The 140,566-nt window shown below is 53.4% G+C and overlaps 5 protein-coding genes across 6 annotated transcripts; 1 reads left to right on the forward strand and 4 right to left on the reverse strand.

The window, feature by feature from the left end:
* Positions 1-3,512: 3,512 nt before the first annotated feature.
* On the reverse strand, positions 3,513-19,789 carry RBBP5 (RB binding protein 5, histone lysine methyltransferase complex subunit; the record flags this gene model as incomplete). Its single annotated transcript, XM_054294961.1, has 13 exons — positions 19,737-19,789; positions 19,097-19,122; positions 18,073-18,245; positions 15,343-15,483; positions 13,837-13,999; positions 12,083-12,192; positions 11,837-11,956; positions 10,485-10,638; positions 10,303-10,374; positions 8,360-8,477; positions 7,444-7,513; positions 5,703-5,932; positions 3,513-3,807 (listed from the first exon to the last, which is right to left on the reverse strand). Coding segments are annotated over exons 1-13 (1,691 nt in total), but the record flags the coding sequence as incomplete, so codon positions are not given.
* Positions 19,790-23,023: 3,234 nt separating this feature from the next.
* Positions 23,024-50,394, reverse strand: DSTYK (dual serine/threonine and tyrosine protein kinase). Its single transcript, XM_054294964.1, has 13 exons — positions 50,070-50,394; positions 41,260-42,179; positions 39,669-40,365; positions 37,379-37,653; positions 35,045-35,128; positions 33,362-33,538; positions 31,719-31,848; positions 29,580-29,736; positions 28,384-28,516; positions 27,645-27,758; positions 26,510-26,624; positions 25,524-25,658; positions 23,024-24,110 (listed from the first exon to the last, which is right to left on the reverse strand). The coding sequence occupies exons 1-13, from the start codon at positions 50,299-50,301 to the stop codon at positions 23,923-23,925; spliced, it is 3,357 nt and encodes a 1,118-aa protein (XP_054150939.1). The 5' UTR covers positions 50,302-50,394; the 3' UTR covers positions 23,024-23,922.
* Positions 50,395-51,249: 855 nt separating this feature from the next.
* TMCC2 (transmembrane and coiled-coil domain family 2) lies at positions 51,250-88,562 on the forward strand. Of its 2 annotated transcripts, XM_054294967.1 has the most exons (5): positions 51,250-51,432; positions 65,801-66,340; positions 84,132-85,069; positions 85,493-85,628; positions 87,262-88,562. In XM_054294967.1, exons 1-5 carry the CDS (start codon positions 51,265-51,267, stop codon positions 87,571-87,573), a joined length of 2,094 nt encoding a protein of 697 aa, XP_054150942.1. In that variant the 5' UTR covers positions 51,250-51,264; the 3' UTR covers positions 87,574-88,562. The 2 variants fall into 2 exon arrangements, with proteins under 2 accessions (XP_054150942.1, XP_054150941.1); XM_054294966.1 differs by lacking the exons at positions 51,250-51,432; positions 65,801-66,340 and adding an exon at positions 66,811-66,900.
* Positions 88,563-103,476: 14,914 nt separating this feature from the next.
* On the reverse strand, positions 103,477-121,563 carry NUAK2 (NUAK family kinase 2). The gene is made up of 7 exons (XM_054294965.1): positions 121,325-121,563; positions 113,406-113,526; positions 110,169-110,320; positions 108,133-108,198; positions 106,409-106,528; positions 105,641-105,773; positions 103,477-104,770 (listed from the first exon to the last, which is right to left on the reverse strand). Exons 1-7 carry the CDS (start codon positions 121,529-121,531, stop codon positions 103,701-103,703), a joined length of 1,869 nt encoding a protein of 622 aa, XP_054150940.1. The 5' UTR covers positions 121,532-121,563; the 3' UTR covers positions 103,477-103,700.
* Positions 121,564-128,816: 7,253 nt separating this feature from the next.
* KLHDC8A (kelch domain containing 8A) lies at positions 128,817-138,269 on the reverse strand. The gene is made up of 7 exons (XM_054294969.1): positions 138,007-138,269; positions 134,848-134,914; positions 133,762-134,150; positions 131,966-132,130; positions 131,159-131,374; positions 130,418-130,519; positions 128,817-130,218 (listed from the first exon to the last, which is right to left on the reverse strand). The coding sequence occupies exons 3-7, from the start codon at positions 134,135-134,137 to the stop codon at positions 130,025-130,027; spliced, it is 1,053 nt and encodes a 350-aa protein (XP_054150944.1). The 5' UTR covers positions 134,138-134,150; positions 134,848-134,914; positions 138,007-138,269; the 3' UTR covers positions 128,817-130,024.
* Positions 138,270-140,566: the final 2,297 nt, after the last annotated feature.

The raw sequence follows: 140,566 nt of genomic DNA on the forward strand, positions 1-140,566 counted from the left end.
GAAAAAATGGGAAATGTATAAAAAAATGGGAAATGTATAAAAAAAATGGGAAATGTATTAAAAAATGGGAAATGTATAAAAAAAATGGGAAATGTATAAAAAAAATGGGAAATGTATAAAAAAATGGGAAATGTATAAAAAATTGGGAAATGTATAAAAAGGGAAAATGTATAAAAAAATGGGAAATGTATAAAAAAAATGGGAAATGTATAAAAAAATGGGAAATGTATAAAAAATTGGGAAATGTATAAAAAAATGGGAAATGTATAAAAAAAATGGGAAATGTATAAAAAATGGGAAATGTATAAAAAATGGGAAATGTATAAAAAAAATGGGAAATGTATAAAAAAATGGGAAATGTATAAAAAAATGGGAAATGTATAAAAAAAATGGGAAATGTATAAAAAATGGGAAATGTATAAAAAAAATGGGAAATGTATAAAAAAATGGGAAATGTATAAAAAAAATGGGAAATGTATAAAAAAAAGGGAAATGTATGAAAAAATGGGAAATGTATAAAAAATGGGAAATGTATAAAAAATGGGAAATGTATAAAAAAATGGGAAATGTATAAAAAAATTGGGAATATATAAAAAAAAAGGGAAATGTATAAAAAAATGGGAAATGTATAAAAAAATGGGAATTGTATAAAAAATGGGAAATGTATAAAAAAAATGGGAAATGTATAAAAAAAATGGGAAATGTATAAAAAAAATGGGAGATGCAGGGGGAAATGGGAAATGCGAGGGGAAATGGGAAATGAAAATGAAGGGGGAAAATGGGAAATGGAGAGGAAAAAATGGGGAAATGTAGGGAAAAATGGGAAATTCAGGGGAAAACGGCAAATGCAGGGGGAAATGGGAAACGTAGCAAAAAAATGGGAAATGTAGGGGAAAATGGGAAGTACAGAGAAAAATATGGGAAATGCAGGGGAAAATGGGAAATGAAGGGGCAAATCAGAAATGTAGAAAAAAAAATTGGGAAATGCAGGGGAAAAATAGGAAATTAAGAGAAAAATGGGAAATGTAGATAAAAATGTGAAATGTAGAAAAAAAGAATGGGAATGAAGGGAAAATGGGAAATGTAGGGGGAAATAGGAAATGTAGAAAAGAAATGGGAAATGCAGGGGGAAATGGGAAATGTATAAAAAAATAGGAAATGTAAGAAAAAAATGGGAAATGTAGGGGAAAAATGGGAAATATATTTTAAAAAATGGGGAATGCAGGGGGAAAATGGGAAATGCAGGGGGAAAATGGGAGATGTATAAAAAATAGGAAATGTAAGAAAAAAAATGGGAAATGTAGGGAAAAAATGGGGAATGTATTAAAAAAAAGAAAATGTAGGGAAAAGAATGGGAAATGAAGGGGAAATGGGAAATGCAGGGAAAAATGGGAAATGTAGGAAAAAATGGGAAATGTAGGAAATAAAATAGGAAATGCAGGGGAGGGAAATGGGAAATGAAGGGAAAAAAAGGGAAATGTAGGGAAAAATGGGAAACGTATTAAAAAATGGGAAATGTATTAAAAAAATGGGAAATGTATTAAAAAAATGGGAAATGTAGGGGGAAATGGGAAATGTAGGGGAAAATGGGAAATGCTAATGTTAATTAAAAATTAAAGCTGTTTTTTTTGTGAGCAGCCCCTCCAAGATGGAAAATCCAAGGACTGGAATTCTCCTTGGAAATCCCAATTTTCACCTCCCAGGCCACGATCCTTTCTCATTTCTGTTGTTAATTATATTAATTAGCAGCAATGAAAGCAATAATTAACATGAAATTAATCATCTCCAAGCCAGCCCTGTGAGGATCCAGGTGCCATCCTTGAAAACATCCAAAAATCTTGGAAAATCCCCCAAAATTTCCCCCAAAAAGAGACAAATCCCACCCAAACCCAACCCCAGGATGCTCCTGGATGCTCCAATCCTGGATTTTTCCAGGTGGAAACATTCCCAGAGAACATTCCCAAGGTTTTCCCATCCAAAATTCCCATTCCTGGAAACAACAAAAATCAGGACAAGCAACACCAAAGAGCTGAGCACGAAGGGGAGGGGAAAAAAGGGAATAAATCACTCTGGAAATTAAAGGAATTAAAGGAATTAAAATAATTCCTGAATTCCTAAAATCCATGGCAGCAGCTGCTGGAATCAAGGAAATGCAGAATTTTGATCCATCAAATCTATTTTTGGAGCTGGGTTGTGTCCCAAGGCTGAGTTCTGGATTAAAATATTTATTAAAAAATCATAATTGCAACCAAAATTGTGTTCTCTGTGCTGGGCCTGGAGGAGCTTTTGCCCCCCCAAAAAAGGAGGAAAATTCCCCCCAAAAAGGAGGAAATTCCCCCAAAAAAGGAGGAAATTTCCAAACAAAAAAAGGAGGAAATTGGAGAATGGGAAATGTTTGAGACTCAGGGTCTCAGTAGAGGTGTCCTGTTGTGGAAGCAGCAAAATATGGCAAAAAAAAAGGGGAAAATTTGAATTTTTGCCTATTTGCAGCAATTGTGAAGGAGGAAAATCCCAAATTTCTCCTGCAAAAATCCCAAATTTTTCCCTCTGTGCAGCCACTGGAGTTTAAATTGGAATTAAACTGGAATTAAAGTGGAATTCAAGGGCTGCAGCACAGCTGGGAACAGGAAATGCAGCTCCTGGATTTTACCCCATGGGTTTTTTTCAATAAATTATTTTTGATGCTCCTTTTCCTCCCAAAAATCAACTAAAATCCAGGTATTTTATAATTTCTACAGGAGCTGAGGGAAGGAATTGAATTATTGAAAATAATTTTAATTTAGGAACATCTCAGCACCAAAAAACTGTGGAATCCTTCATTTTCCCCCGAAATATTTTGTGATTTCTGCAGGAGCTGAGGGAAGGAACTGAAGTAATCAAACCAATTAAAATAATGCGAATTTAGGAACAGTTCAACACCACAAAACTGTGGAATCCTTCATTTTTCCCCCCAAATATTTCCTGATTTCTGCAGAAGCAGAGGGAAGGAATTAAACCAATTAAACCAATTAAAATAATTTGAATTTAGGACCACCACAAAACTGTGGAATCCTTCGTTTTCCCCTCAAAGTATTCCCTGATTTCTGCAGGAGTTGAGGGAAGAAATTAAAGCAATGAAAAAAATTTTAATTTAGGAACAGCTCAACACCACAAAACTGCAGAATCCTTCGTTTTTTTCCCCCAAAATATTTTGTGATTTCTGCAGGAGCTGAGGGAAAGAATTAAACCAAATAAAATAATTTCAATTTAGGACCACCTCAACACCACAAAACTGCAGAATCCTTCATTTTCCTGAAGGATTTATTAATATCAACTAAAATATTTCCCGACTTCTGCAGGATCTGAGGGGAAAAATTAAAGCAATTAAACCAATCAAAATAATTTGAATTTAGGGCCACCTCAACACCACAAACACCCAGCACACAGAAATCACCCCATCCATTTTCCCACGCGCAGAACTCGATTTTATTCCAATTTCTCATTCAAAAAAACCCAAAAAACCCCAATTTTGCCTCTCCTTGCCAGCAGCTGAGCGGGGAGGGAGGAATTTGGGGAGCTCTAAGGATGAGGGGTGACAAAGCAAAGCCACCAGGGAGGTGACGCTGTCCTTACCTGTCAGGGGCTGGCCCAGCTCCGCCTGCACTTTACCCTTGGCTGCTCCTTCCAGAGGTAAAGCACCTCTGTCCCCTTTGTAGAGTTTCGGTTTAAATGGAGAATCTTTGTCTTTACCTTTTGATCCTTTGGGCCTGCCCGCCTGCTTCTTCTTGGATTTACCGTCGCCCTTCACGCCCAGCAGCGGGTGCACCTCTGGGGAGGCGGAAATTGGGGTTTGGGGTGAGTTGAAATGCTGAAATGTTGGGATCAGATCCCTCTCAAGGCCCCAAATCCCTGAAATCCTGATCAGATCTCTCCGAATGCCCTTGGGATCAGATCCTTCCCAACACCCCAAAAGGCTCAGGATCAGATCCCTCCAAATGCCCCAAACCCCTTGGGACTGGATCCCTCTGAATGCCACAAAACCCCTGGGATCAGATCCCTCCCAAACCCCAAATCCCTTGGGATCAGATCCTTCCCAAAACCCCAAAACCCTTGGGGATTGGATCCCTCCCAAAACCTCAAACCCCTCAGGACCAGATCCCTCCCAATGCCCTAAAACCCTTGGGCATCAGATCCCTTCCAAAACCCCTGGAAAAAGACCCCTCCCAAAATCCCAAACCCCTCAGGATCAATCGCCCAACACACCAAACCCCTCAGGATCAACCCCCAACACCCCAAACCCCTCAGGATCAGATCCCAACACTCCCAAACCCCTCAGGATCAGATCCCAACACCCCAAACCCCTCAGGATCAGACCCCAACACCCCAAACCCCTCAGGATCAACCCCCAACAACACCCCAAACCCCTCAGGATCAGACCCCAACACCCCAAACCCCCTCAGGATCAACCCCCAAAACCCCAAACCCCTCAGGATCAGACCCCAACACCCCAAACCCCCTCAGGATCAACCCCCAACACCCCAAACCCCTCAGGATCAGACCCCAATCACCCCAAACCCCTCAGGATCAACCCCCAACACCCCAAACCCCTCAGGATCAACCGCCCAACACCCCAAACCCCTCAGGATCAACCCCCAACACCCCAAACCCCTCAGGATCAACCCCCAACAACACCCCAAACCCCTCAGGATCAGACCCCAACACCCCAAACCCCCTCAGGATCAACCCCCAAAACCCCAAACCCCTCAGGATCAGACCCCAACACCCCAAACCCCCTCAGGATCAACCCCCAACACCCCAAACCCCTCAGGATCAACCCCCAACACCCCAAACCCCTCAGGATCAGACCCCAACACCCCAAACCCCTCAGGATCAGACCCCAATCACCCCAAACCCCTCAGGATCAGACCCAAATCACCCCAAACCCCTCAGGATCAACCCCCAACACCCCAAACCCCTCAGGATCAGATCCCAACACTCCCAAACCCCTCAGGATCAGACCTCTCCCAACATCCCTTGGTATCAGACCCCTCCCAATCACCCCAAACCCCTTGGGATCAACCCCCCAACACCCCAAACCCCTCAGGATCAACCCCCAACACACCAAACCCCTTGGGATCAAACCCCCAACACACCAAACCCCTCAGGATCAACCCCCAACACCCCAAACCCCTCAGGATCAGACCCCAACACCCCAAACCCCTCAGGATCAGACCCAAATCACCCCAAACCCCTCAGGATCAACCCCCAACACCCCAAACCCCTCAGGATCAGACCCCAACACCCCAAACCCCTCAGGATCAGATCCCAACACCCCAAACCCCTCAGGATCAGATCCCAACACCCCAAACCCCTCAGGATCAACCCCCAACACCCCAAACCCCTCAGGATCAGACCCCAACACCCCAAACCCCTCAGGATCAGACCCCAACACCCCAAACCCCTCAGGATCAGACCCAAATCACCCCAAACCCCTCAGGATCAACCCCCAACACCCCAAACCCCTCAGGATCAGATCCCAACACCCCAAACCCCTCAGGATCAACCCCCAACACCCCAAACCCCTCAGGATCAGCCCCCAACACCCCAAACCCCTCAGGATCAGCCCCCAACACACCAAACCCCTCAGGATCAGACCCCAACACCCCAAACCCCCTCAGGATCAACCACCCAACACCCCAAACCCTCTCCGCCCTCCCACCCACCGTCATTGGGGACTCCCTGCAGCTCGATGTTGGTGGTTTTGGGTTTTTTCTTGGGGTTCTGGGGCCCGTCCGAGGAGCCGGGCCGCTTCTTGTCGGGGCCCAGGGCGTCGTCGGGCAGCGCCCCGGGCACGGCCTCGGGCGGGGGCCCGTACGGGTTCTCCTCGGGGTCCTCCACCTCGGGGGCGATGGGCAGGTACAGCAGCGCCCGCGCGTCCTCCAGCTCCTCGTCGCTGCGGGACACACGGACAGAGGGGTTGGCGTGGGGGTTTTGGGGTTTGGGATGGGGATGGTGGGGTTTGGGATGGGAGTTTTGGGGTTTGGGATGGGAGTTTTGGGGTTTAGGATGGGAGTTTTGGGGTTTGGGGTGGGGATGGTGGGGTTTGGGATGGGAGTTTTGGGGTTTAGGATGGGAGTTTTGGGGTTTGGGGTGGGGATGGTGGGGTTTGGGATGGGAGTTTTGGGGTTTGGGATGGGTATTTTGGGGTTTGGGATGGGAGTTTTGGGGTTTAGGATGGGAGTTTTGGGGTTTAGCATGGGAGTTTTGGGGTTTGGATGGGAATTTTGGGGTTTGGGATGGGAGTTTTGGGGTTTAGCATGGGAGTTTTGGGGTTTAGCATGGGAGTTTTGGGGTTTGGATGGGAATTTTGGGATTTGGGGGAGTAGGGACAGGCAGGGTGGGGTTTGGGATGGGGATGGTGCAGTTTGGGATAGAAATTGTGGGGTTTGGGTTGAGGATGGTGGGGTTTGGGATGTGAATTTTGGGGTCTGGGACGGGAATTTTGGGATTTTGGGGGAGTGGGGACAGGCAGGGTGGGGTTTGGGATAGAAATTTTGGGGTTTGGGGTGGGGATGGCGGGGTTTGGAATGGGAATGGTCAGCAATGGGAGTTTGTGGGGTTTAGGGTGGGAGCTGGAAAGGGATGGTAGGGTTTGGGGGGGTGGTGTGGCATGGAATAGGAATTTTGGGGTTTGGAATAGGAATTTTGGGGTTTGGAATGGGGTTTGGGTAGGAATTTGTGGAGTTTGGAATGGTGTCTGGGGTGCAGACGGTGGGGTTTGGGACAGGAATTTTGAGGTTTGGAATGGGAATTTTGGGGTTTGGGGTGGGAATTTCAGGGTTTGGGGTGGGGCTTGTAATGGCATTTGGGATGGGAATTTTGGGGTTTCAGGTGGGAATTTTGGGATTTGGAACAGGAGTTTTGGGGTTTTGAGATGGAGACTGGGATGAGGTTTGCAGTTTGGAATGGGAATTTTGGCGTTTGGAATGGGGCTTGTATTGGTGTTTGGGACGGGAATTTTGGGGTTTGGAACGGAGTTTGGAATGCGAGTGGTAGGGTTTGGAACAGGAATTTTGAAGTTTGGGATGGGGTTTGGGGTGGTTTGGAACAGGAATTTTGGGGTTTGGAATGGGAATGTTGGGGTTTGGAATGAGGTTTGGAATGAGGTTTGGAATGGGGTGTGGGATGGGAATTTGGTGTTTGGGAATGGGAATTTTGGGGTTTGTAACAGGAATTTTGGGGTTTGGGATGCAAATTTTGGGGTTTGGGACAGGAATTGTGAGGTTTAGGATGAGAATTTTGGGGTTTGGAATGGGAATTTTGGGGTTTGGAATGGGAATTTTGGGGTTTGCAACAGGAATGTTTAAAGGGAATGTTGTGGAGCATAAAGGGAAGGTTCTATGGAGGTTAATTAGTGCCCATTAACGATTTTCAGGCTCAGGGTTGAACTCCAGGGCCTGGCACCTGCTGCAGAAGGCGGCGATGGGATCCACGCTGGTCACGTCCACCTCCTCATCCTCTGCAGCATCTGCACCTGGGACCAGGGAAAACGGGAATTAAAGACAGGAAAAACACCTGGGACAGCAAAAAATAACCTGGAGAATTTCCTGTCACAGCAGGAAAAAACCCCAAAAAAACCCCACTGAAATATTTCTTACTATGGCACAAAACGAGCCTAAAATAATTCACATTAAAGCACAAAACACACTTAAATATTTCCTATTAAAGCAAAAAACAAATCTAAAATGTTTCCTATTATAACACGAAACAAGCCTAAAATAATTCACATTAAAGAAAACAAATATTTCCTATTAAAGCAAAAAATAAATCTTAAATATTTCTTAATAAAACACAAACCAGACCTAAAGTAATTAATATCAAAGCCCTAAAATATTTTCTATTAAAGGAGGAAACAAATCTAAAATGTTTCTTATTAAAGCACAAAAAAAATCTAAAATATTTCCTTTTAAAGCACAATAACCTAAAATAATTCCTATTAAAGCACAAAACAAACCTAAAATATTTCCTTTTAAAGCAGAAAACCTCTAAAATAATTAATATTAAAATATTGTTAAAATCCAATTAATTAAATTATGGGAAGTGCTTTTATAGAAGTATTAATGAGGAATAATTCTCATTCCAATTATTTTTCATATTCCAGGATTTTAATTTTTTTTTCTCCTGGATTTTGGGCACCACCACGTGGCCAGGGAGGATCTCAGGGAAGCAGGGAATTCCATAGGATTTTTTGGGAATTTTTTGGGATTTTTTGAGAACTTTTTGGGGAATTTTGGGGGATTTTTTGAGAACTTTTTGGGGAATTTTGGGGGATTTTTTGAGAACTTTTTGAGAACTTTTAGGGGAATTTTTGGAGCAGCACCTGTCTGCTCTGGCTCGCTCTTATCCTCGTCCTCAATGTCAAATTCTGATTCTCTCTCCTCATATTCCACATTTTCATCCAACTCCTTGAAATCAGGGGCAAAAGCACTCCAGTTTTCCTGAAAAAATCATAAAAAATCAGTTTCAATATAAACAAACAGCATTGAATTCCTGGAATTTTGAGGAATTAAATCCTGGAGGGGTTTAAAATATAGATGGGTGAAGGAGAAAGTTGGGAATGGCTGGAATTGGGGATCTGGGAGGGTTTTTCCAACTTGATTTATTTTGTGGATCTGCAATCTTGTTGAAATACAATAAAAGCATTAAAAATTGAGGAAAATCCCATAAAAGCATTAAAAAAATCAAAGAATACACATCCACCTGAATCACCCCTGGAATTAAAGGAGGGAACAATTCCACAGAAAATGTCCCTGGGATGGAGTTTAAGGATGAACCCAAAGCTAAGCTGGAGCTTTGAGCTTGAAATCCCAAATTAAAATGAAGCAGGAAAGCCCAAAAGTGAGTTGGAATGGGAATTTTTCAAGGATTTCAACACATAAAAAATTGATTCCGGGGGGGATTATGGAATTCCAGGTGGGTTCGGGTGGAAAGGGAGCTTAAATCCCATCCCATCCCTTGGGCAGGGACACCTTCCACTATCCAAGGGTCCCATTTTATCCTTTTTATCCATTTTATCAATTTTATCCATTCTATCCACTGTCCAATCTGGCCTGAGACACCCCCAGGGATGGGGCAGTCATGGATTCTGGGAATTTGCAGGCTGGGAATGAGTCTGGAATCCTGAAATTGGGATTTTTTTAGAGAATTATGGGTTGGGTTGATTTGGAAGGGATCATCCAATCCCATGGGCAGGGACATCTCCCACCATCCCAGGGTCCCATTTTATCCATGTTTTCCATTTTATCCATTGTCCAACCCACCCTGGGACACTCCCAGGGATGGAGCAGCCACAGCTCCTCTGGGAATTCCATCCCAGCCCCTCCCAGGGATGGATTTATTCCCAAAATCTCATCCAAACCAACAGAGAATCCTGGACTGGTTTGGATTGGAAGTTTCACACTTCTCCCTAGCCCAGGCTGCTCCAACCTGGCCTGGAACACTTTCAGGGATGGAACAGCCAAAATTTCCATGGAAAAACCCCTTCCAGACCCTACTCCCAAGGGAATGAGCCCAAACCCTGACTCACCACTTGGTTCTGAACCATTAAATCCTGGAATGCTCGGGGTTGGAAGGGATCACCAGCTCCACACTTCTCCCTATCCCAGACTGCTAAAAATTGTCTGGGACACTTCCAAGGATGGAACAGCCAAAATTTCCCTGGACAAACCCATTCCAGACCCTATGCCCAAGGGATGACCCCAAAGCCTGACTGACCACTTGGTTCTGAGCCCATGAAATCCAGGACTGGTTTGGCTTGGAAGGGATCACCAGCTCCACACTTCTCCCTATCCCAGATTGCTCCAAATTGCCTGGGACACTCCCAGGGATGGAGTAGCCAAAATTTCCATGGACAAGGCTGTTCCAGACCCTATTCCCAAGGGAATGACCCCAAAGCCTCACTCAGCTCTTGGTTTTGAGCCCATTAAATCCTGGACTGGTTTGGGTTGGAAGGGATCATCAGCTCCACACTCTTCCCTATTCCAGGTTGCTCTTATCTGGCCTGGGACACTCCCAGGGATGGAACAGCCAAAATTTCACATTCCAGACCCTATTCCCAAGGGAATAACCCCAAACCCTGATTCATTACTTGGTTCTGAACCATTAAATCCTGGAATGCTTTGGGTTGGAAGAGATCACCAGCTCCACACTTTTCCCTATCCCAGGCTGCTCCAAATTGCCTGGGACACTTCCAGGGATGGAACAGCCAAAATTTCCCCATTCCAGACCCTATTCCCAAGGGAATGACCCCAAAGCCTCACTCACCACTTGGTTCTGAGCCCAGATGGAAACCACCCCGCTGGAGATGGAGGCGATGATCGGCCGCACCGGGTGCCACTGCAATCAACGAGGAGACCAAAAAAACCCCTTTAATTAGCAAACACGAGGGGCTGTGCCAGCTGGATTCCCACATCCCAGGGATCTCCAGGGGCTGGGGGGGTGCTCACTGCCACGTCCAGGAGCAGCTCCCCGCGGGTTCCGTGCAGGATCTTCACCAGGTTGCCGATGCTCTTCTCCCAGATGTAGAGCGCGTGCTGCCGCGCCGAGCCCGCCACGATGTACTCACCGTCCCCCGAGAAGCAGCACTTCTTCCAGGGGGTCCTGCAGCCAGGAAAACAGGGATGAGAATGCCTTGAGGTTTAGCATTTGTGGTTTTCAGATTCTGGGCTGCTTTTGTATTTAATTTTTTAAAATTGTTATTTATATTGAAGCTTTATGTGCATCCCCTGAGAATGGGGGCAGCACTTCTTCCAGGGGGTCCTGCAGCCAGGAAACAGGGTGGGATGGGTCAGGTTTTATCTTTTATGGTTTTCAGATTCCGGGCTGATTTTACATTTAATTTTTAAAAATTATTATTATTTATATTTAAGCTTTATATCCATCCCCCGAGAAGCAGCACTTCTTCCAGGGGGTCCTACAGCCAGGAAAACAGGGATGAGAATGCCTTGAGAGTTTTATCTTTTATGGTTTTCAGATTTCGGGCTGTTCTTATATTTAAGGGGGATTTTTTGTGGCTTTTTTTTTTTTTCGTTGTTTGCTTGGGGTTTTTTATTATTTATATTTAAGCTTTAAATTTTACATTTTATAAAATACAATAACAGCTTTTATATTTTATATTTTTAGCTTTTATATTTTTCAGATTCTGTGCCTCAGGTTTTAGCTTTTGTATTTCTCAGATTCTTCTCCAAACTCCTCTCTCGCGATCCTCCCCTGTCCCCAGGCTCCTCTCCACACCCCTCAGCTGTCCCGTCCCCAGGCCCTGCCCTGTCCCCAGGCTGTCCCCAGGCTGTCCCCACCTGTTGGCCAGGTCCTGCAGTTTCTGCATGGGCTCGGGCTCGCCATCCCCATGCCCTGCTCTGTCCCCAGCCCTGTCCCCATGTCCTGCCCCATCCTGAGGCCCTGCCCTATCCCCATGTCCCTGCCCTGTCCCCAGGCTGTCCCCAGGCCCTGTCCTGTCCCCACCTGTTGACCAGGTCCTGCAGTTTCTGCATGGGCTCGGGCTCGCCATCCCCATGCCCTGCTCTGTCCCCAGCCCTGTCCCCATGTCCTGCCCCATCCTGTGGCCCTGCCCTATCCCCATGTCCCTGCCCTGTCCCCAGGCTGTGACCAGGCCCTGTCCTGTCCCCAGGCCCTGCCCTGTCCCCAGCTGTCCCCACCTGTTGACCAGGTCCTGCAGTTTCTGCATGGGCTCGGGCTTGCCATCCCCATGCTGTCCCCATGCCCCTGCCCTGTCCCCAGCTGTTCCCAGGCCCTGCCCTGTCCCCAGGCTGTCCCCAGGGCTGTCCCAGGCTGTCCCCACCTGTTGACCAGGTCCTGCAGTTTCTGCATGGGCTCGGGCTCGCCGTCGCGGCCGCAGGTCAGGATCTCCCGCCCGTCGTAGACGCGGATGATGCGGTCGGCCGTGTTGATCAGGAAACAGCTGCACCAAAACGGGGACAAATCAATGAAAAACCAATCAATCAATCAATTACAAATCCTGACCTGTGGGAGAATTGGGGGGTTTGAGGAGCTCTCTGCAGTTTTGGGGTGCCCCCGGGGCGCTCACCTCCCTTTGCGGGCGAACTCGATGGATTTAATGGCCGTGGTGTTGCTGGTCCCTGTGGTCACTCTGAAGGAAGCAACAAGATCCTGAGTGTCTGTTTTTAAGACCAAGATCTGAAGATTGAGCAGACAGAGAACAATCAGTGGCTTCACCTGCAACAGAACCCTGGGAGCCCACCCGGGGACGCTGCAGGAGCTGCTGAGACAGAAAGGCCAGGGAAACATCCCAAAAATGTGTCAGAACCAAAGTCAAAGATCCCAGAATCCCTGAGGTTGGAAAACTCCTCAAGCAGTCCCTCACCTGTTCCCCAAACCCTGCAGCCATCCCTGTTCCCCAAAGCCATCCCTGTGCCTGTCCCTATTTCCCAAAGCCTTCCTTGTGCACCTCACCTGCTCCTCAAATCTATTCCTCTTCCTCAAACTCATCCCTGTGCCCCATATCCATTTCTGCTCCCCAAATCCATCCCTGTGCCCCTCACCTTTCCCCCAAATCTATTCCTGCTCCCCAAATCCCTCTCTGCCTCTCACTGTTCCCCAAACCCTTCCCTGTGCCCCTCACCTGTTCTCCAAATCCATTCTGGTTCCCAAACCCAAACCTGTGACTGTCTCTCTTCCACAAACCCAAACCCGTGGTCCTCACTGTTCCCCAAATCCATTCCTGCCCCTCAAACTCATCCCTGTGCCCCAAATCCATCACCTGTTCCCCAAATTCCTCCCTGTGCCCCTCACCTGTTCTCCAAACCCATCTCTGTTCCCAAACCTAAACCTGTGACTGTCTCTGTTCCCCAAACCCCTCCCCGTGCCCCTGGCTGTTCCCCAAACCCATTCTAGCTCCCCAAACCCATCCCTGTGCCCCTCATTGCTCCCCAAATCCCTCCCTGTGCCCCTCACTGCTCCCCAAACCCCTCTCTGTGCCCCTCACTGCTCCCCAAACCCCTCTCTGTGCCCCTCAAACCCCTCTCCACATCCCTCACTCCTCCCCAAACCCCTCTCCATGCCCCTCATTGCTCCCCAAACCCCTCCCTGTGCCCCTCACTGCTCCCTAAACCCATCCCTGTGCCCCTCAAACCCCTCTCCACATCCCTCACTCCTCCCCAAACCCCTCTCTGTGCCCCTCACTGCTCCCTAAACCCATCCCTGTGCCCCTCACTGCTCCCCAAACCCCTCCCTGTGCCCCTCAAACCCCTCTCTGTGCCCCTCATTGCTCCCCAAACCCATCCCTGTGCCCCTCACTGCTCCCCAAACCCCTCCCTGTGCCCCTCAAACCCCTCCCTGTGCCCCTCACTGCTCCCCAAACCCCTCTCTGTGCCCCTCACTGCTCCCCAAACCCATCCCTGTGCCCCTCACTGCTCCCCAAAGCCCTCCCTGTGCCCCTCACTGCTCCCCAAACCCCTCCCTGTGCCCCTCACTGCTCCCCAAACCCCTCCCTGTGCCCCTCAAACCCCTCTCTGTGCCCCTCATTGCTCCCCAAACCCATCCCTGTGCCCCTCACTGCTCCCCAAACCCCTCCCTGTGCCCCTCAAACCCCTCCCTGTGCCCCTCACTGCTCCCCAAACCCCTCCCTGTGCCCCTCACCCCTCGAGGTGCCCCATCCCCACCCTGGGCACTCAGCGCCACCCCCAGAGACGCAGACCCCAAACCCCCCTGGGCCCCCCCAACCCCTGACCCCCCATTCCCAGGAGGAATTCCCGCTGCTGCCCAGCCTGGCCCTGCCCTGGGGGCAGCCAGGGGTGCCCAGAGGGCCGGGCAGGGGCTGACCTTGCCCTTGGCATTGCCAGTGTAGATGTATTCCCCGCGGCGGTCGAACGAGGCCACCACGTTGAGGTCGGAGTCGTCGTCCACGGGCAGCACCACGTGCTTGGAGTCTGACAGGGTCAGCATCACCGGCGCCGACTTCATGGGGCACACCAGCACCCTGTTCCTGAAACAGCAGCACAAGGTGGGAATTCCTGCCTCCTTTGGGAAGGGATTCCATGGTTAGAGATAAAAAAGATCGACCTGGATTGAGGAATATTTTGGAAAAGGATTTCCAGCAAAAAGAGCACTGAGCTGGATTGAGGAATTGAGGAAATCTTGGGAAGGGTTTCCATGGTTAGAGCAAAACAAGCATGGAGGTGGATCGAGGAATTCAGATTTTGGGAAGGGTTTCCATGTTTAGAGCTAGAAAAGCATGGAGGTGGATTGAGGAATTCAGATCTTGGGAAGGGGCCTTCCATGGCTAGAGCAAAACAAAGCATGGAGGTGGATTGAGGAACTCAGGATATCTTGGGAAGGGTTTCTATGTTTAGAGCAAAAAAAGCATCAAGTTGGATCAAGGAATTCAGAATATCTTGGAAAAGGATTTCCAGCAAAAAGAGCACTGAGCTGGATTGAGGAATACAGGATATATTGGGAAGGGTTTCCATGGTTAGAACTAAAAAGCGTGGAGGTGGATCAAGGAATATCTTGGAAAAGGATTCCCAGCAAAAAAAGCACCAAACTGGATAAAGGAATTCAGGATATTTCTGTTTCTATGTTGTTTTATCCTTAGTACTTAGACAGCAAAATGATGTGAAGTTCAGCTCTACTTTAACTTCCTTTTCTTCCCTGAGTTTGTGCAGGAATTTTAAACCCAAGGACACATTCCCACACTGATTTCCAAGAGTTCCCTCCCATCCCAACCCTCCAAAAAACCCAACCCCAACACAACCCCCCAGACCCAAAAACTTAAAAAACCACAAGAAAACCCCAAAATCAGCGGTTCCACCCCACTGGGAGCACCCCAGTCCCTCCCCATGGCACTTACAGCTCCCAGGGGTGGTACCGGACCTTGAGTCCAGTACCAGATCAACAATTCCACTTGGAAAACCACAAGAAAACCCCAAAATCAGCAGTTCCACCCCACTGGGAGCATCCCAGTCCCCTCCTAGGTTACTTACTCGTCCCGGGGTAAGTACCAGACCAACAATTCCACTTGGAAAACCACAAGAAAACCCCAAAATCAGCAGTTTCACCCCACTGGGAGCATCCCAGTTCTTTCCCAGGGCACTTACTGGTCCCGGACCAACAATTCCAGTTGGAAACCACAAGAAAACCCCAAAATCAGCGGTTCCACCCTACTGGGAGCATCCCAGTCCCTCCCCATGGCACTTACTGGTCCTGGGGGTGGTACTGAACTTTGAGTCCAGTACCAGACCAACAATTCCACTTAAAAACCACAAGAAAATGTCAAAATCAGCGGTTCCATCCCACTGGGAGCATCCCAGTCCTTCCCAGGGCACTTACTGGTCCCGGGGGTGGTACTGGACCTTGAGGATGGGCGAGGGGAAGCGGAACCTCTGGTCACAGTCCCCGGACAGCACGTCCCACTGCGACACGATGTTGTCGGTGGAGGCGCTGACCAGCTTGTGCCCATCGCGGCTCCAGCTGCAGAATGCACAGAAATGTTAGTCCTTAAAGGTTATGGGGAGGAAAGGGGTTCAGGGAATGCACAGAAAGGTTATTCCTTAAAGGTTATGGGGGAAAAGGGGCCCAGGGAATGCACAGAAAGGTTATTCCTTGAAGGTTATGGGGGAAAGGGGCTCAGGGAATGCACAGAAATGTTATTCCTTAAAGGTTATGGGGAGGAAAGGGGTTCAGGGAATGCACAGAAAGGTTATTCCTTAAAGGTTATGGGGGAAAAGGGGCTCAGGGAATGCACAGAAAGGTTATTCCTTAAAGGTTATGGGGGAAAAGGGGCTCAGGGAATGCACAGAAATGTTATTCCTTGAAGGTTATGGGGAAAAGGGGGTCAGGGAATGCACAGAAATGTTATTCCTTAAAGGTTATGGGGAGGAAAGGGGTTCAGGGAATGTACAGAAAGGTTATTCCTTAAAGGTTATGGGGGAAAAGGGGGTCAGGGAATGCACAGAAAGGTTATTCCTTAAAGGTTATGGGGGAAAAGGGGCTCAGGGAATGCACAGAAATGTTATTCCTTAAAGGTTATGGGGAGGAAAGGGGTTCAGGGAATGCACAGAAAGGTTATTCCTTAAAGGTTATGGGGGAAAAGGGGCTCAGGGAATGCACAGAAATGTTATTCCTTAAAGGTTAGGGGGTAAAGGGGTTCAGGGAATGCACAGAAATGTTATTCCTTGAAGGTTATGGGGGAAAGGGGCTCAGGGAATGCACAGAAATGTTATTCCTTAAAGGTTATGGGGAGGAAAGGGGTTCAGGGAATGCACAGAAATGTTATTCCTTAAAGGTTATGGGGGAAAAGGGGCTCAGGGAATGCACAGAAATGTTATTCCTTAAAGGTTATGGGGAGGAAAGGGGTTCAGGGAATGCACAGAAATGTTATTCCTTGAAGGTTATGGGGAGGAAAGGGGCTCAGGGAATGCACAGAAATGTTATTCCTTAAAGGTTATGGGGAGGAAAGGGGTTCAGGGAATGCACAGAAATGTTATTCCTTAAAGGTTATGGGGAGGAAAGGGGCTCAGGGAATGCACAGAAATGTTATTCCTTAAAGGTTAGGGGGTAAAGGGGTTCAGGGAATGCACAGAAATGTTATTCCTTAAAGGTTATGGGGTAAAAGGGGTTCAGGGAATGCACAGAAATGTTATTCCTTAAAGGTTATGGGGAGGAAAGGGGTTCAGGGAATGTACAGAAAGGTTATTCCTTGAAGGTTATGGGGGAAAAGGGGCTCAGGGAATGCACAGAAATGTTATTCCTTAAAGGTGGGCAGAGGGGAAAAAGAGCCCAGGGAAAAGTTATTCCTTAAAGGGGTCCAACAGAGCCAGGAGGGAAACGAGCTCAGGGAATTCCCAATAGTTATTCCTTAATGGGCAGGGGGAAAAGGAGCTCAGGGAATTCCCAATAAGTTATTCATTAAAGGGCAGAGGGGGAAAGGAGCCCAGGGAATTCCCAACAGTTATTCCTTAAAGGGATCCAATGCGGGAAGGGGGAAAGGAGCTCAGGGAATTCCCAATAAAGCTATTTCTTACAGGAATCAAACACAGCCAGGGGAAAAGGAGCTCAGGGAATTCCCAAAAAAGTTATTCCTTGAAAGGCTCAAATGCAGGCAGGGGGAAAAGAAGCTGGGGACTCCATGGGGATTCCAGGGGAATTCCATGGGGATTCCAGCAGATTCCCACAGTTCCTGGGCTCTGCTCACCAGAGGGAGCAGACGGGGTGGATGCGGGATTTTTGGGATGTGGGTTTTTGGGATTTCTGTGATTTTTGGGATCCCAGCTCACCATAGGGAGCAGACGGGGTGGATGTGGGTTTTTTGGGATTTCTGGGATTCCCAGCTCACCATAGGGAGCACACGGGGTGGATGTGGGTTTTTAGGGGAATTTTGGGATCCCAGCTCACCATAGGGAGCACACGGGGTGGATGTGGTTTTTGGGGATGTGGGATTGTTGGGATTTTTGGGATCCCAGCTCACCATATGGAGGAGACGGGGTGGATGTGGGTTTTTTGGGATTTCTGGGATTCCCAGCTCACCATAGGGAGCACACGGGGTGGATGTGGGATTTTTGGGATTTCTGGGATTCCCAGCTCACCATAGGGAGCACATGGGGTGGATGTGGGATTGCTGGGATGTGGGTTTTTTGGGATTTCTGGGATTCCCAGCTCACCACAGGGAGCGCACGAGGTGGATGTGGGTTTTTGGGGAATTTTGGGATTCCAGTTCACCAGAGAGAGCACACGGGGTGGATGTGGGATTGCTGGGATGTGGAATTGGTGGGATGTGGGTTTTTTGGGATTTCTGGGATTCCCAGCTCACCATAGGGAGCACACGGGGTGGATGTGGGTTTTTAGGGAATTTTGGGATCCCAGCTCACCATAGGGAGCAGACGGGGTGGATGTGGGATTTTTGGGATTTCTGGGATTCCCAGCTCACCATAGGGAGCACATGGGGTGGATGTGGGATTGCTGGGATGTGGGTTTTTTGGGATTTCTGGGATTCCCAGCTCACCATAGGGAGCACACGGGGTGGATGTGGGTTTTTTGGGATTTCTGGGATTCCCAGCTCACCAGAGGGAGCACACGGGGTGGATGTGGGCGCTGATGATCTTGGCGATGCCGCGCGTCAGGAAGTCCCAGATGACGATGCGCCCGTCGTTGCAGCCCACGGCCAGCAGCGTGCCCCAGCGGTTGAAGGTGCACGTCAGAGCCATGCTGATACAGTCCAGGGTCCCGTCAGCCTCCTGGGGGACAGCACGGGGACAGTGTGGGGACAACACAGAGACAGTGTGGGGACAGTGCAGGGAAGGTGGAGACAGGGTGGGGACAGTGTGGGGACAATGTGGGGACAGTGGGGACAGTGCAGGGACAGGGTGGGGACAGCACAGGCAGTGTGGGGAGAGCATGGGGGACAGGGTGGGGACAATGCAGGACAGTGCGGGGACAGTGTGGGGGAGAGTGTGGGGACAGCGCAGGCAGTGCAGGGACAGCACAGGGACATTGAGGGACAGTGTGGGGATAGCGTTGGGACAGTGCAAGGACAGTGCGGTAACAGCGTGAGGACAGCATGGGACGGTGCAGAGGACAGTGTGGGCAGTGTGGGGACAGGGTAAAGACAGTGCGGGGACAGCACGGGGACATTGAGGGGTCAATGGGAACAGGGTAGGGACAGTGGGGACAGTGTGGGGATAGCACGGGGACAGCGCGGGGGGACAGCGCAGGGACAGCGCAGGGAGTGTGGGGACAGTGAGGGGACACCATGGGGACAGCGCGGGGACAGCGCCCAGGCAGGATCCATCAGACACAGTGACATTCAGTGAGACCCAGCCAGACAAGCTCAGACTCAGTAAGACCCGGTCTGTCTGAGCCAGACCCAGTCCAGCCCACTCAGACCCTGCTGGACTCGCTCAGACCTGGCCAGAACCGATCAGACACCCAGTTAGACCCGGTCAAGCCCAGTTAGACCCGGGCAGTCTTGCTCAGACCCAGCTGGACCCGCTCAGCCCCGCTCATTCTCCGTCAGCCCCGCTCAGCCCCGGCTCAGGCCGCCCCCACCGGGGGATGCTCGGGGGATGCCCGGGGGCAGCGCCGTTACCTCGGGGTAGTTCTGGCCGAAGGACTCTGCGGAGGAACGGGAAAGCGGCGGCTGAGCGAGAGGCGGCCCCGCCGAGCCTGCCCGGCTCCCCCGCCCCGCTCCGGTACCGGCACCGGCCACCCCCCATTCCCGGTGCCGCCGCTGCCGGCCCCAGCCCAGCCCCGCTCCCGGTGCCGCCCCAGCTCCCTCCTCATTCCCATTCCCAGCCGCGCCTCCTCCGCTCCCGTTCGCACCGGGCAGCTCCAGGTTCGTGGTGCCGCCGTCCCGCCCCCGCCGTTCCCCATTCCCTCTCCGCTGCCATTCCCGCCGCCTCCGGTCCCGCAGTGCCCGTTCCCGTTCCCTATTCCCACTCCCGCTCCCCGTTCCCTCTCCCGCTCCCCTACCCGCTCCGGTTCCCATTCCCCCTCCCGTTCCCGCTCCCTCTCCCCATTCTTGTTCCCGTTCCCATTCCCGTTCCTTCTCCTGTTCCCATTCCCCGTTCTCCCTCCCGCTCCGGTTCCCCGTTCCCATTCCCCCTCCCATTCCCGTTCCCGTCCCCTCTCCCGTTCCTGTTCCCACTCCCCGTTGCCCCTCCCGCTGCGGTTCCCGCTCCCGTTCCCTCTCCCGTTCCCGCTCCCCGTTCCCATTCCGGTTCCCGCACCGAGCAGCTCCAGGTTCATCGCGCCGCCGCCGCCGCCGCTCCCGCTCCCTCCGCTCCCGTCGCCGAAGGACCCCGCGGGGGCCTGCCCGGCGCCGCGCCTCGCCGTTTGCCTGCCCAACTGCCGCTGCTTTCCCCCGCTCCCGCCGCGGCTCCCGGCGCCTCCCGGGCCGGTTCCGCCCGCCCCTCCCGACGGGCTTGGGGAGCGGCGCCGCTCGCTCCCGGTGCGGCGGCGGGGCCGGGAATGGGCGGCGGCGATCAGGCAGCGCCGCGGGCAGCCCCAGCGCGGCGCGCGGAAGGGGCCGGGTGGGGGCCGTGGCCGCGCAGGAAGGTTCCGGGAATGGGGGAGCGGTAATAAAGTAGCACCACTAATTAAATTAATGAAAATAATTTTTATTCTAATAATTAACTGAAATACCAGGGGAAAGCTGGGCCCTTGCTGGTATTGCCTGGATTTCTACTGGAAAGGACTGGCTGCTTTTGGAAAAAAGGAAAGAAAAAATAAAATTAAAGGAAAGAAAAAATAAATAAAATAAAATAAAATAAATTAAAAAATAAAAATAATAAAAATTACAAAATAAAACATAAAACATCGAACAATAAAAAATATAAAATAAAATACTAAAAATAAAGAAAAATAAAGAAAAATTAAAACAAAAATAAAATTATAAAAATATTAAAAATAAAATAATATAGAATATTAAAACTAGAGGAAAAAAAGAAATAAAATAAAATAAAATAAAATAAAATAAAATACCCCTGATTTGAGGGATAAAAAGCTGTGGAATCACCCAACACCAACTCCAGGCAGGCAGAAAAATTCCACCGGGAAATTCCCAAAAACCCAGCAGGGAATTGTGGGGGTGGAATCGCAGGCACCGAGCTCGGGCTTCACTGCTTTTCATCACTCCCGCTCCTCTGGCGCCATCCCGAGGCCATTCCCGCTTTTCCAGGGGTTTTTCCTCAGAGACATTCCTGCTTTTCCACCGGATTTCCCTAATGGCCATTCCCCAATTTCCAGAGCTTTTTTCCGAGGCCATTCTCACTTTTCCAGAAGATTTCCCCAAGGCCATTCCCATTTTCCCAGAGGATTTCCCTCAGGGCCATTCCCACTTCTCCAGAGCTTTTCCCTAAGGGCCATTCCCGTTTTCCCAGAGGTTTTCCTGAGGCCATTCCGACTTTTCCAGAGGATCTACATAAACCCACTCTGGAATGGCAGAGCAAAAAGTGGATCCATAAAATTCCCACTCTGGAGTGGCAGAAGAGGTTAAATCCATTAAAAAAACCCTCTGGAATGGCAGGAGAGGTTGGATCCATGAAAAAAAAACCACTCTGGAATGGCAGAGCAGGAATTGGATCCATAAAAACCATTCTGGGAATGCCAAAACAGGGATTGGATCCATAAAATTCCCACTCTGGAGTGGCAGAAGAGGTTAAATCCATAAAAATCCCACCCTGGGAATGCCCAAATAGGGATTGGATCCATTCTGGAATGGCAGGAGAGATTGGATCCATAAAAAAACCACTCTGGAATGGCAGGAGGGAGGATGGATCCATCCAAATCCACTCTGGGAATGCCAAAACAGGGACTGGATCCATAAAAACCCCACTCCGGAATGGCAGGAGATGTTAAATCCATAAAATTCCCACTGTGGAATGGCAGGAGAAGTTGGATCCATGAAAAAACCACTCTGGAATGCCAACAAAGGGATTGGATCCATAAAAAATCCCACTCTGGGAATGCCAAAACAGGGATTGGATCTACTCTGGATCCATAAAAACCCCCTCAGGAATGGCAGGAGAGGTTAAATCCATAAAAATCCCACATTGGAATGGCAGAAGAGAGGATGGATCCATCCAAATCCACTCTGGGAATGCCAAAACAGGGATTGGATCCATAAAACCCCCACTCTGGAATGTCAGGAGAGTTTAGATCCATAAAATTCCCACTCTGGAGTGGCAGGAGAGGTTGGATCTGCCCCCATCCCACTGGGAATTCTGGCACATCCCCCCCCAGGGGCAGAAAATAAATAAAAAAGGCCATTTTTGATTTTTCTTTCCTCCATAAAAAGCTCCTGAATCCATTTTATTGCACAAAGAAAGGAAAAGATTCCCACTGAAGCCATCCTTGGGCAGCTGGAATTGCAGCCAAGAAATTCCAACCTTCCCTGGGGACTCCAGCTGGAGAATTCCCAACTCCTCAGTTCCTCGTGGAGCCACCAAGGGGCGTCTCCTGCTCCAATTCCACCCCAAAAATGCAGGAAAAATTCCAGGAATTTGGGAAAAACAACCTTGTCCAGGATCCCCCTCTTCCCTATCCCCATTTTTTAAATTCTTTCCAACCAAATTCCAGCCCTGGAGTGAAAGTGAGGGGAAGAAGGAAAGATCTTTCTTCCCATCCAACTTGGAGAAAAAAGCTGGAAAATCCTCATTTTTTTAAATATTCCTGTGCACACTCAGCCCAATGAATTCCAAGCCCCCAAATCCTGATTTTAAAGGAATTTTGGCACTTTTCTCCCATGGAAAAATCAAGATTTTTAAGGATTTTTGTGGTGGTACAAAGCAGAACCTCTGAGGAATGCAGTGTGGAAGCGAGGGAAGGTTTCTCCAGCCATTCCAAGAAATTGAAGGAAGCAAAGGAGAGGGGAAAAAGAGGAGGAAAAGGTGGGATTAGGGATCAATAGCTTATCCAGTGGGGTTTTCCAAGTCCCCATAGAAAAAAAAATTAATAAATGGAAGCTTTGCTCCTGTCCATGTAAACATTTCCAGCTCCTTGGAGCTTCCCAACATTTCCTTATCCTAAAGTTTGGGGCTTTTTCCTTCCTCTCCCCTGGAATTGCTGCCAAAGGCAGAGGGAGGAGCAGGATGGCTCTCCTGGGGGTTTGGGAAGGGATTTTCCCATCCCAGGGATCCCTCCCAAGGCTTGGGGTGGGGTTGGCAAAGGGTTTGGGTTTTCCATCCCTCGATTCCATGGGGAGAACGGGATTGGGATGGAGCTGTCACCCCCTGAGCCCCACAGAATTCCATAGGGTCGGATTGGGATGGAGCTGTCACCCCCCTGAGCTCCTCCCTGTCCCCCACAATTCCACAGGGATACCAGGATTAGGATGGAGCTGTTATCCCCATCCCAAACAATTCCATAGGGTGGGATTGGGATGGAGCTGCCACCCCCCTGTCCCAAACAATTCCACAGGGAGAACAGGGTGGGATTGGGATGGAGCTGTTACCCTCCTGTCCCACAGAATTCCATAGGGATACCAGGATTGGGATGGAGCTATCACCCCCTGAGCCCCACAGAATTCCATAGGGTGGGACTGGGATGGAGCTGTCACCCCCATGAGTTCCCCCCTGTCCCACACAATTCCATAAAGAGAACAGGATCAGGATGGAGCTGTCACCCCCCTGTCCCACAGAATTCCTTAGGGTGGGATTAGGATGGAGCTGCCACCCCTCAGAGCTCCTCCCTGTCCCAAACAATTCCATGGGGATACCAGGATTGGGATGGAGCTGTCACCCCCCTGTCCCACACAATTCCGTAGGGATACCAGGATTGGGATGGAGCTGTCACCCCCATGAGTTCCCCCATGTCCCCCACAATTCCACAGGGATACCAGGATTGGGATGGAGCTGTTATCCCCATCCCAAACAATTCCATAGGGTGGGACTGGGATGGAGCTGTCACCCCCCTGCCCCACACAATTCCATAGGGATGGAGCCGTCTCCCCCCGGAGCCCCTCCCTGTCCCCCACAAATCCATAGGGATACCAGGATTGGGATGGAGCTGTTATCCCCATCCCAAACAATTCCATAGGGACAACAGGACTGGGATGAAGCTGTTATCCCCATCCCAAACAATTCCATAGGGTGGGACTGGGATGGAGCTGCCACCCCCCTGTCCCCCACAATTCCATAGGGATAACAGGACTGGGATGGAGCTGCCACCCCCCTGCCCCACACAATTCCATAGGGATAACAGGACTGGGATGGAGCTGCCACCCCCCTGTCCCACACAATTCCATAGGGATAACAGGACTGGGATGGAGCTGCCACCCCCCTGTCCCCCACAATTCCATAGGGATGGAGCCGTCCCCCCCGGAGCCCCTCCCTGTCCCCGCAGCTCCGCGCCAGGGCCGGGGCTGGAATTGCCCAATTCCCGCCTCAATTCCCGCAATCCTGCGCCGGTTCCCGCTCAGGTGGAGTCATCCAGGCCCTTGTGGGGGTGCTCGGGGGGCGGCCGGCAGAGCCTGTCCATGATTCCCTGCAGCATGGGCTGCACGATCCCCAGCAGAGGCCGCTGCGAGGAGTCCCCGTCCCAGCACGCCTCCATCAGCTGCCAGCATTCCTCGTCAAACACCGGGAGCCGCTCCGGCCGCACCCCTGCAAACACAGCGGGGTCACCGGGAATGCCGGGAATGACCAGGGAAAAACTGACCGCATCCAGGGGAAGCACATTGAGGGGCTGGGTGGCACAGGGAATCACCAGGAATGCCAGGAATTCCAGGGAAAACCCTGCCCGCATCCAGGGAAAGCAGGTGGAGGGGTTGGGTGGCACAGTGGGATCACCAGGAATGTCCAAGGAAAGCAGGTGGAGGGGTTGAATGGAACAGGGGATCACCAGGAATTTCCAGGGAAAGTAGGTGGAGGGTTTGGGCGGCACACTGGGATCACCAGGAACGCCAGGAATTTCCAAGGAATGCCCTACCCACATCCAAGGAAAGCAGGTGGAGGGGTTGGGTGGCACAGGGAGATCACCACAAATCCAGAGGGGATCACCAGGAATTTCCAGGGGAAGCCCTGCCTGGTGCTCACATCCAGGGAAAGCAGCTGGAGAGATTGGGTGGCACAGAGAGATCACCAGGAATATCAGGAATTTAAAGAGAATGCCCTGCCCACATCCAGGGAAAGCAGGTGGAGAGGTTGGGTGGCACACTGGGATCACCAGGAATTTCCAATGAAAGCCCTGCCTGGTGCTCATATCCAGGGAAAGCAGGTGGAGAGATTGGGTGGCACAGAGGAATTTCACCAGGAATTTTCACCAGGAATTTCCAAGGAAAGCCCTGCTCACATCCAGGGAAAGCAGGTGGAGAGGTTGGGTGGCACAGCAGGATCACCAGGAATTTCTAGGGAAAGCAGGTGAAGGGGTTGGATGGCACAGGGGATCACCAGGAATGCCAGGAATTTCCAGGGAAAGCAGCTGGAGGGGTTGAGTGGCACACTGGGATCACCAGGAATATCAGGAATTTAAAGAGAATGCCCTGCCCACATCCAGGGAAAGCAGGTGGAGAGGTTGGGTGGCACAGCAGGATCACCAGGAATTTCTAGGGAAAGCAGGTGAAGGGGTTGGATGGCACAGGGGATCACCAGGAATGCCAGGAATTTCCAAGGAAAGCAGCTGGAGGGGTTGAGTGGCACACTGGGATCACCAGGAATATCAGGAATTTAAAGAGAATGCCCTGCCCACATCCAGGGAAAGCAGGTGGAGAGGTTGGGTGGCACAGCAGGATCACCAGGAATTTCTAGGGAAAGCAGGTGAAGGGGTTGGATGGCACAGGGGATCACCAGGAATGCCAGGAATTTCCAAGGAAAGCAGCTGGAGGGGTTGAGTGGCACACTGGGATCACCAGGAATTTCCAAGGAAAGCCCTGCCCGGTGCTCACATCCATGGAAAGCAGGTGAACTCGATCCCAGAAATCTTTCCCACCTTCAGAAATTGTGGGATTTTTCCCTTTCACCTGCCCACCACCAGCAGAACAAAAGTGGATTTTCCCCCAGCCCAGGTGCTCCAGGTACCTCTCCTGACGTTGTTCCACAGGTGATCTTTGCTTGCACACCTCTCAAAAGCCTCAGGTAACTTCACATGGCCCGAGCAGAGGTACCAGAACAGGATCCCAAAGGCATAAACATCCACGGAATTGTCGTATTTCCCTGGAAAAAACCAGCAGGGAAAAATCCCTGGGAGCTGGGCAGGCTGAGGGGTGACTCCAGGCTCCCACCTCCCCAAATTTAAACCTCAATTTCACAGCAGGAAAGCAAAATTTGTGTGAAACCCCAGCAGGAGTTAGGATCAAGGTTAAGCTTTTCCAATTCCCAGGATTTATAAATTCAAGTACAAATTAAGTATAAATTTCCAGGATTTCTATATTTATAAAATAAGGATTTATAAATTTCAGTACCAGGAATTCCCAAACTGAGCTCAGGTGTGTTTTAAACACCAACACCTCTGAGGCTCAGCTCTGTCAGAGCCAAACCTCAGCCCAGAAATATCCCAGAAATATCCCCTAAATCCACACAAATAGAAATGTTTCCTTTGGATCCCAACTTTATCCAAGCAGGAGCAGCTCTGGCAGAACAAAAGGATTGAGATAAGTGGGATTTGAATTTCCAAGTGGCTCCAAAACTCAGGAAAAACCCTCAGAGGAGCTGCCAGAATTCCCAGTGAATCCAAAGGTGGGAACAGCTTGGGAATTCCCACTCCAAGGTAGGAACAGATTAGGAATTCCTTCCAGGGAATCCTTCCTGGAGCATTTCCCTATGAAAGCCAAGGATTCCCAGCTTCCTCCTAATGACAATTTACCCTTCTAATTGCAAGGGTGTTAATTAGCAGAGCTGACCAACCCCATTATCCTCTGTCAAGAGTGGCACTTAAACCACAGGAAAAATCCAGGGCATGCATGGAAAGCAGGGAATTCCCTGGGGTTGGAATGGTCTCAGGAGCACCTGAGAGATGAATTCCAAGGAATTGCCTCCAGAATTCCAGAATTCCAGGGGGATCCTACCTGTGAAGAGCTCGGGAGCCATGTGGATGGGGGTGCCCACGATGCTGCCAGACATCATCGCCTCGGGTTTGCAGAACCCCAAATCTGTGATTTTGGCCCTATTCTTTTTGTCCAACTGGGGAAAAAAAAAAGCCACAGGCAGGCAGGTGAGAATCTATTTCTCCCATAAAATGTTGATTTTTGATACTGTGCTGGTTTCGCAAAAAAAAAAAAAATTTAATTTTTTCTGGTTGTTGTCATAACCATGTAATGACAATAGGAAAATGCTGGAAAATAAACAGCAGGAAAATAAAGAGCTGGAGATGTGTTCTGTGGCAGCAGCTCTCTGGTCACAGAGAGCAACACACAACTGTCCCAGGCATTGTCCTGCCTCTGCAAAAGGTTCAGCACAGAAAATTTGGGTCATTTTTGGCCCCATTCTCCAGCCCAGGCCAAGGGAAGAAGCCCCAAAATCTCTGCAGAAAGTTCAGCACACAAAATTTGATCATTTTTGGCTCCAAGTCCCTGCAGGGAGTGACAGAAGGTTCCGCACAGAAAATTTGAGTAATTTTTTATTTATCTCCACCCCAGGCCAAAGAATGAAGCCCCCAAATCTCTGCAGAAGATCAGAGAAAAGAATGAGAAGCAATTCTTATCTTCACTTGCTGCACCTGTTATTGTGAATATGTGGAATTTGTTATGGAGTCTTGTTCAGCAAAGGGTGGATTTTTAATTAACCAGTGGTGATGGTTAATTAAAAATCCACCCTTGGATTGGAGGACTAATGAGGTCCAGCTGTATAGTGACTGCCTATAAAAGCAATAGTTTTATAGGGTTTCTTAATAAATAATTATATTTAATCCCCTTAATAGGGTTTCTTAATAAAGATTATTATTGATCAGCCTTCTATGAATCATGGAGCCAATGCCAATTATTCCCCAGCCAGGAAAGAAGGGAAAATCATTTTTTGTACATAAACCCCTGCCCTGTGTGAGGGGCTCCTGCTCCCTTTGTCCCAAAATTCCAGCCAGGAAAGAAAGGAGGCAGCAAAACCTCCCTGTGGCTGATACCAGCACAACTTAAAATACTCCTGTGGAGAAATTTATTCCCTCACTTAAAGCTGTTTTTTCCCCAAGAAAAAGGAAATTTTCCCTACCAGGACATTTTTGAGTTTGATGTCCCTGTGCACCAAGCCCTGGCTGTGCAGGTACCGGATCCCTTCCACCACATCCAACGCAATCTGCAACCGTGGCTCCAATTCCAGCCCAGCCTGAGGGGAAAAATGTGGATTTTAATCCTAAAAGTTGCTTTGGCATGCTCTTCCTTGCTAAAATTGAGTAATTCCAGTTTTTAATGCAGACTTTTTAATTAGAGAATCAGTTTTGGCTTGGGAGATTAAAATTCATCCCATGGGCAAGGGAGCACTTCCCACTAAACCAGGTTTAATCTGAGGGGGGAAATTTAGATTTTAGTTCTAAATGTTGCTTTGGCCTGCTCCTCTTTACCAAAATTGAGTAATTCAAGCTTTGTTTTATGGATTAATGGGGGATTTTTAATGAGAGAATCACTTTTGGGTTGGAAGGGAGATCAAAACTCATCCCACGGGCAGAGACATTTCCCACTAAACCAGGCTTAGTCTGAGGGGGAAAACTTAGATTTTAGTCCTAAAAGTTGCTTTGGCCTGCTCTTCTTTACCAAAATTGAGCAATTCTAACTTTGTTTTATGAATTAATGGGGAATTTTTAATTAGAGAATCAGTTTTGGGTCGGGAGATTAAAACTTATCCTGCGGGCAGGGGGACACTTCCCACTAAACCAAGTTGCTCCAAACTCTGTCTTGGCACTTCCAGGGATAAAATAAAAACAAAATAAATATTGAATAAGAGAATTTGGCACCTTCAGCCCCGTGTAGAGGTCCCTGTGCAGCCTCTCCATGATCAGCAGCACAGCAATGCTGGAGCCTCCTCCATAGCCATAATCAATAACGGAGCCATGCAGGTGCACCAGCCTCTCGTGGGACTGCAGGGACCTGCACAGGGATCAGAACAAAAAATCTGGGTTATTTCTATCCCATCCTCCAGCCCAGACCAAGGGAAGAAACCCCAGAGTCTCTACAGAATGTTCAGCCCAGAAATTTTGGGTCATTTTTGGCCCTGTCTCCAGCCCGGGCCAAGAGAAGAAGCCCCAAAATCTCTGCAGAGGGATCAGCAGATAAAATTTGGGTCATTTTTGGCCTCCAAGTCCCTGCAGGGACTGACAAAATTCAACACAGAAATTCTGGGTAATTTCTGGCTGTGTTTTCCAGCCCAGGCCAAGAGAAGAAGCCCCAAAATCTCTGCAGAATGTTCAGCACAGAAAATTTGGATCATTTTTGTCGCTGTCTCAAGCCCAGGCCAAGGGAATCTCTGAAGGGACCTGGAGCAGGTTCAGCATAAAAAATTGGGGTAATTTTTGGCCCCTGAGTCCCTGCAGGGACCAAAAAGTCCCTCCAGAAGGCTCAGCACACAAAATTTGGGTCATTTTTGTCCCTGTTCTCCAGACCAAGGGAAGAAGCCTCAAAGCTGCAGATTTAGATTCAGAGCAGCACAATCCTCAGCTGTCTGAGCCAATTAAACTAAAAAAAAAAAGCAAAAAGAAAAAAAAAAGCCTTTTTAAAGGTTAGAGTCACAAAAAACCCCATTCTTCTCTCAGCTGGCTGTGCCTGCAGCTGTTTACTGCAAACCAGCTGCTGTCTGCACCGCAGAGCCATCCTTGGCTTTTTTGGGGATTCAGGCAGGACAAGGAGAGGGAAAAGAGAGAGGATTCACCACCAGGGATCAGGGGAGGAGAATTGCTGGTTATTATGGTCTGTAAACTGGAATTTCCTCTGAATTTGGACAGCACAGGCAGCAGGGAATCTGATTAAGGAAGGAAGGAGCATTCCAGGAGCTCCAGTCCCAGATTCCTGCAGCAAACCTGGATGTGGCACTCCGAGCTCTGGGCTGGGTGACAAAGGGGACATCAGCCACAGGCTGGGTGGCTTTTCCAGCCTGAATAATCCTGGGAAATCACCCAGATCCCTGTGGAATGGGGGAAGCACTGAGCATACAGACCTCATGTAGTGAAATTCCAGTGCCAGGTCGTTCCAGTGCTTTTCGTCCGGAGGGACGACGGATTTGAGGGCGCAGGGGAAGTGTCCCCCCCAGCTGTCACACAGGTACACCACCCCGTACTGGCCTCGGCCCAGCTCCCTGCCCAGCTTGGGCTTCCCTGCAAGGAACAATCCCAAAAATCAGCCCCCAATCCCAAAAAACAGCCCCTCAATCCAAGGTGACAAATCCCAAAAATCAGCCCCCAATCCAGGGCACAAATCCCAAAAATCAGCCCAAATCCAAGGTGACAAATCCCAAAAATCAGCCCAAATCCAAGGTGACAAATCCCTGGGATCAGCCCCAGTTCAAGGCATCAATCCCTGCAATCAGCTCCCAGTCCAAGGCACCAATCCAAAAAATCAGGCACCAATCCCAAAAATCAGCCCCCAATCCACGTTTTTCCCTCCTGAACATTCCCAGCTGTGAGGTAGTTGGGAGGTGCCAGTTGAAACCTGGCTGGAAAATGGACTGAAAATCCAAACTGGATTTTCTGGGTAATGGAGTGAAAATCCAAACTGGATTTTCTGGAAAATGGAGTGAAAATCCAAACTGGATCCCATTCCCAGCAGTGACCCCACTCCCAGCAGTGACCCCACTCCCAGCAGTGACCCCATTCCCATCAGTGACCCCATTCCCAACAGGTTCCCACCCCCAGCAGGATCCATTCCCAGCAGTCACCCATTCCCAGCCGTGTCCCCTTTCCCAGCAGTGACCCCATTCCCAGCAGTGTCCCCATTCCCAGCAGTGACCCATTCCCAGCCGTGTCCCCTTTCCCAGCAGTGTCCCCATTCCCATCAGTGTCCCCATTCCCAGCAGTGACCCATTCCCAGCCGTGTCCCCTTTCCCAGCAGTGACCCCACTCCCAGCAGTGACCCATTCCCAGCAGTGACCCCATTCCCAGCAGTGACCCATTCCCAGCAGTGACCCCACTCCCATCAGTGTCCCCATCCCCAGCAGTGTCCCCTTTCCCAGCAGTGACCCATTCCCAGCAGTCATGCATTCCTAGCAGTGACCATCCCCAGCAGTGTCCCCATTCCCAGCAGTGTCCCCATTCCCAGCAGTGACCCATTCCCAGCCGTGTCCCCTTTCCCAGCAGTGACCCCATTCCCAGCAGTGACCCCACTCCCAGCAGTGACCCCTTTCCCAGCAGTGTCCCCTTTCCCAGCAGTGTCCCCATTCCCAGCAGTGTCCCCACTCCCAGCAGTGACCCCACTCTAACAGGATCCCCCTCCCAGCAGGATCGATTCCCACCAGGATCCATTCCCAGCAGGATCCCCTCCCAGCAGATCCCATTCCCAGCAGGATCCCACTCCATCAGGAACGCTTCCCAGCAGTGTCCCCATCCCCAGCAGTGACCCCATTCCCACCAGGACCCCATTCCCACCAGGACCCCACTCCCAGCAGTGACCCCATTCCCAGCAGTGTCCCCATTCCCAGCAGTGACCCCATTCCCAGCAGTGTCCCCATCCCCAGCAGTGTCCCCATTCCCAGCAGTGACCCCATTCCCAGCAGTGTCCCCATCCCCAGCAGTGTCCCCATTCCCAGCAGTGACCCATTCCCAGCCGTGTCCCCTTTCCCAGCAGTGACCCCATTCCCAGCAGTGTCCCCATTCCCAGCAGTGACCCATTCCCAGCCGTGTCCCCTTTTCCAGCAGTGACCCCACTCCCAGCAGTGACCCCACTCCCAGCAGTGACCCCTTTCCCAGCAGTGTCCCCTTTCCCAGCAGTGACCCATTCCCAGCAGTCACGCATTCCTAGCAGTGACCATTCCCAGCAGTGTCCCCATTCCCAGCCGTGTCCCCATTCCCAGCAGTGTCCCCATTCCCAGAAGTGACCCCACTCCCATCAGTGTCCCCATTCCCAGCAGTGACCCACTCCCACCAGGACCCCACTCCCAGCAGTGACCCCACTCCCACCAGGACCCCACTCCCAGCAGTGACCCCACTCCCAGCAGTGACCCCACTCCCACCAGGACCCCACTCCCACCAGGACCCCACTCCCACCAGGACCCCACTCCCAGCAGTGTCCCCATTCCCACCAGGACCCCACTCCCAGCAGTGACCCCACTCCCAGCAGGACCCCACTCCCAGCAGGACCTCACCGTGCAGCAGCACGTCCTGCAGGGATCTGCTCTCCAGGGAGAGCCGGGCCAGCCGGGGCGCGTGCTCCTTCCTCACCCGCAGCCACAGGTCCTCGGTGCGCTCCAGCCGGCCCGAGTGGCCGTCCTCCAGCTGGGGGGACAGCACGGTGTCACCAGGGTGGCCATGGGGACACCCGGGCTTGGAATGGCCAGCACCGCTCAGAAACATTATTTATATGGATAGGTAGGTAGGTAGATTTATATTGATATATATATATCTCTATATATATCAATATATAGATTTAGATATACATAGATTTATAGATAGATTTAGGTAGATATATATCTAAATCTATATATCTATCTAAATCTATATATATGCTTAGATTTACATATAGATTTAGAGATGCCTATAGACTTAGATAGATATACAGATTTAACTACATTGATTTAAATATATAGATTTAGATATATAGATTTATATATCTATATGTATCTATATATTTAAATATAGAGATTTAGATATACCTAGATTTATAGATAGATTTAGGTAGATATATAGATTTAGATAGATATATAGATTTAGATATATATATGCTTAGATTTACATATGGATTTAGAGATGCCTATAGACTTAGATAGATATACAGATTTAACTACATTGATTTAAATATATAGATTTAGATATATAGATTTATATATCTATATGTATCTATATATTTAAATATAGAGATTTAGATATATGTAGATTTATAGATAGATTTAGGTAGATATTAGAGATACATATAGATTTAGATAGATATACACATTTAGATATACAGATTTAGCTATATAGATTTACATCTGAATATATATATTATAGATATATTATTGATATATTATACAAATCTATATTATTGTATATTATAGATTTTTATTTATATATAAAAATATATAAATATATAAATGTATAAATATAAATTTAGATATATAGGCTTATATGTATATTTAGATTTAGATAGATAGATAGATAGATATAGATATAGATAGAGATAGATCGATCGATCTGCTGGGCAGTTTTTGCACTTACAACCCCACATCTCCATCCCCATTCCTGATCTCCTGGGCAGTTTCTTCAGTTAAAACTCCATTTTCCATCCCCAACCCCGATCTCCCAGTCAGTTTTTTGCTGTTTCTGCAGTTAAACCCTCACATTTCCCTCCCTGTTCCCAATCTCCCAGGCAGTCTTTGCAGCTTAAACCCCACACTTCCCATCCCCAACCCCAATCTCCCAGTCAGTTTTTTGCTGTTTCAGCAGTTAATCCCCACATTTCCCATCCCCAACCCCAATCTCCCAGTCAGTTTTTTGCTGTTTCAGCAGTTAATCCCCACATTTCCCATCCCCATCCCCAATCTCCCAGTCAGTTTTTTGCTGTTTCAGCAGTTAATCCCCACATTTCCCATCCCCATCCCCAATCTCCCAGTCAGTTTTTTGCTGTTTCAGCAGTTAATCCCCACATTTCCCATCCCCATCCCCAATCTCCCAGTCAGTTTTTTGCTGTTTCAGCAGTTAATCCCCACATTTCCCATCCCCATCTCCAATCTCCCAGTCAGTTTTTTGCTGTTTCAGCAGTTTAACCCCATTTTCCCTCCCCATTCCCGCTGTCCCGGGCGGTTTCCCGGACCTGGCGCAGGGAGGCGGCGAAGGCCTCGTGGGAGCTGTTGAGGCGCGTGCGGAACTGGCTGCAGATGCTCTTGGCCAGCTTGGAGGCGCTCAGGCTCTCGATGGCGTCCTGGGCCACCTTCCTCTTCCACTCGCTGGTGATGGCCGGGGGGCTGACCCACGTGATCCGCTGGATGATCTGGGAAAACCACGGAGTCACAACCCCAGAGTCATGGAGTCACCAGCTGGAAGAGCTTTGGGATCGTCGAGTTCAACCCAGCCCCAGCGCCTCAATTAAATCCCAAAAATCAGCCCAAATCCGTGGCACAAAGCCCTGGAATAAGCCCCAAATCCGAGGCACCAATCCCTACAATCGGCCCCAAATCCCAGGCACAAATCTCTGCAATCAGCCCCAAATCCAAGGCACAAATCCCTGGAATAAACGTCCTGTCCAAAGCACAAACCCCAAAAATCAGCCCCAGTCCAATGCACAAATCCCAAAAATCAGCCCCAAATCCAAGGCAGAAATCCCTGGAACAAGCCTCCAGTCCAAGGTACAAATCCCGAAAAACAGCCCCAATCCAAGGCACCAATCCCAAAAATCACCCCCAATCCAAGGCACCAATCCCTGGAATAAGCCTCCAGTCCAAGGTACAAATCCCAAAAATCAGCCCCAATCCAAGGCACCAATCCCTGGAATAAGCCTCCAGTCCAAGGCCCCAGTCACCAAAATCAGCCCCAATTCAAGGTACAAATCCCAAAAATCAGCCTCCAATTCCAGGCAAAAATCCCTGCAATCAGCCCCAATCCATGGCACAAATCCCAAAAAATCAGTCCCAAATCCAAGGCACCAATCCCAAAATTTACCCCCAATCCAAGGCACAAATAAATCTCTGCAATCAGCCCCAAATCCAAGGCACAAATCCCCAAAATTAACCCCAATCCAGGGCACAAATCCCCAAAATTAACCCAAATCCATGGCACAAATCCCAAAAATCAACCCCAAATCCCTGCAATCAGCCCCAATCCAAGGCACAAATCCCTGGAATCAGCCCCAATCCAAGGCACCCAGTGCCACATCCAATATTTTTTCAAACACATCCAGGGATGCTGATTCCACCACCTCCCATTCCAGAACTTCATCACTTTTTTAGTAAAAACCTTTTTCCCAAATCCAACCTAAATTTTCTCCTGAATTCCTCCCCTGAGCTGGAACTTTATTCCCTGCTTGGATGGATGAGCAAGAACAAAACTTTTCCTCAAACAATCCCAGCTCAGAGTGGGAACAAATTCAAGATTCCTCCTTCTCCTCCCTTCCTGGGACAGGATCCACTCTGGAATTCTGGGGTTTCTAATGAAGGGTGAGGCAGAGTAATTTAATTACCCACTAATTACAGGAAGTGCTGATTCCAACATCTGGAATTTCCACACAAAAAGCTCCTTCCCTGGGAATTTCACCAATTTGGGAACAGCTCTCCCTGATTTTCCTACCAATATTATGGAATGAAAATCCTGGAATTCCCAGAATGGTTTGGATTGGAAAAGATTTTAAATTTTATCCCATTCCACCACCCCAGGATGCTCCAATCTCCATCCTTGGGCACTTCCAGGCATGGAAATCACCAGGAATAAAGTCCCAGAGTGAATTTTGGGAGCAGCTGAGAGGATTTTTTGCTCCAAAATTCCCTTTTCCAAGCGTCCACACCTGTTTGATCTGTTCCCACAACATCCTGGTCACCGTTGAGCCCGAGTGGAACGTGACCTCCACGTGATAAGCTGCATTCAGGATCTGGAAAAGCAGAAAAAAGAGGGAAAAATGGGAATTCTGCCAGCCAGGAGCTTTGCCAGAGCCTGTGAAAATGGAAAAAATTGGGATAGTGCATGAATCACTCTGTTAATTGATTTATTGTGTTGTTTCATGGGAGTTTTTAGGCAGCAATTTGATTATTTTGTACAGATTTAGGAGAAAATTAATTTATTGTGTTATTTCACATTGATTTATTGTGTTATTTCATCGGTGTTTCTAATTTTATTGTGTTGTTTCATGGGTGTTTTGAGGCTGTAATTTGATTATTTTATACAGCTTTTTGAGATAATTAATTTATTGTATTATTTCATGGGTGGTTCTAGGCCATAATTTGATTATTTTATAAAAGTTTATGAGATAATTGATTTATGGGTTGATATTGATTTATTGTGTTATCTCATTGGCATTTTATGGCCGTAAATGTATTATTTTGTAAAGATTTAGGAGATAATTGATTAATTTTGTTATTTCATGGGTGGTTCTAGAGTGGTTATACAGATTTAGGAGATAATTTGATTATTTTATACAGATTCAGGAGCTAATTAATTTATGGAGCTATCTCATGTGACTTTCACGGCTGCAATTGGATTATTTTTTACAGATTTATGAGATAACAGATTTCCTGTGTTATCTCATGTGATTTTCATGTTCGCAAATTGATTATTTTATACAAATTTAGTAGATAATTGATTTACTGTGTTATCTCATAGCCATAATTTGACCATTTCACCCAAATTCAGGCCCATGGCCATTCCAGACCTGTTTGAGATAGTTGCTGGTGATGCACACAGATCCATCGTGGGGGTTTCTCCAGAGTTTTAAGGTGTATTTATGGCCATCATTAAATTATTTACACAGATTTATGAGATAATTGATTTACTATGTCATCTCATAGCCATAATTTGACCATTTCACATAAATTCAGGCCCATGGCAGTTATAGCACCCCAATCCCCACCTGTCTGAGATAGTTGCTGGTGATGTGCACAGAGCCCTCGCAGAGTTTCTCCAGAGTTTTTAGGCCATAATTTGATTATTTTATACAGGTTTATGAGACAACTGGTTTACTGTGTTACCTCATGGCCATAATTTGACCATTTCACCCAAATTCAGGCCCATGACAGTTCCAGCACCTCAATCCCCACCTGTTTGAGATCGTTGCTGGTGATGCACACAGATCCCTCACGGGGTTTGTCCAGAGTTTTTAGGTGGTTTTATGACCATAATTTGATAATTTTATACAGATTTAGGAGCTAATTTATTATCTCATGTGTGTTTTATGACCATAAATTAGTTATTTCACCCAAATTCAGGCCCCTGGCAGTCCCAGCACCCCAATCCCCACCTGTTTGAGATAGCTGCTGGTGATGTGCACGGATCCCTCGTGAGGTTTCTCCAGCCCCCGGGGTGGGTGCACAGAGCCCTCCTGGGGTTTCTCCAGAGTTTTTAGACCATAATTTGATTATTTTATACAGGTTTAGCAGATAATTGATTTATTGTATTACCTCATGTGTGTTTCATGGCCATAAATTGATTATTTTATACAGATTTAGGAAATGATTCTTTTATATAGGTTTTTGAGACATTGATTTACTGTATTATCTCACATGTGTCTCATGGCCATAAATTGATTATTTTATACAGATTTAGGAGCTAATTAATTTACTGTGTTATCTCACATGAGTTTTAATGCTGTAATTTAACTGTTTCACCTAAATTCAGGCCCATGGCAGCTCCAGCACCCCAGTCCCCACCTGTTTGAGATAGTTGCTGGTGATGTGCACGGATCCATCCCTGGGGTTTCTCCAGAGTTTTTAGGTATTTTATGACCACAATTTGACCATTTCCCCCAAATTCAGGCCCATGGCAGTTCCACCATTCCAGCCCCATTCCAGACCTGTTTGAGATAGTTGCTGGTGATGTGCACGGATCAATCCCTGGGTTTCTCCAGAGTTTTTTGGTATTTTATGGCCATAATTTGACCATTTCCCCCAAATTCAGGCCCGTGGCAGTCCCAGCACCCCAATCCCCACCTGTTTGAGATAGCTGCTGGTGATGTGCACAGATCCCTGGCGGGGTTTCTCCAGCCCCCGGGGCGGGTGCACGGAGCCCTCCTGGGGTTTCTCCAGAGTTTTTAGGTACTTTATGGCCATAATTTGACCATGTCCCCCAAATTCAGGCCCATGGTAGTTCCACCACCCCAAACCCCAGCCATTCCAGCCCCAATCCCCACCTGTTTGAGATAGTTGCTGGTGATGTGCACGGATCCCTGGCGGGGTTTCTCCAGCCCCCGGGGCGGGTGCACGGAGCCCTCCCAGGACTCCTCCAGGCTCTTGAGGCAGCGCTCCAGGGTGCCCACGAAGCTCTCCCTCAGGTAATCCACGGAGCTGATCAGTTTGTTGGCCACAGCCTGGTTCAGCCTGGAGATGATCAGCTCCTGGATCTGCTGGATGCAGCGCTTGATGTCCTTGGAGCTGACGGGCTCGCCGCTCTCGGGGATGATGATGTCTGCAGGGAAAGGGAGAAAAACCATCCTGGAGGTCTGGGGTTGTTGGGAGAACAGTCCTGAGGGGTGCTCTGAGGGGCACACGCTGATCCTGATGGTGTTTTAAAATAATGATCTTCTCAATGGTCTCAGAATTGCATTGTTATTGTTTTAGACAAGATTATGATCATTTTATTCAAGATTATTGATTATTATTGTATCCAAGATTTATTATCTTTTTCTCCAAGATTATGATCATTTTCTCCAAGATTTATTATCATTTTCTCCAAGATTTATTCTCATTTTCTCCAAGATTTATTATAATTTTCTCCAAGATTATTATTACCATTTTCTCCAAGATTATTATGATCATTTTCTCCAAGATTATTACCATTTTACACAAGATCACTATTATTTATCCAATATTACTATTATTTATCCAAGATGACTATTATTTTATCCATGATTATCATCACTATTTTATCCAATATTATCACCATTGTTTTATCTACGATTAGGACCGTTTTATCCAATATTATCATCATTATTTTATCCAATATTACTATAATGATTTTATTTAATATTATTGTCATTTTATCCAAGATTATCGATTTCATCCAATATTATTAATGATATTATCCAATATCATTATCACGATTTTATCCAATATTATCATCATTATTTTATCCAAGCTTATTATAATGATTTTATCCAATATTATTAATTATTTTACCCAATATTATTATATTTATTTTCTCTAAGATTATGACTATTTCATCCACAATTATTTTATCCAAGATAACTTTCACTTCATCCAACAGATCCTACCAAAAAACGGATATTGCCTGATCCCTGATTTCCATCCGTGTTTGGGGTTCTGTGTCCATCCAGGAATTACAGGTTGAAGTCTCACTGAATTCCTGGAATTATTGTGGGTCAGTATCTGTTTGATCCCAGATTTTGATTCAAGTCTGGGGCTCTGTGACTATCTGGGAATTGCAGGTTGGAATCCCACTGAATTAATGAATTGTGGTCAGGATCTGCCTGATCCCTGGATTTTCACCCTTGTTTGGGGTTCTGTGACCATGCAGGAACTGCAGGTTGGAATCCCACTGAATTAATGGAATTATTGTGGTCAGGATCTGCCTGACCCCTGATTCTCATCCTTATTTAGGGCTCTGTGACCACATTGAATCCATCAATTATTGTGGTCAGGATCTGCCTGATTCCTGATTTTCATCCTTGTTTAGGGTTCAGTGACACTCTGGGAATTGCAGGTTGGAGTTCATTCCTGGAATTATTGTGGGTCAGGATCTGCTTGATCCCAGATTTTGATTCATGTCTGGGGTTCTGTGACCATCCAGGAATTGCAGGTTGGAGTCTCACTGAATCCATGGAATTATCATGGTCAGGATCTGCCGGATCCCTGATTCTCATCCTTATTTAGGGCTCTGTGACCACACTGAATCCATCAATTACTGTGGTCATGATCTGCCTGATCCCAGTTTTTGATTATGTTTGGGGCTCTGTGACCATCTGGGAATTGCAGGTTGGAGTCTCACTGAATTCTTGGAATTATTGTGGTTATGATCTACTTGACCCCTGATTTTCATCCTTCTTTGGCGTTCTGTGACCATCTGGGAATTGCAGGAATTGCAGGTTGGAGTCCCACTGAATTCCTGGAATTATTGTGGGTCAGGATCTGCTTGATCCCAGCTTTTGATTCATATTTAGGGCTCTGTGACTATCTGGGAATTGCAGGTTGGAGTCTCACTGAATCCATCAATTATTGTGGGCAGGATCTGCTTGACCCCAGATTCTGATTCATGTTTGGGGCTCTACGACCATCCAGGAATTACAGGTTGGAGTCTCACTGAATTCCTGGAATTATCATCAGGATCTGCTTGATCCCAGCTTCTGATTCATGTTTAGGGCTCTGTGACCATCCAGGAATCACAGGCTGCAATCCCATCAAACCCCCACGCCAATTTTGCATTTTTCCCACCAACCACCCCAAACCCTCCATCTGGCTCCTCACCTCTAAACTCCATACTGGCAGCATCCTCCAGCAGCTCCTCCTTCATATTCCCCAGGGTATCCACGATCATCTCCTTCATCTCCTCCTGCTTGCGGTTGGCGATGCCCATCAGCGACTCGTAGAGCTCGTTCTCCTTCCTGCGCGTGTACTCCAACCTCTTGGGGGTGATCTGCAGGTCCCTCTGCATGTCGAAGGCCTGGTTGATGAAGATGTTGAGGCAGCGCCCGTGCACCTCGCTCAGCCTCGTGGCTGCCTCCACCAGGTGCTGCTGCAGCACCTGCCTGGAGAAGGAGCTCAGCAGCCTCAGCTTCTCCAGCTGCTCCACCAGCATGGAGGAGCCGGGAGCGCCGCAGCCGCAGGGGCTGGAGGGGCTCAGGTACTCCAGATCCAGCAGCTGCAGGTGGAGCTGGGATTTGGTGTCCTTGGGGTGGGATTTGGTGTCCTTGGGGTGGGATTTGGCGTCCTTGGGAGGGTTTTTGGGGGAGCTCAGCTCGCTGCCGGCCTCGGGGATTCGCAGGAAGAAGATGGGGAGGGAGAATTTTTGTTTGATTTCCCGAAGTTCTGCCTGGTCCGACGGGGACAGCTGGGGCTCGCTGATGGCGAAGGTGACAACGGGCAGCACCTGGTCCACAAACTCGGCCAGGGTGGACTCAGCCGACTGGAAGCCTCGGCATGGAGCCACCACGATGTCCACTTCCTGGGAAAAAGGAAAAAGGAGGAGGTTTGAGAGGTTTTTCTGTGGAAAAATGCTCTGGGAGTCGTTCACACAGCAAAAAACTGGAATTCTTCAAAGCAGATCTTGATCTGACCCCTAACTCCAAATTCCTCATTTTGGACAAATCCTGGGAGTTTTAGCCCAGTTTAGGACAAAGCTGATTCCTGGGCAACTCCAAATTCCTCATTTTGGACCAAATCCTTGGAGTTTTAGGACAAAACTTAGGACAAGTGTTCCAGGAAAGAGCCAGCAGGGGAATTTATTGAACAGGACCCTGGCAGTGCCACCCCAAACTCCCCACAGACCAGGGACAGTGGCAGTGCCACCCCAAGCTTCCCACAGACCAGATCAGGGACAATTTGGGAATTAATTCATCTGGGCTGTAAATGTCAACACCCACATGCCAGGGATAGTGGCAGTGCCACCCCAAATTCTTCACAGACCAGGGTAGGGACAGTGGCAGTGCCACCCCAAGCTCCCCATGGACCAGGGACAGTGGCACTGCCACCTCAAAGTTCCCATGGACCAGGGACAGTGGCAGTGCCACCCCAGGAACAGTGGCAGTGCCACCTCCAGCTCCCCAGGGACAGCAGCAGTGCCACCCCAGGCTGCCCAGGAACAGTGGCAGTGCCACTCCAAGCACCCCAGAGACAATGACAGTGCCACCCCCAGCTCCCTATGGACAATGGCAGTGCCACCCCAAGCTCTCCAGGAACAATGGCAGTGTCACCTCCAGCACCCCAGGTACAGTGGCAGTGCCACCCCAAGCTCCCCAGACACTGTGGCAGTGCCACCCCTAGCTCCCGAGGGACAATGACAGTGCCACCCCCAGCTCCCCAGGCACCATGGCAATGCCAGGCACGGTGCCACCCTGACCTTGAGCAGCGCGCAGGGCAGCACCACCTCCAGCTCTGCCACCCTCTGTGCGGGATCCTCGGCGTCCCCTGGCACCTGCAGGTCCTGCTCGGGGATGGTGTCCCAGTGCCCGCTGTGTGCCACCAGCGCCTGCACCAGCTCGTACTGCCCGGGCAGTGCCAGGCTCAGCCGCGGCCGCGCCCCGTGCGTGAAGCGAACGCGGCGGCGCCGGCACCGCTCCTCAGTGCCAGTGCCAGGGGTGGGCAGCAGCTCCTCGGTGCCCGTGCCAGGGGTGGGAAGCAGCTCTGTGGTGCCAGCCATGGGCAGCAGTTCCTCAGTGGCAGCCTCAGCAATGGGCAGCAGCTCCTCGGTGACAGTCTCAGAGGTGGGCAGCAGCTCCTCAGTGTCCATGCCAGCCCTGGAGGTGGGCAGCAGCTCCTCGGTGACAGTGCCAGGGGTAGAAAGCAGCTCTGGAGTGCCAGCCCTGGGGGTGGGCAGCAGCTCTGGAGTGTCAGCCCCAGGCAGCAGTTCCTTGGTGGCAGTGCCAGCTTCAGGGGTTGAAAGCAGGTCCTTGGTGCCAGTCTCAGTGGCAGGCAGCAGCTCCTTGGTGACAGTGCTAGCTCTGGGCAGCAATTCCTGGGTGCCAGCTCTGGGCAGCAGTTCCTGGGTGCCAGTCCTAGTGGTGGGCAGCAGTTCCTGGGTGCCCGTCCCGGGGCTGGGCAGCAGTTCCTGGGTGCCAGTGCCAGTGCCAGGGGTGGGCAGCAGCTCCTGAGTGGCAGTGCCAGTCCGAGGGGTGGGCAGCAGCTCCTGGCCCAGCAGGGTGTTGAGCAGGTGCCCCTTGGCACGGCAGTTCTGGCCCAGGATCAGCAGGCACGGCCTCCAGCTCACCGAGCGCTGCAGCTGCTCCTCCTCGTGCCGGGGGAACGACACCGGGCTGGGGCCTGCAACGGGACAGGGAACGGGGATTGACCCTAAAAATGGGGCCTGAAACAGGACAGGGAACAGGGATTGATCCTAAAAATGGGGCCTGAAACGGGGACAGGGAACAGGGATTGATCCTAAAAATGGGGCCTGAAACGGGGACAGGGAACAGGGATTGATCCTAAAAATGGGGCCTGAAACAGGGATCAGGGATTGACCCTAAAAATGGGGCCTGAAACAGGGAACGGGGATTGACCCTAAAAATGGGGCCTGAAATGGGACAGGGGTCAGGGATTGATCCTAAAAATGGGGTGTGAAATGGGGACAGGGATCAGGGGTTTGACTCTAAAAATGGTGCCTGCAACGGGACAGGGGTCAGGAGTTTGGGCCTAAAAATGGGGCCTGGAATGGGACTGGGGTCAGGGGCTGGGGTCTGAAACAGGACAGAGATCAGGGGTACAACCCTAAAAATGGGGTCTGAAACAGGGATAAGGGATTGATCCTAAAAATGGGGCCTGAAACAGGGGTCAGGGGTGCAGTCCTAAAAATGGGACCTGAAACAGGACCGGGATCAGGGATTGGCCCTGAAAATGGGGCCTGAAACAGGGATCAGAGGTTTGGCCCTAAAAATGGGGCCTGAAACAGGGATCAGAGGTTTGGCCCTAAAAATGGGGCCCGAAACAGGGAACAGGGATTTGCCTTAAAAATGGGGCCTGAAACAGGGATCAGGGGTTTGATCCTAAAAATGGGGCCTGAAACAGGGACAGGGGTCAGGGCCTGGAGCCTGGAATGGGACTGGGGTCAGGGCTTGATCCTAAAAACAGAGCCTGAAACGGGACAGGGGTCAGGGGCTGGGGTCTGATATGGGGACAGGGATCAGGGGTTTGGCCCTAAAAATGGGGCCTGAAACAGGGACAGGGAACAGGGATTGATCCTAAAAATGGGGCCTGAAATGGGACTGGGGTCAGGGATTGATCCTAAAAATGGGGCCTGAAATGGGGACAGGGATCAGGGGTTTGACCCTAAAAATGGGGCCTGAAACAGGACAGGGATCAGGGTTTGGCCCTAAAAACGGGACAATGCAGCCCCACAGCCCAGCCCAGCCCAGAGCTGCTGATGGGGCAGTTCCTGCTGTGCCAACACAGGACATTAATTCAGTTTTGTTACAGGAGCACAGAATCCCAACAGCCTGGAGAGGCATGAGCCTCAGGGAAGGCCCTTTGCTGCCAGCCAGAAGGTTCTGGAACAGCCTCAAACCCCACAAGGCTCCCTCAGAGCCCACAAACATTGCGCACATCCCACAAGCCTCCCACAGAGCCCACAAACTGCCCTCAGAGCCCACAAACGGCCCTCACACCCTACAAACGTCACTCAGACCCCACAAACCTCCCTCAGACTCTACAAAATTCCCTCAGACCCCACAAACAACACTCAGACCCCACAAATGTCGCTCAGACCCCACAAATGTCGCTCAGACCCCACAAATGGCCTTCAGAGCCCACAAACCTCCCTCAGACTCCACAAACCTCTCACAGACCCCACAAACGGCCCTCAGAGTCCACAAATGGCCCTCAGACCCTACAAATGTCACTCAGACCCCACAAACCTCCCTTACGCATCACAAACCTCCCACAGACCCCACAAAGTGCCCTCAGAGCCCACAAACGGCCCTCACACCCTACAAATGTCATTTAGACCCCACAAACCTCCCTCAGACCCTACAAACATCACTCAGAACCTACAAACAGCACTCAGAGCCCATAAATGGCCCTCAGAGCCCACAAATGTTGCTCACATCCCACAGACCCCACAAAGTGCCCTCAGAGCCGACAAACGGCCCTCACACCCTACAAAATTCACTCAGAGCCTACAAACAACACTCAGACCCCACAAACCTCCCTCAGACCCCACAAACCTCCCTCAGACTTCATAAACGACCCTCAGACCCCACAAATCTCCCTCAGAGCCCACAAACTTCTCCCAAACCCGCAAACCTCCCTCACACCCCACAAATGACCCTCATACCCCACAAACGGCCCTCACACCCCACAAACCTCTCCCAAACCCCATAAATTTCTCCCAAACCCCATAAACTTCTCCCAAACCCCACAAACGGCCCTCACACCCCACAAGCATCACCTGGCTGTGCTAATTCAGGCTCAGGGCTGAGTTTAGCTCCTGTTTACTTTTTTTTTTTTTTTTTTTTTTTTTTAAATCCTAAATGCAGCTTTGGCAAGAGCTAAATTCAGCATTACCCTCGTGCACAGCACAGAGTGACTCTGACAGTCCCAAAAACACAAATCACAAACAAATCCCTCATCAGGAACACAAAAATCCCTAAAAAATGAAATTAAATGGGAAAATGAACAACCAGGCCCTAAAAAATGCCCAATTTGAGGGGTACAAAGCACCAGGATTGCTCTGATACTGGATTTTATAGGGTTAAAAATTCTGTTTAAAATTTGCTGTTAAAATTATTTTTTTTTCATGAGTCATGTTCTGGCAGCCTGAATTGTGAGGAAAACAAAATCCTCCCCTCCTCACACTCTAAATCCCATTAGACAGATCCTACAACACATCCCTCTCCTCACTCTGACAGCTTAATCACTCCAGTTTTAATTAAAATCAGCCAAATTTGGAGCATTTTGTGTAGTTTTAGATTGGTTTAAAGCTCATTTAAAACCCTGCCCAAGCTTTGCCTTCCCCTCAAATCTTTCAGGATTTTGGAGTTTTTCCACCCCAAAATTAAGGAAAAATCCTCTTTGGGCTCAGCATTGCCCCACAGAACCCCAAATCCCAAGTTTGGGAATCGCTGAAGGGAGGAATTTCTCTTTGAAATGTGATTTTTTTTTGGATTTTTGTTTTCCAAACAAGCCTTTCAAAAGCCACATCAAGTGACCAGAGGGTTGGAAGCTGACCAAGAGCTCACAAAAGATAAAGATCTGAGAAAAAAATCCCACAAATTGCACATTTGAGCCTTCATCTGTAGGATGGCTTTGATCTGGGGGTATTGCTTGGAGCTTCAGCTGGGATTCAGGATCTGGAGCATGAAAAAAGCAATTCAGGGAGGGCTGAAGAGGCAGCAGAGCTCCTTCTCCTCACTCCAGGAAGGAGTGGATCCTTAAATCCAGCAAAAATATCTCCAAAAATATCTCCTTGGAATTTGTGGATCCTTAAAATCCAGCAAAAATATCTCCAAAAATATCTCCGTAGAATTGGTGGATCCTTAAATCCAGCAAAAATACCCCCAAAAATATCTCCTTGGAATTGGTGGATCCTTAAAATCCAGCAAAAATATCTCCTTGGAATTGGTGGATCCTTAAAATCCAGCAAAAATACCTCCAAAAATCACTGGGATACAGAAGTTTAAATGAAATTATTGAGGGATTATTTATGTGGATGGAGAATCCTGGGATGGTTTGGGTGGGATCTTAAAGCTCGTCCTGTTCCTCTGCCATGCAGGGACACCTTCAGCACCCCAGGATGCTCCAGCCTGGCTTTGGACACTCCCAGGGATGGAACAGCCCCAGATTCTCTGGGAATTCCATCCCAGCCCCTCCTCATCCTCACAGAGAGGAATTTCTTCCCATATCCCATCTAAACCTTTCCTCATTCCCCTTTCCAGGTGAAAATTTTTCCCTTTCCAGCCTTCTTGGAGCTCCTTTGGCTACTGGAAAACTGCTCCAAAGTCCTGCCAAACCCTTCAGGATTTGTGGTTGAAACACCTTTCCCAAGGTCCTCCCAAGTCCATTTTTTCTCCAGGATCTGAGGTTAAAACACTTTTCCCGTGATTCCACACCCCATGATCAGCACAGACACAGATCCAGGGTGGGAGGGACCCAACAAAAAGCAGGATTAGAACTTGTAATATCCTGCCACATCCATTTTTTCTCCAGGATCCAAAACACCTTTCCCAAAGTCCTCCCACATTCATCTTTCCTCCAGGATTTGTGGTTGAAACACCTTTCCCAAGGTCCTCCCAAATCCATTTTTTCTCCAGGATCTGAGGTTAAAACACCTTCCCTGTGATTCCCGTGATCAGCACAGACACAGATCCAGGGTGGGAGGGACTCAACAAAAAGTGGGATCAGAACTTCCCAGTTTTGAGGGATGCAGCCACATTTCTGGGCATGCCAGGGGCTGGAGCTCCATCCCAGCCCCATCCCAGCCCCATCCCTATCCCGGCTCCATCCTGGTCCAATCCAATTCCATCTCTGCTCCATCCCTGCTCCATCCCGGCTCTATCCCAATTTCATCTCGGCTCCACCCCTGCCCCACCCTGGTTCCATCCTGACTCCATCCCAGCCCCAACTCTGCTCCATCCCGGCCCCATCCCTGCCCCGTCCCAGTTCCATCCCAGCCCCATTTCAATTCCATCCCAATTCAATCCTGGCCCTATCCCTGCCTCATCCCAGCTCCACCCTGGTTCAATCCCAGCCCCATCCCAATTCCATCCCTGCCCCATCCCAGCCCCATCCTGGCTCTATCCCTATCCCGGTTCAATCCTAGCCCCATCCTGGTTCCATCCTGGCTCCATCCCAGCCCCATTTCAATTCCATCCCTGCCCCATCCCAATTCACTCCTGGCCCTTTCCCTGCCCCACCCTGCCCCATCCCAATTCCAGCCCAGCTCCATCCCTATCCCAGTTCCATCCCAGCCCCATCCCTGCTCCATCCCAATGCCTGCCCCACACTGGTTCAATCCCAGCCCCATCCCAGCTCCACCCCTGCCCCATCCTGGCTCCATCCCAGCCCCATCCCCATTCCATCCCAATTCAACCCCGGCCCTAGCCCTGCTCCATCCCTGCCCCACCCTGGTTCAATCCTGGCACTATCCCGGCTCCATCCCAATTCCACCCTGCCCCATCCCTATCCCTGCTCCATCCCAATTCCATCCCTGCCCCATCTTGACTCCATCCCAGCCCCATCCCAATTCCATCCCAATTCAATCCTGGCCCTGTCCCTGCTCCATCCCAATTCCATCTCTGCTCCATCCTGGCTCCATCCCTGCTCTGTCCCGGCTCCATCCCAATTCCACCCCAGGTCCATCCCAGCCCCATTCCCTACCCCGGCTCCATCCTGACTCCATCTCAGCTCTATCCCTGCCTCATTCCTGCCCCATCCCAATTCCATCCCTGCTCCATCCCTATCCCTGCTGCACCCTGCCCCATCCCAATTCCATCCCTGCTCCATCCCTATCCCTGCTCCACCCTGCCCCATCCTGACTCCATCCCAGCCCCATCCCAATTGCACCCCAGCTCCATCCCAGCCCCATCCCAGCTCTACCCTGGTTCCATCCCTTCTCCATCCCTGGTTCTATGCCAGCCCCATCCCTTCTCCATCCCAATTCCATCCTGGCCCCATCCCATCCCCATGCCAGCCCTATCCCTATCCCTGCTCCATCCCAATTCCATCCCTGCCCCACCCTGCCCCATCCTGACTCCATCCCAGCCCCATCCCAATTTAATCCTGGCCCTATCCCTGCCCCACCCTGCCCCATCTCAATTCCAGCCCAGGTACATCCCAATTCCATCCCTGCCCCATCCTGACTCCATCCCAGCCCCATCCCAATTCCATCCTGGCCCCACCCTGGTTCCATCCCAGCCCCATCCTTGCCCCATCCTGACTCCATCCCAGCCCCATCCCTATCCCAGCTCCACCATCCTAGCCCCATTCCAATTCCATCCCTGCCCCATCCCAGCCCCACCCTGGTTCCATCCCAGTTCCATCCCTATCCCAATTCTATCCTGGCTACATCCCAGCCCCATCCCTATCTCAGCTCCACCCTGGTTCCATCCCAGTCCCATCCCAATTCCACTCCAGCCCCACCCCAGCCCCATCCCAATTCCATCCCTGCTCAATCCCAATTCCATCCCTGCTCCACCCTGGTTCCATCCCAGTCCCATCCCAATTCCACTCCAGCCCCACCCCAGCCCCATCCCAATTCCATCCCTGCTCAATCCCAATTCCATCCCTGCTCCACCCTGGTTCCATCCCAGTCCCATCCCAATTCCACCCCAGCCCCACCCCAGCCCCATCCCAATTCCATCCCAATTCCATCCCTGCTCAATCCCAATTCCATCCCTGCTCCACCCTGGTTCCATCCCAGCCCCATCCCAATTCCACCCCAGCCCCATCCCAATTCCACCCCAGCCCCACCCCAGCCCCATCCCAATTCCATCCCTGCTCAATCCCAATTCCATCCCTGCTCCACCCTGGTTCCATCCCAGCTCCATCCCAATTTCATCCTGGTTCCATCCCAGCCCCATCCCAATTCCACCCCCGCCCCATCCCTGCCTGGCCCATGTGACGGGCGCTGGCGCTGGAGCAGCGGGGCAGCCCCGGGGCACAGATCCTCACATCCTCACATCCACAATCCCATGAATTCCCAGGATCAAAGGAGGCCTGTCTGCCCCGGAACAAGGGCAGCTCTCACCAGGACTCCTCTCCAAATCCGCCCAGAGCTCGGCAGAGCAGCCTCAGCTCGGATTTATGGGATCTCTAGAAGCTCCAAGCTTTTGATCAATTTTTTCTATTTTTTTCCATTTTATCCACTGTCCAACCTGGCCTGGGACACTCCCAGGGATGGAGCAGCCATAGATCCTCTGGGAATTCCATCCCAGCCCCTCCCAGGGAAGGATTTATTCCCAAAATCCCATCTCTCCCTGCCCTCTGGCCATTCCCTGTTTGCTGGCACTCCATCCCTTGGAAATATTGGAAATATTCCATTTTTCTCCACAGATCACCCCAAATCCTCTTCTCCATGCACAACAATCCCAAATTCCAAACATCACAGGCTCACCTGGCTCTGCCCCTTCCCAAAACCTTCTTCCCCACCCAGCCTGGTGAGAGGGGCAGCAACCACTCCCCAAAATCCCAATGTGCTCCCAAAACCTTTCCAGCCACAACTGCACAATCCCACAAAGGGAAAACAAACCCCAAATCAGCTCAAAACCATTTTTTTTTTTAAGACACAGACAGAAAAACTCAACACTTGAACATGAAACCAGGATTTGGAGTGCAAGATGAGCAGGTCCAAAAAACCTGGACAAGAATCCCGGACAAGAATTCCAGACAAGGGGCCACGAGAGATGACTCAGGAGCCTTTTGGAGATGAATGAAGAAAACCTTTATGGACATCTCACATCACACTGAGCCCCTCTCACGAGACAGTCTCATGGAAACACCAAGTCCTGCCCGTGGCAGCAGAGGTGCCACCCTCAGCTCTGTTTGTCAACAGCAGCAGCTGAGCACAGAGCCCCAGGGACAAACAGGGAATGGCAGCCCCTCATTCCCTCAGCACAGAGCCCCCAGTGAGGCCACAATTCCCAGGGAATTCCAGGACAAACAGGGAATGGCAGCTCCTCATTCCCTGAGCACAGAGCCCCCAGTGAGGCCACAATTCCCAGGAATTCCGGGACAAACAAGGATTGCCAGCCCCTCATTGTGCTGCCCCTTCTGAACCCCCTCCCTGGAGGGGGTCAGGGGCAGGCGGTCCCCATCACAAACCCATGGAAGGGCCCCACAGGGATGCTGTGTGCAGCTCCTGGCCCTGCACAGACCCCAAAATCCCACCCTGAGCATCCCTGGGGTGCTGTCCAAACCCTCCTGGAGCTGTGCCCATTCCCTGGCGAGCCTGGGCAGGGCCCAGCACCCTTTAGGAGAAGAATATTGTCCTTATACCGATCCTAAATCACGCCACAAAGCCTCTCCCACCCTCCAAGCACTCCCAGCCCTGTAACCCCCTTGACAGCGGCCCCAAGCCGGACACTTCACTCCGCACCGCGACCATCACAAGCCCCTCAGAGACCTCTGACAAGCCCCCCAAAGACCCCTGACCCGCAGAAATTCCCCCTTTACCCGCCCAGACCCCTCACCCTCACACCCCGCCCGCCCCTGCCCCTCTCTCACCGCCGTCCCCGGGACCCCCATCCCCATCCCAGGCGGAGCGGGGGCCGTCACCGGCAGGCGCCGAGGCGAAGGGATGTCCCTGGGAGAACTTGACGTCGCGGAAGAACCTCTTGGTCTCTCGCAGGTTGTGCTGCAGCCTCGCCAGGTGCCGGTTGTAGTGGCCGAAAGAGCGGCAGAGCTCCCGCACGGCCCCGCCGGGACCCCGCCATGACGGGGCCTCCTCGCTCTCCATGTCCTCCGGGTCCGCCCCGCTATCCCCTCCCCACCGCGGGCAGCTCTCGGGCCCTGCCAGGCTGCCGATGGTCGGGGAGGAACCTCCCCGAGGATTTCCTCTCGTCCCGACCCCCCCCACCCCCCGCCCCTCCCGCCTCCCCGACCCCCGCGGCCGCCGCCTTCTCCCGAGGGGAAGCGCCTCCACCGGCCGCGCTGCGTGTGCGCGGAACGTTTGTCGGCGTGCCGCAGGGCAAAGGGGGAGGAGGCCGGGCGCACCCAGCGCGCGAGGCACGCTGGGAGATGTAGTTTATTTACATCCAAATGAAGTTCATTTTCCCAACCCGCGGAGGAATGCCGGGAGTTGTAGTCCGTTTTGCCGCAAAGCCTCATGGAGTTTGTAGTCTCACGAAGAGCGCCCGCCGACCTCTCCCCGCGGCCTCTGCGCACCCCCGCGGGGGACGAGCAAAAATTCCCCAAAAAACGAGAACGACCATGAAATGATGTATTTAAACAGGAGGAGTAAAAGGGGGAGCTCAGACACCGCCTGCTGTTCCCCCATCCCGCGCTGCGCGGAGCGGCTCGGCAGGAGGCGGCGCGCCCCTCTCCAGCTCCGCTCCGCCTCCGCGAATCACCAGCGCCGGCCCCGCCCTCCGCGCGCCTTCATTGGTCTATTACTCCCGCCAGCACCGCCCCCTGATCACGCTTCACCAATCACCACGCGAGACACCTCCTCGCTCACATCGCCATTGGCCAGCGGCGCTGCCCATCAGGCGCGGCGGCGGCGGCGATGCCGGTGCCGGCGGCGGGCGCGGAGCCGCCGCGGCGCGGAGCCGCCGCCCGGCCCGGGCTCGGCGGGGCGGGCGGGCCGGGGCCGCGCAGCCCGCGGGCCCCGCAGCGGCCGCCGGGGCGCCGCCCGCCGCCGCCGGCACCGCTGCTGCGGCCGTAGGCGCCCCCCGCTCGGCCCGGGCACGGCGCTCCCGGGATGAAGCGGTGCCGCTCGGACGAGCTGCAGCAGCCCGAGGAGGATCCCGGCGCCGCGGGGGAATCGCCCGGTCACGGAGTGATGGAGGGCAAGGCCGGCGAGGCGGCGGCGGCCCCCGAGGCGGGCGCTGTCCCGGCGCCGCCGCGCTCCAAGCCCCCCGACCTGAAGGTGAGCGGCGGGAGCGCCCCGGTGGGACACGGGGGGACGGGAAAATCCCGCAGGATCGGCGGGGGAGGGGGGTCCCGGGGGTGACCGGGGTGGGGAGAGCCCGGCGGGGTCACCGGAGCGATGGAGCTCGGGAGTGCCGACATCCCCATCCATCCCGTCGGTCCTACAGGTGTGACCTTGGAGGATGCCGGATGGCTCCGGGATTGGGGGAACCCTGGGATGGGGATAATCCTGGGAATGGGGTGCTCCAGGGGCAGGGTTCTCCTGGATTGTGGTGCTCCTGGGATGGGGATGATCCTGGGAATAGGGTGCTCTAGCGCAGGGCATCTCTGGATTGGCGTGCTCCTGGATTGGGGTAACCCTGGGAATGGGATGCTCCAGAGGGAGCAGACCCCTGGGAACAGGGTGCTCCTGGATTGGGGTGCTCCTAGGATGAGGATGATCCTGGGAATGGGGTGCTCCTGGAGGAGGATACCCCTGGATTAGGGTGCTCCAGGATTGGGGTGCTCCTGGGATGGGAATAATCCTATCAGCAGAGATCCTGCTGGGATTAGGATGCCCCGTCCCTGTTCCGGGGATCCTACTGGATGAGGGTGCTCCAGGGATGGAGACACCGCTGGGATGGGGAATTGCTGGGACAGGATCCTCCTGGGGTCGGGATGGAGGTGGTCCCAGAATGGGGCTGCTCCTGCAGCGGGGACACCCCTGGGATTGGGATTCTGCTGGGATGAAGAAATCCCGGGTTTGGGGGGCTGCCCCTCTGCGGAGGGGCTGCGCTGATCCCGGGAAATCCCTGCCGGGAGTCGAGGGGATGATCCGCGGGGATCCAGGAGGATCTGGGGGAGATGCTCCGGGATGCTTCGGGGGAATATGGGGGGGATGCTCTGGTAGGATCCAGGGGAAATGAGGGGGATGCTTCGGTAGGATCTGGGGTAATGCTCCGGGAGGATCTAGGGGGATATGGGGGGGATGCTCCGGGAGAATCCCAGGGGATGCTCCAGTAGGATCCGGGGGGATATGGGGGCAATGCTCCAGGAATATCCAGGGGGGATGCTCCGGGAGGATCCAGGAGGATCTAGAGGGACATGGGGGGATACTGGGGTAGGACCCCGGAGGATTTGGAGGGGGATGCTCCGGTAGGATCCAGGAGGATATGGGGAAAGGATATGGGGGGGATGCTCCGGTAGGATCCAGGAGGATCTGGAAGGATATGGGGGGGATGCTCCGGTAGGATCCAGGAGGCTCCGTGGCTGCGGCACCGGGAGTGACGGTGTGGAAATGTGGGAATGTGGGAATGGCCCCGAGGCTGCTCCTGCCGGGCCCGCGGGGCCGCTGGAGGAGGAGGAGGAAAACAAAACACAAACCCCGGGCACTGCAGCGCTGCGGGAGGCACCGAGCCCATCCCGGAGCCGGGATCCTGCTGGAATCCAGCACGGAATTCCCCTGGATTTGGGGCAAAAAAGCAGCTCCGACCCCCGGCGGCCCAGCGGGGTTTTATTGGTGAATTCCCAGCGTGGAATTCGGGGTGTGCAGGGGCGGGAATGCCGTGGGCAGGGCGGGATCAGATGGCAGAGTGGGTGCCTTCAAAAAGCCCTGGGAAAAGTGGGAAATGTGGGATGCAGGATGGAGCCCCTCGGTGTCACCGGTGGGGTCAAGGTCACGATGGCACTGCCAGGAGATCAAATCCGTGTTCCCAGAGGAGAACTCGGCTGCTCTGAGCACAGGGAGCCCCTGTGGCTGCTGGAGGTGGCACCTGGGGCCTTCCCTTGGTGGCCCAGCAGCTCCTGAGGCTGCTTGGGCTTTGCTGCTGCCCAAAAACAGCTGGAGGAGCCAGGGCCGGGCACATCCATGGCATGGGAGGGTGGCACGGGGTATCCCAGAGGAGCTGTGGCTGTCCTGGATCCCTGGCAGTGTCCAGGGCCAGGCTGGATGAGTTTGGAGCAGCCTGGGACAGTGGGAGGTGTCCCTGCCCACCCCTGGACCTGGATGAGGTTTAAGGTCCCTTTCCCAGCCAAACCATTCCATGATTTTCTGACTTTAATCCATGATCCATGAGCTCAGAGCCACGCTTGGCACATCCAAGGTGTTTTTCTCTGTCCCTTCTCCATCCCGCATGTGTCACAGAGGCTCAGAAAAGGGTGGGAATGTTGGAGCTGCAGCTTCCCATGGCTGTGCCCACCACCCCAAACATTCCAGGGCTGGCACCCCGGAGCAGGAGCTCCACAACCTCCTGCAGCAGCAGCATCCGAGGCCAAACAAACCCCATTGATTTTATCGAGCTGCCCGTGCTCCCTTCCTGCGGGTCTGCTGCCAGGGCTCACCTTTAATGCAGCAATTCATTAAAATAAATCCTCAAACTGGGCACAACTCGGGCAGGGCTGGGGCTGGCTGCTGCCCACAGGTACCACAGCGTGCCAGGCGCTGTGCCACAGCCACCACCAGTTCATAAATTAATAAATAATTAATTAATAGAGCTGAGTTTTCCTGCTCCAAACCCCCTGTGGAGCTGCTGGTGGGGTGGGTTCAAGCTGGTTCTGCTCCAAATCCAGATTCCTGTCCCCTTGGATGGGACAGGATCTGAGATTCCTGTCCCCATGGGTGGAGCAGAATCAGATTCCTGTCCCTGTGGATGGTGAAGGATCAGAGATTCCTGTTCCTGTGCACGGGGCAGGATCAGATTCCTGTCCCCATGGATGGAGCAGGATCAGGGATTCCTGTCCCTGTGGATGATTAAGGATCAGAAATTCCTGTCCCTGTGCACGGGGCAGAATCAGAGATTCCTGTCCTTTCTTGTCCCCACTGATGAAGGATCAGAGATTCCTGTTCCCATGGATAATTAAGGATCAGAGATTCCTGTCCCTGTCCTGTCCTCGTGGATCAGACAGGATCAAAAATTCTTGTCCCTTTGGATGGGGCAGGATCAGAGATTCCTGTTCCTGTCCTGTCCCTGTGGATGGGGAAGTGATGATCAGGGATCCCTGTCCCTGTCCTCTCCCCATGGATAATTAAGGATCAGAGAGTCCTGTCCCCATGGAAGATGAAGGATCAGAGATTCCAGTCCCCATGGATGGGAGAGGATCAGAGATTCCTCTCCCTGTGGATGGGGCAGGATCAGGGATTCTTGCCCCTTTCCTGTCCCCATGGAAGATGAAAGATCAGAGATTCCTGTCCCTGTTCTGTCCCCATGGATGATGAAGAATCAGAGATTCCTGTCCCTGGGGATGGAGCAGGATCAGAGATTCCTGTCCCTGTCCTGTCCCCATGGATAGGGCAGGATCAGATTCCTGTCCCTGTGGATGATGAAGGCTCAGAGATTCCTGTCCCCATGGATGGAGCAGGAACAGAAATTCCTGTCCCTGTCCTGTCCCTGTGGATGGAGCAGGATCAGAGATTCCTGGCCCTATGGATGGTGAAGGATCAGAGATTCCTGTGCCCATGGATGATTATCAGATTCCTATCCTTGTCCCATCCCTGTGGATGATTAAGGCTCAGAGATTCCTGTCCCTGTGGATGGGGCAGGATCAGAAATTCCTGTCCCCATGGATGGTGAAGGCTCAGAGATTCCTGTCCCCATGGATGGGGCAGGATCAGTGATTCCTGTCCCTGTCCTGTCCCCATGGATAACTAAGGAGATCAGAGATTCCTGTGCCTGTTTTGTCCCCATGGATGGGGAAGGTTCAGAGATTCCTGTCCCTGTGCATGGGGCAGGATCAGAGATTCCTGTCCCCATGGATGATTTAGGATCAGAGTAAACCCTTGGCTGCAGTGAGATGGATTTGAGGTGGCACCCTGGAACCAGCACAGCCTGCCTGGTGTCACCTCCGGCCCTGAACTCCAGCAGATCCATGTCTCTCCCTTCCCAGCCCTGGCTCTGGCTCCTCTGCTGACACCCTTGGGGAAAACGAGGGGAAAAATGAATTCTGGCAAGGAGCAGAGCTGGTGTGTGGCAGCTGTGCTCAGCAATCCCTGGGTGCCAGCGATTCCTGCAGGAGTGATGGGATCCATCCAAAACCCCGCATCCAAACTGCCACTGCTCCTGAGCCAAGGGTTTTCCTGGGTTTCTGTTTTCCCTGGATGTGTTTTCCCTGGCTCTCCATTTTCCCTGGGTTTCTGTTTTCCCTGGATGCGTTTTCCCTGGCTCTCTGTTGGTTTTCCCTGGGTTTCTGTTTTCCCTGGCTCTCTTGGTTTTCCCTGGCTCTGTTTTCCCTGGATCCCTGTTATCCCCAGAGCATTCCCACACCTGGACAGTGAATTCTGTTATTCCCAGAGCATTCCAACACATGAACATTGAATTTCCTGCTATTCCCAGAGCATTCCCACACCTGGGCAATGAATTCTATTATTCCCAGAGTGTTCCCACGCATGGACAGTGAATTCCCTGCTATCCCCAGATCATTCCCACACGTGGGCAGTGAATTCCCTCCTATTCCTCACACCTGGGCAGTGAATCCCAAGACCATTTCCACACCTGGACAGTTCATCCCATTATCCCCAGAGGATTCCCACACCTGGGCAGTGAATTCCATTTTCCCCAGACCATTCCCACACCTGGGCAGTGAATTCTGCTATTGCCAGACCATTCCCACACCTGGGCACACATTCCATTACCTCACAACATTCCGACACCTGGGCAGTAAATTCCATTGTCCCAGAGCATTCTCTTATTCCCAGAGTGTTCCCACATGTGAACATTGAATTCTCTGCTATTCCCAGAACATTCCCACACCTGGGCAGTGCATTCCTTGCTATCCCCACACCTGGACACACATCCCATTATCCCAGAGCATTCCCACACCTGGGCAGTGAATTCCCTCCTATTCCTCACACCTGGGCAGTGAATTCGATTTTCTTTTCCCCAAAACATTCCCACATCTGGACAGGGAAGTCTGTTATTCCCAGAGTGTTCCCACATGTGGCCATTGAATTCCCTGCTATTCCCAGACCATTCCCACACCTGGGCAGTGCATTCCCTGTTATCCTCACACCTGGGCACACATCCCATTATCCCAGAGCATTCCCACACTTGGGCAGGGAATTCTGTTATTCCCAGAGTGTTCCCACACGTGGACAGTGAATTCCCTGCTATCCCCAGACCATTCCCATACCTGGGCAGTGCATTCCTCACTATCCCCATACCTGGGCAGTAAATTCCATTATCCCAGAGAATTCCCACACCTGGGCAATGAATTCTGTTATTCCCAGAGTGTTCCTACATGTGGACATTGAATTTCCTGCTATTTCCTGCTATTCCCCACACCTGGACAGTTCATCCCATTATCCCAGAACATTCCCACATCTGGACAGTGAATTCCATTTTCCCCAGAGCATTTCCACACCTGGGCACTGAATTCCCTGCTATTCCCAGACCATTCCCACACCTGGGCACACATTCCATTATCCCAGAGCATTCCCACACCTGGGCAATGCATTCCCTACTATCCCCACACCTGGGCAGTGAATTCCACTATCCCAGAGCATTCCCACACCTGGGCAGTGAATTCCATTTTCCCCAGAGCATTCCCACATCTGGGCAATGAATTCTGTTATTCCCAGTGTGTGTATTCTGTTATCCCACACGTGGACAGTGAATTCCCTGCTATTCCCTGCTATTCCCTACCATTCCCATACCTGGGCAGTGAATTCCCTGCTATCCCCACACCTGGGCAGTGAATTCTGTTATTCCCAGAGCATTCCCACACCTGGGCACACATCCCGTTATTCCCGTTATTCCCGGAGCTCTCCCCGGAGCTCTGTGCTGTCACTCCCGGCAGCTCTGGGCTGTCGCTGTCACTCGGGTGCCCTGCCCAGCATGAGTCACGTTTGTCACATGCTGCTGCTGCTGCTGCTGCTGCTCTCAGCTGTCCCCGAGGAGCAGCAGGCTGTGGGGGAGTGCTGCCTTTGCCATTTGGGAACATCCAGGCGTTTTCCTTGGCGCTCGTGGCAGCTTGGGATGCTGGGGGAGAAGGGGCCGGGCTGTGCTGGGCTGGTTGTCACCCTTGGGGACAGCTCTGAGCCGGTCCCCAGCCTGGCTGGGTGGTGGCAGGAGCCTCTTGGGCCTGCCTGAGGAGAATCAGCTGGAGAAGCAGCAGCAGGGCTGGAAAATCCAAAATTAGCAGGATCTGCTGGGATCCTGCTGCTGTTTGGGGGCTGTGGCCTCCCCATGCCCTAAAATCTGGGATGGGATGGGGTGGGAAGGGATGGAATGGGATGGGATTTAAAATCTGGAATGGGATGGGAAGGGATGAAACTTAAAATCTGGAATAGGATGGGGTGGGAAGGGATAAGACTTTTCCCTGTGTCCTAAAATCTGGGATGGGATGGGACTTAAAATCTGGAATGAGATGGGGTGGGAATGGATGAGACTTTCCCCCTGTGCCCTAAAATATGGAATTGGATAGGATCGATGGGGTGGGAAGGGATGAGACTTAAAATATGGAATGGGATGGGGTGGGATGGGATGAGACATTCCTGTGTGCCTTAAAATTATGGGCTGGGAAGGGATGAGACTTAAAATCTGGAATGAGATGGGAAGGAATGATATTTCCCCCTCTGCCCTAAAATCTGCAATGGGATAGGGTGAGAAGGGATGAGAATTCCCTCTGGGCCCTAAAATATGGAATATGTTAGGATGTGGTAGGAAGGGATGAGACTTCCCCCTCTGCCTTAAAATATAGAATTGGATGGGGTGGGAATTGATGAGACTTTTACCTGTGCCCTAAAATCTGGAATTGGATGGGGGGGAGAAGGGATGAGATTTCCTCCCATGACCTAAAATATGGAATATTTTAGGATGGGGTGGGAAGGGATGAGACTTAAAATCTGGAATGAGATGGGATGGGAATGGATTAAACTTCCCCCTGTGCCCTAAAAATATGGAACGGGATTGGGTGGGAATTGATGAGACTTTGCTCTGTGCCCTAAAATGTAAAATGGGATGAGGTGAGAAGGGATGAGACTTCCCCTCATGCCCTAAAATATGGAATATTTTAGGATGGGATGGGAAGGGATGAGACTTAAAATCTGGAATGGCATGGGGTGGGAATTGATGAGACTTTCCCCTATGCCTTAAAATCTGGAATTGGATGGGAATGGATTAAACGTCCCCCTGTGCCCTAAAATCTGGAGTGGGATGGGGTGGAAAGAGATGAGATTTCAAATCTGGAATGGGATGGGAAGGGATGGGATGGGAAGGGAGGAGACTTCCCTCTGTGCCCTAAAATATGGAATAGGATGGGGTGGGAAGGGATGGGATTTAAAATCTGGAATGGAATGGCAAGGGATGAGACTTAAAACTAGAAGTGGGAAGGGATAAGACTTAAAATCTGGAATGAGATGGGGTGGGAATTGATGAGTCTTCCCCCCATGCCCTAAAATCTGTTATGGGATGGGTTGGGAAGGGGTGAGACTTTCCCCTATGCCTAAAATCTGGGATGGGATGGGATGGGAATGGATTAAACTTCCCCCTGTGCCCTAAAATATAGAATGAGATGGGCTGGTATTACAGCGTCTTGAGTGGGTCGCTGCTGGTGAGAGAGAGACGGTGAATCTTGTTTCTTGATCAGAAGGTTGGATTTATTGATATATGATATATAATACATTATTACTATACTAAATAGAACAAAGAGAGAAGTTTGCAGATGCTAGCTAGGTTAAGAATAGAAAAGAAAGAATCTATAACAAAGTTGTGTCTAGGGACTCGGTCTCCTAGCTTGCACTGGTGATTGGCCCTTAATTATAAACATAGAAAATGAGCTAATCAAGGTGAATCCTATTGCATTCTACAGCAGCTGATAATAATTGTTTACATTGTCTTTCTGGGGGCCCTCAGCTTCCCAGAAAATGCAGAAATCTGAAAGAAAAGATTTCTGTGTAAAAATGTCTGCGACAGGCTGGGAGGGATGAGACTTAAAACCTGGAATGGGATGGGGTGGGAATTGGTGAGACTTCCCCCTGTGCCCAAAAATATGGAATGAGATGGGGTGGAAAGGGATGAGATTTAAAATCTGGAATGGGATGGGAAGGGATGAGACTTAAATCTGGAATGGGATGGGGTGGGAATTGATTAAACTTCCCCCTGTGTCCTAAAATCTGTAATGGGATGGGATGGGAAGGGATGAGACTTCTCCCCACGTTTGTGCAAATGTTCCAAAGAGCTGCAGAGCCTTGTCTGGAGCCTCTGGGCGGGCTGGGGGTGAATCAATAATTAACAATCCTCACAACTGAGCAGGATTTCTCAGCCTGGGGCCGTGCTGGGAGGTCGTGGCAACCAGATCCTCTCCTTGTGTGTCCGCCTGCAATATGAGGAGGGGGTTTGGGTGTCAGGGAACGGTTCAGGCTGGGTGGCAGCAGCAGCAAAACCACCCTGGAGAGCCTGGCGTGGCAAGGGCACTGCCAAAAAGCCCAAAAGTGTCCTCCAAGTCCCAGTTTTCCTGCAAAATTTGGGCTAAAATGGGATTTTTCCAGCTGTGGGGACATGGAGCAGGGGCTTTGAAGTCCATAAGAACCAAGTCCCAGCACCAAGCAGCAGAGCCTGGCTGTGCTGATGTGAAAGCCCAAAGGAATAAAGATATTTTTGGATTTCAGCCCTGTGTTTTACAGCTGTCCACGCTGAGAAATGAATCTGTGTCCATTGCTGGGGTTGGTAAGCAGTGGCTGTTCCGAAATAGCCTCTGCTCTGTGCCAGGAAAATGCCTCAGCTCTGGAAGTGCAGGAATATCCTGGGAAAACACGACAAAACAGAGCTTGTGCAGCAGCACAGGATTGGTTTGTGGCCACCCCTCACAGCTCCTGAAAGCAGAAAACCCAGAGCTGAAATTCAATGGGTTCCAGCCTGGGATCCCTCCTTGCTTCCCTCATTTCTTATTTTATTTATTTTTTTCCATGCAAATTCGGTTTTTTCCATGCAGACCCCGTGCCTGCCCAGCCCATGAAAACCTCTTTCAGGAAGACTCGGAAAGGGCCTGAGGGGATTTGTCTGAAAAGGTGAATTTTGCTGGGTTGGAGCTGTTGGATCCAGAAGCCCTGAGGGCATCTTGGCTCCCAAAATCTTTCCAGCTCCACTTTTAGTTTGTTTTCATCTCCCTGGGGAAGGGAGTTGGTTGTTTCTTTTAGCTTTGACCTTGTGCAGCTCTGGCTGAAAAGAGATTCAGAGTTCCACTTTGTAGCAATTTCTAATAAATTTTCTTTTAATTTTAAAGAATTAATTTTAAAGAAAGAAAGCAATTTAAGTAATTGGAGACAGCTAATCATTTAACTTAGGCAATATTTTATATAAGAACTTGCACAGAAATAATATTAAAGATGTTCACCTCAGGCAAATTCACCAGCAGAACTAAATCTATAAAAAAAAAGTGAAATGAGAACTGAAAGTTATTTATTTATTTTTTAATTCTATTTATTTCTTTTTTTTAATTCTATTTATTTATTTCTTATTCTATTTATTTATTTTTAATTAATTATTTTTAATATTTAATGTTTTAATTCCGTTTATTTCTGCAGAAGACCATTCAAGATTGGGAAGTCCATTTCACAAATATTTTGCCTGAAGGCTTTAAGGGAGTTGGGATTTTCTTTTCCCCTGGACTTTGTGCAGCTCTGGCTGAAAAGAAATTCAAAGTTCCACTTTGTAACAATTTCTAATAAATTTTCCTAAAGAAAGAAAGCCATATAAGTAATTGGAGACAGCTAATCATTTAACTTGGGCAATATTTTGTATAAGAACTTTCACAAAAATAATATTAAGGAATATTAAAGATGTTCAGCTCAGGCAAATTCACCAGCAGAACTAAATTTATAAAAAAAAAAAGTGAAATGAGAAGTGAAATTTATTAATTTAATTTTTAACTATTAATTTATTTTTTAGTTCTATTTATTTCTTAATTAAATATTTTTAATATTTTATTTTTTAATTCTGTTTATTTCTGCAGAAGATCATTCAAGATTGGGAAGTTCATGTCACAGATAATTTGCCTGAAGGCTTTAAGGGAGTTGGGGTTTTCTTTTCACCTGGACCTTGTGCAGCTCTGGCTGAAAAGAAATTCAAAGTTCCACTTTGTAACAATTTCTAATAAATTTTCCTAAAGAAAGAAAGCCATTTAAGCAATTGGAGACAACTAATCGTTTAACTTAGTCGGTATTTTGTGTAAGAACTTTCACAGAAATTATATTAAGGAATATTAAAGATGTTCAGCTCAGGCAAATTCACCAGCAGAACTAAATTTATTTTTTTTAAAAGTGAAATGAGAACTGAAATTGTTTATTTCTGCAGAAGACCATTCAAGATTGGGAAGTCCATATCACAAATAATTTACCTGAAGGCTTTAAGGGGAGTTGGGATTTTCTTTTCCCCTGGACCTTGTGCAGCTCTGGCCGTGCCCTCCACGGGAGGAATCTGGGGGTTTGGAGCTCTTACCTCTCAAATGCTGCCTCTGTTTCCATAGAGACTCTATAAATAGAATAAAATTTAAATTGTTATTTCCCCAAGAAGCCATTCAGCACGGGAGATTTATTATATATTTCCAAGGAAGAGCCTGAAATGATGGAGATTTGTGTTGTGAGTGGCTCAGGGGAGGGTGAAAAGCTTTTCCTGCAGAGTTTGGGGACACAGGATCCCTTTGCTGGTTCCTCCAGGCGTGCTGGGTTTGGGTTTGTCTGGGATTTTTAGGGGAAGGAGCTCGTTCTGCATGGCCCTGAGCTGCTCCTCTGCCTGCAGCTCCTGGGACATCTCAGCTGTCCCAAAATCCCAGCTGTGTGCCACTGAGGATGCTCTGAGCCCTTGGGAAATGCTGGGAATTTGGGATCTGGAAATGCTGGGATTTGGGATTTGGAAATGCTGGGAATTTGGGATCTGGAAATGCTGGGATTTGGGACTTGTAAATGCTGGGATTTGGGATTTGGAAATGCTGGGATTTGGGATTTGAAAATGCTGGGATTTGGGATTTGGAAATGCTGGGATTTGGAAATGCTGGGATTTGGGATTTGGAAATGCTGGGATTTGGGATTTGGAAATGCTGGGATTTGGAAATGCTAGGAGTTGCTGCTCCCCACTTCTCCTCACACAGGGGATGTGGAGGGCACGGGGCCAAAATCTCCTGGGATGCAAATCTGGGTGTTCCAGGGGAACCCTGGATTTCCAGTGGAACCTCGGAATTCCAGTGGAACCCCGGCCTCAAACCTAGGTATTCCAATGGAATACTGGTTTTCTAGTGGCTGCAGGGAAACCTGAATTTCCAGTGGAACCCCAAATTTCCACTGGAACCCTGGCCTTAAATCTGGGTGTTCCAGTTTCAGAACCCTGGATTTGCAGTGGCTGCAGGGAACCCTGAATTTCCAGTGGAACCCCAAATTTCCATGGGAACCCCAAATTTCCAGTGGCTGCAGGGAACCCCCGATTTCCAGGGGAACCCCGATTTCCAGGGGAACCCTGGCCTTAAATCTGGGTGTTGCAATGGAATCCTGGTGAGATTCCAGTGAAATCCCAGATTTCCAGAACCCTGGTGAGATTCCAGATTTCCAGTGGCTGAAAGGAACCCTGGATTTCCAGGGGAACCCCAAATTTCCAGAGGAACCCTGGCCTCAAATCTGGGTGTTCCAGTGGAACACTGGATTTCCAGTGGCTGTAGGGAGCCCTGTATTTCCAGTGGAACCCCAAATTTCCAGGGGAACCCCAAATTTCCAGTGGCTGCAGAGAACCCTGGCCTCAAATCTGAGTGTTCCTGTAGAACTCTGGATTTCCAGTGGCTGCAGGGAACCCTGGATTTCCAGTGGAACCCCAAATTTCCACTGGAACCCTGGCCTTAAATCTGGGTGTTCCAGTTTCAGAACCCTGGATTTCCAGTGGAACCCTGAATTTCCAAGGAACCCCAAATTTCCAGTGGAACCCTGGCCTCAAATCTGGGTGTTCCAGTGGAACACTGAATTTCCAGTGGCTGTAGGGAGCCCTGTATTTCCAGTGGAACCCCAAATTTCCAGGGGAACCCCAAATTTCCAGTGGCTGCAGGGAACCCTGGCCTCAAATCTGAGTGTTCCTGTAGAACTCTGGATTTCCAGTGGCTGCAGGGAACCCTGGATTTCCAGTGGAACCCCAAATTTCCATGGGAACCCCAAATTTCCAGGGGAACCCCAAATTTCCAGTGGCTGCAGGGAACACTGGCCTCAAATCTGAGTGTTCCTGTAGAACCCTGGATTTCCAGTGCCTGCAGGGAACCCCCGATTTCCAGGGGAACTCCAAATTTCCACTGGAACCCTGGCCTTAAATCTGGGTGTTCCAATGGAATCCTGGATTTCCAGGGGCTGCAGGGAAGAACCCTGGCCAGATTCCAGTGGAATTCCAAATTTCCAGATCCCTGACCAGGTTCCAGTGGAACCCTGGATTTCCAGTGGCTGCAAGGAACCTTGGCCTCAAATCTGGGTGTTCCAGCAGCACCCCAGATTTCCAGGGCTTGCAGGGAAGATCCCTGGCCAGGTTCCAGTGGAACCCTGGATTTCCAGTGGCTGCAAGGAACCTTGGCCTCAAATCTGGGTGTTCCAGCAGCACCCCAGATTTCCAGGGCTTGCAGGGAAGATCCCTGGCCAGGTTCCAGTGGAACCCTGGATTTCCAGGACCCTGGCCAGGCTGCCCTGGCTGTAATCAGGAGCAGGATCTGTTCCACCATCCATATTCATGATTCCATGGCCAGCTGCCACGCTGAGTCCCTGGGATTGTTTGCTGGGAATGTGGGATGCAGCCCCTGGAAAGGGAGAGCTGGGAATGCTCAGGGCAGCCACATGTCCCCATCTCCTGCTGGAAACCAGTGGCTGCCCAGTTTGTATTTATGTGTTATTGCATATTATTTTTATATATAATTATATCTAATTTTATATAATATTATATCTCATTTTTATATTATTATATATTATTTTAATATAATATACATCATAAAAAATAATATTTTAAATATTTATGTATATTATTATATTCTTTATAATAGTTTTATATTTATAAACCCAGTTTGGACCGGGTTTAGTGGCACAGGGCTGGTTCTTGGAAAATGTCACAGGAAAAAAACCCTGATCCTTGCTGGAGCTTGGGGGCTCTTGGTACATGGCTGAGGCCACTAATACTTAGTATTTCCAATATTTCCATTAATATTTAGTAATTCCAAGTACCATTATTTAGTATTTCCAATATTTCCACTAATACTTAGTATTTCCACTAAAACTTCATCTTTCCAAATGCTAATATTTAGTATTTCTGATAATTCCACTAATTCTTAGTATTACCAATACTTCCATTAATATTTAGTATTTCCAAGTACTAATACTTAGTATTTCCAATATTTATCCATTCCCTTGATTAACAGCACCCATTCCCTCAATTAACACCCTCAATTAACAGCACCCATTCCCTTGATTTACAAACAGCACCCATTCTCTCAATTAACAGTACTCATTTCCTCAATTAATTAACAGGACCCATTCCCTCAATTAACAGGACCCATTCCTTCAATTAATTAACAGCACCAATTCCCTTGATTAACAGCACCCATTCCCTCAACTAACAAACAGCGCCCATTCCCTAAATTAATTAACAGCACTGATTCCCTTGATTAACAGTGCCCATTCCCTCAATTAATACCTTCAATTAACAGCGCCCATTCCCTCAATTAACAGCACCCATTCCCTCTATTAACACCCTCAATTAACAGCACCCATTCCCTCCATTAATTAACAGCACCCATTTCCTCGATTAACAGCGCCTGTTCCCTTGATTAACAGCGATCATTCCTTCAATGAACAGCACCCATTTCCTCTATTAACACCCTCAATTAACAGCACCCATTCCCTAAATTAACAGCACCCATTCCCTAAATTAACAGTGCCCCTTCCCTCAATTAATACCCTCAATGAACAACACCCATTCCCTCAATTAACAAAGAGCACGCATTCCCTCAATTAACAGCACCCATTTCCTCAATTAATTAACAGCCCCCACTCCCTTGATTAACAGCACCCATTCCGTCAATTAACAAACAGCGCTCATTCCCTTGATTAATTAATAGCACCCATTCCCTCAATGAACACCCTCAATTAACAGCGCCCATTCCCTCAATTGACAGCACCCATTCCCTCGATTAACACCCTAAATTGACAGCACCCATTCCCTCGATTAACACCCTCAATTAACAGCACCCATTCTCTAAATTAACAAACAGCGTCCATTCCTTCAGTTAACAGCACCAATTCCTTCAATGAACAGCACCCATTTCCTCTATTAACACCCTCAATTAACAGTGCCCATTCCCTCAATTAAAACCTTTAATTAACAGCCCCCATTCCCTCAATTAACCCCCTCAATTAACCCCCGCAATTCCCCCTCTTTCCCCCACAGAAAATCCAGCAGCTCTCCGAGGGCTCCATGTTCAGCCACGGCCTCAAGCACCTGTTCCACAGCCGCCGGCGCTCGCGGGAGCGCGACCAGCAGAGCTCGCAGGAGCCGGCCACCCCGGGCCCACCGACGGCCACCGCCTCATGCACAGCCCACGGCGTGGCCTCGGACCACGAGTCCCCCGACGAGAAGGAGCGCTCCCCGGAGATGCACCGCGTGTCCTACGCCGTGTCCCTGCACGACCTGCCCGCCCGGCCCACGGCCTTCAACCGCGTGCTGCAGCAGATCCGCTCGCGGCCCTCCATCAAGCGCGGCACCAGCCTGCACGGCGCCGGCCGCCGCGCCAAGAGCGGCTCGCTGGAGCCCCAGAAGGGCAGCCCCCACCTGGGCCGCAAGGCCCCCCAGGACAGCGGCCTCACGGCCATCCTGCACCAGCACCAGGGCAGGCCCAGGTCGTCGTCCACCACGGACACGGCCATCCTGCTGGCTGAGGGAGGGGCCGTCTACCTGCTGGCTGAGGATGGTGAGGGGCTGGCGGATAAGGTAGGGATGGGGCACCTGGAGGGGTTATGTTGGAGGAAAGGAGGGTTTGGAGGGGGTTTGGGGGTCTGGAGGCATTTTGGGGGTCTGTACAAGTCCGTGGTGGGGTCAGGCTTTGCTCCCAGGTCATTGCCCATCACGGACACGGCCATCCTGCTGGCTGAGGGAGGGGCCGTCTACCTGCTGGCTGAGGATGGTGAGGGGCTGGCGGATAAGGTAGGGATGGGGCACCTGGAGGGGTTCTGCTGGAGGAAAGGAGGGTTTGGAGCAGTTTTGAGGGTCTGCACAAGTCCCTGATGGGGTGCACATAATGGGGTCGGGCTTTGCTGCCACAGCAAGGGGCTGGCAGATAGGGTAGGGATGGAGTGCCTTGGAGGGGTTGTGCTGGAGGAAAGGGGGGTCTGGAGCGGTTTTAAGGCTCTGATCAAATCCCTGGTGGGGTGCTTGTAGTGGGGTCAGGCTTTGCTCCCAGGTTGTTGTTCACCACAGACATGGCCATCCTGCTGGCTGAGGGAGGGGCCGTCTACCTGCTGGCTGAGGATGGTGAGGGGCTGGCGGATAAGGTAGGGATGGGGCACCTGGAGGGGTTGTGCTGGAGGAAAGGAGGGTTTGGAGGGGTTGTGTTGGAGGAAAGGAAGGTTTGGAGGGGTTTTGGGGGTCTGGAGGCGTTTTGGGGCTCTGATCAAATCCCTGATGAGGTGCACGTAGTGGGGTCAGGGTTTGCTCCCATTGCAAGGGGCTGGTGGATAAGGTAGGGATGGGGCATCTTGGAGGGGTTGTGTTGGAGGAAAGGGATGTCTGGAGAGGTTTTGGGGGTCTGGAGCAGTTTTGGGGCTCTGATCAAATCCCTGATGAGGTGCACGTAGTGGGGTCAGGCTTTGCTCCTTTAGCGGAGGGCTGGTGGATAAGGTAGGGATGGAGGCGTTGTGTTGGAGGAAAGGGGAGTCTGGAGGGGGTTGTCTCAGAGGAGAGGGGTGTCTGGAGGGGTTTTGGGGGTCTGGAGGGGTTTTGGGGCTCTGATCAAATCCCTGGTGTGGAGCAGGTAGTGGTGCCAGGCTTTGCTCCCACAATGTCAGGGTAAGGGGACATCACCTTTATCTGTACCTCAGGAGGCTCAGGTTGGACATCAGCAGGAATTTCCTCATGGAAAGGGCTGGAAGGGGCTGCCCAGGGGGGTTTGGAGCGCCCATCCCTGGAGGTGGCACCTGGAGGTGGCACTGAGTGCTCAGGTTCATGATCAGGCACAGTTTGGGCTCCATGATCCCACAGGGATTTTCCAGCCTCAGTGATTCTGGTATTCTGTGGCTGCACGAGGATTATGGAGCACGAGAACAGAGTGGGGCACCCCAAAATTCCCTTGGCATGGGGCTGTCCCTCAGGGCAGTGCTGGTGGCACCAGACAGTGCTGGCAGCCCTTGGGAACCTGGAGCTGCTGGAATTGAGGCTTCTCATTGAGGGGAGCTGTAGGCAGGGACACAATTCCCAGAGTGGGATTTGAGGAGTTAAAAAGGCCCTGGCAGGACCCTGTTCCCATGGGATGGGAGGATCCAAAGGCACCTCCAGGCTCAGCTGGCAGCTGCGATTTGGTCCCATCCCAAGATCCCAAGTGATTTTGAAACCAGTCTGTGCCAGGCTGATGGGCAGGATGGGGTTTCCATCTAGTGTTTAGTGCCATTAATTATGCAGCAGCCCAATTAGCACCCGCCGAGTTCAAGGGACAGGCGCTGAGAGGTGCTCTGGGAGCTGGGGGGGATTTTCCCTCTTGGCTTCTCCCCTTGACCTTGGGAGCTTGGGGGGGTTCCACACCCTGAAGTGGCTCTCAGGGAAATGAGGATCCTTATTTTGTGCTTTAAATTCAATCCTTCTTTTTGTGCTTTTAACTCAATCCTTCTTTTTGTGCTTTTAACTCAATCCTTCCTTTTGTGTTTTTAATTCAATCCTTCCTTTTGTGTTTTTAATTCAATCCTTCCTTTTGTGTTTTTAATTCAATCCTTCCTTTTTTGTTTTTAATTAATTCACCTGAGAGCACCAGCAGTGAGCTGGGAAAGCTCAGCACGGGGAGGTGGCCAGGCAGGCTCTGACAGGGACATGGGAATGTGGTCCCAAGGATAAAATTGTCACTGTGTCATCAGCTTTCCAAAAATCTCCTCTCCCCAGATCTGGACACCCCAATCCCTCCCTGCTCCTCCCTTCTGGAATGTCCCAAGTGATGAGGAGCATCAGGTTGTTCATTTGAGCATCTGCAGCCAACTTTTCTCCCTCTGGCCTCCTCTGGGGCATGGCCCGTGTCCCTGCCTTGCCAGGACCCCAATCCCACTGGAATTATGGCCAAAACCTCAATCCCGGTGGGACAGAAGCATCCAGAGCAGATCCCTGTCCACTCCCAGAGCAGCCCAGAAAGGGGATGAATAATTAACTGCATATGACACAAAGAGTAATAAGAAGAGAGACAACACCTTTGTGAGGCAGTGGAAAAATAACTTATTTAGAGAAACACGAGCCCTGTGATATTCCCGAGCCGGATTGGTTTTCCAGGAGCCCTCAGGAGCCTCCTGCCTGCAGCACAGCCGCTCCTTTTCCTCAGGGATGGGCTCCAGAGGGGGGTTGGCACCATCCCTGCCTTGTCCCCAAGGATGTGGCACCTCCTCCCTGTTCCCCATCCCTTTGGAAGCCCCATGGGATGCTCGGGGCTCCTGGGAAAGAGCCATTCCCATCTCCCCACACACAAATTTCATGCTGAATTTTCCACCCCTTCCATGAGGAGCAGATGCTGGAGGGTCCCTCGTGGGATCACTCAGTCTCAGCAAGCGCTTTTTGAACAGCTATTGGGGATTTTTTTTTTTTCTTCCCTTTTACTTCTTCTTGTTCAATTAATTAAGCTCCTGCAGTTCTGCCTTCTCTTTTCCTGCGCTGGTTTTTCGCCCCGTGGACCCTACACAAAATTCCTCCTCCCTGTACCGCCTAATTCCCCCCAGGAGCAGCCTGTGGTGACAGAGGACATCCAGAGGGGCTCAGTGGGACCATGGAACAGTGACAGGGGACACCCAGAGGGGCTCAGTGGGACCATGGAACAGTGACAGGGGACATCCAGAGGGGCTCGGTGGGACCATGGGACAGTGACAGGGGACATCCAGAGGGGCTCAGTGGGACGATGGGACAGTGACAGGGGACACCCAGAGGGGCTCAGGGGGCTCAGTGGGACCATGGAACAGTGACAGGGGACACCCAGAGGGGCTCAGTGGGACCATGGGACAGTGACAGGGGACATCCAGAGGGGCTCAGTGGGACGATGGGACAGTGACAGGGGACATCCAGAGGGGCTCGGTGGGACGATGGAACAGTGACAGGGGACACCCAGAGGGGCTCAGTGGGACCATGGAACAGTGACAGGGGACATCCAGTGTCGGTGCCGGTGCTCGCCACGAGGCCGTGCTTTCGGCCCGTGCGACAGTGTCAGTGCCAATGTCGGTGCCGGTTTCAGTGCCGGTGCTCACCGCGAGGCCGTGCTGCCGGCCCGTGTGACAGTGACAGTGGCTGTGGCACTGTCGGTGTCGGTGGCGGTTCCGGTGCTCACCGCGAGGCCGTGCTGCCGGCCCGTGTGACAGTGACAGTGGCAGTGGCACTGTCGGTGTCGGTGGCGGTTCCGGTGCTCACCGCGAGGCCGTGCTGCCGGCCCGTGTGACAGTGACAGTGGCAGTGGCACTGTCGGTGTCGGTGGCGGTTCCGGTGCTCACCGCGAGGCCGTGCTGCCGGCCCGTGTGACAGTGACAGTGGCAGTGGCACTGTCGGTGTCGGTGGCGGTTCCGGTGCTCACCGCGAGGCCGTGCTGCCGGCCCGTGTGCCGGTTTCAGTGGCAGTGTCGGTGTCGGCCCGGGGGAGGCGGCGGCAGGGCGGGCACACACGGCAGCGCGCTGGGAGCTTTCTGCTGATCTCCCTAATCCCCTGCTGGTGACCCGCCAGGCGCAGGGGCGGGCGCTCGGGAATTAGCGAGGCCCCGGTGCCGGCAGCAGCGGCCGGGGGTGCCCCCGGTGCCCCCGGTGCCCCGGGGCTCAGCCGGTGCCGGTGCTGGCGGGGCGCGTCGGCCCCGGGGCGCGGCCGGAGCTGGAGCGGGGCGGCCGCGGGGTGCTGTGCCTGGTGCTGCCCGGGAGCTGCACGGACTGCGGGGACTGCGGCATGGTGCACGTGCAGGTGGGCACCGGGGGCACCGGGGGGGGAACGGGACGGGGGGAGCGGCGGCCGTTAGAGGGCGGCGTTACCGGTGGCCGTCCGTCCGTCCGTCTGTCCGTCCGTCCCTCTCTCCGTCCGTCCGTCCGTCCGTCTCTCCGTCCGTCCGTCCGTCCGTCTGTCCGTCCGTCCCTTTCTCCCTCCGTCCGTCCGTCCGTCCCTCTCTCCATCTGTCTGTCCGTCCGTCCGTCCCTCCTTCTCGCCATCCGTCCCTTCCTCACTCCGTCCGTCCGTCCCTCTCTCCCTCTCTCCGTCCCTCCCTCTCTCTGTCTGTCCCTCTCTCCGTCTGTCTGTCCGTCCGTCCGTCCCTCTCTCCGTCCGTCCGTCCCCCCCTCCCTCTCTCCGTCCGTCTCTTCCTCTCTCCGTCCGTCCCTCCCTCTCTCCATCTGTCCGTCCGTCCCTCTCTCCGTCTGTCCGTCCGCGCTCCTCGCCGCCTTCCCCCCGCGTCCCTTAGGACTGGACTCGTCACCAGTGTCCCCAGTGTCCCCATTGCTGGTGCTCAGCCCGGTCCGGACCCGCCGAGTGTCCCCCCCTGGCAGCGAGGGCCCGGACCCCTCCGTGTCCGTCCACAAGTGACAGTGCCAGCTGCCACCGCTGTCCCCTCTCTGTGCCCCTCCCCTGGCAGCTGCTTCTCCTGTGAGGCACCGGGGGCACAGGGGGGGCTCCTGCCCCACCTCAGGCCGGCTCTGAGCTCTGAGCCCCCCGCTTTTAATTAATTAAGCTCCTACAGTTCTGCCTTCCCCTTTCCTGCGCTGGGTTTTCATCCTGCCAAAGCCTGGCACACAAAATTTCTCTCCCCCCCTGCACGCCCTAATTTCCCCCAGGAGCAGCCTGTGGTGACAGGGGACATCCAGAGGGGCTCGGTGGGACCATGGGACAGTGACAGGGGACATCCAGAGGGGCTCAGTGGGACGATGGGACAGTCTGGGGGTTTGGTGCTGGCTGCCAGTTCTGCCTGGGCTTTGTGGTTCACCCCAAAGGCAGCACTGCCAAGCACCTGGGGTTCCCACACTGGGGACAAACCTTCCTTTTATGGGATCACGACCCGAAAGTGCCGTTTTCTGCTCCAAACTCCTCTCTCTGTGCTCCTGTCCCCATCCCAGCAGAGTGTCCACAGTGTCCTGGGGGGTGACCTGTCCCTGCAGCCCCAGCCCTGCCTCAAGGGCAGCAGCCCTCGGGACACAGGGCAGGATTCATCCCGCTAAATTTAGCTTCCCCCCGGGTCAGCGGCTATATCGGGGCCAGAGGGATTACAGGGAGCAGGGAGAAATACAGGGAGCAGGGAGAAACCCTGAGTTCCCAAGCACACAGCCCGGAGTGGCCGTGCCCCGTGGGGACAGAGGGGTTTGGGGTGGCCAGGAGGCCATGGGGTGGCTCAGGGATGGCAGCGATGGTTCATGTCCCCTGCCCAGGGAAGGTTCGTGTCCCCTGTGCCCAGGGATGGCAGGGAAGGTTCCTGTCCCCTCTCCAGGGATGTCAGGGAGGGTTCATGTTCCCTGTGCCCAGGGATTTTAGGGAAGGTTCGTGTCCCCTGCCCAGCTCAGCTGCCTTTGGTTCCTGTAGGAGGATGTGGTTTCTCCTTCCTACAGCTCCGGTTACCTGGTCTGCAGCCCCCAACCCTGGGACATCCCTTTGGCACCTGGATCACAAGGGTGCAGAGACCCTACAAATACGACAGATTCTGGGGATTTTTGGGAGGTTTTTGGGGTCCTGACCAGGAATGGGAGGTGTGAGAGTCCAGGTGAGCTCCCACTCCCTACCTCCATCTCCCCATGTGTGGAAAGAGGATGAGTCTGTGAGGCAAGGCTGGGTCTGGGAGCCTACAAATACCAGAGGTTTTGGGGATTTTTGGGGGGGTTTTGGGTTCCTGACCAGGAATTGGAGGTGTGAGAGTCCAGGTGAGCTCCCACTCCCACCTCCAGCTCCCCATGTGTGGCAGGAGGATGAGTCTGTGAGGCAAGGCTTGGAGCGCTGGGGTGTGGAGACCCCCCATTATCAGCGATTTTGGGGATTTTTGGATGTTTTTTGGAATTGGAGGAATTGGAGCTCCAGGTGAGCTCCCACTCCCCACCTCCAGCTCCCCACGTGTGGCAGGGGGATGAGTCTGAGGCAAGGCTTGTGCTGGGAGCACTGGGGTGCAGAAATCTCCCAATTACCAGGGATTTTGGGGGGTTTTTGTGTTCCTGACCAGGAATTGGAGCTCCAGGTGAGCTCCCACTCCCACCTCCCCCTCCCCACGTGTGGCAGAGGATGAGTCTGAGGCAAGGCTGGGAGCACCAGGGTGCAGAGACCCTACAAATGCCAGAGGTTTTGGGGATTTTTGGGCTCCTGACCAGGAATTGGAGCTCCAGGTGAGCTCCCACTCCCCACCTCCAGCTCTCCACGTGTGGCAGGGGAATGAGGGGATGAGTCTGAGGCAGGGCTGGGAGCACTGGGGTGCAGAGACCCCAAAAATGCCAGGGGTTTTGGGAAGTTTTGGGGATTTTGGGGGGTTTTTGGGTTCCTGACCAGGAATTGGAGCTCCAGGTGAGCTCCCACTCCCACCTCCCCCTCCCCACGTGTGGCAGGAGAATGAGGGGATGAGTCTGAGGCAAGGCGGGGAGCACTGAGATGCAGAGACCTCCCAATTCCCAGGGATTTTGGGGTGTTTTTTGTGTTCCTGACCAGGAACTGGAGCTCCAGGTGAGCTCCCACTCCCCACCTCCAGCTCTCCACGTGTGGCAGGGGAATGAGGGGATGAGTCTGAGGCAGGGCTGGATGCTGGGAGCTCCTTCCCGCACTCCCGTTGGGATGAGCGCTTCGGAGCGAGCAGATAATAGCTGGAAAGACAAAGACACCCGAGATTGCTGCTTAATTAATTCAGGAGGAGAAGAATACCAGACTCTGCTACTGATTCACCCCTCGTGAAGGAGACATCGTGTTCCTCCTCAGCCTGGCTGACATATGGCTGTTGATTGCAGCCCACCAGCAGCTCCCGCTCCCGGCAGGATCCCGGGGGATTTGGGGGTGGTGCAGGGCAGGATTTGGGGTGCAGGGCACGCTTTGGGGTGCAGGGTTTGTGATCTCTCCAGCTCACCCCTGCTGCTCTGGGCTGGCAGCAGGATTGGGCTCCAGGGTCCTGTTTGTGGCTCCCCACCTGGCTTGGGGTTGTGGTTTGGTCTCTTTCTGCTTCTCGCTCTCATTCTCAGTGCAGAAGCTCCCAAAAATTCCCCCCTGGCTGTACAAGCCCTGTGGCTCGGTCTCTCCGTGTTTCCCCCTCAAATCCTCTGTGCAGAAGCTCCAAAAATCCCTCCTGGCTGCACAAACCCTGTGGCTCAGCCTCTCTGTGTTTCCCCCTCAAATCCTCCATCTAGAAGCTCCAAAAATCCCCCCCTGGCTGCACAAACCCTGTGGCTCGGCCTTTCCATGCTTTCCCCCTCAAATCCTCTGTACAAAGCTTCCAAAAATCCCCCCTGGCTGCACAAACCCTGTTGGAATGGTCTCTCTCTGCTTCTCACTCAAATTCTTTATGCAGAAGATCCCAAAAAATACCCCCTGGCTGCACAAACCCTGTGGCTTGGCCTTTCCATGCTTTCCCCCTCAAATTCTCCATACAAAGCTCCCAAAAATCCCCCCTGGCTGCACAAACCCTGCTGGCTGGGTTAATGCTGTGTCAGGGTCACTCCCTCCAGGGAAAACAACAGCAGGAATTTTTCCAAATATTCTCCAAGCGTGGGCAGGGCCTTGAATGGCTTCAGCACTGAATTGTCCCTTCAGAGCTGTCCCTTCAGAGCTGTCCCTACAAGCCCAGGGCACAAGGGACAGAAGGAACAAGCCCAGCTTGGAGAATTTGGTGTGCAATTAGGAAATGCCAAGTTCTGCGTGGTGTGGATGGGCACGGAGACCCAGGAGCTTCCCAAGGAAGAATCCCGGGATCTTTCCATCTGTAAAACAGCTTTTCTCAAGTGGCCTGAGCCCTGTGGGATGGTGGCAGTGTCCCAGCTGTGATGGGGACGGGCAGCAGTGGTGGCTGTTTGTTTATTTGTTTGTTTTTTGGTTTGTTCCCTTTGGGAAATGCTTGGCAGTGCTGTTTGTTCTCCTGGCACTCTTGGAGGATTGGGATCTGAGCCCAGGGCACCCATGGGGGCTGCTCACCAAATTGTCCCTTCAGAGTGTCCCTACAAGCCCAGGGCTCACTGAATTGTCCGTCAGAGCTGTCCCTACAAACCTGGGACAGAAGGGACAGGCCCAGCTCGGAGGATGTGCTGTGCAATTAGGAAATGCCAGGTTCTGCATGGCATGGACGGGCACGGAGACCCAAGGAAGAATCCCGGAATCTTTCCATCTGTAAAACAGCTTTTCTCAAGTGGCCTGAGCCCTGTGGGATGGTGGCAGTGTCCCAGCTGTGATGGGGATGGGCAGCAGTGGTGGCTGTTTATTTGTTGGTTTGTTTATTTGTTTGTTTTTTGGTTTGCTCCCTTTGGGAAATGCTTGGCGGTGCTGTTTGTTCTCCTGGCACTCTTGGAGGTTTGGGATTGCACCCCAGCCTGTTCCTGCTCCCCCCCAGCCTGTGCTGCTCCTCCTTGGAGCCTCCTCTGCCCCTCAGGCTCCTCGGCCATGGGAAGGGAGAGGATCCAGCTCTGCCCTCCCAAACCCTGCCCTGGCAAAGGACACTGCCCCTAAATCCTCTGCAGGGTGGCTTTGCAATGATTTGTTAACCCTGGGCCCTTCAGCAGCTGCAATTTTGTTTTTTACAATGATTTGTTAACCCTGTGCCCTTCAGCAGCTGCAGTTTTGTTTTTTGCAGTGATTTGTTAACCCTGGGCCCTTCAGCAGCTGCAATTTTGACTTTTGCAGTGATTTGTTAACCCTGGATGGTTCAGCAGCTGCAATTTTATTGTTTGCAATGATTTGTTAACCCTGGGCCCTTCAGCATCTATCATTTTGTTTTTTACAACGATTTGTTGACCCTGGGCCGTTCAGCAGTGAGGTTCTTTGTTGTTTGCAGTGATTTGTTTCCCTTTCCCTCGTGCTGGGCAGCTGGGAGCAGATGTTCTCCTGGCAATCCAGCACCTGAGGACCTCAGTAAGTCCCAGAAATGCTCTCCAGGGCTCCTTGCAGCAGCCTGCCCGTGCTGGCTCTTCCTGAACATCCCAACCTCTACCAAGTCCGCACTCCAAACCCAGACTCCAAACTCCAAACATCCCAACCTTTATCAAGTCCTCACTCCAAACCCAAACTCCAAACATCCCAACCTTTATCAAGTCCTCACTCCAAACCCAAACTCCAAACATCCCAACCTTTATCAAGTCCTCACTCCAAACCCCAACTCCAAACATCCCAACCTTTATCAAGTCCTCACACCAAACTCCAAACATCCCAACCTTTATCAAGTCCTCCCCATATTCCTGCTGCTCCACCTTTCCAGGAACAGGGTCTGTGAGCTGGCAGGGGCTGTGGGCACACCGTGGTTCCCCCTCAGATGGGTGAACCCCTCACTTCCCAGCCCCAAAAACCACACTGGGGAAGCAGCAGGGCTCCAGGGCCAGCCCCAGCAGCTTCAGGAGGGAACTGGCCAGCAGGGAGGTGCTTTCCACCGGCTGCTGTGCAGCTGCTGATCCTCGTGCCCTGCTGAGACAGCACAAGAGCCACGGGAAGTGGTGGGGAGTGACCTCTGCCTGCTGGGCTGAAAGCAGAAGTGATGCTGTGGCAGAAACCAGGATGGAACTGACCAGCCTTGGTCGCACCAGGGGCACCCACGGGGCTGGGCCAGGCTGTGAGCCGCCCGTTTTTATGGGATCACGACCCAAAAGTGCCATTTTGTGCTCCAGACTCCTCTCTCCGTGCCCTGTCCCTGGCCCAAGAGAGTGTCCTGGGTTGGGGGGGACGTCCATCCCCCCCTGGCACCCAGGGATGGGCCAGGAGCCCACCTGGGAGGAGAGGAACCCTGGGTGATACCAGTGCCATCCCCACGGTGTCACCGTCCATCCTTGGGGGCAGCTCTGCGGTGTCACCTCCCGGTCCCTGGGGCAGCTCTGCGGTGTCACTGTCCATGCCCGGTGCCATCCCCACGGTGTCACCAACCATCCCCGGGGCAGCTCTGCGGTGTCACCGGGAGCAGCTCTGCAGTGTCACCTCCCAGCCCCGGTGCCATCCCCTCGGGTGTCACCTCCCCTGCCTAGGGGCAGCTCTGCGGTGTCACCGTCCATCCCCGGGCGCATCTCTGTGGTGTCACCAACCAGCCCCGGTGCCATCCCCACAGTGCCACCTCCCATTCCTGGGGGCAGCTCTGCAGTGTCACCTCCCAGCCCAGGTGCCATCCCCACGGTGTCACCTCCCAGCCCCCGGGGGTAGGTCTGTGGTGTCACTAAGCAGCCCCGGTGCCATCCCCTCGGTGTCACCTCCCCTCCCTAGGGGCATCCCCTCGGTGTCACCGTCCATCCCCAGGGGCAGCTCTGCAGTGTCACCTCCCGGCCCCAGGGGCAGCTCTGTGTCACCAGGGGCAGCTCTGCAGTGTCACCTCCCCTCCCTGGTGCCGTCCCCTCGGTGTCACCTCCCCTCCCCAGGGGCAGCTCTGCGGTGTCACCTCCCCACGGTGTCACCTCCTGGCCCTGGGGCAGCTCTGCGGTGTCACCTCCCGGCTCCGTGTGACACTCTCAGGGATCTCTGCCCCGTGCTGGCCGTGCCCTGGCACGGCTGAGCGTGGCACGGTAGGCACGGCTGGGTTTGGGTGGAATTTCCAGGGAATCTTCGTTTCCCTGGGTGGAATTTCCAGGGAATCCGCGTTTCCCTGTGCCTGTGGGGATGGATGGGGACGAGGATTTTGGTGCCGTTGTGTTCTCCCTGTGGCAGAACGGGGTCAGTGCCACCCCCACTCTCCTGGGGTGACAGGGACAGACCCAGATCCTGGTTTAGGACACCTCGTGGTGCTGGCACGAGTGCCTCATTCCCGGTTTTTAACTCAGGCTCGAGTGCCTCATTCCCGGTTTTTAACTCAGGCTCCTTGCTCAATTTCAGTATTATTTTTTCCCGACTGTTTCCACTCGCGTTTTTCCTTTCTGGACGCCTCCCCCCGCCTTTCCCCGGCTCCTCTGTCCCTCTCGGTGACACAGCCGATGCCAGGAGCCCGTCCCGACCTCCTGCGTCAGGGCACGGCAGCGTATGGGGCTGGAGGCGTGTGAATATTCCGGCACGGGGATCCGGGGGGGGTTTGGCATTACAGCCCCGAGAGCTCGGGCTGGCGGAGCGCTGTAAACAGCTCGGGCAGATTTCCTGAGTCGGCAATCCCGGCGGAGCGAGCGCCTCGCCGTCCCTGTGCGCCGGGAACCGCGGGGAGCGCTCGGGGAACGGTACCGGGAGCGGCACCGGGAACCGCGGGGAGCGCTCCGGGAACGGTACCGGGAACGGTACCGGGAACAGCCCCGGGAGCGCGGGGAGTGCTCGGGGAACGTAACCGGGAACCGCGGGGAGCGCTCCGGGAACCGCGGGGAGAGCTCCGGAAACGGTACCGGGAGCGGCACCGGGAACCGCGGGGAGCGCTCCGGGAACCGCGGGGAGAGCTCCGGAAACGGTACCGGGAACGGTACCGGGAACAGCACCGGGAGCGCGGGGAGTGCTTGGGGAACGTAACCGGGAACCGCGGGGAGAGCTCCGGGAACGGTACCGGGAACAGCACCGGGAGCGCGGGGAGTGCTCGGGGAACGGAACCGGGAGCCGTGAGGAGCGCTCCGGGAACGGTACCGGGAACGGCACCAGGAACCGTGGGGAGCGCTCCGGGAACGGCACCGGGAGCGCTCCGGGAATAGCACCGGGAACTGCGGGAAGCGCTCCAGGAACGGTACCGAGAACGGCACCGGTAACGGCACCGGGAACGCGGGAAGCGCTCCGGGAACGGCACCGGGAACCGCGGGGAGCGCACCGGGGATGCGGGGCCAGCCCTAACGGGATCTACGAGAGGTTTCTCCTCCCTCCCCGCTGCTCCCCAAACCTCGCTGCCCCCCGCTGCTGCCCTCCCCAGCCGGCAATCCTGCCATGGCAGCGCTGCCAGCCTTGGGGACACCGCGGGGACACGCCAATTAGCCCCGGGGCAGCCCAGCCCTGCCCACCATGGAGGTAGGTCCTGGCACATTTTGGGGTTCGGGTAAAACGATGGGCAGAGAGACCCACGGGGGTTTTGGTGCCGCCGTTGCTCGGGGAATGAGAGCAGAGAGTGAAACCCCCCCAGCGCCATCAGTGCCGGGTGGGGAACTGCTGCAGCTGGAAGGCTGAACGCTAATCCCTGCATTATGTAAGGAAAATTATTGTCAGGCTGGTGGGGAATGGGTGCAGGGAGCTGCTGGCAGCCCGTGGTGCCCATCCAGGGGTGGCACAGGGTGGGCACAGGGCAGTGCCAGCCCCGGGCGCTGCTGGAGGGAGGGTGGGGATTGTGACTCAGGGCTCCTGCTGCTATTTTCAACACCTGGGCTGGCTCTGGTGGGAATAACAGCTCAGCTCGGGGAGGCACAGGGCTGGGAGCCCATGTGGGGACAGGGACAGGACACTCGGGGTGTCCCCAGTGACACTGGGCAGTGACCCTAGTGGGGACGGGGACAGGACACCCAGGGTGTCCCCAGTGACAGTGACCAGCTCAGGGGATGCTGTGCTGGAAAACTGCTCTGAGAAACGAAATAACTGCCCCAAATCCCCCTCCCCACATCCACCACACCCCTGCGTTTCTGTGCTGGCCGTGGCCTCTCCCTGGTGGCATTCCAGGGCCACCAAGTGTCCCTTGAGGCAGGTGACACTTGTGCGGGGGGAGCTGTCGGGTCAGGGCAGCAGCTCCTTGGATCTGCCCTGGATTTGGCAACACTTGTTCTGGTTTTTTCCTGCTGGAAGGTGCACATGGTTCCTTCCAGGTCCTTTCCTTGCTGGAAGGTGCTCATGGTCCCCATGTCCCGTGTGGGGACGGGGACAGGACACTCAGGGTGTCCCCAGTGACACCGCGCACGGCTCAGGGGATGCTGTGCTGGAAAACTGCTCTGAGAAACAAAATAACTGCCCCAAAATCCCCCTCCCCACATCCACCACACCCCTGCATTTGACCTCTCCCTGGTGGCATTCCAGGGCCACCAAGTGTCCCTTGAGGCAGGTGACACTTGTGCAGGGGAGCTGGTGGATCCAGGCAGCAGCTCCCCGGGTGTGCCCTGGATTTGGCAACACTTGTTCTGGTTTTTCCCTGCTGGAAGGTGCACATGGTTCCTTCCCAGGGCTGTTGTGTCCCTGGGATGGATTCCAGGCAGGAATCACAGCGATACTTTGTCGGGAAGGTCCTTGCTCGGGGTGGACACAGCCAGGGCTCATCCCCAGCACAGAAACCAGAACAGTTCAGGGGAGGTGTCAGCACCTCCAGAGCTCTGCTCTGAACTTTGCAATAATTGTGCAATTCCTTGGGAATGGGGTTAAAGCCAGGCATGGATGTGCTGGGACAGCCGTGACCCTCTCGGGGACACAGCCTCAAGCTGGGGTGACATCCCCAAGCTGAGGGGACAGCACTGAGCTGGGGGGACACAGCCTCAAGCTGGGTGACATTCCTGAGCTGGGGTGACATCCCTGACCTAGGGGACAAATCCCTGAGCTGAGGGGACAGGCCTGAGCTGGAGTGACAGCCCTGACCTAGGGGACACAGCCCCAAGCTGGGGTGACATCCCCGAGCTGAGGTGACATCCTCAAGCTGGGGTGACATCCCCAAACTGGGGGACAGCCCTTAGCTGGGGGGACAGCCTTGAGCTGTGGTGACAGCCCCAAACTGGGGTGACATCCCCAAATTGGGGGACAGCCCTGTGCTGGGGTGACATCCCTGAGCTGGAGTGACAGCCCTGACCTAGGGGACACAGCCCCAAACTGGGCTGGCATCCCTGAGTTGGGGTGACATTCTCCAACTGAGGTGACATCCCCGAGCTGGGGTGACATCCCGCTCTGAAGTGACATCCCTGAGCCTGGGGTGACATCCCCAAACTGGGATAACATCCCCAATCTGAGGTGACATCCCCAAATTGGGGTAACATCCCTGAGCCTGGGGTGACATCCCCAAACTGGGATAACATCCCCAATTTTAAGAAAATTGCCAAATCCAGCTGGGGTTGGCCTTTTGCTCCCATCTTGCTCCGTCCCTGCTGCAGTGAGCAGACAGGAAAAGCTTTGGGGTGAAGCTGAGATGAAATCCCAACACCCCCAGACTCCCAGCAGGACACAAAAAAACAGGGGAAAAATAAAAAAGGAGATGGAATAGAATCTGAGGTGACATCCCCAAATTGAGGTAACATCCCTGAGCCTGAGGTGACATCCCCAAACTGGGATAACATCCCCAATCTGAGGTGACATCCCCAAACTGGGGTAACATGCCTGAGCTGGGGTGACATCCCCAAGCTGGGGTGACATCCCTGAGCTGGGGTGACATCCCCACACTGAGGGGACATCCCCAGCTGTCCCTGTGCCCATCTCTCCCCATCCTGCAGCCCCATTACCCCAGCCCTGCGCACTGTGAGCGCTGTTTGTGCTCAGCCCGAGCCTTTTGCACATCCAGCCCTGCTGGGCTCAGCTCTGCTGCTCAGAACCATTGCCCTGCCCTGCTCCCGCATTCCTCCCTGCTCTGCCCTCCCAGCCTGGTGCAAAACAAGCTCTGCAAAGCAGGGTTTCCATCATCAGGATCAATTCCCTTTCATCCTGTGCCTGCCAGCGGGTTTGCTGCGCGTAGGGAAAGTGTGGCTGTTCCTAATCCCCCCCTTAAATCCCCTGCACAGTTGCTGGGATTTAGCAGGCAGGGCCTGTTAATGCTCCAGGGATCCACATTGGCTTGTTTTGGGGGGGTTGTTTTCAGAGCAATGCCCTGATTTGCCTTCCCCAGCGTGGCAGTGAGCAGGGTTTCACCCCAGAGCTGTTCCCTGCCCATCCCAGATGGAATCTCGTGGATAAATCATGGAATTCCAGAATGGTTTGGGTTGGGAGGGGCCATAAAACCCATCCAGTGCCACCCCTGCCATGGGCAGGGACTCCTTTCACCATCCAACCCAGCCTTGCACGCTTTTTGGGATTGGGGCAGCCACAGATTCCCTGGGAATTCCATCTCACCCCCCTCACAGGCAGGAATTCCAAAATTCCCATCTGAATTTCCAAAAATCCCGTCTGAATTTCCAAAAATCCCATGTAAATTTCCAAAAATGCCATGTAAATATCCAAAAATCTCATCTGAATTTCCAAAAATCCCATCTAAATTTCCAAAGATCCCGTCTGAATTTCCAAAATTCCCGTCAGAATTTCCAAAAATCCCATCTGAATTTCCTGAATTCCCATCTGAATTTCCAGAATTCCCATCTGAATTCCCATCTGAATTCCCATCTGAATTTCCAAAATTCCCATCTGAATTTCCAAAAATCCCATCTGAATTGCCAAAAATCCCATCTAAACCTCCCTTTTTTCCCCAATCCAAAAGATTGGCTTTACAGAGGGCAGCTCCCTGTTTGGAAACAGAATTTCAGCAACTTTCCCCCTCCCCTCCCCAGCGGGTGTTTCCCCTCTGGGATTTTCCAGAGCTGCCTTTTTCCTTTGCCACGGTCACTTTTTCCCTTTTTTGTCCAGAGAATTGCACATCTGGGCTAAAAGTCTGTTTCCTGCTGTTTCTAATTTCTGCCTGGTGATAAGAAACCAAAGTAAAAAAATACCCTCAGTGGAGGGCCCAGCCTAAAAATAGCCTGGGAGTGGGGTCTGAAAACCACAAGTTTGTTATGACTTCGTTTTTATTTTTATTTTTTAAAGAAAATTGCCAAATCCAGCTGGGGTTGGCCTTTTGCTCCCATCTTGCTCCATCCCTGCTGCAGTGAGCAGACAGGAAAAGCTTTGGGGTGAAGCTGAGATGAAATCCCAACACCCCCAGACTCCCAGCAGGACACAAAAAAACAGGGGGAAAAAAATAAAAAAGGAGATGGAATAGAATAACAGGAGGGTTCTGGCTTTTCCAAGCCCCTGCTCCAGATGGGATTGTTCCCAAGCAGCATCTTGAGAGAACATTGCTCCCTGTTCCCCCCTGCATTTCCTGGTGATAATAACACACTCCCAAGCAGTGATCCCGCAGCTTTATCCCTATTAAACGGTCACTCGGGGAAAGTGGGATGGAAATGAGAAATTATTCAGGTCTGCCAAGAGTATTTAACTTTCAAGCAGCTCTTAATTAGAAGCCAGGAGCCATTTACACAACCAGGGAGGTTTTTGCATAAGAATCTGCATATAAAACCCGGCAACTGGGAAGATTTAGGGTTTTATTTTATTTATTTTTTTTTCCCCCCAACTGGCCAAGCAGCACAGCCAGGTTGGAGAGCACGGGGCAGGGCCTGGGTTGCAGTCCAGGCTCTCCAAATGTGGCTTCAGGAGAGCGATTTCCTCTCTCCCAAAGCTCCAGTTTTGCCATCTGTAAAACGGAATTTTGGCATTTGTCCGACTTCCCTGCGGTGGCAGCTGGTGTTTGCAGGAGGAGCTTGGCGCTGCCACGTGAGGGAGCTTGGGGAGGCAGAGGAGTCCCTGCACCTGCAGCTCGGGGAGCTGGAGCTGTCCCCAGCCTCCCAAAAACTGGGATGAGGGTGGACAACTTTGGGGTGAAAGCAGGACTGAAATATCTCCAGGCTGCTCAATCTGGGCTGGTCTGGGGAGAGATTTGGGGACGAATCCTGGTTTTCCTCACTCCTTTTCCCTGCCTGGCTGGAGAAATCCTGTCTATGCTCCAGGTGAGGGTGGAAAGGCAGAGCCAGTGGCTGCTCCCTGTGAATTCCACTGGGAAAATCCAGCCCTGAACCCCAATTGGCTGCTGTGGTCTTTGACTGGTGTGTCCCTGGGATCAACTGGGATGTTCCTGGGATCAGCTGGGGTGTCCTTGGGATCAAGTGGGGTGTCCCTGGGGTCACCTGGTGTGGCCCTGGCATCAGCTGGTGTGTACCTGGAATCAACAGGGGTGTTCCTGGGATCACCTGGTGTGTCCCTGGGATTCTAACAGTGCTGGCAAATCTCCAACCAACCCCAAAACTCACCCAACCTCTCCAGTTAATTTTTATCTTGCCTCTTCCGTGCATCCCAAACCCATTTCTGGAGTTTCTCCTCCCTCCCTTGAGCATCTCCTTTTCCTTTTTCTTCCCCTCCAGCTGGACAAGGGCAACATGACCACCCTGAACCTGCCTGGGATCAACTTGGGTGTTAACTGGGATCAACTGGGGTGTTCCTGGGGTCACCTGGGATGTTTCTGGGATCAACTGGTTGTCCTTGGGATCAACTGGGGAGTTCCTGGAATCAACTGGGGTGTTCTTGGGTAACCTGGGGTGTTCCTGGAATCACCTGGGATGTTCCTGGGATCAACTGGAATGTTCCTGGGATCAGCTGGTGTGTCCCTGAGGATCAGCTGGTGTGTCCCTGGGATTCTAACAGTGCTGGCAAATCTCCAACCAACCCCAAAACTCCCCCAGCCTCTCCAGTTAATTATTTTGCCTCTTCTGTGCATCCCAAGCGTCCTCTCCCATTTCTGGAGTTTCTCCTCCCTCCCCTGAGCATTTCCTTCATTTTTCTCCCCCTCCAGCTGGACAAGGGCGACGTGACCACCCTGAACCTGCCGGCGGGCGCCGGGGGGCACGGTGACACCGACGGCCCCGTGTGCCTGGACGTGCCCGATGGCACCCCCGACCCTCAGCGCACCAAAGCCGCCATCGAGCACCTGCACCAGAAGATCCTCAAGATCACGGAGCAGATCAAGATCGAGCAGGAGGCGCGCGACGACAACGTGGCCGAGTACCTGAAGCTGGCCAACAACGCCGACAAGCAGCAGGCGTCGCGCATCAAGCAGGTGTTCGAGAAGAAGAACCAGAAGTCGGCGCAGACCATCGCGCAGCTGCACAAGAAGCTGGAGCACTACCACAAGAAGCTGAAGGAGATCGAGCAGAACGGCCCCAGCCGCCAGCCCAAGGATGTTTTCCGGGACATGCACCAAGGGCTGAAGGACGTGGGCGCCAACGTGCGCTCCAGCATCAGCGGCTTCAGCGGCGGCGTGGTGGAGGGCGTCAAGGGCGGCCTCTCGGGGCTCTCGCAGGCCACGCACACGGCCGTGGTGTCCAAGCCGCGCGAGTTCGCCAGCCTGATCCGCAACAAGTTCGGCAGCGCCGACAACATCGCGCACCTCAAGGACACGCTGGACGACGGGCACCCCGAGGAGGCCTCGCGCGCGCTGAGCGGCAGCGCCACGCTGGTGTCCAGCCCCAAGTACGGCAGCGATGACGAGTGCTCCAGCGCCACCTCGGGCTCTGCCGGCGGCAGCAACTCGGGGGCGGGCCCCGGCGGCTTGGGGAGCCCCAAGTCCAACACGCTGGACAGCCACCACAACAACTTCGACACCATCCTGGAGGAGCTGCGCGAGATCAAGGACAGCCAGTCGCACCTGGAGGACTCCATGGAGGACCTGAAGGCGCAGCTGCAGAGGGATTACACCTACATGACCCAGTGCTTGCAGGAGGAGCGATACAGGTAGGGCTGGAGGTGTCACCCATGGTGGCTCTTTGGGGACCACAAGCTGCCAAGAGACACGGGGAGCTGCAGCTCTCCTCACTGCCAGATGATCTTGAGAGGTTTTCCCACTACTAGGGGAGGGTGGGATGGGGTGGAGGACTCCATGGAGGACCTGAAGGCGCAGCTGCAGAGGGATTACACCTACATGACCCAGTGCTTGCAGGAGGAGTGATACAGGCAGGGGAGGTGTCACCCGTGGTGGCTCTTTGGGGACCACCACCTGCCCTTCTAACCAAGATACATGGGGACCTGCAGCCCTCCTCACTTCCAGATGATCTTGAGATGTTTTCCCACAACCAGAGGAGGGTGGCAGGATCTGGGTGGTGTCCCCAGTGTCAGGGACATCTCAGGGACGTGTCCCAGCCCCGCTGCCCTGCGCAGGTACGAGCGCCTGGAGGAGCAGCTGAACGACCTGACGGAGCTGCACCAGAACGAGATGACCAACCTGAAGCAGGAGCTGGCCAGCATGGAGGAGAAGGTGGCCTACCAGTCCTACGAGAGGGCTCGGGACATCCAGGTAGGGCTGTGGGAGGGCTCAGCCCCCTCTGCTGCCCCCAGGCAGGGGTGAGGGGCAGAGCCTGGGCTGGGAAGGAGGGTGGGGCAGTGGGATCCCTTCCCCAGCACCCTCCAGGTGAGGCTCTCCCTGTGCTGCTGTCACGGCAAGGGGAAGGTGGCTAAGCCATGTCCCCAAAAACAGGGAATCCCAGACTGGCGTGGGCTGGAAGGAACATTAAAAATCACCCGTGGCAGGGCAGGGACACCTTCTGCTGTCACAGAGAGGGGGCAGCCACAGCTTCTCTGGGAATTCCATCCCGCGTCCTCCCCACCTTCACAGGGAGGAATCTCCTCTGTCCCTGCGCTCCATCCCGCCTTGTCCTGTCACAGCACCAAACAGCGAGTCCCCTGTGTGTGACCACGGGCTGTGACAAGCCGCACATGGGCCATCCCCCAGCAGAAACCAGAACAAAACCCCCCAACAGCAGCAGCAAAACCCCCAAATCCCTCAGGGGACATCCCTGGAGCCGCTGCCACCACTGTCCCCTGTGGTGGTGTTCACAGGGGTCCCAGGATGAGGGAACAGATGAGGATCTGACTCCATGTTTCAGAAGGCTGATTTATTTTTTAATTATATATATTATATTAAAAATATATTTATATAATATTTTTAAAATATTTATTGTAGTAACATATAATATGTAATAATACATATTACATATAATAATATATAATAATATGTAATATATATTCATATATAATAATATACAATAATATACATTAATATATTATATCTAAAATAATGTATCTACTAATATATAAATATTATATATTTCATATATATTATAGATAATATATTTATATAATATAAAATATTTACTAAAAAAATAGAAGAAATTATTTCATCAGAAGGCTTGCAAGGAAAGGAAAAAGAAGGAATGAATAACAAAATCTCCTGATTCTCAGAGAGTCCAAGCCAGCTGACTGTGATTGGCCATTAATTAGAAACAACCCCATGAGACCAATCACAGATGCACCTGTTGCATCCCACAGCAGCAGATAACCAATGTTTACATTTTGTTCCTGAGGCCTCTCAGGAGGAAAAATCCTAAGAAAATGATTTTTTAGAAAATATGTATACAGTATAGTACATAGTACAGTACATGCCTGGAGCCCCTGCCATTGCTGTCCCCTGGCAGGAGGCCTCAGGGGGGACATCCCTGGAGCTTCTGTCCCCGTTGTCCCCTGGCAGGAGGCCGCAGGGACACCCCTGGAGCTGCTGCCACCACTGTCCCCTGGCAGGAGGCCTCAGGGACACCCCTGGAGCCTCTGTCCCCGTTGTCCCCTGGCAGGAGGCCTCAGGGGGAACATCCCTGGAACTGCTGCCATTGCTGTCCCCTGGCAGGAGGCCTCAGGGACACCCCTGGAGCCTCTGTCCCCGTTGTCCCCTGGCAGGAGGCCTCAGGGACACCCCTGGAGCCTCTGTCCCCGTTGTCCCCTGGCAGGAGGCCTCAGGGACACCCCTGGAGCCTCTGTCCCCGTTGTCCCCTGGCAGGAGGCCTCAGGGACACCCCTGGAGCCTCTGTCCCCGTTGTCCCCTGGCAGGAGGCCTCAGGGACACCCCTGGAGCCTCTGTCCCCGTTGTCCCCTGGCAGGAGGCCGTGGAGTCGTGCCTGACGCGGGTGACCAAGCTGGAGCTGCAGCAGCAGCAGCAGCAGGTGGTGCAGCTGGAAGGGGTGGAGAACGCCAACGCCCGGGCCCTGCTGGGCAAGTTCATCAACGTCATCCTGGCCCTGATGGCCGTGCTGCTCGTCTTCGTCTCCACCATCGCCAACTTCATCACGCCGCTCATGAAGACCCGCATGCGCATCCTCAGCACCGCCCTGCTCGTCCTCTTCCTCTTCTTCCTCTGGAAGCACTGGGACTCCATCAGCTACTTGCTGGAGCACGTGCTGCTCCCCAGCTGATCCCACAGCCCCCGGGGAGTTTTGGTTTCCCGACGAGGAGAGGGACACAAAGGGGGTGAGGGTCCGGAGCCTTCTCCGTGCTCGGCTCAGCTGCAGCCCCTCCACGGCAGCCTCTTGGATCTGGGATCCTTCTGGGATGTTTGGGAAGGGTGGGGTGGGGAGCAAGGAGGAGTTTTGGAAGGCACCAGCGATTTCTGGCTTTTTCTAAAGGGTTTTGGGTGGTTTTTTTCGGGTGGTTTTTTGAAGGTCGTGCTGAAGTCCCCAAGAAGGAGATCATCTCCAGGGGTCTTCAGTTGGTGGGAAGGATTGAGCTGGACCAAAGCTGGCTCTGGGAGAACTTCCAGCAGGGAGAAGAGAGGGGTTCACTGGGGCAGGAGTTTCCCTTTCAGGCAGGAGTTTCCCTTTCAGGCAAAAAAGTGGCATTTTCCCCTTTGGAAAACGCCAAAAGCGGATTTTCCCCTTGGTGGCAAAAAGTCCTGGGACGGAGCCAAAGCAAAGCAGGTGGAGATGGAGGCAGCAGGGCCACGATAGACGGACACAGCAGGACACACGGGTGCCACCAGCCTGCGGCCACAGCGCGGGGCTGTGACACCGCCCGCTGTCCCCAATGTCGCCGCTGTCCCCGCAGGGCTGGGCACGGCCAGCAGCGGCACAAACCACACCCCCGCGCTGGCTCCATCCCCTGACCTCCCAGCTCTGTGGCTTTAGTCGATCCGATCTCTTCAGGGACTCGTCCAGCCTCTGCCCCGTGTCGTGTGTGCGTGTGCGTGTGTGCGGTTTTTAATTTAATTCAATTCCAGACTCTGTTTCCATTTGTGAATCGAAGCTGGTGGGGTGGGGCAGGGCGAGCAGGGGCGGCCGCTGCCCTCCAGCCCCACCCCGGAGCACAGCATGCTGTCTCGAATGGTTCTTAAATTATTTCATACCTATATATTTATGTAATATATCTATACACACACATATATATATAAATATATATATATAAAATACCTGCACACTCAGGGCCTCCTCTGGTGCAAACAGCAGCTGCTCCACTCGCTTTGAAACCCTCAACCACTCGGCCTCAGGTGCGAATTGGGCCCTGGACATTTCCAGTGGTGATTCCCAGGACATTTGGGTGGGTTGAGGGTCCCTCTGTCACCTCCCCAGTGCTCCCAGGGCCGAGCCAGCCCTGCTGTGGCCTCACATCGGGGAGGGGATAAAGGTTTGATATCAAAGGGATATCAAAGAATCAAAGGGGATTCTCCGGGAAGGGGATGCTCTGAGAAAGGGATTGTGCGGGAAGGGAATGTTCCGGGAAGGGGATGTTCTGGGAAGGGGATTATCGGGGAAGGGAATGCTCTGGGAAGAGAATTCTCTGAGAAGGGGATTCTCTGGGATGGGGATACTCTGAGAAGGGGATTCCGCGGGAAAGGGATGTTCCGGGAAGGGAATGCTCCGGGAAGGGGATGCTCTGAGAAAGGGATTATCGGGGAAGGGAACGCTCCGGGAAGGGGATGTTCCGGGACTGGGATTCTCTGGGATGGAAATGTTCCGGGAATGGAGCTCTCCGGGAAGGGAATTCTCCGGGATGGGAATGCGGCTCCACGGCCGCAGGGGGGCCCTCTGTCCCCGCCGCAGATCCCGGAGCCGCTCCGGAGCGCTTTCCCGTAAGGCCGGGCAGGGACAGGGGCCCGGCCCATGGTGGGGTCACTCACCCCAATTAGCGCATTAACCCCTTCCTGCCCATCAGCGATCGTGACGGCACAGGATGGTTTGGGTTGGAAGGGACCTTAAAGCCCATCCAGAGGCACCAGGGACACCTTCTGCTACCCCAGGCTGCTCCATTCCCCCTAACCTGGCTTTGAACACTCCCCTGGGGGTGGCTCTTCTCTGGGAAATCCATTCCGGGGCCTCACCACCCTCCCAAAATCCCATCTGAGCCGACCCTCTCCAGTTAAACTGTTCGTGCTGCCCCACCGTCGCCGTGGGGTGAAGATTTCTGTGAGCCCTGCCACCCCCCTCGCCGCCTGTGACACTTGGGGACATTCCCTGCCCAGCCCCCGTGACCTCGGTGGCAGCAGCCAGAGGAGGCCCCAGCGTTGGGGGGATCCCAGATCCCATCCCAGTGGGAATTTTGGCATCTCTCACTCATGGCCCTGCTGTCCCCATGTCCGGCTGTCCCCTCGAGGAGTGACCTCCCTGGAGCCCCCTGTCATGGGTGAGGGGAGGTCACTCCTGTCCTGAGCTGGCACAGGGGCCACTGTCACCATGCCATGGCCAGCTGCCCTGCACAGGGAGCTCTGGTGACACCAACGGGCACAATTCCTCCATCCTTCTGGGGATGGAGGATGCCAAAATCCCACCCTGTGCATCCCTGGAATGAGCTCAAATATCCAAAATTCCCATTTCTCCTCAGGAACACAAATATCAGGGTTAAATTTCTGGAGTTGAAAACACCAACATAGAAAAAGAGATGCTGGAATATCCTGAGCTGGAAGAACCCTCCAGGATGGGACTGTGCAGAACAATCCCAAAATCCCACCCTGCACATCCCTGAGAGCGTTTCCCAAACATTCCTGGAGCTCTGGAAGGTTTGGAACAGCGACCATTCCCTGGTCAGGGGGACAATTCCCACAAGACAGGGACATTTCCTGCATGGCAGGGACAATTCCCACAAGACAGGGACAATTCCCACACGGCAGGGACAATTGCATGGCAGGGACAATTGCATGGCAGGGACAGTTCCCTGGCAGGGACAATTCCCTGGCAGGGACAATTCCCACACGGCAGGGACAATTCCCTGGCAGGGACAATTCCTGCATGGCAGGGACAATTCCCACGTGGCAGGGACAATTCCCACAAAACAGGGACAATTCCCACACGGCAGGGACAATTGCATGGCAGGGACAATTCCCTGGCAGGGACAATTCCCTCATGGCAGGGACAATTCCCACACGGCAGGGACAATTCCTGCCTGGCAGGGACAATTCCCACACGGCAGGGACAATTGCATGGCAGGGACAATTCCTGCACGGCAGGGACAATTCCCTCATGGCAGGGACAGTTCCCTGGCAGGGACAATTCCTGCCTGGCAGGGACAATTCCCACATGGCAGGAACAATTCCCACAAGACAGGGACAATTCCCTCATGGCAGGGACAATTGCACGGCAGGGAAAATTCCATGGCAGGGACAATTCCTGCATGGCAGTGACAATTCCTGCACGGCAGGGACAATTCCCTCATGGCAGGGACAATTCCCTGGCAGGGACAATTCCCTGGCAGGGACAATTCCCTGGCAGTGACAATTCTCGCATGGCAGGGACAATTCCCACGTGGCAGGGACAATTCCCTGGCAGGGACAATTCCCGAATGGCAGGGACAATTCCCACAAGACAGGGACAATTCCCTCATGGCAGGGACAGTTCCCTGGCAGTGACAATTCCCGAATGGCAGGGACAATTCCCTCATGGCAGGGACAATTACATGGCAGGGACAATTCCCTGGCAGTGACAATTCCCGAATGGCAGGGACAATTGCATGGCAGGGACAATTCCCGCATGGCAGGGACAATTCCCTGGCAGGGACAATTCCTGCTTTTCAGTGACAATTCCCGCATGGCAGGGACAATTGCATGGCAGGGACAATTCCCGCATGGCAGGGACAATTCCCTGGCAGGGACAATTCCTGCTTTTCAGTGACAATTCCCGCATGGCAGGGACCATTCCCGCACGGCATGCGCGGCTCGGGGCTCCCTGAGGACTCGCCTTGTCCCGGCGGGGTCAGGGGGGGCTCACAAGGGCCCCCTTTGTGCGGGAGAGGTGAAGCTTTGACGTCAGCCCGGCAGGAATTCCTTAATTCCATTCAGCCCTCCCTGCTCCCCCGCCGCTAATTGCTGCGCTTTATGTAAGAGCCGCAGCTGCGCTCCCGGGCACACGGAATGTCCCCAAGGGACACGGGGACACTCGTGTGTGACCGTGTTCACAGGGGCTCTTGGATGAGGGAAAGACGGGGATCTGACTCCGTGGTTCAGAAAGCTTGATTTATTATTTTATGATATATATTACATTAAAACTATACTGAAAGAATAGAAGAAAAGGTTTCATCACAAGGCTGGCTAAGAATAGAAAAGAAAGAATGATAAAAGTTTGTGACTTGGGCTCTGTGTCCGAGCCAGCTGACTGTGATTGGCCATTAATTACAAACACCCACATGAGACCAATCACAGACGCACCTGTTGCATTCCACAGCAGCAGATAACCATTGTTCACATTTTGTTCCTGAGGCCTCGCAGCTCCTCAGGAGGAAGAATCCTAAGGAAAGGATTTTCCATAAAAGTTGTCTGTGACACTCGTGGGGCTGCGATTCAGCCGCCCCTTGGTGTGGCACACGCAGAGATTGGGGCACCCAGCAGGGACAGAGCTCGTGGGGACATCGGGGACAGCCTGGCACGGCAGGATGTCCCTGTGTCCCTGTTTGGGGCTGGTTTGCCACATCCCAAGGGCGCTCCGGGGTGCCCAGGTCCTGCAGGGTGAGGACAGCGCTGTCCCTGTCCCGTGTCACCACAGGAAGTAAGAATCAAAAATTGGGTCAGTGTCTCAGTAACACAAACTCTGAGGTTGATGTTTGATAATTGCAGCCCCAAGATGTGCAGGATGTCTCTGCTTCAGCCCAAAGAATGAGTCTGGACTCTTCACTTTTCAGTCTTGAGGTTCTTTATTAATTCTTATCTATAAAATTTTCTTTTTGCCCAGCCGAGATCTGCTCTGCAGGGCAGCCACAGCCACTCTGTGTTGTCCTTTTATACTACAAACTACATATACCATATTTACTCTTAATTCCCAATACCTATCACCTGTGTTAGACAGTGCACTTCTATTGTAAATATAACACATTTATAATTACTTTCCAATACCCATCAGCTATGTTAAACAGTGAGCTTCTGTTCTAAATATAATATTGTTTGCAATTACTCTCTAATACCCATCACCTATGTTAGACAGTGCACTTCTACTCTAAACCAATCCCAAAGTGCCAACATCACTGCAGAAAATGGAGAACAAGAAAAAGAAGAAAGGCTGGACACGCCCAAGTTCCTCCATCTTGTCCCCATAAGCCCCATACCAAAAATCTACATTTTCACTTTTTATACTACAAACTATGTATAACATATTTACACTTAATTCCCAATACCTATCACCTATGTTAGACAGTGCACTTCTATTGTAAATATAACATATTTACAATTACTTTCTAATACCCATCACCTATGTTAGACAGTGCACTTCTACTCTAAACCAGTCCCAAAGTGCCAACATCACTGCAGAAAATGGAGAACAAGAAAAAGAAGAAAGGCTGGACATGCCCAAGTTCCTCCATCTTGTCCCCATAACCCCCATACCAAAAATCCTAAAATCTACATTTTCACCCTGCGATCATTTTATTATTACACTATTCAAACCTGTGTGGCTTTCATGTCCTCATACAAAGCTGGTAACTGCTCCAGGGGTCAAAATCAAATCCCCAGGTGCTCTGGGCTGTGTGCCCGGGGTCTGGGGTCCTCGGTAACTCTGGACACCCGGAGGGATGCACTGAGTTCTGACAACAGACAAAGCCAGGCTCTGGTTTCTCTCTGGTGTTGTGTTCCTCTTTCCAGCTGCACGATAAAATAATGAAATTATGTCCCTGCTGCCGGTGTGACCCCCAAAATGTCCCCGTGCTGTCCCCCTGGCGATGTCCCTGGAACAGGAGGGACCCAGAGGAGCTCACTGAGGGGCACCGGGCCCCTCACCCCACGCTGGGCAGCGTTGCCGAGGAGGAGGAGGATGAGGATGAAGGGGTTGGGGATGTTGGCACCACGGCTGGGCACACGGCGGTCCCCGCTGTCCCCTCCCTGCCCGGCGGCGTGGCCGAGCTCAGCCCGTGAGAGGCAGAGCTGCTCCAAGGGCGGCATTGCTCGCATTCCTGCGCTGTCTCCGGGGGAATCGGGGCCGTTCCACGTGGGAAACGCTCCCTGCCCTGCGGCTCGGCGCCTGCAGGAGACATTTCCGAGCGGAAAAGCTCAAAGCGGCCAGAGAGACAGCGCTGGGGCTCACCTGGAGCGGCCGGGGACACCAGGCAGGTGCCAGGGCCACCGTGAGCGGTGCCAGGGACACCGTGAGCAGTGCCAGGGACACCAGGCAGGTGCCAGGGCCTCCGTGAGCAGTGCCAGGGCCACCGTGAGCAGTGCCAGGGACACCGTGAGCAGTGCCAGGGACACCAGGCAGGTGCCAGGGCCTCCGTGAGCAGTGCCAGGGCCACCGTGAGCAGTGCCAGGGACACCAGGCAGGTGCCAGGGACACCGTGAGCAGTGCCAGGGCCACCGTGAGCAGTGCCAGGGACACCAGGCAGGTGCCAGGGCCACCGTGAGCAGTGCCAGGGACACCAGGCAGGTGCCAGGGACACCATGGCAGGTGCCAGGGACACCGTGAGCAGTGCCAGTGCCACCGTGAGCAGTGCCAGTGTCACCACGGTTTGTGCCTGTGCCACCATGGTCAGTGTTTGGGCTACAGTGAGCCCTCCCCATGCTGCTGTGACCAGTGACAGGGCCACCATGGCAGGTGTCAGTGCCAGTGACACCAAAGTCAGTGCCTGTGCCGCTGTGGGCCATCTCCATGTCACTGTGGCCACCACAACTGGTGCCAATGCTCAATGCCAGTGCCACCACTGTCAGTGCCTGTGCCACTGTGGGCCATCCTCATGTCACTCTGACCAGTGCCAATGCCACCATGATCAGTGCCTGTGCCACTGTGGGCCATCCTCATGTCACTCTGACCAGCGCCAGTGCCACCATGGCAGGTTGCAAATGTCCCTATAGCAAGTGCCAATGCCACCATGACCAGCGCCACCATGGTTGGTGCCTGTGCCACCACGGCCAGTGCCTGTGCCACTGTACCACCCCCATTTCACTGTGACCAGTGCCACCACAGTGCCATTTTCACGTTTTGCTGTGACCAGTGTCAGTGCCACCGTGGCCAGTGCCTGTGCCACTGCAGGCCACCCCCATGTCACTGTGACCAGTGCCAGTGCCACCGTGGCCGCTGTGACCCCACTGTGACCAGTGCCACCCCCACAGGGTGACCAGCAGCCCCGAGCTCACCCCCAGCACGAGCCCCACTCGTGGCCAATCCCATCCTTTAATTACAGCTTTAAAAACAAATCCTCGCCTGGCTTTGCAAGGCGGGGGGGGGGGGGGAAAGCTCGTGGAGGAAAATGAGGAGGAATTTAATTAAGGGCAGTGCCGGGAATGTCTGTCCCACAATAAAGATAAGGACGATCAATTGCTGCTTCCCGCGATCAAAGCCGGGGCTGGAGGGGAAGCCGGGCTGCGAAGGAGGGGGAGGCAGCGAGGGGAGGGTGAAAGAGAAAAGCAGCAGAGACACAGGGAGATAAGTTGAGAGAAATCATTGATGTGATCACGGGGCTCCCCGAGGGCTGGGGGGGACTCACGGGGGGGATGGAGGTTGCCAAAATCCCAAACTGTGCATCCCTGGGATGAGCTCAAATATCCAAACTTCCCATTTCTCCTCAGGAGTGCAAATATCAGGGTTAAGGTTCTGGAGTTGGAAACACCAAGAGAGAAAAAGACAGATGATAGAATATCCTGAGCTGGAAGAACCCACCAGGATCACTGATCCAGCTCCCAGCCCTGCACACAACAATCCCAAAATCCCACCCTGAGCATCCCTGAGATGAGCTCAAATACCCCAGCTCAAATACCCCAACTTCTCCTGGGAAGGCAGAGTTAAGTTTCTGGCATTGAAAACACCAAGATAGAAAAAAGAGAGATGCTGGAGTATCCTGAGCTGGAAGAACCCACCAGGTTCTTCTGCACAGAACAATCCCAAAATCCCACCCTGTGCATCCCTGAGAGCATTTCCCAAACATTCCTGGAGCTCTGGAAGGTTTGGAACAGCGACCATTCCCTGAGGAGCCTTTTCAGTGCCTCTGCAGGAGGAACCTTTCCGTAAAACCCACCCTGGTCCAACTCCAGCCCTTCCCGGGTCCTGTCACTGCCACAGCGAGCAGAGATCCCATCTGTCCCTCCAATCTCTCCGTGCCCACCTCAGCACAGAGCCCTGCACCTCTCAGGGCCGGGAATGCCGGGTGAGGTGGCTGTTCCATGGGAATAACGCCCCGCTGGAACAGTGACCTCTGTGGGAAGAACCTTTCCCTATAACCCACCCTGGCCCAGCTCCAGCCCTTCCCGGGTCCTGTCACTGTCGCAGCGAGCATCTGTCCCTCCGTGCACAGAACAATCCCAAAATCCCACCCTGAGCATCCCTGACAGCGTTTGCCGAGTGGGATGTCTGTTCCATGGGAATAACGGCGACCCCATCTCCCCGAGGCCCCGGGGCTGCTCCCCCAGGCCGGGTGGGTTCAGATCCCGCTGGGAATTCCCTGCAGCGCTCTGGGAACCGGGCAGGGCTCCGGCCGCGCCCGCGTTGGCAGCCGGGGGAAGCGGTTGAGCCGGCTGGGGCTGCCAGGCTGGCACGGGGACAGCTGCTGGGTGTGCCACCTGTGCCCTGCCCGGCCGGGGGCAGCCCCGCCGGCATCCCGGGGCTGCTTTGCGCGCGTGGGAAGGGCTTGGGAAGGGAGCGGGGCGTTATTCCCATGGAACAGCCGGCATTCCCATCCCACCGGCATTCCTGGGCTTGAGAGGTGCAGGGCTCCGTGCTGAGGTGGACACGGAGAGATTGGAGGGACAGATGGGATCTCTGCTCGCTGTGGCAGTGACAGGACCCGGGAAGGGATGGAGTTGGACCAGGGTGGGTTTTAGGGAAAGGTTCTTCCCACAGAGGTGGTGCTGGAAAGGCTCCTCAGGGAATGGTCACTGTCCCAAAGCCTCCAGAGCTCCAGGAATGTTTGGAAAATGCTCTCAGAGATGCCAGGGTGGGATTTGGGGATTGTTCTGTGCACAGAGGGACAGATGGGATCTCTGCTCGCTGTGGCAGTGACAGGACCCGGGAAGGGCTGGAGTTGGCCCAGGGTGGGTTTTAGGGAAAGGTTCTTCCCACAGAGGTGGCACTGGAAAGGCTCCTCAGGGAATGGTCACTGTTCCAAACCTTCCAGAGCTCCAGGAATGTTTGGGAAACGCTCTCAGGGATGCTCAGGGTGGGATTTTGGGATTGTTCTGCGCTGGGCTGGGAGCTGGATCAGTGATCCTGGTGGGTTCTTCCAGCTCAGGATATTCCAGCATCTCTCCTTTTCTGTCTTGGTGTTTCCAGCTGTGAGTGCTCAGGCGCCTGGAGGTGCCTCACGGGATGGTCAGGAGTGCCAGGTGGGCCTGGCTGGGTACCAACATCCCAAGTTCAGGATCCACCAGGCCCAGCCCTTTCCAGAAACCTGTCTGGCTGCTGCTCTGCGTTCCCAGGCAGGCAGATCAGCTGGGAAAGCCGCCCTGGCCTGCAGCTCCCTTCCCATGTGAGACACTGCCATGGCCATGGAGGTGCCCGATGAGGCAGAAGCGGCTCTGGGCAGAAGGTTCTGGAACATTCTGCCCATCCTGAGCAGGCTGGCAGCAGCCCTGTGCCCACCCTGGGCAGCCCCAGATGGGGGGGTCACAGTGTTGGGGTCCCCTTGGGTTTCACTGCACACGGGGCCCTGGGGGTGCCAGCCTGGGCAGCGTGGAGATGGCATCAGGGTGATGGCATGGTGGAGATGGCATGGTGGTGATGGCATGGTGGAGTTGCCATCATGGTGATGTCATCATGATGATGCCATTGTGGTGATGTCATCATGGTGACACCATCGTGGACATGCCATCATGGACATGCCATCCATGGCATGGAAATGCCATGGCAGAGATGCCATGGTGGTGATGCCATGGCAGAGATGTCATTGTAGTAATGTCATCATGGTGATGCCATGGTGGTGATGCCATGGCGGTGAAGCCATCACAATGATCCATTGCATGGCCTTGATGGCATCATGGTGACAACATTGTGGAGATGCCATCACGGAGATCCCATCATGAAGATGCCATGGTGATGACACCATCAGGGTGATGCCATGGCAGGGACAGCTTCATGGTGATGTCATCATGGTGATGCCATCATGGTGATCCCATCATGGAGATGCCATTGTGGTGGTGCCATGATGGTGATGCCGTCACGGTAATGCCATCACGGAGATGCCATGGCAGTGATGCCATCACAATGACGCCATTGCAGTGACACCATCGCGGTGATGCCATCATGGAGATGCCATCATGACACTATCATGGTGATGCCATCATGGTGACACCACGGTGATGATGCCATGGTGGTGATGCCATCATGGTGACACAGTGGTGACAGGAGGTGTCCCAACTCAGAGCCCCCTGAGTCCCTGCGCTGTCAGGGCTGCTCCCCAGGGATGGGATCAGAGCCGGCGGCTTCTGCAAGCCCAGAATGCCCCAAGAACAACCAAGGGTTGGGATGAGGGGTCAGGAGGGTCCATGGTCCTGTGGGTCCTTCCAGGGCTGAGTCAGGATTTAACTCCAGCTGGGTCCTTCCAGGGATGTGCTCAGAAGTGAACTCCATGGTCCTGTGGGTCATTCCAGGACTCTGGTCAGGATTTAACTCCAGCTGGGTCCTTCCATCTCAGGACATTCCAGGGTTTTGTGGTTTGTGGCTCCCATCAGCTCATGGCAGGCACGGTGGGGTGGATCCTGCAAGGGATGGGAAGGACAGGAGGTGTCCTGGTGGTCCCACAGACACAGATTTTGCTCCAGCAGTGCTGGATCCCCTCTGCCCCATTCCTGCACATCCCAGAGGTTCTGGCATGGCATGGGCAGAGCTGTCCTGATGGAAGAGATCTTCCAGCAGAGCTCCAGCACCCCAAAAACCATCACCGCAGCTCCAGGAGGGCACGGGAGCTTCAGAGTGGCCACCAGTGCTCGGCCAGCCGGTCCCCAGTGGGGTTTGGGGTTGCATTTTTGGCTCAGGTGTGACCCGGCCATTTCTTGTGCACCAAAAAAAATGGGATCAAAGTTTCTGGGCGCCGCTTTCTCCCCCTTTTTTTGGGCTGCTCCAGGCTGCCATTGAATCCCCACTTTCATGTGGGGATTTCTGTCCTTTAGATCTTCAAAGAAATCCAGCAATCAAACAGGAGGTTGTGGAGGCACCTTAAAAAAATAACTACAAAAAAAAAAAAAAAAAAAACTACAAAAAAAAGCTACAGAAAAAAAAAAAATCGCTTTGAAAGAATCAGAGGCAAAGGAACACCTCAGCTTTGTTGTGCTAATTGTTCCGGCACTCAAAGTTCTGACAAAATGTCTCAGAAATCTCCCTGGCTCCGCGCCCACCCTGTGTCAGACACACAAAGAAAGGCTCCGACACAAAACCCGGGCAAGGGAGGAAAACCGACCCGGGGAGATTCCGACAGGAAAAAACAATCCCAGTGTTGTTATAGGACACGAAAGAACACAAGCTCACACCGCTGTTCTCAAGGTGAAGAAAAAGGGAAGTTTATTTTCTGACTCCAACATTTATAGATTTCCAAAAGACGCCCTGGATTGGAGGGTGACAGTGCCACCTCTCCAATGACACTGGACAAACCAACAGTCCACCAAATTTCTCCTCCTCCATAAAGGAATGCAAAACAATGAGTTATTTACAGAAAGCGTGTGAGAAAGTTCACTACAAGAACGTCAACATCAGAAGGCTTAGAAAATCTTAAAAAACCAGGGTGGCGTCCCAGGGCTCCAAAGAAGGAGCTCGGCTGTGGCCACAGGGAGGTGACACCCAAATTCCAGAGTTCCAGGGCATCCCTGAGCTGCTCTGGGGGTCATTAACAGCCACCGTTAATGAGCACGGCCTCCATGCCATGTTAATGAGTTAATGAGCACGGCCTCCATGCCATGTCGCTCATATCTTCCCCTCCAAGCTGTGTCTTCCTCCTTGACTTTCTCCCCTGCTTTTGCAACATCTGTGAGCTTCGTTTTGGCCTGGTTTGGTCCTTTGCGCTGCACCTGATACAATCCCGGTCCGTTTTCTTGCAGTCACTAAATTCCCCAATTATTTTGCCCCTTCCCAGCGGTTCTGGGGCGCTCCAGCCCCATCCCCACCTGCATTCCAGTGGGATGTGGATCACCTTTGGCCACCGCTGTCGCTGGGGTCACCCCAATGTCCCCCCGAGCCCGCAGTGCTCTCCATCCCAAGGAAAGGCTGTCTGGAGCCGGGATTCCCGCACAAGCCTGGGCAGGAGCCGGAGCTGGGCTGACTCAGAGCCCCTGGGGCCAGGGGAGCGCCCAGAGCTCGGCTCTGCCGGGAAAGGCTCGGCCGGGAGCGGCTGGGAGTGGTGCTGGAGCTGCTCTGCTCCCCCAGCCTGATCACGGTTGCTCCAACCCCAAAATTTCCTTTTTTTCCCCTTTTTCCCCCTTTCTCAGGGCGCTGCCACTGCTTGGGGGGATGTGGATCCCAAAGCAGCCCCCGGATGAGGGGGATCCAGGCCTCAGGCACATCACCCATGCCAGCATTCCCATGAATACTCTTTGGGAATGCCCAATTCCCATGGCTGAAAGTCCCCACACCTGTGCTGTGGCCATGGTTGCAGCCCCAAACCAGTGGGAAGCACCAATTATCCCCAGAACCAGCAGGAGAAGGGTCCAGGCTGGAGAATCCCTTGGGATTATCCCAGGAAAACTTGGATCAGTGGATATAAAACCACAGGAGGTGCTGGAGATGTTTGCTGTGCTCTGCTCCCCAAAATTCCCTTTTTCTCCCTTTCTCAGGGCGCTGCTGCTGCTCGGGGGGATGTGGATCCCAAGGCAGGCCCCGGGTGAGGGGGATCCAGGCCTCAGACACTTCACCCACCCCAGCATTCCCATGAAAAATCCTTGGAAATGCCCAATTCCCATGGCTGAAAGTCCCCACACCTGTGCTGTGGCCATGGTTGCAGCCCCAAACCAGTGGGAAGCACCAATTATCCCCAGAACCAGCAGGAGAAGGGTCCAAACTGGATAATTCCTTGGGATTATCTCAGGAAAGCCTGGATCGGTGGATACAAACCCACAGCGGAGTCTGGGGTTGCATTTTGGCTCAGCCATTTCTTGTGCTCCAAAAAAAAAATGGGATCAACGTTTCTGGGCGCCGCTTTCTTCCCCCTTTTTTGGGCAGCTCCAGGCTGCCATTGAACCCCCACTTTCATGTGGGGATTTCTCTCCTTCCTCCAGCACAATTCATCTCCCGCATTCCAGGATTCCAGCCCTGCTCCCACACCCCTCAGGGCAGCAGCGTTTGGGGCTGAAGTCACCCCTCAAAAATGACATTTTCTCATCAAAACGCGGCTGAGGTCACTCCCGGAGCGCCGCGGGGCCGGGCGGGGATGCGGGAATTGCCCAGCCGGGGATGAAAGAGCCGCCGATGGTGGTGGGGGCGGCCAGGGGGGCTCGGGAATCCCGGCTGGGATGAAAGGAGCGTTCCCAGGGGCTGCCGGGGGAATTCCGGCGCTGCGGGCACCGCGGGGTCCCCGCTGTCACCGCCTGTCCCAGGGCTGTTCCCACCCTTGCCATGGATGCACCCGGGACTCGGAGCGGCCCCGGGAGGTGCCAGAGCTCAGGGTGGGCTGAGCTGGCCACGAGAGAGGGACAAGATCTGGTGGCACCTGTGGGGACACCAGGTGGGCAGCAGGACAAGCTCTGGTGCCACCAACAGGGACACAGGACAGGTGTGGGCAGCAGGACATCTCTGGTGTCACCAGCTCCAAAAACAGCACATGGGGACGTTTTCCTGAAAATCCCAGATGAAATAGGGCCAGAACATCCTGGGATGCTCCAAACACAAAAAGGACCCTCTGCTCCATGCCTGGCCCCAGACCAGTGCATGGGGATGTTTTCCAGCAAATTCTGGATGAAACAGGGCTGGAACATTCTGGGATGCTACAACAGGAAACCTAAAAAGGACTTCTTGCTCCGTGCCAGGCTCATCCCATCCCATCCCATCCCATCCCATCCCATCCCACACCATGGATTCCATCCTATCTCATGGATCCCATCCCATCCCATAGATCCCATCCCATTCCATGGATCCCATCCCATCCCATCCCATCCCATCCCATCCCATCCCATCCCCCACCATGGATTCCATCCTATCTCATGGATCCCATCCCACCTCATGGATCCCATCCCATTCCATGGATCCCATCCCATCCCATCCCACCCCATGGATCCCATCCCACCCCATGGATCCCATCCCATCCCACCCCATGGATCCCATCCCATCCCATAGATCCCATCCCACCCCATGGATCCCGTGGATCCCACCCCATCCCCTGGATCCCATCCCACGGATCCCATCCCACCCCATGGATCCCATCCCATCCCATCCCACCCCATGGATCCCGTGGATCCCACCCCATCCCCTGGATCCCATCCCACCCCATCCCATCCCACGGATCCCACCCCGCCCCTGCAGCCCCCCGGGCACCGCCGGGACTTTGCCCGGGCTCAGCCGCTTTAAGGCTCCGGAATTCCTGCGAGGCTCGGGAAGCACGCGGGGAATGCGCGGCGGGGGGCCGAGCGCGGTGACCCCCCCGTGCCACCTCCAAAGGGACAAAGGGTGGCATTCCGGGCATGCCCTGCCACTCTATGACCCCCCAAGCCAGGACAAAGGGTGGCATTCCGGGCCCCCCTGTGGCCCCCCCCAAAGGGACACAGGGTGGCATTCCGGGCATGCCCTGCCACCCGGCCACCGTCCCCTGCCACCTCTGCCAGGACAAAGGTGGCATTCCGGGCCCCTGTGACCCCCCCGTGCCAGCCCCAAAGGGACAGCCCCATCCCAGCAGGAAAGGGACAGGGACTCAGGGACAAGGACACAGAGACAGGGACAGGGACAGGCCCATTCCAGCAGGAAAGGGACAGGGACATAAGGACAAGGACACAGGGACACAGAGGCAGGGACACAGGGACAGGGACAGCCCCATCCCATCAGGAAAGGGACAGGGACACAGGGACAAGGACAGGGACACAGGAACAAGGACACAAGGGACAGGGACAGCCCCATCCCAGCAGGAAAGGGACAGGGACACAGGGACAGCAGCCCCTCCCTCACCCCCAGCAATCACAGTGACAACTCAGCTTTACCGTTTGCTTTAATTTAATGTTTTTCTCCAGCCCGCGCTGTAGCAAGGAGGGAAAACACAACACCCAGCCCAGAGAGGGGAGAGGGCAGCGAGCACTCGTGGCGGCAGTGCAAGGGAGCCGTGTGTGACACGAGGACACGGCCACCTCCCCAAAAACACCCCTGGACGGCCTCTGAGGAGCCAGACACATCCCGCGCTGCTGCCCTCCAACCAGCCTGGGCAAAGGCAATAAATCAATAAATCAATAAATAAACTCACGGTGCCTCACCAATGGCACCTTTTTTTTTTTTTTCTCTCTTTTTTTTTCTTTTTTTCCACATTACAATGAGAGATGTTGGCATCACAGCATTTCCCAGCCCGGGCTTTTGGCCACGTCCAGTTCTCAGCACTCAGGAGAGGGCAGAGCCGTGGCCTGGGTGCCCCCAGCACCCCCCAAAGCCCACGGGCAGCACCTTGGAGCCCTCACCAGCACCCTGCTACATCTGCAGCTTGTTTGAGGTATATCACCCACCCCTCCTCTACCTTGTGCAGCCAAAAAACAGTGCAAAAAAACCCCCCAAAATCCCCCCAACCCCTTGCTTTCACCCCCATGATGAGATGAGATTGTTTGAGAGGGAAGGACGGCAGCGAGGACCCCCAGCCCCTCCTTGGGGACAACTTTGGGGGTTTTGGTCCATTAAATGTCCTGGCCCTGGGGCATCCCCTGCCCCGAGGCTGCCAAATCAATCCTGGGATGTGGATCAGCAGCACCGGCAGCCCCGGGAGGGAGGGAGGGAAGGGGAAAGAAGAGAAAAAGAGAAAAAAGAAAAAAAGGGAAGGAGAAGGTGGGAAAAGGGAAAAAAGAAAAAGGAAGGAGGAAAGGAAAGGAAAGGAAAGGAAAGGAAAGGAAAGGAAAGGAAAGGAAAGGCAAGGCAAGGCAAGGCAAGGCAAGGCAAGGCAAGGCAAGGCAAGGCAAGGCAAGGAAAGGAAAGGAAAGGAAAGGAAAGGAAAGGAAAGGAAAGGAAAGGAAAGGAAAAGGAAAGGAAAAGGAAAGGAAAAGGAGGGCTCAGCTCAGCTTCCCCCCGACGGCCACAGCCCGCCGGTAGAGCTCGGTGCCGCTGTCACACCCCGCCAGGGACGCGCTGCGCTCGGCCAAGGGGCTGCGGCAGTGGGTGACAGTCCAGCGGCGCAGCCGCCGCCCTTCCTCCCGCTCCTCCTCCTCCTCCAGCCGCAGCAGGCTCTCTGCGGACGCGCAGCCCCGCATGGCGGCCCCGGGGGCGCGGCGGGCCGGCAGCTCCAGCTGCTCGAAGGACTCTGTGGACAGGATGCTGTCCTCGCTGACGGCGCTGCCGGGCCGGGCGCGGGGTCCCTGCGGCAGCGACACCTCCCCGAAACCCCCGATTGCGCTCTCGAGGGGGGTCCCGGGGGGCTCCGCGCTGCCCCCCGAGGAGGAGAATTTGCCGTTGTGTTTGAGGATTCCTTTCCTGCGGGCCGGCAGCCCCTGCGGGGCCGGGCAGGGCTCGGCGAACACGGGCCCGTCCAGGTCCAGGCTCGCCGCGTCCAGAACATCCCCGGACTCGCTGCACTCCAGGGATGAGTAATACCCAGACTCCCTGGCCGAGGGTTTCTTCAGGATTCCCTTCCTGGGCGCTGCCGCCGCTGTCCCGGGGGGCTGCGGGAGCCGGGACAGCCCCGCGGGGGGACCCTCGCCACCCTCCCCGGGGCTGGGCGCCTTCTGCTCCACAGAGTTCCTCTTCTTCAGGATGCCCTTGGGCCGCTTGAGGACGGACTTGGCGGGGTTCTCGGGCCCCGGGGGCGCCTCCTGAAGGGCCTGCGAGATGTCGTTCTCCTTCTTGGACTTCTTGAGGGAGCGCTGGCGCTCCAGGGCCGCGCCGGGCAGGTGCTGCTTGAGGAAGCAGCGCACCTTGGAGCCGTTGTCCAGCAGCGGGCGGGAGGAGCGGCGCAGCCACTCGGCCACCGAGGCCAGCGGGGACTCGCTGTCCCGCAGCAGCTCCTCCTGCTCGCCCAGGGCTGTTCTGTAGCCCCAGTTGACCCACCAGTGCGTGGCGATGTCCTCGATGGTGGCGCGGCGCTCGGGGTTCACCATCAGCATCCAGCGGATCAGCCCGCAGGCGTCTGGGGAGGGACGGGAGGGGACACGGGGAAGGGACAGGTCAGGCATGGCAGGGGACACGGGCACAGGAGGGGACACGGAGAGGGACAGGAGGGAACACGGGGAAGGGACAGGTCAGGCATGGCAGGGGACACGGGCACAGGAGGGGACACGGAGAGGAACAGGGGGGAACACGGGGAAGGGACAGGTCAGGCATGGCAGGGGACACGGGCATAGGAGGGGACACGGGGAAGGGACAGGTCAGACACAGGAGGAGACATGGGGAAGGACAGGAGGGGACACAGGGAGGGACAGGTCAGGCATGGCAGGGGACACGGGGAGGGACAGGAGGGGACACGGGGAGGGACAGGAGGGGACATAGGGAGGGACAGGAACGGAGATGGGGAAAGGACAGGAGGGGAGATGGGGAAGGGACAGGACAGGCACAGAAGGGGACACAGGGAAAGGACAGGTCAGGCATGTAAGGGGACAGGGGACGGGACAGGGACAGGTCAGGCACAGAAGGGGACACAGGGAAAGGACAGGTCAGGCACAGGAGGGAAGATGGGGAGGGACAGGAAGGGACGCGGGAATGGGACAGGTCAGGCATGGGAGGGGACACGGGGACGGACAGGAGGGGACACAGGGAGGGACAGGAGGGGACACGAGGAAGGGACAGGGAGAGGTCAGGCACAGGAGGGGACACAGGGAAGGGACAGGTCAGACACAGAAGGGGACACGGGGAAGGGACAGGAGGGGACATGGGGAAGGGACAGGTCAGCCATGGGAAGGGACACGGGGGAGGGACAGGTCAGGCACAGGAAGGGACATGTCAGGCATGCGAGGGGACACAGGGGAGGGGGACACACACAGGGGGATGGGGGTGTCCCTACCTGACAGCTTCGTGGGCTCCCTGTAGTCCCCGCTCGTGATCTGCTTGACCAGAGTTTTGTAGTCGTGGCCATCAAAGGGCATGGTGCCGTGGACCAGGATGTAGAGCAGGACACCCAGGGACCAGCTGTCCACCTGAGAAAGGGACACAGGAGCCTGGAGGGGACTGCAGGACCGGGCTGTCCTGGTCCCCACCCCACCAATGTCCCATCAGGACTCCCAGGATGGCAGCAGCCCCAGGGAAGGGACAGAGTGTGAGGCAGGACCCCAGCACACCTGGGACGCAGACATCTTTTATGAAAAATCCTTTCCTTGGGATTTTTCCTCCTGAGAAGCTGGGAGGCCTCAGGAACAAAATGTAAACATTGATTATCTGCTGCTGTGGGATGCAACAGGTGCATCTGTGATTGGTTTCATGTGGTTGTTTCTAATTCATGGCCAATCACAGCACAGCTGGTTTGGACACAGAGCCTGAGCCACAAACCTTTGTTATTATTCCTTCTTATTCTATTCTTAGCCAGCCTTGTGATGAAATCCTTTCTTCTATTCTTTTAGTATAGTTTTAATATAATATATACACCATAAAATAATAAATCAGCCTTCTGAAACATGGAGTCAGATCCTTGCCTCTTCCCTCATCCTCGGACCCCTGTGAGCACGGTCACACACCCCCAGCAACCCCACAGTGCCGGGCTCGGGGGTCCTGTCACCCCAAAATCCCCTGGGAAAACCCCAGAGCCATCCCCACCCCGCAGGGAGGCAGAACCCACCTCGGGGCCCTTGTAGGGGCGCCCGTTGATGATCTCGGGGGACGCGTACAGGGGGCTGCCGCAGTACGTCTGCAGGAGCTTGTCCTGCTGGAACACGTTGGACAGCCCGAAATCTGCGATCTGGGGGGGCAAACACAGCGGTCAGCCAGCAGCAAAGGCCCCATGCCCAAAGTCCCCTTTCCCAAAGCTTCTTTTCCCAAAGTTCCCTTTCCCAAGTTCCCCTTTCCTAAAGACCCATTTCTCAAGTTCCCCTTTCCAAAGTTCCCCTTTCTCAACAAAGTTCCCCTTTCCCAAGTCCTCTTTCCCAAAGTCCCCTTTCCCAAAGTTTCTCTTTCCCAAGTTCCTCTTTTCCAAAGCCCCCTTTCCCAAACTTCCCTTTCCTAAAGCCCCCTTTCCCAAGTTCCTCTCCCCAAGTTCCTCTTTGCCAAAATCTCCTTTCCCTAAGCTCCCTTTCCTAAATTCCCCTTTCCCAATTTCCCCTTCCCTGAAGTCCCCTTTCCCAAAGTCTCCTTTCCAAAGTTTCTCTTTCTCAAAGTCTCCTTTCCCAAAGTCCCCTCTCCCAAGTTCCTCTTTCCCAAAGCCCCTTTTCCCAAAGCCTCCTTTCCCAGTTCCTCTTTCCCAAAGTTCCCCTTTCCAAGTTCCCCTTTCCTAAAGCCCCCTTCCCCAAGTTCCCCTTTCCTGAAATTCCCTTCCTCAAAGCCCTCTTTCCCAAGTTCCCCTTTTCCCAAGTTCCCCAAGGCTCCAAGTTCCTGGAGCTCTCCAGGGATGACCCTGCTCCAAACCAGGGCTGCCCTTGGCTCTGAACCCCCTCAGCCTGCTTCTCCACCCCTGATCTCGCTCCTGCTGCTCTCTGCCTCCCAAAAACATCAATTCAGGAGCTGCCCTGTGGCCCTGGCAGCAGGAGCAGAGCAGGAAGGTGAGGCTGGAAAGGCTTCCAGGCTCTCCTGCAGGAGAGCAGAGCAGGAAGGAGAGGCTGGAAGCGCTTCCAGGCTCTCCTTCAGGAGAGCAGAGTGAGGAAATCAGGGTGGAAAGGCTTCCAGGCTCTCCTCCAGCTCATTCCCAGCCACCCCAGGCTGCAGCGGTCCCCACCTCGCCCAGGTGCTCATTATCCTCATTAGAGCTGGCATCACCTCCCAGCCAGCAGGAGCTTTCCTGGCTGCCCTCGAGCTCCCAATTACTAAATTATCCCTGGTGGAGATAAACCCCGTTATCAGTGACCGCGGGGATGCCCAGGCCAGGCTGTGCCCTTCCTCCTGGGCAGAAATCACCACTGGGAGAGCTCAGATTTCCTGGCAGGCAAAGAGCCAGTGTTGATCTGGGCACTCAGAATTTGATAATTTGCCCTTCTCATCCAGCCAGAGCTGATCTGGGCACTCAGAATTTGCCCCAGCACTGATTTGGGCACTCAGAATTTGCCATTCTTTGCCATTGCTGATCTGGGCACTCAGAATTTGAGAATTTGCCCTTCTCATCCAGCCAGCACTGATTTGGGCACTCAGAATTTGCTCTTCTCATCCACCCAGCACTGATCTGGGCGCTCAGACTTTGCCCTCTTATCAGCAGATAAGATCTGCTAAAGCCAGTATCAGTTATGGCTCCACCACATCTGTTAGGCTCTGCCAGCTCTCCACAGCATTCCATGGGCGTCAGAGCTCAGTGCCCCGAGGGCACTGAGGCCTTGTGGGCACCCCCAGGCCGGGCAGCTCCCCCAGGCCCCTCCTCACCTTGATGTTCCCGTTGGCATCCAGCAGGATGTTCTCCAGCTTCAGGTCCCGGTGCACAATCCCGTTCTGCGGGAAGAGAAGGGGTTAATGCGGGCAGGGCTGGAGGCAGGGAAAGTCCTGGAGGTCACTGCCGGGCAGGGCAGGGCAAACCGGAGCCACAAACAGCCCGGGCGTGGCCCTGGCATGGGTGGCCCAGCCTGGGTGGCACCAGCTGGGCAGCGGGAGCAGGGAGGCGCCTGCACCTCCTCCATTGTCACCAGCTGTGCCAGCACGCGGTGCCAGCCCCACCTGGGCACAGCTCCTGCTCGGGCAGAGCCTGCTGTGCCCAGAGGAGAGAGCTTTCAATCTGGTTTGGGGTCAGGAGCTGCTCTGCCACCCCCTGCTCCCACCGAGGGCTGGGGCACAGCCTTGGAGGGTCCTACAGGGACACCCTGGGGCTGGAGGGTCCTGCCAGGGCTCCATCCACATCTGGGGAGGGTCCTGTCAGGAGGGTCCTGCCAGGGCATTGTCAACAGCCCCAGGGAAGGTCCTGCAAGGGCTCCATTCACAGCCTGGGGAGGGTCCTGCCAGGGCATCATCTGCAGCCCCAGGAAGGTCCTGCCAGGGCATCATTCGCAGCCTGAGGAGGGTCCTGCCAGGGTATTGTCCACACACAGGGAGGGTCCTGCCAGGGCATCACCCACACTCTGAGGGTCCTGCCAGGGCTCCATCCACAGCCTGGGGAGGGTCCTGCAGCTTCACACTCCAATCAGGAACAGGACAGGTGACCCAATCAGGACAGGTGACCCGAACAGGACAGGTGACCCAGGCTTGGCTTCCAGCCCCGAGGGCAGCTCTGGGCGTCTCCGTCTGCTCGGGAGGGAGGGGAGGTGACAGTGCCAGGCCGGGCTGGGAGGGGAGGTGACAGTGCCAGGCCGGGTTAGTCACCCTCACAGTGCAGCAGCCGGGCCAGGAGCTCCCAAAAGCTGCCGGGGCACTGCCACACCCTCGGGACTCAGGCAGGATCAGCCCTTGTGTGGGGAAGGTGGAGAGGCACGAGCTGCTCTCAGCTCCTGTGGGGCTGCTGCAGGGAGGAGAGCTGGGGAGCACATCCCGCCAGGAAACCATCGAGAATCCAGCGGGAAGAGCACTCAGGAGCCCATCCAGCCAGGGAAACCATCATGAGGAGGGCTGAGGAGCCTATCCCACAGGGAAACCATTGGGAATCCATTGGGAGGATGGCCCAGGAGCCTATCCAGCCACTCTCCCACCAGGAAACCATCAGAAGGAGGGCTCAGAAGCCCATCCAGCCTGGAATCCCTCAGGAGGAGGGCTCAGGAGCCCATCCTGCTGGGAAACCATCAAGAGGGGGGCTCAGGAGCCCATCCAGTCAGGAAACCACAGCGAGAAGAACCCAGGAGTCCATCCCACCAGAAAACCGTCGGGAATCCATCAGGAGGAAGGTTCAGGAGCCCATCCAGCCCAGAATCCATTGGGAGGAGCGCCCAGGAGCCCATCCAGCCGGGAAACCATCAGGAGGAGGGCTCAGGAGCCCATCCAGCCTGGAATCCATCGGGAAACCATCGGGAGGAGGGTTTGGGAGCCCATCCAGCCAGGACACCATTGGCAGGAGGGCTCAGGAACCCATCCAGCCCAGAATCCATCATGAGGAGAACCCAGGAGCCCATCCAGCCACTCTTCCTCTGGGAAACCACCAGGAGGAGGGCTCAGGAGCCCATCCAGCCCCAAATCCATTGGGAGGAGCACCCAGGAGCCCATCCAGCCAGGAAACCATCGGGAAACCATCAGGAAGAGCACTCGGGAGCCCTTTCCACAGGGGAACCATTGGGAAGCCATCACGAGGAGCGCCCAGGAGCCCATCCAGCCTGGAATCCATCAGGAGGAGGGCTCAGGAGCCCATCCAGTCACTCTTCCCCTGGGAAAGCCCCAGGAAGCCCCAGGCAGGGCAGTGTCACCCACTTTGTGGCATTGGTGCCACCCACCCTGTGGCATTGGTGCCACCCATCCCGTGGCATTGGTGTCCCCGTGTCACCCACCTTGTGGCAGTAGTAGACGGCGGACACGACCTGGCGGAAGAAGTGCCGCGCCTCCTGCTCCGAGAGCCGCTGCCTCTCGCTGATGTACTCGTACAGGTCGCCCTTGCTGGCGTATTCCATCACGATGACGATCTTGGCGCTGTTCTCAAACACTGCGGGAGGCAGGAAAGGGTTAAAAGGGACCCTCAAACCTCATTAGGAGATTCTGTTAATGAGCAGGTGGAGCTTTGGTTGACGCTAATGCCAGTCCCTGCCCTCAGTCTTGGGTTAAACGGGGACCTGGAGGTCAGGGGGGCCACCAGAGCTGTCACCCACCCGCAGCCACCAATGCCACCAGGGCTGCTGGGCCAGCAGCTCCGCCACCACTGAGGCTGTGCCACCACTGAGGCTGTGCTATTAGCAACTCTGCCACCACCGAGGCTGTGTCACCACTGAGGTTCTGGGGCGCCACCAGCTGTGCCACCACTGAGGTTGTGGCCGCCACAAAGGCTCTGTCACCACCAGCTCTGCCACCATTGAGGCTGTGTCACCACTGAGGCTCTGCCATCACTGAGTATCTGCCACCACAGAGGTTCTGTGCCACCACCAAGGCTGTGCCAACACCAGCTGTGCAACCAGAAAGGCTCTACCACCACCAACTGTGCCACCACTGAGGCTGTGCTATCAGCAACTCTGCCACCACCAAGGCTGTGTCACCACTGAGGCTCTGTCACCACCATGGCTGTGCCACCACCAGATGTGCTGGCACAGCAGCTCTGCCACCACTGAGGCTCTGCCACCACCAGCTGTGCCACCACAGAGGCTCCACCACCACCGAGGCTGTGCCACCAGAAAGGCTCTACCACCATAAGGGCTGTGCCACCACTGGCTCTGTCCCCAGAGGTGACTCAGGCGTGCTGTCTTTGCTGGAACCCCGCCAAGGGAAGGTGACAACACCGGCCCAGCCGTGACCTTCCTGTCTGTTCCCATCGCTCCCAAAAAAGGCTCTGCTGGAACCAGGAGCACTTTTTGTTTTTTTTCCTGTTTGCAGCGAGGCAGAGCTCGGTAGTTTTGAATTCCAGTGAGTCAGCCCTGCAAACAGCGCGGAGGAGCTGCCAGCCCTGCTCGCCTTTGTTTGCGGCACAAAAGGGCCCTGGATCCCTCACTGACACCGGCAGCAGGAGCAGAGCCAGCCCCAGGAAAGGCTCCGCACAAGGATCTGCTAAGCCTGACCTAAATGAGGGTTTAGGCTGAGTCTGGCTCTGGTTCAATTACCCCAAAGCCCAGCCCTGGCCATAAAGCCGAGCCCGGCAGCACCAGGAACTCTCCCAGCGCCAGGACAGGCTCAGCCCAAGGACTGGATCTGCTAAGCCTGACCTAACTGTGGGTTTCGGCTGAGTTTGGTTCTGGTTCAATTTCCCCTGGGTTACCCCAAGCCCAGCCCTGGCCATAAAGCCGAGCCCGGCAGCACCAGGAGCTCTCCCAGCAGCTGTGGTTTGGTTTTCCAGTGCTCCAGGGGAGGGAATGAGGAGGACTGAGATTAAATTAAACCCTGCCTCAGGCTCAGGGCAGAGCCAAGGAGATGCCAAAATCTCTGGGCACAGCCACACTCAGCCCCTGCTCAGCCTCCCTGCACTGACCCAAAGATCCACATTTGTGAGCTGGGATCGGGGGCTAAATGTGGATTTTGGAATTGAACAAATTGAATGTCCAAAATCCACATTTGTGAACAGGGATCAGGGGTTAAATGTGGATTTTGGAATCCAACAAATTCCATATTTGTGAGCACAGATTAGGGGCTAAATGTGGATTTTGGAATCGATAAAAACCCATATTTGTGAGCGGGGGTCAGGGGCTAAATGTGGAATTTGGAATCCACCAAATTCCATATTTGTGACCAGGGAGCAGGGGTTAAATGTGGATTTTGGAAACCACCAAAATCCACATTTGTGAGTGGGGATCAGGGGTTAAATGTGGATTTTGGAATTGACCCTGGGGCTGTGCAGGGAGGCTGAGCGAGGAGCAGGGACTGAGTATCCAAAATCCACATTTTCCGCTGGATTCCCTGTCTGGGAAGGAGGGGATGGGACAGGAAGGGCGATTTCTGGTTCAGGTATTTCCCCTCACTGGAGAAAAACCAAAAACACAGCCCAGGAACATCTGCATTGCCTGGGAGCGGCCAGGAACGGGGCCAGGTCCTGGAAGGGAGGAGGGGGCTGGGCTGAACCCACCCAAGATGAGCTAAACCCACCCAAACTGAGCTAAACCCACCCAAGATGAGCTAAACCCACCCAAACCGAGCTAAACCCAGCCAAACTGAGTTAAACCCATCCAAACCGAGCCAAACCAGGCTAAACCCACCCACGATGAGCTAAACCCATCCAAACCGAGCCAAACCCACCCAAACCGAGCCAAATCAGGCTAAACCTACCCAAACCGAGCCAAATCCACCCAAACCGAGCCAAACCCACCCAAACCAGGCTAAACTCACTCAAGATGAGCTAAACCCACCCAAACTGAGTTAAACCCACCCAAACCGAGCCAAACCCACCCAAACCGAGCCAAACCCACCCAAACCAGGCTAAACCCACTCAAGATGAGCTAAACCCACCCAAACTGAGTTAAACCCACCCAAACTGAGTTAAACCCACCCAAACCGAGCCAAACCCAGCCAAACTGAGTTAAACCCATCCAAACCGAGCCAAACCAGGCTAAACCCACCCACGATGAGCTAAACCCATCCAAACCGAGCCAAACCCACCCAAACCGAGCCAAATCAGGCTAAACCTACCCAAACCGAGCCAAACCCACCCAAACCGAGCCAAACCCACCCAAACCAGGCTAAACCCACTCAAGATGAGCTAAACCCACCCAAACTGAGTTAAACCCACCCAAACCGAGCCAAACCCACCCAAACCGAGCCAAACCCATCCAAACCGAGTTAAACCCACCCAAACCGAGCCAAACCCACCCAAACTGAGCCAAACCCACCCAAACCAAGCCAAACCCACCCAAACCGAGCCAAACCCACCCAAATCGAGCCAAACCCACCCAAACTGAGCCAAACCCACCCAAACCGAGCCAAACCCACCCAAACCGAGCCAAACCCACCCACGATGAGCTAAACCCATCCAAATCGAGCCAAACCCACCCAAACCGAGCCAAACCAGGCCAAACTCACCCCAAGAGCCCCCCAGGGGTACCCAGCCCGTTCCAGATGCTCGGATCATGGAAAAGGGAAGGGAGAGGAGGGCTCACCTTCGTGCACAGCGATGATGTGGGGGTGGTTGAGCGAGGACATGATCTCAATCTCCCTCCGGATGTGGACAAGGTCCTGCTCATCCTTGATTTTGTCCTTCCGGATGGATTTGATGGCCACCTGTGTTGGAGGAGCACGGAGAGGAGTGTGAGTTCCCAAAGGAAGGGATTCCTCCCTCCCCTGTTCTGGGAAGGGCTCACAAACATCCCCAGCTCCATGGAAACAGCGCCCGGAAAAGAGAATTTTATCCATTTGGGGTTTGGTCTTCCCAAATCCTGCTGCCGAAAACGAGGGGGAAGCTGCCACTGAGGGAAACCTGTGACAGCTCCTCATTTTTGGGGGTCCTCCCAGTTAGCCCAGATATGATTTTTGGGGCTGCCCAGGACTCCTCCATCAGGCAGACCTGTTCCTGATTTTTTGGGGTTCCCTAAGCCTCCATCAGGCAGCACAGCTCTGATTTTTGGGGGCTCCTGAACCTTCTCCCAGGCAGGCCTGCTCCTGATTTTTGGGGCTCCCCAAGATTCCTCGATCAGGTAACACAGCCCTGATTTTGGGGGCTCCCTGAGCATCCTCCCAGTTAGCCCAGCTCTGAATTTTGGGGCTTTCTGAGCCTCCTCCCAGGTAGTCCAGATGTGATTTTTGGGGCTCCCTAAGATTCCTTTATCAGGCAGCACAGCCCCGATTTTGGGGGCTCCCTGAGTGTCCTTCATCAGGTAACACAGCCCTGATTTTTGGGGCTCCCCAAGATTCCTCCTCTCAGATAGCACAGCTCTGATTTTGGGGCTCCCAAAATTCCTCTTTTAGGTAGATCTGCTCCTGGTTTTTGGGGTTCCCTGACCTCAATCAGGTAGCACAGCCCTGATTTTTGGGGCTCCCCAAGATTCCTCTATCAGGTAAAACAACCCTGATTTTGGGGGCTCCCCAAGACTCCTCAACCCTGATTTTAGGGGCTTCCTGAGCCTCCTCCATCAGGTAACACAGCCCTGGGTTTTGGGGCTCCCCAAGACTCCTCCGGGGTGACCCAGATGTGATTTTTGGGGCTGCCCAAGACTTCTCCTCTCAGGTCACACAGCCCTGATTTTTGGGAGCCCAAGTCTCCTCCCAGGGAGCACAACCCTGATTTTTGGGGCTCCCCAAGATTCCTTTATCAGGAATCACATCCTGGATTTTTGGGGCTCCCCAAGCCTCCTCCCTCAGCCCCTCTCCCGATTTTTGGGCTTGGCATGGATCGTGTCCTGCCTCAGGAATGTGCCCAGCACGCAGGACTCGGGAGATAACAACAACAACAACCACAAGAACAACAACCACAACAACAACCAAAACAAACACAGCAGCCAATTCCTGACGTCAGGAAAAGCAATAAAACCCCACACCTCGCTTTTTTTTTTTAGCCTCTAAACCACTTTATTTCTACGAGTAAGAGAAAGTTTGGGTGACAAAGCAGGAAGGGGGTGGGAGACCTGGAATTTTCCAGTTTTGCGTTTCCAACTTTTCCTCCACGAGGAGGAGATTGAAAAGGGAGGAGAAAGAGGGGTAAGAATAGAACAGCCGCCCTCTAATCCCCTTTCAAAGGGGCTGCGGGCACACAAAGCGCTCCCAGGGCCGAATTTACAACTGAATCCAGCAGAACCTTTTCATTTTTTTTTTTTATTCTTTTTTTTTTCCCCTTTTTTCTTTTTTCCCCCTCCCAGACAAGAATGCGGAACAGTTTTAATCCCGTCCAGGGAGGCTCGCAGCATCTCCCAGCAACGGGAGAGGGGCCCGGAGCCCCCGAGGGGTGGGAGGGATGCTCGGCCCCGTCCCTGCCATCGAGGGGCCGTGCAAACCCCGCTCCTCAAAGCCCGGCCCAGGGTTTAGCTAAGCCAGGCCTGGGGCACCCGCAGCAGGTGCTGAACCAGGGAGGTGGCTCTGAAAGGGGGCTCAGGTGGGCACCCGAAGTCCTTTTTTGGCACTGAATCCCATTTTTGTGGACCCAAATCCCATTCTTGTGGCCCTAAACTTCATTTCTCTAGCCCCAAACCCCATTTATCTGGCAACAAGTCCCATTTTTATAGCCCTAAATGCCATTCTTATAGCCCCAAATTCCACTTTTTCTGGCCCCATGCCCCACAGTTTTTAGCCCCAAACCCCATCTTTTTCTGGCCCCAAATCCCATATCTGGTAACCCCGAACCTCATTTTTCTGTAGCCCCAAAACTCATTTTAGTGGCCCCAAATCCCATTTTCCTGGCCCCAAATCAAATCCCAATCTGTAGCCTCAAATCCCATTCCTGTAGCCCCAAAACCCATTTTAGTGGCCCCAAACCCCATTTTTCTTGCCCTAAACGCCATTTCTGTGGCCCCACGTGTAATTTTTCTGGCCCCAAATGCCATTTTTCTACCCCCAAACCCCATTTTTTTCTGGCCCCAAATCCCATATCTGTACCCCCAAATCCCATTTTTCTGGCCCCAAACCCCATTTCTGTAGCCTCAAACCCCATTTTTTCTAGCTCCAAACCCCATTTTTTCTAGCTCCAAACCCCATTTCTGTACCCCCAAACCGCATTTTCCTTGCCCCAAATCCCATTTTAGTGTCCCCAAATCCCATTTTAGTGTCCCCAAACACCATTTTTGTGCCCTAAATCCCATTTTTGTGTCCCCAAACCCCATTTTCCTGGCCCCAACCCCTCAGTCAGCCCCATCCAGGGCAGGCATTGCCCCTGGAGGATCCATCACGCGGATCCAGCGGACTCTGCCCAGCACAAGTTCAACAACCCCGGCCCAGGTTTCTTTTTAAAGCGATTCCGAAAGCGTTTAACGCTTCTGGGAAAGCCGGCCAGGTGTTTTTCCCCCGACCTTTGCTTTGCAGGTTAAATTTTAACAATATTTTCATTGCTGCCCCAGTGCCCTGAGCCTTGCAGATCCTTCCTGCAGCCTCCAAATTCCTGCAGCCTCCTGCAAAGCCTGGCACGCTGCCCACAGCCAAAGTTTTGGGGCATTTTGGGGCATTTTGAAGTATTTTCCCTGCAGCCAAAAGTTTTGGGGCATTTTGGAGCATTTTGGGGCATTTTAGAGCTTTTCCTTGCTGCCTCCTGCAAAGCCTCACACCCAGCCCAGCAGCGAAAATTCTGGGGCATTTTGGACCATTTTAGGAGCATTTTAGGAGCATTTCCTTGCCGCCTCCTGCAAAGCCTGACACCCAACCCGGCAGCCAAAATTTTGGGGCATTTTGGAGCATTTTGGGGCATTTTGGACCATTTGGGGGCATTTCCTTGCTGCCTCCTGCAAAGCCTCACACCCAGCCCAGCAGCCAAAATTTTGGGGCATTTTGGAACATTTTGGGGTATTTTTGGAGCATTTATTTGCTGCCTCCTGCAAAGCCTGACACTCAGCCCAGCCAAAATTTTGGGGCATTTTGGGCATTTTAGAGCATTTTGGAATGCTTCCCCAGCAGCCAAAATTTTGGGGTATTTTGCAGCATTTTCGACCATTTTGGACCGTTTTGGGGCATTTTAGAGCATTTTTGGAGCATTTCCTTGCTGCCTCCTGCAAAGCCTCACACTCAGCCCAGCAGCCAAAATTTTGGGGCATTTTGGAGCATTTTAGGAGCATTTTAGGAGCATTTCCTTGCTGCCTCCTGCAAAGCCTGACACCGAGCCCACAGCCAAAATTTTGGGGCATTTTCAACCATTTTTGAGTATTTTGGGGCATTTCCTTGCTGCCCCAGCCTCTCACACCCCCAAAATTTCAAGCCAGGGCTCAGGGCAAGAACCACAATCCATAAAAAGATGGAGCAGCTCCAGGAGGTGCCCCTGGTGGATCCAGCACCATCCCAAAATTGTGACCCCCAGGCACAGCTGGAGCTGCCCCATCCTCCCCCAGGGGCGCCAAGCAGGGATTTGCTCCCAAATTTTCCCTGCCCGAAGGGGTTTGGGAGCAGAGGGAGGAGAAAAAGCCACCCTGGAGCTGGGGACAGGGGAGACAGCCCAGAAATGCCTCTGGAGCTCGGGAGAGCTTTCCAAGTCAAAAAAAGGATTTGAATTTTATTTTTGGGGGGCAGAACAGGTATTTTGAGCAGCTGCCGAAAGATTCATGAACACAACCCCAGGCAGCGCTTCAGAAGTTGTTCCGGACCGCTTGGGGAAATTGGGATTTAAATTGGGATTGGAATTGGGATTTGAATTGGGATTTGAATTGGGATTTGAATCGGGATTTGAATCGGGATTTGAATCCAGCCTGGAAGGGAGCAGGGCTGAGATCAAAGGAGGCTCTGGAATATTCCAGGCGCTGCTCTCCCGGCCCCGAGTGGCGTTGGTGACACCGGCAGGGTCCCATGGGAAGTCCCCGAGCGTGTTTGGGTTGGCTGAGGGCCAGGGATGGGAAAAACTCCGGGATGGGAGGGAAAAAACAGCCCCGAGGGTGCGAACAGGTGGGGGAAAGGGAGGGGAAAAAGAGAAGGAAAACAGAAAAGAAAGGGGAAGATAGAAAGGGAAGGATGAAAAAAAAAAGGGAAGGGGAAAAATAAAAAGGGAAGGGAAAAATACAAATATAAAGGGAAGGGGGAAAAATAAAAAGGGAAAGGGAAAATAAAGGGGAAGGGGAGAAATAAAAAGGGAAGGGGGGAAAATAAAGGGAAGGGGGAAAAATAAAGGGATGGGGGTAAAAAGAGAAAAGTAAAAAGGGGAAAAGTAAAAGAAAAAGGGAAAGTTAAAAACGGGGAAAGTGAAGAAAAAGGGGGAAAGTGATAAAAACAGGGGGAAAGTAAAAGAAAAAGGGGAAAGTAAAAGAAAATGGGGGAAAGTAAAAGAAAACGGGGAAAGTAAAAGAAAAAGGGGAAAGTAAAAATAAAAGGGGGAAAGTAAAAATAAAAGGGGAAAGTAAAAATAAAAGGGGAAAAGTAAAAATAAAAGGGGGAAAGTAAAAATAAAAGGGGGGAAAGTAAAAATAAAAGGGAGGAAAGTAAAAAAATTGAGAAAATAAAAAAAGGGGGAAAGTAAAAACAAAACGGGAAAGTACAAAAAAAGAGAAAGTAAAGCAAAAAGGGGGGGAAGTACAAAAAGAAAGGGGAAAGTACAAAAAAAAAGGAGAAAGGGAAGGGAAAAAAAGAGAAGGGGGGCAAAAAGGGAAAGGGGAAAAAAGGGGGGAGGGAAACCAAGCAGCAATTCCCTCCCCAGCTGATATCGCAGGGATGTTTGTAAGGATTGGGAAAGGCGCTGAGCAGGAGCATCACCTCAGATAAAGGATTCCTAACAGGGAAAAAAAAAAGGGATTTTTCCCAGACAAATAATTCATGGAAGTCCCAAAACATCCGCCAGCTGCGGGAGCCTGGAATTTCCTGTCACCTTCCGAGCAAACCCGCCCGCTCCGAGCGCAGGGATTTGAAAATCCAGAGAGGAACGAGAAATGCAGGGGCTAAAACGAGCCGGATCAACACCCAGCGCCTCTGTCAGAGGCAAAAAATCCAAAAAATCCGCGTGGATGGAGCAGCTCCAGCTTTTCAGCCCCAATTTTCACATTTTGGGAAGCGAAAACCACACGGGGGAAGGAGCAGAACAACAACAGAACTCGGGATAAAGCTGTGGATGAACCCAGCTCGGAAACGCTGAAGGAATTTGTGGGGAGAGGAGAGAATTTGTGGTTTGGAGCCTCCTGCTCCTCCAGCAGGCCGGGGAGGGGCTGCCGAGCAGAAAATTTGATTTTGTGGCCCGTGGGTTGGATTTGCATGAAAACAGAGCGATCCCGAGGGGTTTGCAGGGAGAATTCGGGCAGGGAACGGAGATTTCCGAGCCGCAGGTGCGGGCAGGGAAGGGAAAGGGGAATTTGCTCGCCCATGCCGAGGGAAGGAGGGATCCCTGCAGCTCTGGGGGTGGAAGTTGCATTTCCAGGCCCTGATTATGCAGCAAGGCAGCGGCTCGGATGGGCAGAGCTGCTTTCGGAGCTGGTTTTATCAAGATCATCATTTCATCAAGGAAAACTCGCGGATTCGCGGCTTTTCCCCTGGCAGGGCCAGTCCTGCCACTCGCAGCTCATCCTCCCTCTGCTCAGGACGGGCTCTGAGGGGTTTTGGGGTCCCTCGCACCCTTCCAGGCTGGGGATTCACGTCTGAGGGGGAATCCTTGCAGATTCCCACAGGATGGAGCACCTCCGAGAGTTCCTGGGGGTTCAGTCTTGGGGGTTCCATTTTTGAGGCTCAATTTTTGGGGTTCAGTCCCGGGGATTCAATCCCAGGGGGTTCAGCCCTGAGGGTTCAACCCTCGGGGGTTCAGTCCTGGGGGTTCAACACTGGGGGTTCCATTTTTGGGATTCAGTCCTGGGGGTTCAATTTTTGGGGTTCAGTCCTCGCAGTTCAATCCCAGGGGATTCGATCCCAGGGGTTCAACCCTGGGGGTTCGATCCCGGGGATTCAATTTTTGGGCTTCGGTCCTGGGGGGCTCAACCCGGGGGTTCAGTCCTGGGGGTTCAATTCCGGAGATTCAATACTGGGTGTTCAATCCCGGGGGTTCAATCCCGGAGGGTTCAATCCTGGGGGTTTAATCCTGGGAGTTCAATTCCCAGGGGTTCAACCCTGAATGTTCAGTCCTAGGGGTTCCATTTTTGGGGTTCAATTCCCAGGGGTCAACCCTGAATGTTCAGTCCTAGGGGTTCCATTTTTGGGGTTCAGTTCCCAGGGGTCAACCCTGAACGTTCAGTCCTAGGGGTTCCATTTTTGGGGTTCAATCCCGGGGGGTTCAACCCTGAATGTTCAGTCCTAGGGGTTCCATTTTTGGGGTTCGATCCCGGGGGGGTTCAACCCTGGGTGTTCAGTCCTGGGGGTTCCGTTTTTGGGGTTCAACCCTGGGTGTTCAATTCCGGGGGTTCCATTTTTGGGGTTCAACCCCCTTTTCCCCGTGGAAATCTGAGCCGGGCTGAGCCAGAGCCGCTCTCCCGCAGCGGCCTGGGGTGAGTCAGGATTTTGGCGAGCCGGGCTGCGCGCTGGGTGCCCCACACCGTGAGAAAGGCAAACGCAGGGTGAGAGGAAGGGGAAAACCCTTCAGCCCGAGAGCGCTGTTTGCTTTGGCGGCCGCTCCTTCCCCCAGGAAGCGGCGCCGCGGTCAAGTGGGCGAGAGGAGCCGCAGCCCCCGGGAGGAGCGGGGCGAGACCCTCGGGGGTGCCCGGGGCTCCGCTGGGACCCCCCTGAAGCACGGCCGGGGCAGAGCCGCAGCTTCCCGCAGGCTGCGGGGGGAGCGGGGCCCGGCCCGGGCTGCGGAGAGACGGGAGCGGCGGCACCGGGGAGGAACCGGGGGAGGAACCGGGAATGCACCGGGAGCCGGGAATGCACCGGGGATACACCGGGGCTGCGGAGAGACGGGAGCGGCGGCACCGGGGAAGAACCGGGGGAGGCACCGGGGCTGCACCGGGCCGGAGATACACCGGGAATGCATCGGGGGAAGCACCGGGGATGCACCGGGAGAGGCACCGGGCCGGGAATGCATCGGGGGCTGCACCGGAGCAGGAATGCACCGGGGGCTGCACCGGGGATGCATCGGAGGAGACACCGGAGAGACACTGGGGCTGCACCGGGAGCTGCAACGGGGGCTGAACCGGACCGGGGATGCACTGGGGAAGGCACCAGGGACGAAATGCTCGGGGGCAGGGGATGCTCGGGGGTCCGTGAGGATGCGCCGGGAACGGATTGAAGGGGAGAGCACCGGAGGGGGAGGCAGCCGGCCCGGGCTGCGGGAAGCGGGGGCAGCTCCGGGACCGGCGAAAAACACGGCGGGGACACACCGGGAACGGAAAGGGACGCACCGGGAACAGAGAGGGACGCACCGAACCGGGGGGACACACGGACGGACGCACAGAACCCGGGGGGATACACCGAGGACGCCGAGGATGCACCGGGGACAGAGGATGCTCAGAGACCCCTCACGGTGACAGTGCCCCCCATGGGTGATCCTTACCAGCTTCCCGGAGCGCTCCCGAGCTTTCTTCACCTTCCCGTAGGTTCCCTTGCCCAGCGTTTCCAGGAACTCGTAGCGGTGCTTGAGGTTGTGCTTGTGGTGGTGCCGCTTCACCGCCTGCTTCTTCATCAGCGGCCGCGGCGATTTGATCAGCCCCTCGGCCAGCGAGGAACCGGGGCCGGCTCCGGGCCCTGCCGCCCGCTCCATCCCGATCCCGGCTCCGGCTCCGCCGCCTCCGAGCCCGGCCCGAGCGATAAAAGCGGCGGCGGCTCCGGCGGCCGCGCCCCCCCGCGCCCATTGGCGGCTGCCGGGGCCGCCCCGAGCGGGGCCGGGACGGGAACGGGGTGGGGAGGAACCGGGGAGACCCCCACGGGCAGCGCTGAGACCCCCACGGGCAGTGCTGGGATCCCCACGGGCAGCGCTGAGACCCCCACGGGCAGCGCTGGGAATGGGGAAACCACGGAGAAGGTGTGGGGGAGAGACGGGGAACACCTCAAAAAAATTGGAGTGAGGGAGGGGATGTGGAAAGGGGAGGAGAAGGAATCCAGGGGGCAAAGAGGGCACGGGGGTGAAATAGAGATGTGGAGAGGGGGGAAGAGGGAATCCAGGGCACAAAGGGGCTGTGGAGAGGGGGGTAGAAGGAATCCAGGGGGCAAAGGGGGGCACTGGGGTGAAATAGAGATGTGGAAAGGGGGGACAGAAGGAATTCAGGGCACAAAGGAGGGCACTGGGGTGTGGAGAGGGGGGGGAAGAGGGAATTCAGGGCACAAAGGGGGTGTGGAGAGGGGGGCAGAGGGAATCCAGGGGGCAAAGGAGGCCACGGGACCAAATCTCAGGGAAAAACTGCACCTAAACCCAGGGGAAAACTGCACCCAAGCCCAGGGAAAAATCACCCAAACTCAGGGAAAGCCTTCACCCAAACCCAGGGAAAAACTGCACCAAATCCCAGGGAAAAACTGCACCAAATCCCGGGGAAAAACTGCACCCAAACTCAGTGAAAAACTGCACCCAAACCCAAAGAAGAACTGTACCAAATCCCAGGGAAGAATTGCACCCAGATCCAGGGAAAAACTGCTCTCATACCCAGGAAAAAACTGCACCAAATCCCAAGGAAAAACTACAACGAAACCCAAGGAAAACTGCACCCAAACTCAGGGAAAAACTGCACCAAATCCCGGGGAAAAACTGCACCCAAACCCAGTGAAAAACTGTACCCAAACCCGGGGGAGGACTGCAGAAAAACCCAAGGGAAAAGTGCACCCAAACCCAGTGAAAAACTGCATTCAAACTCAGGGAAAAACTTCACCCAAACCCAGAGAGAAACGGCACCAAATTCCAGGGGAAAATGGCACCAAATCCTAGGGGAAAACTGCTTCCAAACCCAGGGAAGAACTGCACCAAATCCCAGGGAAGAACTGCACCAAATCCCAGGGAAGAACTGCACCAAATCCCAGGGGAAAACTGCACCGAATCCTAGGGAAAGACTGGACCAAATCCCAAGGAAAAATGGCCCCAAATGCCAGGGGAAGCCTGCACCAAATCCCAAGGAAAAACTATAACGAAACCCAACGAAAAATCGCCCAAACCCAGGTTAAAACTGCACCAAACCCCACGGAAAAACTGCACCCAAACCCAGGGGAAAAGTGCACCAAATCCCAGGGGAAAACCAGCCAAATCTCAGGAGAAAACTACCCAAACCCAGGGAAAAGCTGACATTTAAGGCAAAATATGGAAAGGAGAGGCCTGGGCGAGTGCAGCCTGTCCTCACTCTCCACAGAGCCCCCTTTGCCCTCCTGGACACACAATCTGTCAGGGAGGAACCAGAACATTCTCCAAGCCCTGAACCAGGGGAGAAACAGCAGCTGAGGCTCCTCAGGGCCACCCCAGCTCCCTCAGCACCACCTCCTCCCCGTGTGGTCTCCCTGCGGTAAACCTTCCTTTGCAGATATTAAAAGAATGCAATTATTTCCCAGAAGAGCTAAAACAAAGGCGCTTGCCGGGCTCTGGCCTGGGTGAGGACACCCTGGATCGATGGCAGACGGAGATAACTGCGGGATTACTCACCCAAACCTGGATTTTCCCACCGCTCCAGGCGAGCTCTGGCAGAGCAGGGGGTCCCAAACGATGATTTAAACCCTGGCTCCTGTCTGCGGGTTTTGGAGGTGACGCAGAGGTGACAAAGAGCGACACAGAGTGACACAGGACGGAGCTCACAGCGCCTCGGGGCTGTCAGGACAGAGCCAGGTGGGTGGCAGTGTCCCCTGGCTGGTTTTGTCACCGGGGTGAGGTTATACAGTGACCTTTTGAGAGATGCCCCTCAGGGAAGGTGGGACCCCAAGTCATGGGCGCAGCCTTGCACCAAACTGCTCCCCACGGCTGTCACCTGTCCCACACACATTAAATGTAATTTTGGTACCATTGGGCCACTCTCTGTGGATGTCACCTGTCCCAGTATGGTCCCACATACATTAAATGTGATTTTGGTACCATTGGGCCACTCTACATGTCTGTGACCAGTACCAGTGATGTCCCACACACATTAAATGTCATTTTAGTAAATTGGGCCACTCTCCATGGTTGTCACCTGTCCCAGACACATTAAATGTGATTTTGGTACAGTTGAGCCACTCTCTGTGGATGTGACCAGTACCAGCACTGTCCCACATACATTAAATGTCATTTTGGTACCCTTAGGCCACTCTCTGTGGATATGACTGGTACCAGCACTGTCCCACACACATTAAATGTCATTTTGGTACCCTTAGGCCACTCTCCAAGGGCTGTCCCCTGTCCCAGTGTGGTCCCACAATCATTAAATGTCATTTTTGTACCATTGGGCCACTCTCCAAGGCTGTGACCAGTACCAATGCTGTCCCACACGCATCAAATATAATTTTGATACCATTGGGCCACTCTCCCTGTCTGTGACCAGTACCTATGCGGTTCCACACACATTAAATGTCATTTTGGTACAACTGGGCCACTCTGACTGTCACCTGTCCTAGTACTGCCCCACATGCAGAAATGTCATTTTTATACCATTGGGTCTCTCTCCATGGCTGTCGCCTGTCCCAGCAGGGTCCCACACATATTAAATGTGATTTTGGAACCATTGGGCGCACTCTCTGTGGCTGTCACCTGTCCCAGCAAGGTCCCACACACATTAAATGCAATTTTTATACCGTTGGGCCCCTCTCCATGGCTGTGATCAGTACCAATGCAGTCCCACACACATTAAATGTCACATTGGTACCATTGGGCCACTCTCCATGGCTGTGACTGGGTACCAGCACTGTCCCACATGCATAAAATGTGATTTTGGTACCATTGGGCCACTCTCCATGGCTGTCACCTGTCCCAGCATGGTGTCACATGTATTAAATGTCATTTTGGTACCATTGAGCCACTCTTCATGGCTGTTGCCAGTCCCAGCACCGTCCCACACGCATTAAATGTGATTTTGGTACAATGAAGACACCCAAGTCCCTTCCCCTGCCACTGTCACTGATTGTTATGGCCACCTCGGTTCCTCAGCTCCAGGCTGCTCCCTCCCACCTCCAACCCTCCCCGAGCTCAACAAACCAGGCACAAATCTCTCTCTGCTCATCCTAAAATCATCCCGGGACATCCGAAGGCGATCCGGGCTGCACCAATCGCGATAATGAATCGTGATAACGGATTGTGATAAAGAACGGGCGATAATGAGCGGCGCTAATGAATTGTGGTCATGAATTATTTACACAGAGCAGCAACAGGAGCCGTTTCCAAGGCCACGGGGAAGATAAACACGGCGGGAGGAGCTGAGCTGAACCCGAGTGCCGCAATTTCAGCCTCAAAGCAAACAGGATCCTGTCCGGGCACGGCTCAAACCTCCCTGGCTGCGGCCAGCAAAGGGATTGAGGGGAAAATGTCACTGTCGCTGTCGTGGGATTGTTAAAAATACCTCAGAACCTCTTGTAAAATAATTGATAATTGTTATGGAGTGTTGTTAGTTTGATTGTTATATTGTAAAAGGGGTTTAAAGGGTGGTTGTAAGAAATTACATCTCAGCAAAGTGCAGCACCTGCCAGGGCCAGCCTGGACTGAGCTGTAATGGCCAATCAAGGCCTGAAACCTTCGTGCAAATGAAAATGCCACTGTCGCGTTAAAAATAGCTTAGCAACTGTTGTAAAATAATTGATCATTGTTATTGAGTGCTGTTAGTAGGGGTTATTATATTGTAAAAGGGGTTAAAAGGTGGTTATAAGAAATTACACCTCAGCAAAACGAGCCGGCCTGGACTGAGCTGTAAGGGCCAATCAAGGCCTAAAACCTTCATGCAAATGAAAATGTCACTGGGATTGTTAAAAATAGCTTAGAACCTGCTGTAAAATAATTGATAATTGTTATTGAGCGCTGTTAGTTCAGTTGTTATATTGTAAAAGAAGTTTAAAGGGGAATTATGAGAAATTACACCTCAGCAAAGTGCAGCATCTCCCAGAGCTGGCCTGGACAGAGCTGTAAGGGCCAATCAAGTCCTAAAACCTTCATGCAAATGAAAATGTCACTGGGATTGTTAAAAATAGCTTAGAACCTGTTTGTAAAATATTGATCATTGTTATTGAGCGCTGTTAGTTGGCTTATTATATTGTAAAAGGGGTTTAAAGGGTGGTTATAAGAAATTACACCTCAGCAAAGTGCAGCACCCCCTCAGTGAAAGGAGCCCGGCCTGGACAGAACTGTAAGGGCCAATCAAGGCCTGAAACCTTCATGCAGATGAAAGATCCAAACAGAAACCAATCCAGAGGGACACAAACAGGATAAAAAGCGACATCTGAGCCAGGGGAGCTGTGCCCTTCCCCTGGGACATCGGGGACATTGCTGCTGCAGCATCCTCAGTGGGAGCGCTCCTGCTCGCTTTGGGCCTTTCTTTTTGTTGTAATAAATTCTGAAATCACATTTAGTACCCCTTGTTTTAGGCCTTTCTTTTATTACAATAAATTCTGAAACCACTTTTAGCACCGTTGTTTTAGACCTGTCATTTTATTAGAATAAATGCTGAAATCACTTTTAATAAATAAATAAATAAATGCTGAAATCACTTTTAGTACCCTTTAGCTTTAGGCCTTTCTTTTTATTATAGTAAGTGCTGGAATCACTTTTAGCATGCCTTTCTTTAGGCTTTTCTTTTTATTAGAATAAATGCTGAAATCACTTTTAATAAATAAAATAAATAAATATAAATGCTGAAGTCACTTTTAGCACCGGGAATGTGCTCCCGTCTTTTTACCAGGATCTCTCCAGCCCCGTGTTTGGGGTCCCAGTGGATTTCTCGGGATGCTTTTCCGAGGTTTCCCCCGTTGTGCAAAGGCCCCGCAGCCCCGTGGAGTTTCTGTTCCCAGCGGATAAATTCCTCCCAAGGATTCCGTGCTGCTGTGGGAGGGGATGTTTGTTCCAGGGCTTTATTCAGGAAGCCTTTCCCATTTTCATGGAAATGCCAAGGGACGCGGAGGGAGCCCGCTGGAATCCGCTGATAAGGATCCCCCATTGTGGCAGCGCCCGCCGCTTTCTCCGCTGGGGGAAATCCACCGAAATTCCCCTGGAAAACCCAACCCGGGCTTGTCCCGCGGCCCCACTGCGTGTCCACCAAAACCAGCCTGAAATCCAGCCAGGAATTTGGCTCCGTGTCAGGGAAACCTGCTCAGAGCTCAGCTTGGTGCTCGGTCACAGCTCTGTCTGCTTGCAGGCTGCAAAATTTATATTCATTAATTTATTACATGAAAATAAATTCTACAGCGTTTTCCTGGCTCTGAAAACTTCCACATCCCGGCCAAACCTTGTGGCTCTGCCTCGGGATTGGGTGGGCACAGGCTGTGTTTGTGGGCCGGGAAAGGAATAAACATCATGAAAGAGATTCCCTCAGCAGGGAGGCCTCCCACGGGGAAAGGAAGAGTCATTAAAATGCCAGAGACAACAAAAAGTTTAATGCTCGGCCCTCGTTCCTGAGCCCCAGCATTCCTCACCTGCTGCCGGGGGGTGCTCAGGGAGGTGTGAAACACATTTCCCCCCATTTTCCCTCTGAAAACCCCGGGGAAAGCCGGGAATGCTCTGATCCTCCCCATCCATCAGCAGGAGAAGGGAAACTCATCAGCGCCGCTGGGAGCCTGTGGAAAAGTCATTTGTGGCCTTTCATGGATGGTGAGAGAGGCAGAGGCCACCCCAGGAGTGCAGCTGGGGGTTCCATCTGTCCGTCCATTCATCATTCATCCATCCATCCATGGATCCATCCGTCCATCCATCCATCCATCCATCCATCCATCCATCCATCATCCACCCACCCATCATTGATCCAGCAATCCATGGATCCATCCTTCATTCATCTATGCATCCATCCATCCATCCATCCATCCATCCATGGATCCCTCCATCCCAATTTTTCCAGTAAACCACTCCTCCAATGCTCCCTTTACCACAAGTCCATCCCTCAGGTGTCCCTGTCACCCTCTTGGGCACTGGGGATGTCACAGCACATGGGGCTGCAGAAACCCCGAGGCATTTGGAGGAAAAAGAAGAATTCCCCTCAAAAAAACCCCAAAACCTCCAGAAAAAAATCCACAAAAAATGCAGAAAAAAACCCCACAAAAAGCCCACAAAAAAAGCTGGAGCTTTTATTTTCCGACCAGGAAGCGTCTGTGTCTCAGGATGGTGACTCCACATCCGCTCCAGCGCCGGCAGATTCCCCAGGAATGGGAACATCTGGGGGTGACCTCACTGCTGGTGGCCCCACAGGGCTGGGGACATCCCAAGGATGAGGGTGGCAGTGACAGAGTGATCCCAGAGCTCATTCCCAGCTCTCCAGAGCGGAATTCCCAGCCGGAGCTGGAGCAGCGCTCACACAACCCCACATGGGGCTCCTTTTGGGAACTGCCACCACAAACTGACCCCAAAAAGCAGCATTGACCCCAAAAAGCAGCACTGACCCCAAAAATATTGTCCCCACCAGCCAGGGCCAGCCCAGCAGTGTGTCCTGGGCCCATGGCAAGGTGCAGGAATCGTTTCTGCTCCACCCCATCCTTTGGAAGCTGCTCCTTGAGGAAGTTTCCTGTTTGTGCAGACAGAGTCTGCTCGGGGACGATAAATGAGGATTTTTGGCAGCAGGGCCAGCTCAGCCCTCAGCCTCTGTGCTGGAGCAGCCGCCGGGGCTGAAAATCCTCTCAGAACTCCGAGTGTGGGGAGTTCAGCTGAGGACACGGCCGGATTTTTTTGTCACTGGAAAACTCCAAATGCTTGGCTGGGTTGGGATAAATGAGGGGGCACGGAGGGTCCTGGGGACAGAGGGGCCATCCCAGGGCTTCCTGCAGCCCCACAGGGCCAGGTTGGTGCCAAACCCAAAATTTATTTAGGGAAAGGAGCTCTGGGACCCTCTCATCCCAAGGGATTCACTGCAGAGCTGCAGCAGGACCCAGCACTGGAGGCATTTCCTGGGCAGCAGCATCAGAGACTCTTCGGACCCAAACCCAGCCCTGTCCCAGCTTCTGGACCCAAATCCAGCCCTGTCCCAACTCCTGGACCCAAATCCAGCCCTGTCCCAGCTCCTGGACCCACATCCAGCCCTATCCCAGCTCCTGAACTCAAATCCAGCCCTGTCCCAGCTCCTGGACCCACATCCAGCCCTATCCCAGCTCCTGAACTCAAATCCAGCCCTGTCCCAACTCCTGGACTCAAATCCAGCCCTGTCCCAGCTCCTGGACCCAAATCCAGCCCCGTCCCAACTCCTGGACCCAAACTCAGCCCTGTCCCAGCTCCTGGACCCAAATCCAGCCCCGTCCCAACTCCTGGACCCAAACTCAGCCCTGTCCCAGCTCCTGGACCCAAATCCAGCCCTGTCCCAGCTCCTGGAGGGTGTTTGGGCTCCTCGGGGGTGTCTTTCTACGGGAATAAAATACTGGAGGAGACGCGCAGCATCCAAGTGATTTGTTGGGTGTTGCAGCAGCTGAAATGGGATTTTAGAGCCGCGCTGGTCCAGCGCCACCCGGGCAGGGCAGCCCGGGACAGCGGGAGGTGCTGCTGCAGCCGCAGCTCGGCCCAGGGATGCCATCTGCTGTTCGCAGCTCTGGGAGGAGACCTGGGGCTCACCCAGCCTAAACCAAACCGTCCCAAACTGCTGAGATCCTCAAGGATGCCATCTGCTGTTCACAGCTCCGGGAGGAGCCCAAACCAAACCACCCCAAACTCGCTTAAATCCTCAAACTCGCCCTGCAGGCACAGCCAGGAGCGCCCGAGCCACCCGAACTGGGCTCAGGGCACATCTCTGGCACCTGGAGTGCCAAAAACAGGGATAGGTTCCAATCAGGAGTCAGAGAGGCACAGGGGCCTGTTCCAGGTGGGATCCCCACTCAGGAAGGTTCCAATCACGAATCAGACAGGCACAGGGCCCTGTTCCAGGTGGGATCCCCACTCAGGAAGGTTCCAATCAGGAGTCAGAGAGGCACAGGGGCCTGTTCCAGGTGGGATCCCCACTCAGGAAGGTTCCAATCACGAATCAGACAGGCACAGGGCCCTGTTCCAGGTGGGATTCTCATTCAGATGTGTTCCAATCATGAGTCAGACAGGCACAGGGCCCTGTTCCAGGTGGGATCCCCATTCAGATAGGTTCCAATCATGAGTCAGACAGGCACAGGGCCCTGTTCCAGGTGGGATCCCCATTCAGATAGGTTCCAATCATGAGTCAGACAGGCACAGGGCCTCCACGGCCGTGCTGAGCCCCTGGCTGACGCCCCCCACGGCCAGCAGGCAGTCCCTCAGCACGATGCTGGAGCAGGCGCAGCGCGGGGTGGGCATGGGGGGGAGGCTCTCCCACTTGTTCTTCTCGGGGTGGAAAGCCTCTGCTGACTCCAGCACGCTCGGCTGATTCCCTGGAAGCACAAAAGGAGGCGCTGGATGATCTGGGAAGCACCACGGAGCTTCTCTTGGCTGCTCTGACCCCATCCCATCACCGGGTTAGTTTTCCCTGCTCCCTCCCACCAGCCAGCATTGGGATTTCTCCTTTTTTTGGGGGGGATGACAACAATCCCAACTCTTTTTTAAAGGGTTCCCAGGGTCCCAGAGCCTCACCCAGGCCCCCGGCCACCACAACTCTGCCTCGCAGGTAGCCGGCCACGAAGTCTGCTCGCCTTTTCTTCAGGTAGCAGGAGCGCTCCATCTTCATCCAGCCACCTGGGAGGACAGGACACGCTGGGCTTGTGGGGTCACCCACTCCTGGGAAGGCACCCACCCCTCTGGGTGGAAGGGGAGTTTGGCTGCTGCACCTTGGGGTGATAAAACCCCATGGGGTGGTTGGGTCTGGCCCTTGTTATCCCACTGGATCCACATGGGATTGGGGTGTTCCCATTGCACTCGGTAATCCTGACTGGGAATCGTCCTCTAAGCTGAGCTCAAGGCAGCAGCAGATGGGAGCTCTGTGATTTGCAAGGGTGGCAGAGCCCTAAAACCCAGCCCTGTGTGCCCCAACCCCAAACCCAGTCCTGTGTGTCCCTAAACCCAGTCCTCTGTGACCACAAACCCCAAACCCAGCTCTGTGTCCCCAAACCCAGCCTTGTGTGTCCCCAAAACCAGATCACTGTCCCCAAACCCCCAACCCAGCCCTAATATGCCCCAAACCCAGTCCTGTGTGTCCCCAAACCCATCCCTGTGACCCCAAACCCAACCCTATGTGCCCCAAACCCCAAACTCATCCCTGTGACTCCAAATCCATCCCTGTGAGACCCCAAACCCCAAATCCATCCCTGTGTGCCCCAAACCCATCCCTTTGTCCCCAAAGCCCTCGGGAAGGTCCATGGCCGGTCCAGCTCCCACCTTGCTCCAGGTCGAAGACGTCCACAGTCCTCATGAACTTGGGCTGGCGGTAGAGCCGGCCCTGGCGCAGCCCCCCGAGGCTGAAGAGCTTCTCCTCGGTGGGCACGAAGCTGGAGAAGGCTCTTTTGGTGGGAATGTTGGGGAACCTGGTCCAGGAGCGCGTGTCCGTGTCGAAAACCTCGAAGGCGTTGACGGCGTACTTGGATTGCCTTCCCCCTGTGGAGGGAGTTGGAGAGGAGGGAATTGAAATGGAGGGGGAATTGGAGAGGGAATTGAAATGGAAAAGGAATTGAAATGGAGAGGGAATTAGAAAAGAGTGAATTGAAAATGAGAGGGAATTGGAATGGAGAGGGAATTGGAAAGGAGAGGGGATTGGAATTAAGAGGGAATTGTGAAGGAGAGGGAATTGGAAGGGAAAGGGAGTTTGAAAGGGAGAGGGAATTGAGATGGAGAGGGAGTTGGAAAGGAGGGAATTGGGAAGGAGAGGAAATTGAAATGGAAAAGGAATTGGAAAGGAGAGGGAATGAGAAAGGAGAGGAAGTTGGAATGGAGAGGGAGTTGGAATGGAGAGGGAAGTGGAAAGGAGAGGGAGTTGGAGGAAGAGAAAGGATGCAAAATGAAGCAAAAGAAAAAAGTGAAGGAGAAGGAAGGAGAAGGAAGGAGAAGGAAGAAAAAGGAAGGAAAAGTAAGGAAAAGGAAGGGAAAGGAAAGGGAAGGAGAAAGAAGAAAACAGAAGAGAAAGGAAGGAAAAGGAAGGAGGAGAAAGGAAGGAGAAGGAAGAGAGGAGGAGGCAGGGCTGCCCCTTACCCAGCACGTAGATCTTGGAGCCCCTCAGGATGGACGTGGCCGCGTAGCGGGGGGTGGGCATGGCAGCCAGGGACACCCAGATGTCCTTGAGCACGTCATAGTGCTGCAGGAAGTTGTGGGGCCGCAGGTCCGAGCCCATGCCGCCCGCTGCGTACACCCTGTAGTCTGGACAGGGCAAAAATCCCCCAAAATCCCATTAAATTATTGGGATAATAAATTATTGTAGGAAAGCACCAGAAATCCATTCCCCCTTCTGCATACACCTTGTAATCTGGGTGGAAAACTCTTGCCTTTGGCCACCACCGAGATGCTCAGAACTTTTTAGGTGTCCTGGCACAGAACTTTTTTGGGGTCTCCCCATCAGGAGAAGTGTTCCTCAATCTATTATTCTTCTATATCAAAACCTGCTTCCACCTCTATTCCACCCTCAGGCTCTCCATTCTGTAACCTTCCTGCCATCTCTGAAACTTCCTTGCCAAACTTTCCATCTTTCCAACTAACACTTGACTTTTCCACCACCAAGATGCCCATGGCGGCCTCGCAGAGCGAGCTGTGCTTCAGGGAAACTTTCCACAATCTATTATTCTATATCAAAACCTGCTTCCACCTCTTTTCTGCTCTTAACTTCTACATTCTGAGACCTTCCTTCCATCTGTGAAACTTCCCAAGCTTTCCATGAGCTTTTTAGGCATCTTCCGATCAGGGTGATCCTCGGGGAAGCTTTCCACAATCTGTCATTCTTCTACATCCAAACCTGCTTCCACCTCTATTCCACCCTCAGCTTCTACATTCTGAAACCTTCCTGCCATCTGTGAAACTTCCTTGCCAAACTTCTCATCTTTGGAAAAGATGGAAAACACTTGCCTTTGGCTGCCACCGAGATGCCCATGGCCGCCTCGTGGAGCGAGATGCACTTTGGGGAATCTTTCCATTATCTTATTATTCGTCTATATCAAAACCTGCTTCCACCTCTTTTCTGCTCTTAACTTCTACATTCTGAGACCTTCCTGCCAGCTGTGACACTTCCCAAACTTTCCCTCTTTCCCAACACTTGCCTTTGGCCACCACTGAGATGCCCATGGCCACCTCGCAGAGTGAGCTGCACTTCAAGGAAGATTTCCACAATCCATTATTCCATATCAAAACCTGCTTCTACCTCTTTTCTGCTCTTAACTTCTGCAGAGAACTTCCTTCCATCTGCGAAACTTCCTTGCCAAACTTTCCATCTTTCCCACTTCCCAACACTTGCCTTTGTCCACCACCGAGATGCCCATGGCCACCTCGGAGAAGCTTTCCACAATCTATTATTCTCCTATATCAAAACTTACTTCCACCTCTATTCCACCCTCAGCTTCTACATTCAGAGACCTTCCTGCCAGCTGTGAAACCTCCCAAATTTTCCCTCTTTCCCACACTTGCCTTTGGCCGCCACCGAGATGCCCATGGCCGCCTCGCAGAGTGAGCTGCACTTCAGGGAAGATTTCCACAATCCACTATTCTATATCAAAACGTTTTTCCACCTCTATTCCACCGTCAGTTTCTGCATTCAGAGACCTTCCTGCCAACTGTGAAACTTCCCAAATTTTCCCTCTTTCCCAAAACTTGCCTTTGGCCGCCACGGAGATGCCCATGGCCGCCTCGTGGAGCAAGCTACGCTTTGAGGAAGTTTTCCACAATCTATTATTCTTCTGTATCAAAACCTGCTTCCACCTCTATTCCACCCTCATCTTCTACATTCTGAGACCTTCCTGCCAGCTGTGAAGCCTCCCAAATTTTCCCTGTTTCCCAACACTTGCCTTTGGCCGCCACCGAGATGCCCATGGCCGCCTCGCGGAGCGAGCTGCGCTTCCTCCAGCGCCCCTCGTCCGTGTTGTACATCTCCACCACCTTCAGCGGCAGCTGGTTGGCGCCCACGCCGCCGATCACCATGATCCTCTTGCCCAGCACGGTGACGGCCACGCCGGCCCTGGCCGTGGGCATGGCGGGCAGCGCTGCCCACTGGTCGGCCTCGGGCGAGTAGACCTCGAAGGAGTCCACGGCGACGCCGTTGTCGTCGCAGCCGCCCACGGCGAACACCTGCCCGCCCGCCTCCACCAGCGTGGAGTAAACCCTGCGGCTGGGCAGCGGCGCCAGGGACTTCCACTGGAAGTCTTTGGTGCTGGGCAGCTCCATGGTGGGGTTGGTGCTGGAAAAAAAGAGAATTCCGGAATTGTTGAGGGTGGAAAAGTTCACCAGGATCGGCCAAGTTGTGCCACTGAGTGCCACATCCAGGAATTCCTTGGACGCCCCCAAACCCCCCTGGGCAGCCCCTTCCGGTCCTTTCCATGAGGAAATTCCTGCTGATGTCCAACCTGAGCCTCCCCAGCCCAGCCTGAGGCCGTTCCCTCTCCTCCTGTCCCTGTTCCCTGGGATAAGATCCCAAATCCCCCCCGGCTGTGCCCTCCTGGCAGGAGTTGTGCAGAGCCAGAAATTCCCCCTGAGCCTCCTTTGCTCCAGGCTGAGCCCCTGCCCAGCTCCCTCAGGACTCTCCAAACCCTTCCCAGCTCCCTCAGGATTCTCCAAACCCTTTCCAGGATTCTCCAAACCCTTCCCAGCTCCCTCAGGATTCTCCAAACCCTTTCCAGGATTCTCCAAACCCTTCCCAGCTCCCTCAGGATTCTCCAAACCCATCCCCATCTCCATTCCCTTCCCTGGACTCGCTCCAGCCCCAAAATGTTCCTCCTGAACTGAGGGAAAATCCCAGAGTGCAAACCCCACCCTGGCAGGAGCAGAGCAGGACCAGAGCTGCCCTGCCACTGCCATCTGTCCCCTGTGCCACCCCCAGAGCGCCACTGTCGCCTGTCCCCTGTGTCACCGCCACCCCCCCCGAGCAGCATCGCCACCTTTCAGCGCCTCTCCATCAATCCCGCGGCTCCGGAGCCGCCTCAGCAGCTCACGCAGAGACCGAGCCTAAAAATAAAACAGAACAGGAAGAGGTGAGAAAACAAAAAACAAAGAAAAAAAAAACACAAAAAAAAAAAAAGGAAAAACCAAAACCCAAGCCAGGCGAGAAGGTTGGAGTCAGTTTGTTCTGCTGCTTCCCCACCCGCAGGCGACTCCAAACCAGGCTCTGCTCCTTCCATCCCTGTTTTCCTGCCGGCTGGGGAGCTTTTCCTGCTCTCCCCCACCGGATTCCTCCTCCTGACCTTCCTCTCATCCCCACCCTGAGGAACGCGAACCCCGGCTCTGCAATCCCGGGGCAGCGGGCTGGGAACGCGCGGTCATTGCTCCATCTCCTCTGTCCTTCATTAAGCGCCATGCAGATGAGCTTAATTAGCGAGAGAGGGCGAAGGGAGAGGGACAAGGAAGGAAAAACCCTCCCCACCCTTCCCACCCAACCCCGAGCCTCCATAAAATCTGATTAATCCGAGCAGGGCTGTTTGTTTTTATTATTATTTATCATCCCAAATAAATGTTCAGGAGCGCACTAAACATCATTTACTGCACGAGGAATTAATAAATAAATGGAGAAATCTTGCTTGGGCATGAGGAATTAATAAATAAACGGAGAAATCCTGCTTGGGCATGAGGAATTAATAAATAAACGGAGAAATCCTGCTTGGGCTGCCACCCTCCAGCAGCAGGACCTGCTGTGGGCCCATCCACAATTCCCGGGCCAATTCCTGGAAATTCCTGGGTCCAGGAGGACAAAGGGACACTCAGAATCCAAGGAGAAACCTCGAGCAGCAGCCCAGACTGCTCTGCCCTCCCTGAGCAGCATCCCCAGGATTTGTGCCCTGGCAGATCCAGAATTCTGCCCCTTTGGATGATTGATTTCCTTTCCAGGTGAATTTTCATGGATAAATTCGCCCTGGGCTGGCTAATTAGCAAAGCAGAGCCAGGTCCTGTTTCCGGGAGCTCGATGGATTTGTGTCCAAGGAATTTCAGCTCCTGTTTCCAGGAGCTCGATGGATTTGCTTCCAGGCATTCCTGACCTCCATTCCTTCAAATCCAAACTGCTGGGATGAGACACAACCAGCGCCACCCCAGTTCCTGACAGCAGCAGAACCTGGCTGGGCCAGGCAATTTCTCCATCCAAATTTCTCCATCCCACAAGGAGCTCACAGGAGCGGGATTTTGGATCCTTTGGAGCCGATTCCCAAAATTCCTTTCCCTGCATCCCACAAGGAGCTCAGAGGAGCGGGATCTTGGATCCTTTGGAGGCAATTCCCAAAATTTCTTTCCCTGCAGCTCTGGGATCAGCCGGGTTCTGGGAGTGAAAGGAACAGCCCCCAAATTTCTGCTCCTGCATCCTACAAGGAGCTTGGAGGGGCAGGATTTTGGATCCTTTGGTGCTGATTCCCAAAATTTCTTTCCCTGCGTCTCACAAGGAGCTCGGAGGAGCAGGATTTTGGGTCCTTTGGAGCCAATTCCCAAAATTTCATTCCCTGCATCCTACAAGGAGCTCACAGGTGTGGGATTTTGGATCCTTTGGAGCCAATTCCCAAAATTTTGCTCCTGCATCCTACAAGGAGCTCACGAGGAGCGGGATTTTCGATTCTTTGGAGCTGATTCCCAAAATTCCACTCCTGCATCCTACAAGGAGCTCGGAGGAGCAGGATTTTGGACCCTTTGGAGCCAATTCCCAAAATTTCTCTCCCTGCATCCCACAAGGAGCTCACAGGAATGGGATTTTGGATCCTTTGGAGCCCATTCCCAAAATTTCTCTCCCTGCATCCCTCAAAGAGCTCACAGGAATGGGATTTTGGACCCTTTGGAGCCAATTCCCAAAATTCTCCTCCCTGCAGCTCAGGGATCAGCCGGGAGTTCTGGCAATGAAAGGAACAGCCCCGGCAGCTGGGAATGAAAGGAACAGGCTCGGAATTATCAGCCGGGGATTCCTGACCCCCGCTCCCCGCCTCAGCTCCCTCGCCATAGTAACAACCACCCGGAGCACCACAACAACAACAACAGAACCTCCCCGCTTCCCCGCCTCTGCCTGGAAAAAAACCGGCAAAAAAAGAGCGAAAATATCGGGATAGGAAGGGATTTCACGGTGTGGGGCAGAGCAGCGCTCTGAGCTGTGTTGTACCCCACATCCCGAGCATCCTTTGGGGTGCGGGAGGGTCTGGTTTCACCCCTTCCCCCATCCCGGTCCCTCGGGAGCCTCTCCAGGCTCCTCCTGGCAGCTGCGATCTCCTGATGGGAGGGACAGGGCTTGTGGAAGGAAATATTCCTGTCAGGAACCCAATATTTCCTGACACACCGGCGTCAGGGGTGTCACAGCTCCGGGGCGGGGGGGAAAACCTGCTTTGTTTTTTGAAAGAGCTCAAATCATCCTTTATTAAATCCTGAGTGGGGTGAAAAATCAGCAGAGGAAGGTGAGGTTTGCTCGTGTCACAGCTGAGCTCGGGAGTTTGAATTTAATATGAATAATTTAATTTAAATAATTTAATTCAAATAATTTAATTCAAATAATTTGATTTAATTTAATTCAAGAGCCAGGACTCACCTGCCAGGGCAAAGGGTTTCCTTTCCCCACCCAGCTCCATCAGGATCCTAAATCCCCTTTCTTGTCCCCAAAATCTCCCTCTGCCCCAGCAGCACGGGGCAAACACAGAAAGGCTTTTCCAAGCCCTCGCGTTGTGTTTCCAGAGCTCTTTTTTCTCTTTATTTCAGCTGTGGAGGGAACGGGAAGAGCTCGGGCCGGATCACAGCTGGGGGAGGTCACAGCGACCCCATCCCTGCCGGGCCTGGTCTGGGAGAAAGGCTGGAAAATGGGAACGGGGATGCTGGGAGGCAAAAAGCTGAAAATTTGGGATATTTTGCGGAAAAAAAGTACGGGAAAACCCATATTTTTCCACAAAAAGTAAGGAAAAAAAAATATTGTTTTCTACCCAATTTTTGGAAGAGAAACACAAACTCCAAGCTTTGTTTGTGGCTGTTCCTGAAAAGCCTGGGAGGACACAGGATCCCGAAGCATCTCCCTCCCAAACGACCTCCAGGGAGGAATTCCCTCCCCTCCCTCCTTCCTTTCCCCAGGATTTCTCGGGAATACTCACAGCTCATGGCTGGAAATGCTCCGGATTCTCCCAAACCCTCCGAGCATCCCCTTCCTCCCACTCCCCGCCGGGCTGCGAGCGGCGCCGGGAGCAGCCAGGGCTGGGATTTACTGCGTGGGAAGAGAAAAGGGGAGGAAAATAAATAAATAAATAAAAAATTAAAATAAATCCGCGTAAATCCAGCGGCGCTGCTGTTCCCCGTGTGGAAGATGTAGGACGCTGAGGGCGGGGAGGGTTTCCCCAGCTGGGCTCCTCCTCGGGGCTGTGCGTGCGAATTCCCGGCGTTCCCGATCCATCCCTGAGCCTTTTATGGCTCCCCACGCTCGCACAGGATGTTCTGGAACGGCCGCGCTGCCCGCCCTAAAAAGGCACCGCAGGAATTGTGACAAAAATCGGGAAAGCCGGAGCTGGGAGGAGAAAGAGGTGTCTGGGGAGGGATGGGTGGGTCCACAAGGGAAGAGCCCATCCCGTGGATGTCACCCAAAAATGGGAGAAACGGGCAGGGCGAGGGCGGCTTGGGGTGGTAGAACCCCAAAATTCTGCTCCTGCGTCCCACAGGGAGGTTGGAGGAGCGGGATATTGGAGCCTCTGAAACCAATTCCCAAAATTCTGCTCCTGCATCCCGCAGGGAGCTCACGGGAGTGGGATGTTGGAGCCTCTGGAGCTGATTCCCAAAATTTCTTTCCCTGTATCCCACAGGGAGCTCGGAGGACTGGGATGTTGGAGCCTTTGGGGCCAATTCCCAAAATTCTGCTCCCTTTACCCCATGAGCTTGGAGGAACAGGATGTTGGAGCCTCTGGAGCTGATTCCCAAAATTCTGCTTCCCATATCCCACAGACTTGGAGGAGTGGGATGCTGGAGCCTGTGGATTCCCAAAATTCTGCTTCCCACATCCCATAAGGAGCTTGGAGGAGCAGGATATTGGAGCCTTTTGAGTTGATTTCCAAATTTCTGCTCCTTCATCCCACAAGAAGCTCACAGGAGTGGGATTTTGGACCCTTTGGAGCTGATCCCCAAAGGAGCTCGGAGGAAAGGGATGTGGGAGCCTTTGGGGCCAATTCCCAAAATTTCCCTCCTACATCCCACAGGGAGCTTGGAGGAGCAGGATATTGGAAACTTAGGAAGTGATTCCCAAAATTCTGCTCCTGCATCCCACAGGGAGCTTGGAGGAGCGGGATGTTGGAGCCTCTGAAACCAATTCCCAAAATTTCTTTCCCTGTATCCCACAGGAGCTTGGAGCAGGGGGATGCTGGAGCCTTTGGAGCTCATTCCCAAAATTTCTCTCCCTGCATCCCACAAGGACCTCACAGGAGCAAGATATTGAAGCCTTTGAAGCCAATTCCCAAAACTTCTTTCCCTGGATCCCACAAGGAGCTCGGAGCAGGGGAATGCTGGACCCTTTGGAGATGATTCCCAAAATTCTGCTCCTTCATCCCACAAACTCAGACTGGGATGCTGGAACCTGTAGATTCCCAAAATTCTGCTCCTGCATCCCAAAAGGAGCTTGGAGAAGTGGGATGTTGGAACCCTTGGAGCTGATTCCCAAAATTCTGCTCCCTTCAGCTCCCACATCCCACAGGGAGCTTGGAGCAGAGGGATATTGTAGCCCTTAGAGCCGATTCCCAAAATTTCTTTCCCTGTATCCCACAAGGAGCTCGGAACAGGGGAATGCTGGAGCCTTCGGAGCCAATTCCCAAAATTCTACTCCCCACATCCCACAAATTCAGAGGAGTGGGATGTTGGAGCCCTTGGAGCTGATTCCCAAAATTTCTTTCCCTGTATCCCACAAGGAGCTCAGAGCAGGGGAATGCTGGACCCTCTGGAGCTGATTCCCAAAATCCTGCTCCTGCATCGCACAAGGAGCTCGGAGGAGTGGGATGTGGGAGCCTGTGGATTCCCAAAATTCTGCTCTCCACATCCCATAAGCTCAGAGGAGCAGGATTTTGGACCCTCTGGAGCTCATTCCCAAAATTTCTCTCCCTGCATCCCACAAGGACCTCACAGGAGCGAGATATTGAAGCCTTTGGAGCCAATTCCCAAAACTTCCCTGGATCCCACAAGGAGCTCGGAGCAGGGGAATGCTGAACCCTTTGGAGATGATTCCCAAAATTCTGCTCCTTCATCCCACAAACTCACAGGAGAGGGATTTTGGACCCTTTGGAGCTGATTCCCAAAATTCTGCTCCCACATCCCACAAAGAGTTCAGAGGAGTGGGATATTGGACCCTTTGGAGCTGATTCCCAAAATTTCTTTCCCTGAATCCTACAAGGAGCTCAGAGGAAAAGGATGTGGGAGTCTTTGGGGCCAATTCCCAAAATTTTCCTCCCACATCCCACAAGGAACTTGGAGGAGCAGGATACTGGAACCTGTGGGGTCAATTCCCAAAATTCTGCTCCTGCATCCCACAAACTCACAGGAGTGGGATTTTGGACCCTTTGGAGCTGATTCCCAAAATTCTGCTCCTTCATCCCACAAACTCAGACTGGGATGTTGGAACCTGTGGATTCCCAAAATTCTGCTCCTGCATCCCAAAAGGAGCTCACAGGAGTGGGATTTTGG

The sequence above is a fragment of the Melozone crissalis genome, unplaced genomic scaffold, assembly GCF_028551555.1.
Source record: "Melozone crissalis strain CALT ecotype California unplaced genomic scaffold, PUWL_Pcris_2 ptg000424l_1, whole genome shotgun sequence".
Classification (NCBI taxonomy): Eukaryota; Metazoa; Chordata; class Aves; order Passeriformes; family Passerellidae; genus Melozone; species Melozone crissalis.

Bases quoted from the DNA above. Each gene is read 5' to 3' on its own strand.
- TMCC2 (XM_054294967.1), top strand. From the start codon at position 51,265: ATGAAGCGGTGCCGCTCGGACGAGCTGCAGCAGCCCGAGGAGGATCCC. The intron at 51,433-65,800 runs GTGAGCGGCGGG...TTTCCCCCACAG, and splicing joins CCAAGCCCCCCGACCTGAAG to AAAATCCAGCAGCTCTCCGA. The intron at 85,629-87,261 runs GTAGGGCTGTGG...GTCCCCTGGCAG, and splicing joins AGAGGGCTCGGGACATCCAG to GAGGCCGTGGAGTCGTGCCT.
- KLHDC8A (XM_054294969.1), bottom strand. From the start codon at position 134,137: ATGGAGCTGCCCAGCACCAAAGACTTCCAGTGGAAGTCCCTGGCGCCG. The intron at 131,375-131,965 runs GTAAGGGGCAGC...CTCCCTCCACAG, and splicing joins CTCCAAGATCTACGTGCTGG to GGGGAAGGCAATCCAAGTAC. The intron at 130,520-131,158 runs GTGGGAGCTGGA...CTGTCCTCCCAG, and splicing joins CGTCTTCGACCTGGAGCAAG to GTGGCTGGATGAAGATGGAG.
- NUAK2 (XM_054294965.1), bottom strand. From the start codon at position 121,531: ATGGAGCGGGCGGCAGGGCCCGGAGCCGGCCCCGGTTCCTCGCTGGCC. The intron at 110,321-113,405 runs GTGAGCCCTCCT...TGCCTCCCGCAG, and splicing joins CATCATCGCTGTGCACGAAG to TGTTTGAGAACAGCGCCAAG. The intron at 108,199-110,168 runs GTGGGTGACACG...CTCTTCCCGCAG, and splicing joins CCGTCTACTACTGCCACAAG to AACGGGATTGTGCACCGGGA.
- DSTYK (XM_054294964.1), bottom strand. From the start codon at position 50,301: ATGGAGAGCGAGGAGGCCCCGTCATGGCGGGGTCCCGGCGGGGCCGTG. The intron at 40,366-41,259 runs GTCAGGGTGGCA...CCTTTTTCCCAG, and splicing joins TGCCCTGCGCGCTGCTCAAG to GAAGTGGACATCGTGGTGGC. The intron at 24,111-25,523 runs GTACCTGGAGCA...CTGTGTTTGCAG, and splicing joins GTGGAACAACGTCAGGAGAG to GGGTGCGGCCGGAGCGGCTC.